This window comes from Xyrauchen texanus, chromosome 37, assembly GCF_025860055.1.
Source record: "Xyrauchen texanus isolate HMW12.3.18 chromosome 37, RBS_HiC_50CHRs, whole genome shotgun sequence".
Taxonomy (NCBI): Eukaryota; Metazoa; Chordata; class Actinopteri; order Cypriniformes; family Catostomidae; genus Xyrauchen; species Xyrauchen texanus.
Genome location: NC_068312.1, coordinates 10733258 through 10876521, shown reverse-complemented (window position 1 = coordinate 10876521; position 143264 = coordinate 10733258). Strand labels below are relative to the sequence as shown.

Sequence of the window (143264 nt, the reverse complement as noted above, 5' to 3'; positions counted from 1 at the left end):
AATTTGACATTAATATAAGTTGGACATTTTTTATACAGTGGGTATGGAACCGTGTGAAATGTCCACACATTGTGCTAAAATGTGTTAGTAATGTGGAGGGTGTGGTAAGGGACCACCTGAAAAGTCCACAAACTGTGCTACAACTATGTTCAATAAGAAGTATAATATTACACAGATCAAACAATATATTAATACAACCACTGAGTCATAAATACAAGAAGTACAGGTAAAGTAAAAAAATAGAAAATATAAATAAAAAATATAAAAAGAAAATACTGTAAGGGGGTTACGATGGGCAAGGAGGAGGCAAGAACCATCTTGTCAATATAAATAATAATTTAATTGAAAACATAAACCAAAACACACAAACATAAACACACACATGACGGACATGCCCGTAATTCTCTCTCTCTCGAACCGTCGTCACCGGACGCCTTTATCCCTCGCGTGCCCCATCAGGCCATTTGGGGACCGGGTGTGCGACATTCCAGCCAGGCCCCGCCCTCCTCCGCTCCACAAATACTTATAAATGTGTGTTTGTGTGTGTGTGTGAGAGAGAGAGAGAGAGAGAGGGGTGTCAGGAATGTTCTAATTTTAGAATATCAGAAAGGATATACAGTTTTTATTAACAACTTACATTTAAAAATTACAATACTAATTAATTTTAGAGTGTCTTATATTACGATTTCAAAACTGGCAACCCTAAGTCCAGGTCGGTCCAGCCATTCTTTTGTCTCTCTGCCCTGGGACAGATTTTGTTTTTCCTCGTTTCGGGGTAGTGTTTTTTTTTTTTTTTTTTATAAAGCCCATTCTACATTGATTCTACATTGATTTTGAGTCCTCGCCCTCTCTCTCTAGCACAAGTATGACCATTAATATCTTTAAATAGTAAGTTAAGTTTATTGTGGCAGTAAATCAAATAGACTTAACCCAAATGATCATATCATAGCTTCCTTTAGCCATTTTCTGAGCACTAGGGGGCAGTATTGCACTTATAAATCAACTGCAAATATGAATTTATAACCATATCCTCCAAACCCAATCCATATTATATCTATATGCTCTTTTCAGGCATAAAATAATTGGGGAAGACATCAGATGCTTTTCCGTCATTTCTGAAAATGAAAGCATTATAATATATTAATAATATTATTATTATATTAATTATATTCTAAATTAATTAATCGTGGATATTCTGATTACGTACATCACGAAAAAGAGCTTTTCACACATTAACTAGATAAGTGTAACTATTACCTACTAGTTATTTTATATCATGATATGATTCAGAACAACACACAATGTGATACACAGTAGGCACCTTGTCCATCGATACAGTGCTTAGTTCAAAAGATCTAGCAAATTTATGAGTTACAAAATGTATATTTCCTTATGCCAGGTTACAAATTATGTTGATGTGCTGTGAAGTTTTCAAATGCAATGCTTTGCACAATATTAAGTCTTTTCTGTCCTACTGTACATGTTCTCTCTTAATTATCTCTGTTAATTGAAATGATACCCTCCATATTTGAATGGCTGACCTTGATTTGCAAAAGGGCTGACATTTATTTGAATACAGTTATGGAAAAGGCTGTGGAGAGCTAGAAATTGTGGATGCGTTGGAAAATGGAGTAATGGAAAGCCCTCATTGAATTCTTCAGCTGTCCACTTTAAAACCCTGTGAATAATCACTGATTATTTTCTCATTTCTGAGCCTCTGTGGTTTATTGGTAATTTTAAAAGGTTTTAATTTCCTGTCGAGTGCAGAGTGCTCAGATGTGTCCGTGTGTGTGAGTGGGGGAGAGAGGGATTTGTGTTTTTGTTTTTACAGCGTGCTGTGCTCAGCTCTGGGGTTGTGTGTCATGTAGGATTTTAATACGGAGCTCATTTCCTGGAGCAGCTAAGATAGAGATCAAAGCCTTTTGCTTGCCCTCATTGCTAAGTGTGGACACACACACACACACACACACACACACACACACACACACACACACACACACACACACACACACACACACACACACACACAGTCTGAGTCATATTGGTCTCATATATCTCACTGTTTTACCTTATGTCATTGCTCCCTCTGCTCTAAATCAGGTAAATTTATTTTTAGGGACTATGACACAACCATACTGATATGTCCATCCTTTATTAGATTGAATCTGGCTCACTGAACTTACTAGAGAACACTTTTCCTCCTACACATTTGCAATAGTATTGAAATGGATGTGGTTGTATTATACATAGATTGACTGGGATGCTTTGGATGTCTATAAAAGGTCTAATAAATTAGATGTATTAAAATAGTGGCGTATGTTGTCACACTATATAAGTTGTCATGATGGGAACCTGACTTTTTTTAAACTTTCACTTTCAGCCAAATGTAAACAATAAAACAATTATGAAGAACAAAACAGTTTCTAAAACAGCAACATTTAAAACATCAAACTATTGTTTTGAAAAGGTAAATAATGAATTGTCCCATACACAAATGTGATGTATAGCAATACGTGTAAAACATATAATCTGTATGTTCATGTATGGTTTTCACTGATATAAAATAGGTCACATACACACACACATATGCAACATATATTTTAAAATACTATAAAATGGCCATTTTTTATGTATAATAATCCTCCAAAATGTATAATTATCTATCTATAATATATCTATCATTTTAAACTTATATTTAGAAATATACATTTTTATGAATTCCTAAATATCACAAGTGGAAAAAAAAAACTTCTCCACTTCATTTTTGCACATGTAATTTAAACTATGGCACAAATAATGAAATTGGGAAAACTGAATATACATATTTACCCACATATATTATGAACTATACTTTTATTTATTTGTTCCTATGTCCATATCTGATTCATGTAAACACAGTCCAACCTTTCAGTTACAACCACCCTTCATTATATTGTATACCCCTAAGTGGGTTTTATTACACTTATTTGTTAACCCAATATTTTTAGGACAGAATAAATAAAAAAATCTTAGACATAAAAAGGAGAAAACACACATTTGTGCATTTGTGCACGATTTACATTAGTGCAATTTGACTTTTAACTTAAAAGCTTAAAGTTACTCCGAGGATGCCCTTGTGCCCAAGTCTCTTGTGGGTTCATCTCTTAGTAAACAACACAAAACACTTTAACATTTCATATTGTCTGAAAAAGTGTGAACACCAAAATAACATGTTTCTCAATATTACTTTGATAAGGTGTCTTGTTTAGTTCCTTGAACATAAAGCTTTTAATTGTTTATAAACTTTCCAATTTGCTGTGATTTTTGAAATTGGTTGCAGACATAAAATATCTTTCTGTTACACAGATGAGGGAGGGAGGGAAAAGGAAAGTATAAAAAAATTCAAGAGTATACATAAATGGCTGAGCATGTCTGATTTGATAAAGAGAAGAGTAGGGATTCACAGCAAATTACAGGATGCCTTTATTGTATTGTGCCAATGGCGCTTTCCAATTTTCCTTCCCCCATACACCTATCACTTATTTTAAACCCCCGCCTCTCACAGTGCACCCCTCTCTCCTCTGAATCAGTTCTTTCACAAAGTGTAGCATCGAATTTAAGAAAAGAGGCTATATTTTCCCTGTGTTATTACTTTAAGAGTAGGGAAGTAAAAGAGAAAGCGGGTAATTTAGCTGTTTGGGACTTGCTGCTAGGCTAATGGCTTCGCTAGGTCTCCAGTGCTAAGCCCAAACAATAGCTAAGTCTTACTATTGACACATTAAAAGGCATGATAGAGAGAATAAAAAGCGATTTAGTATTTGAAAGATGAGAAACAACATGTGGAGGTGGAGAAAGGGGCAGCCACTGGTTAAAAGGTGCAATTTCATTCGGAATATCTGTCAATAAAACAATATTTCATGACAGAAAAAGAGCGGGAAAGTTGGAGGATTTTGGCTTTGACCAAAACCTGAAAAATACTGCCTTCGCAAGGCATTGTAAATAAGAAAAAAAAAAGTTCAGTGTAATTATAAATGGGTTATTTTACCTAGTATTTGTATGTGCTATGTATTTTTATGCTCATTAATGTATTATGTGTTAGCTTAGCAATTTGCTAACATCAAACAATAAACTAATATTTGCTTGGTTATCTCTAAAACTCACTTGAATTTGTTCTGGGTTGCTAGATAGATGTTATTGTCCTTTAAAGGGCTGTCTGGAAGCAACTTTCTTAAAAGTATCCTTTTTACAAAAACACTATCTGTCAAGTAATTTACTGACTGGGCAGCGAGGTAGTAGAGCATCTCTGAGACATGTTTAAGAGCTTTTAATTTGGAAAGCATCATATTCTTATTAACATCTGCTAAATATCTTAAAGGAATATTCCAGGTTCAATTTAAGTTTAGCTCAATTGACAGCATTTGTGGTAAAGGTTGATGAGAACAAAAAATTATTTCAACTCCGTCTCTCCTTTTCTTTAAATAAAGCAAAAATAGAGATTACAGTGAGGCACTTTTCGGAGGTTTTAAAGGCAGACATTTCAAGCTTATTAGCTTATAAAAGCACTTCTGTTAAAACTCTTATATTATTTGTGGTGTAAAGTGGTTTATATTGTTTTACAGTCATTTTAGGGTTTTAGGATTTGTTGACATTACATCGTCATGGCAACAAAGTGTTAAAATCGGCTTTATCTTTACACAGAAAAGATTAGTAAGTGATTTTATCACACTAAAATCATGTTAACACATTTTGTTTACATTATTTTTGGCCATACTTTTGAAACATTGAGTATTTTAATGTAAAAAAAAAAACCTGGCCCCATTCCTCTTCCATTGTTAGTGCTTCACTATTAGCCAGATTTTTGATTCTTCTAAAGAAAAGTAGGGGTAAGTCAAAATGAATTTTTGTGGTAATCAAAATTGTCCCAAATGCTGTCGATTGAGTTTAACTTGTATTGTACCCAGAATATTCCTTTAAAAAGTGCAGATTTATATACATTCTAAATCATAAAAATCTCAAAGACATCTGCTGAATGTACTTTTGACATCTGAGAACAAATGTCTCATAGACATATTGCAGATTTTAAAAAAAATACATCTTCCAGATGTAAACACACATCAAATCGATGCACATGTGCTATCAGGGGTTGCATTCGGCACAGCCTATGTCACTGTGGACAGCATATTTTGCCTGGTTACCAACACAAGTTGTGTTTTGGATGCTGGTCCCCAGCATGGGTTGTTGCTGGTGTCCCAACCAGGCTTCTTAACCAGCTGTTCAACCAGCTAGACCAGAAAGACCATGACTGCGTTATATATACTAGTCTATAGTCCTGATCCTATACTAGGCTATACTTACTAACATGGAAATTCATGCTGGTCTTAGCTGGTCTTTTCAGCAAGGTTATAACATCTGGCTACCAAACCCTTCACTAAAAAAAAAAAAAAAATCCATCTTGCAGTTTGTAAAGGTGCAGCTAAAATTTTGGTAAAACTGAATCATAAATTGTTTTATTCGGGTGTTGACAGTGACTTGAAGGTGACCGCAGGAGAGCTAACTGGGTATTGGTGTGTGAGATTACCCAGCATACACTCTCTTCTTTTCATTCCACCCTGCAGTAGCAGCAGGACGGTAGCGGTCATCCACACACCCTTTCAGGCCTCCATTACTCTCGCAGTTTGACGCCAGGCCACTGAATGGAAGAAATGATACTGAATCTTCCAGTCATTTAAAACGCAGATCACACCTTATGGTCCAATCACCTCCAAGCATGAAAAGACATCACTCTTTCTTGGTCTCTCTGTGCATTTCACTCACATACAACAGCCCAAACAAAGAACAAGCTTTTCTCTTTGATTATTCCAAAGCACATTAAATGGTCCCCTACTGAACAGAATTGATGCAAACTGTTGGCATCCCAATTATTGTCTGCTTGCAGGATAACACACATGCAGTCCAATGCCACACACATACATAAAGACCCTGCCATGGTAGATTGCCAGTATTGACGCTGTACCTTTGTGTCTTTAGGCCCAGCAGGACCAACAGTTTGGGTAGTTAAGGGAAATCCTTAGGTGGAAAAAGCTTTTATTGATCCTCAAACCCTTTATTTTATTATAGCACCAGATTGTACAGAACATAGAGACATTTTCAGAGCAATTGTCGGCTTACACAGGCTGATAGCTATGACCTTGATTATATAGAATTGCTACAGAATGTAAAACACAATAGATAGGCCTCAATTTAAAGAAAACAGTATGCCAACCGATAAGGCTTGGTTAGAACCCATATAGCACTAAATATTCCGAAAGAACTCATTACCCTACAGACTAATACAACGAAGTTGGCACTTCTATAGGTGGTTGCTTACTTGTTAAAAAAGCCCACCCACCTGTCTTGATGATATTCTGGTTCCTAGATATGGCTCGAGTCCCTCCAGTAATATAAGTCTATGGAATTTCCTAGCCCATTTTAATGTCCACCAAGTTAGAATATTGAGTGTGATCACATTAAAAAGTGAAAGCAACACTCTCCTCGACATGCCACAAAATGATCATTCATGCAGTGTTAACGGTGCATGATGAGTTGCTTATAAGTATGAGCAATAGTAACATTGATGCTTGCCTAAAGTCCTATTCAGATGGGAGTAGGTTTATATGCAGACGTGGGGAAATGTAATAATTACCAGAGCTTCACTGTAATTTTTAATCCTGTGCGAATCAGTGCAATCAAGAACTTTTTTGGATTGTTTCTGAACTGCGCGTTCCTGCGACGGAAAAGATTACAACGTCTTTTACCTTCTATAAAATGCCTACTAAAAATAACTCCAGGTTATGCTAATACCCTTGCAAATTGATTTAATTGATCGTGTAATTGTCACATATTCCGGACATCCGGAAGACACATCTGCTCTGTGCTGCCTGCCTCACTGGAACCACTACAGTTTGCTTACAGAAGCAACTGCTCCACAGATGATGCCTGTGATGGCCCATGAGGCAGCCACACATATATGAGCAGTAATGTTACACACGCGCACATACATACCACACACACACACGCGCACATACACATGTACATGCATATGCTTTCTTTAATTTATCTGGCACATTGTATGAGCTTCTTATTTTCATTCTCTTAATGGTCTCTGTATTCATATCGTAGGTATATGGTAATAATATTTAGGTATTTAAGTTCTGGTGGATCATTGACTAGTTGGAGTGCACACATTCTAGTTTATGGTGTACGGCATATACTTTTATTAATATAGCATTTTCTGAGTTTAAGCTGGAGCTGTTGGCTGTGAATAGTGGTCGGCGAGTTTCCGGATTCGTGGTCCGAGTGTTTTAAAGACCGGCATGGTGCTTCGACCACTGCTTTAGTTCCGCTTGCCGCTACCAACCAGCAGATTGACTGTGGGGAAATGGGGTGGTTGTGTTGTGGATTTTCTTTTCTAATTTGTTGGTTTTCTTAATTGTTATTTGTTTATTTCTTCAAGATATGCATTTAATTTTATTCTAATTCTTTAACTGGCCTTGTTATGAATTTTGTAATTCTATTTGAAGTTTGTGTTTTCTGTTTTCCCCTTGTGTGTTAATGTGGACTAGTCCGTTTGTATAAATGTGTCCCAGTTGTTTCATTTAGAAGGTCAGTTCTGTTCTCTCACATTCCGTTATTGGAGTTTAGTTTTGTTCTGTTGACCTCTTTTATTTGCATGAACATGGATTTGGGTTATTTGGACTTTATTTTTTGTTTCTATTTGAATTATTTTGGTCTGATTAATTAAAAGACTATTTTGAGAAACAGTTTTTTCATGGCCCTAATTCCTTGACTGCTCGGTTCCTCACAATGCCATTGCAGTTACAATACACACTGCTCTTTCCCATTTGGAAATAAGGAACACATACTGTATGTGAGAATACTGATTGTAGACTACAGCTCAGCATTCAACACCACAGTGCCCTCCAAGCTTGATGTAAAACTCTGGGCTGTGGGCTTAAACAGCTCAATGTGCAGCTGGATCCTGGACTTCCTGTCAGGCAGATACAAGATGGTCAGAATGGGCAGTAACATCTCCTCACCACTGACCCTCAACACTGGAGCCCCACAGGGCTGTGTTCTCAGCCCACTCCTGTGTTCCTGTACACACATGACTTTGTGGAATCACATAGCTCCAATGCAATCATCAAGTTTGCTGATGATACGACGGTGGTAGGTCTGATCACTGACTATGATGAAACAGCACATAGAGAGGAGGTGCACGCTCTGACACACTTGTGCAAGGAGCACAAATTGTCCCTCAACGTCAGCAAGACCAAGCTTGTGGTGGACTATTGGAGAAAAGACAGAGAACACAGCCCCATCACCATCAATGGAGTACCGGTGGAGATGGTCAGCAGCTTCATGTTCCTCAGTGTCCACATCACCGATGAACTCAAATGGTCCGACCACACTGAGGCCGGTGTGAAGAAGGCTCACCAATGCCTTTTTTTTCTGAGATGCTTGAGGAAGTTTGGAATGAACCAACACATCCTCACACGGTTCTACACCAGTACTGTAGATAGCATCCTGACTGGCTGCATCACCGCCTGGTACGGCAACAGCACCGCCCTCAACCGCAAAGCCCTGCAAAGGGTGGTGCGAACTGCCTGACACATCATTGGAGGTGAGCTTCCCTCCCTTCAGGACATCTACACCAGGCAGTGTGTGAAAAAAGCTCAAAGTATCATCAGAGACTCCAGCCACCCGAGCCGTGGGCTACTCTCACTGCTACCATCAGGCAGGCGGTATCGCAGCATCAGGACCCGCACTAGCCAACTTCATGACAGCTTCTTCCCCCAAGAAATGTAACTTTTGATCTCTTGATCGCACACGATCAACATATATCAGCACTGCACTTTATTAATCTCACACTGGACTGTCATAAATTATATTTCTCTCACAACACACTGGCAACCGATTAGCAACCGACAGCCTGAATGTCAATACAACCAATATACAACTGTATACTTATTGCATATGTGTAATATATATATATATATATATATATATATATATATATATATATATATATATATATATATATACAGTGAGGAAAATAAGTATTTCAACACCCTGCTATTTTGCAAGTTCTCCCACTTGGAAATCATGGAGGGGTCTGAAATTGTCATCGTAGGTGCATGTCCACTGTGAGAGACATAATCTAAAAAAAAAAATCCAGAAATCACAATATATGATTTTTTTAACTATTTATTTGTATGATACAGCTGCAAATAAGTATTTGAACACCTGAGAAAATCAATGTTAATATTTGGTACAGTAGCCTTTGTTTGCAATTACAGAGGTCAAACGTTTCCTGTAGTTTTTCACCAGGTTTGCACACACTGCAGGAGGGATTTTGGCCCACTCCTCCACACAGATCTTCTTTAGATCAGTCAGGTTTCTGGGCTGTCGCTGAGAAACACGGAGTTTGAGCTCCCTCCAAAGATTCTCTATTGGGTTTAGGTCTGGAGACTGGCTAGGCCATGCCAGAACCTTGATATGCTTCTTACAGAGCCACTCCTTGGTTATCCTGGCTGTGTGCTTCGGGTCATTGTCATGTTGGAAGACCCAGCCTCGACCCATCTTCAATGCTCTAACTGAGGGAAGGAGGTTGTTCCCCAAAATCTCGCAATACATGGCCCCGGTCATCCTCTCCTTAATACAGTGCAGTCAGCCCTGTCCCATGTGCAGAAAAACACCCCCAAAGCATGATGCTACCACCCCCATGCTTCACAGTAGGGATGGTGTTCTTGGGATGGTACTCATCATTCTTCTTCCTCCAAACACGGTTAGTGGAATTATGACCAAAAAGTTCTATTTTGGTCTCATCTGACCACATGACTTTCTCCCATGACTCCTCTGGATCATCCAAATGGTCATTGGCAAACTTAAGACGGGCCTTGACATGTGCTGGTTTAAGCAGGGGAACCTTCCGTGCCATGCATGATTTCAAACCATGACGTCTTAGTGTATTACCAACAGTAACCTTGGAAACGGTGGTCCCAGCTCTTTTCATGTCATTGACCAGCTCCTCCCGTGTAGTTCTGGGCTGATTTCTCACTTTTCTTAGGATCATTGAGACCCCACGAGGTGAGATCTTGCATGGAGCCCCAGTCCGAGGGAGATTGACAGTCATGTTTAGCTTCTTCCATTTTCTAATGATTGCTCCAACAGTGGACCTTTTTTCACCAAGCTGCTTGGCAATTTCCACGTAGCCCTTTCCAGCCTTGTGGGGGTGTACAATTTTGTCTCTAGTGTCTTTGGACAGCTCTTTGGTCTTGGCCATGTTAGTAGTTGGATTCTTACTGATTGTATGGGGTGGACAGGTGTCTTTATGCAGCTAACGACCTCAAACAGGTGCATCTAATTTAGGATAATAAATGGAGTGTAGGTGGACATTTTAAAGGCAGACTAACAGGTCTTTGAGGGTCAGAATTCTAGCTGATAGACAGGTGTTCAAATACTTATTTGCAGCTGTATCATACAAATAAATAGTTAAAAAATCATACATTGTGATTTCTGGATTTTTTTTTTTAGATTATGTCTCTCACAGTGGACATGCACCTACAATGACAATTTCAGACCCCTCCATGATTTCCAAGTGGGAGAACTTGCAAAATAGCAGGGTGTTGAAATACTTATTTTCCTCACTGTATATATTATTTTTATTGTATACTGTGTATTATATATTGTGTATATAACATTGGATATTATTATTTGTATATTGTGTTATGTAAATCTGATGTTTATTGTAAATTGGTATATGTCTCATCACCGTCATCACTGCTATGTTTCTTGGAAATGTCCCCAAGACTTTCCCCCACTGTTCCACTTTTGTAAATGGTTGAGTGACAATAAAGTGATATGATTGTGATTTAATTTGAGTTTTGCACTGTTTATGTTTGTTCACCCCTGTCTGCACTTCAATAAACTTAATCTTGGACTTGGATCCATCCCTGCTGTGATTAATCCCAGCAATCGTTAGAGAACAACTGATCCACAATATAGATTTAGTGGCTGAAGCTTTATTTTCGCTTTGTCAAGGGACTGACTCGATCAAAGTGGACACCCTTACCTTTTGTGAACTGGTGAATTGCCTTACTTGGGGTGACACGGTGTTCAAGGACTTTTATTGTTTTGGGCTAAACAAACTGTCAAAATACTATCTGCCAGGAGGTCTGTGCAAGCTCTCATTAGTGGAGTTTATCCACTACGCACTGAGGCACTCACTCTCCCCCTTCAAAGTGGGTTATGTGGGAAAATCCACTGTGACCAACTACACCTCTCAATCGAGAGGTCCCCACATCCCCACAGCAGTGTCGTCTGGAAGAGGAGGAGGACTCCTATTTCCCAGCTGCTTTCTGTGCTCACATCCACAGAGGTCATTCTCCTGTCACTGCTAGTGTTCATGGCCATGGAGGTTTTTCCCAGTCACTGCTAGTGTTCGTGGCCACGGAGGCTTGGAGGCCCAGTCGCTCGCAGCTCTCCCAGCCACGTAGACCATTTCCCAGTCACTGTTAGCGCTCCTGTCCATGGTGGACATGGACTAGCCTGTCCAGTTCCCTGAGCCTGTCCAATTCCTGGTAGTTATTAAGCCTGTTCAGTGTCCAGCAGCCACCCACGTCCAGTATGATCCATGTCCAGTGGCCGTTGTCCAGACTGTTGACAGCTGTCTAGTGGCTCCGCCCCTTGAGTCTTCCACGCCCATCGAGTCTTCCACACCTCTGTCCTCCGAGCCACCACCTCCTGCGGCTCTGCCTCCTGCTGTCCCACCTGATTTGCTCCGATCTCCCTGCCGTACGCCTGATCTGCTCCGGTCTCCCGGCCATCCACCTGATCTGCTCCGGTCTTCCGGCCATCCACTTGATCTGATACATTTCATTTTGTCGTGCTGCACAATTGAACACTTCCCCAATTAATCGCACTGAAGCGACAGGGATATAACTCCATGTTTGCAATGAATAAACCATTTATTTTCTGTAATAAGACTCGGGGATGGAAATGTTTCTTTATTTGAACTTTTTGGAAATGGATCTTATATCTGACATTGAGATTATAAAAAGTAAGTACATAAAACCAATGTGATCATTATCATCGCAAATACTCTGTATAAACTTATACTCGGAATGTATGTTTATTTGTTACATACTGTAAGTTCCTGTCTAATTCTAATTTTACTTAAATGTGTAAATGCACTCTTGTTTGTATTATATTCTTGCATTCCTCTAATATAAAAACACTTATACTCTGAAGTGTTCCCTGCTCATGACACCATTTTTCTTTACTTCATCATCCCTGAGTAATGATTGTAAAGTGAGGTAAGTCTGTTTAGATGAAGTATTTGAGATTAATTGAACATAAAATTCTCCAGAATGATTCAGTGCTGTGGACACCCTCATTGAAACAGACTGCAGCTGAAGTTGTTTAACGCAGGGTCATTCCTATGTTCCCAGGGTCCTATGTTCCCCAGATCTATAGGGTTAGGGTTAATATTGATGATATAAATATTATATGGATAATATACAATATATTACATATTTTAACTTGAAATGGGTCAAATCTTACCAGAACATAAAAGGAGGGTTAATGTGTTATCAGAATATTCAACTGGGGAACTTAGTACCCTGGTAACATAGATACACTCTCGTTTTACACTTCTAAGTGAAGCTTCTGCTCTGCGAACGCGGAAGTGTGATAAAGGCCTATTAGCCTTTAAAATAATTGGTAACCATGGTTTCCACATTACAGTGGATATTAAAGTTATCGTCACTACTGTAGGGACCTCTTGCCACGAGGAATGGCGTCGTAATTAGATTTGACATGACATTAACATGTAAATGTAAAAACATGCCCATTTCATCAATTTCTACAGCCATTTTTATCCCGTGCAAATTGACAGTAAACATTACAGATGTCCACAGTAACAATTACTTTACAGACACATGTCCAGAGCGAATCCCATTCAAATAGGGCTTTAGACAACAAAAACTTCTAGTTCTACTTTAGTGTAATCTTTGTTTTCTACAAACAATAAAACCTCCTAATGCATGCTGTTATGTGAAAAGAGATTATCTAATGCTTCTGATGGAACAACTAGCTATTCAAACTCCTACAAACACACATTAATATACTTCAAATTGTTTTATATTCAATAGACAGCATTACACAAGAAGTTCCTCCTTATAATTAGCCCACACATCATATACACACACTTCTGGGTGTCCTTGGTATCACTACCTTACCATATATCACCCTCTCTCTCTCTCTCTCTCTCTCTCTCTCTCTCTCTCTCTCTCTCTCTCCCCTATAAACTGTTGTTATATTACAATAATGTCATTAAGATAAAATCTCTATCTCCTTCTCAACCAATGTTTTTTTATACTTACCAATCAATGATCTTATCAGATCTTAAAACAGAGGTGAGATCTTTAGATCTTTTGTGGAAAAAAATAAAAAATGTTACGAACAAATGAATGGGTGCAAACAGTGGGACTGAAGGTTTGTAGAGAGATCATACCAAACACTCAAACTTTATCACATGGGAAAGAAGCAGCAGTAGCTGTCTGTTAGCATGATGGAGTGATAAGAACTAGTGAAGCAGACAGGAAACTCATGCTGGTTGTTTGATTGTGATAAGATGAGAACAAACAGAATATCACTTCTACAGCTAGCCATGGAGACTCGAATGACTACTGACAGTTCAGTACTAGAGCTCTTTCTACTTGGGCTTTAACCCCACTTTATCTCAGGTGATGCAAATGTATTCACCTATGTTGTGTTTAATGTGCTCTTAAAGCAATAATCCACTTGTAGCTATACATTATTTTTTTTTTACCACAGGTTAAAAGCAGGCCTGCATTAACTCACAAACTTACTAGGGCTTAAGCCCTGGGCCTGTGGCTGCAAGGGGGTTTCATTCACAGCATCCGCCACTCTATTCTCCACATCAATGTTTGCAGGAGGAGTGCATGTAAACACATTTACAGGTAGATGGTGATATAAACACGGGACAGTGCACAACAGCAAAATATGTCCTTGTAGTGCATAGTCATAGAAGAACAGTCCAGTTCTGCTTGGCAGGGGCTGGCCGAAACGATGAGCCTCAGGGCCCCTTGTTACCATAATATGCCCCGAGGTTAAGAGGTGTTATGGTTATGCATGCATGTTATAACCTAATGCAGAGGTCCTAAAACACCCTTAACTGTTGTAAAGTCACTAGTCATAGGCCCATAACCATCCAATATTCAGATTTGTGGTTGATCAATGTAGATTTGACTATGTCTAATTGTTTATCTTTTGCCTTTGGGCTCAAAAAGTAAAAAGGTTAAACTATCTCTGCAGCTCCAGAGTGATTAGTCACACATCCTGAGTGAACAGCATATACAGTAACTCATCACCTTTTTGCTGTTATACAGAGACATTTAATTCTGATATACTGCAACAGGAATTTCATGTTAAAGTAGGGTGTCATTGTGTAACCAGTGCATTATTTTTTGTTCTTGAGTCATATGGTGGTGGCAGAGAATGGAAAATGGAAAGAATGAAGAGCATGAGAACTGCAGCCTCAGAAAACTCCAAATCAAACCAGATGGACTCATTTACAGCCAATTAGCTGTGGCGCTTTAACTACAGCCTCACCTACACAATTAAAGCCATTACAGCAAACCTCCCCACAGCTTCAAACAAGCAACCCCACCCCCAAAGCCCAGATGGAGCCTGAAAAAAGGCGCTCGGAGTAGGACAACAATGGGAAAGAGGCCCACAGACACGTCCAGACGGATGGAGCACAAAACATAGCTTGCAAAGTGAATAATACATGCAACCTGATCATATGCTATTATGATGTGTTTCCCAAGTATTTTATTGGCTTGTCCTGATTCTTGTAGATCAAACTGTGAGTTATAGCAATTGCGGAAGGAATGTACATGTAACCACTTTCTGTTTATGAGACCATATTCCATATTAATTTGATATCAGGCTAAACGTCAATGCTTATACTACGAAATGCAGAAGTCTGAGTCTTGAGAATGGGTGTATATATTACTTGTGTGGACTAGTTTGTTACTTCCTAAATTAACTAAAAGAATGTTACAAAAATGTTGAGAATATTGTATTTTCTAAGAGATGCAACTAATGTGTGCATGCGCACTGTTATGTGTGTGTACGGTAGTTGGTGTGGGCGACAGATTGCCTCAAAGAAAGAGGAGTTGAGAAAGAAAATGGAAAAATCATGCTGGAATGTTGCAGGAAATTTGGGATTATGTGTGAAGATTTGGAAACGCAAGCTGGGTGGTAGTGTGCAAGTGTGTGTCCAAAGATCTGCCACACATTCTAGTGGTATGAATTTATTTTTCTCCCACTTTCCACTTGAAATGTCTGCTAATGTATCACACGATTTACACATGATTCCCATGTATTTATTTATAGCCTAATCCTGAGCACGATGTTAAATTCCTGACCTGAAGTGATTTCACGTCGGAGCTCGTCTAGCCGATTCTTAAAGTTGACAACATTCATATCCACATCAGTGATTAAGGTAATTATCTGGATAAGACTTTATTCTGAAAAAGTTAAAATGCTCCATAAAGGTTTAAAATGTTCCATAGATTATTCATCGATTAGGGATATTCCTACTAATGTAAAACAACTTCTTCTATGCTAAATTTGAAAATATTAAGTGTTCTTGAACTCTGGTAAGGCGCTATATAAATGTAACATTATTATTATTATTTTATTATTATCATTAACTAAATTGTCCACGTGTGTCGTTTAAACTAGATTTATTTTATTTTCTTAGAGTGAAAACTAAGAAATGAAATGTCAAATTAAGTTTTCAGGAGGTTTTCATGTTTTCTGGAATGTTATGCGTATTAACAATGTTCTATTCACGTTAAGAAAAAAATGTGACATTTTTTTTAACAACATAAATCTGTTAGCCATGTGAAATATCTTGTGATTCCACCAATGTGAACTTCAGCCTCTGTCAGTTATGGTCTTTTCCGCCCTCTTTATGTTAAAAGACACATTCATGCTACCTTTGTTGTTGTTGTGTCATTACCTTGCCAACTACTCATCTTTGTGCTCAACGCTAAGTGTAGCATATGCTATTTAGATGGCGGAACTGATAACATGGCTCCAATACTTCTTTCTACTCCCCATCAGATTGTCCCCTCCCTAAGTGGACAGACATTGAAGCTATATGCTCAGAATCTTTGCTTTACATACAGTGAGATACGTTTCAGTAGATATGCAACACAGGCTCTTTCAGTGCATTGCTCTAAGTTCAGTACAGGAATGTAACTGTGACTTTATCCTCGTTCTCCCTATTTTTCTCTCCTCTAATCAGTCTTTCCATCACTCCTCTGGCCTGTGCTTGACTCCTTATGTGATGGTCCACTTAATCTCTGTTATAAACAAAGACCCCAACTTGCCGTCATCTACACCACTCTTTCACTCGTTTTCCCATATTCTTTCTCTCTGTGCTCTCTTTCATCTGACCTATGCCTTTTTTAAGTCAAGTAATTTTATTTGTATAGTGCTTTTCACAACGCACATCATTTCAGTATCCATAATGTCCATATTTTTACAGAAGTTATATTAAGTAAGCTATATGTTGTTATCTTATAAAGCTAAATTGATTGTTGTTCACTGAATAGGGAATACTGCCAGGTTGGACAAATGACTGCTTAACATCATACGATTGATCTGAAGACAGCAGAGCACACTTCATAACGCAACATTATTCGTATTTCTACTTTAGTGTAATCTGTAACAGAGCAAAAGTTGCTAACTTGCTAAATAAATAAGACAATTGTAAAAGTATAGAGCTATAAAGTCAATGTGAATAGCAGAGTCGAGATGATTCGGCCTTCGGTAGAATTTTATTAATAAATATACTTCCCAATTTTTAATTCAGAGTTAATTTTGAAATCTATGACTTTTGATCACAGATTTTGTTCTTGGCAAATCTAAACACATTTTAAGACATTATTCAGAAATTCTCTTCTAGACACTAGTGGAGACACAGATGAGTTTACAAAGGTATTTTGGTGCATTGAAGTCATGTCGGAATGATCGTATTTACAAGTTGAGCACACATGAATGCCACCACAAAGTATTACGAGTTGGAAACTCAGAATTTTTTTCAGCCCATACTTTCCGAGTTGTGGGTGTTTTGATTTAGGAATCATGAAAGAAGCAAATTGTTTGTAGTGATAATTTAGTTTTACTTGAGGATTTTGACTATGCAGTTTAGTTCCCCGTCTGTCGCTCACTTCGACGTTGTGTCTCCCAGTTTGGTTTCTTCGGTGACACCGTCGAGGACTTTACCCAGCAGTTCTCAGCGGTGAAGAAGGTGAGCAGACGGAGCATGGACCGTGCTGGTGGCACGACGGGGCATGATGTGAGAAACGGCCTCCGTCTGCTCACCGAGCGCGTCCTCCTGCGGCTTCCAGGAAACGTGCAGCTCCGCCTCAACCTGGGCCCAGCTCTCAGCCCCAGCGTCGAGTGCCCTGCAGGAAGCGCACGCCCCCCCGTCTCTCGAACAACCTCCAGGACCCAGAAGGCCCCCAAGCATTCCTGAGATGGATGACCCAGAGATTGAGATGTTTGCTCTGGAGCTGGTAAGCAGACCACCCTGTCTCCCGGTGGAGGGCCGAGAGGAGAATCCTCAGTTCAGTTTGTTTTCTTTACCGCACCCCCTTCGGGCTGCGGTAGCCACATTCTCAATAAAAGAGCAATTTCCTCTTTCTCTGGGTCACTTGGCCCGCAAATGCCATTTTCACGGCATCCTGGTGCCACACCTCAACAGTCCCAGCACACCGGACACGGACCCCCTGCCTCTGGACCCATGACTGCTGCCCCGGCCTGCCGGTTCTGACGAGTCCAGAGGACGCCTTCATGGGACATCCTCCTCAGTCACTATCCTGCCTCCAGCCATGTGTGCGGAGCAATGTAAGTGCACCAGCACCTACACCTACAACAGCGCTTTTGCCTCCTGATGCCACATTACCTGCTCCGCCCTGCTGCGAATCCCTGCCGGGTATGTCAATGGTCGTCCCCTTAGTGCCCCTAGCACAGAGCTTGGATGCATGGCTTTCACATCCCAAACCATCAAGCTGGCTGGCCAGGACCCTCCGACTCGGTTATGTGATCCAGTTCGCCAGGCCCCCACCCCCCCTTTCGGTGGCATCCGCTTTACCTCGGTGCACGGCGAAGACGCCAACGCCCTGCATGCAGAGATTGTGACCCTTCTACTCAAAGACGCGATAGAGCCTGTCCCTCCAGCCAAGATGAAGAAGGGTTTCTACAGCCATTACTGCATCATACCCAAGAAAGGCGGTGGCTTACGACCGATCTTGGACTTGCAAGTTTTCAACCAGGCCTTACAAAATCTCCCGATCAAAATGCTCACGCAAAGACACATCTTAACTTGCGTCCGGCATCAAGATTGGTTCGCAGCGGTAGACATGAAGGACTCCTACTTCCACGTCTTGATCTTGCATTGACACCGACCCTTTCTACGGTTCGACAGACAGGCGTATCAGTACAAGGTCCTCCCCTTCAGCATGTCCCTGTCCCCTCGCATCTTCATGAAGGTCTCAGAGGGAGCCCTTGCCCCACTAAGGGAAGTGGGCATTCACATACTCAACTACCTCGACGACTGGCTCATCCTGGCCCACTCCGCCTAGGGCTTCAGGTCAACTGGGAAAAGAGCAAGCTCGCCCTGGTTCAGAGCATCTCTTTTCTCGGCATGGAGTAAGACTCAGTCTCAATGGTAGAGCGCCTCACCAACGAGCGTGCGCAGTCAGTGCTGAAATGCCTCATCTTGTTCAAGCCAGGCACGGCGGTTCCTCTAAAACATTTCCAGATGCCTGGGGCATATGGCATCCTCCTCTGCGGTTGTGCCACTGGGGTTGATGCATATGAGACCATTTCAGCACTAGCTCCAGACTCGAGTCCTGAGATGGGCATGGTGCCGCGGCATGCACTGTGTGTTTATCACCTCTGCCTGCTGCCAGACTTTCAAACCCTGGACAGACCTCTGTTTTCTACAGACAGGAGTCTCCTTACAGCAGGTGTCCCGACACATTCTGGTCCCCACAGATGCCTCCAAACAGGTTTGGGGCACCGTGTGTAACGGGCACACAGCCGCTGGCCTCTGGAAAGGGCCCCCGCTGCGTTAGCACATCAACTGCCTAGTGTTGCTGGCTGTACTTATTGCCCTACGGAAGTTCCTCCTGCTAATCAGGGGCAAGCAATCTTGAACCATTCAGACTGCACCGCGATGGTAGCATACATAAATCGCCAAGGTGGCGTCCGCTCCCGTCACATGTCATCTCCTCCGTTGGAGCCAGCAGCAACTCAGGTCCCAGGCAGCCTCAACACGGCAGCGGACATGCTGTCGTGACAAGGTACACTCAGCGGAGAGTGGAGGCTCCCCCCCCCCAGTCAGTCCAGCTGATTTGGGAATGGTTCGGCAAAGGCACAGGTAGACCTGTTCGCTTCCCAAGAGACCTTTTACTGCCCGTTCTGGTACTCCCAAACGGAGGCTCCCCTCTGGACAGACGCGCTGGCACACAGCTGGCTGTAGGGGCTGTGCAAGCATGCATTTCCCCCAGTGAACCTTCTTGCATGGGTGCTGTGCAAGGTCAGGGAGGATGAGGAACAATTCATTCTGTTGGCCCACTACTAGCCCACTCAGATTTGTTTCTCGGATCTTGTGCACCTCTTGACAGCCCCTCCCTGGCGAATTCCTCTGAGGAAGGACCTTCTTTCTCAGGGACGGGGCATCCTCTGGCATCCATGCCAAGACCTCTGGAACCTCCATGTCTGGCCCCTGGATTGGAATGCGGAAGATCTAAGTGGCCTACCACCTGCCGTCGTAGACACGATCAACCAAGTCAGAGCTACCTCTACCAGGCAACTTTACGGCCTGAAGTGGCGCTTGTTCGCAAATTGGTGATATACACCTTCAAGTGAAATCCACCACAACGCAGTAGACGGCAAGTCTTTGGGTAAGCACGACTACATTATCAGTTTCCTTAGAGGTGCCCGGAGGTTGAACCCTCCCCAGCCAAGCCTGTTCCCCTCCTGGGCCTTCAGAGATCCCCATTCGAGCCGCTAGAATCAGTCGAGCTCAAGGCCCTCTCCCTGAAGACGGCCCTCCTGATCACGCTTGCTTCCATCAAGAGGGTTGGGGACCTGCAAGCATTTTCTGTCAGCGGCACCTCCCTAGCAGACATATGCAGAGCAGCGGGTTCGGCAACACCCAATACCTTTACGAGATTTTACAATCTCAGGGTTGAGTCAGTTTCATCTCGCATTCTCTCAGGTCCGAGCCAGTACAACTCGGTAACACGGAAACAACTGACCATGTGTACCACTTGTATCTAGCGCCCTTCCCCTCCACTGAGGTAATCACGTGTGCTCTTATCCGGGCGATCTCACTAACTCGACTCCCTGGATGACTCCTCCCTAGCCCTCTGGTCAGCGAATTCAGCGGAGAAATTGCCCGACCATACCCACTACGGGTGCTGAAATTACTCTGTACTGGAATAGGTGCTCCGCAGGACAGGCCCCTGTGTGGATTAATCATTCTCGGCTCCTCAGGGCAAAATCCTGAACGGACAGATGCCCCCTCCCTTTATACCCGTATGTCTGGGGGCGGGACATGCTATTTCTCAAGTTCAGAGATGCGCAAGGCTCTCAAGAGAGACCCCTAGTGTCGCTTCTTCGACAATAGTAACCTAGAAGTTTTTATGCATTTTTGTTCTGTTAAAGATTACGGTCTGGTCTGAGGTGGGGTGGGGAAAAAATTATTATTGTTTAAAACAAGAAGCATTTTGAAGATCAAATGCTCATGCCCAATGGGTAATTAAAGTAAAACTGCTGGACAATGATGATGTCAATGACGACTGTGTCAATGATTACATTAACAGATGACAGTGAGTATGAGGATGATCTAATGATGATAATAATCAGTTATATTCTATTTCAGCTCAGTAATTATTCACTGCCCCAATTCCCCTCAAGTATCTGTAAATGGAAGAACCACCCCCACTCTTCCCTGCTTATCCTGATTGCTATCACACCAGTAGGAATTTACTATGCATATTGGGGGGATAAAATCCCATCGAAACACCACTGTGTTATTTTACTTGAGAAAGTGTCTAATACTTTAGAAAACTGATTGGATGTCACCTTGAGATGAAGAACAGGCAACCACAACTCTTTATTAAAAAGTTGCTTCACTCTAAAAATCATAATTATTTACTTGTCCTCATTTAATTTAGAACTACTATGATTCATTTTTTTATTATTATTTTTTTATTTTTATTGGACACCAAAGAGTTCTCATGCATCACATGATCAATCCCATTGTAGCAGGTTTGAAAATGTGGAAACCAGGGCTGGACTGGTAATCTGGCATACCGGCATTTTCCCAGTGGGCCAACGCACTTTATTTTTGGGGCCGATCTGGGGCAGACTGTCCATTGGGAGAACTGAGCGGGCCAGTGAGTCGGCCGAGAAACGTGCCGAATGGTCCGCGATAAGCTCAAATGCACCGCTGCGTTACGCAGAACGGACCACAAAACAGAGCCGCGATATGCAGAAAAGGACAGGTCCTTAAATTTTATTTGAAGAGCCAATCCAACAGCACTGGGTTGCTTCACTTTCTGCATCACTCCACTTGTCTCTGTGGCTTTTCAAAAAGTTGTGGGAATTTTTACATCAGTCATTTTGATTTCATTCACTTATTTGTTCAGTGATCATTTCTGGAGATTGCTTATTCACACCACATCTTTTTTGTTGTGAAAGAATCATTGAATCACTGGCTCAACTGATTCATTAAAAAACACACTAAAACAATGGCGCAATTTGTTCACTCAAAAGATTTAATCAAAAACACGGATTCATTTATGAACAAAACTAAAAAATAAAGAATTAGATTAGTGCAGAGAGCGGACTTGTGCTTTAGTTTTGGCCTATAATTTAACTTCTATTGGAACTATTTTCACTGGCAGAGAAGAAATGCATGTGTCTTATGGTGCTTTTTAGTTATTTTGGAAAGTTCTCAGTCACTAGTCACTGCAGGCTTTCGTTGAATTGAAAAGAAGTCTTCAAAATTTCACCTTTTGTGTTCTACGGAAGACAATTATCCAGGTTATGAATGACATGAGGGTGGGTAAATCATGACATTTTCAGTTGAACCACTTTAAAGAGTGATGATTGATGAAACAAGCAGTTTTGCTTCAATAGTTCAGTACAGGTGAGGCATGAGCAGAAACTTAAATGGACCAGGCATATATATTTTAGGAGATTTTGCGAGATCTAAAGGGGTGAGTGAATCAAAAAGGAAAGAGTGAGATACTGTAGAAACAAATGGGTAAAAGGGAGGAAGAGAAAGGGTAAGAAAGAGAGAGAGATAGAGAGAGAGAGAGCACTATTACCAGTTCCCCTCTCAGTATCTGCTCAGTCATCGGTTTGTCTGCTGCACTGTGTCTACAGTCTGGCTCCAAAAGTCTTATCAGAATTCCTCAGTGACTTATACAATACCCCACACACACAAGCAGAGATGCATGAACATTGCACAAGATTTTGTCAGTTGGTTCAAACTCACACTACTCTTAAGTTAAATGACGGAGTATTTGAATATATTTTCACATCAATATCTCTGCTGAATTCCCATCACTGAGCAGTGTATTTCAAATGATAGATTAGAAACATACTTCATGCAAGTACACAAATGCAGATCTGACTGCTTGACCGATGTATTGCAAGCATGTGGTCCTATTTCCTGACTTAATACAAGGCCAGCTTAATCAGTATTGCCACACTGGTTTGTACTGGTTGCTGGTTTGTTGCTGGTCTAGCTTGTGGAGCATAGCCTTGTTGTTCAACAGCTAAGCTTAGCTGGCATGGTTTTTCTGGTAATGCTTGTTAAGGAAGTCTTGAGCTAGTCAATAAGCCTTGTTGGGAAACCAGCACTCCAGCATCACGTGTCGTGGACCAGCTTTTGAAACAAAGTAGGTTGACAACAGTAGGTTTGGGATAGCAGGACGAAAGTTTTGCTGCTGAAATCGGTCTGTGCTTAATTAAATTAGAATCACTTCAGCCAGTGGCCAGTGGCCGATGCTGGAAGAGTTGTTGAGCGTATGGACTCGTGTGTGAGCTTGAGTTTCCAGGTCAAATGTGGTGTGGTGCCAAAAGCAAATGGTCATTTCAGATGTAATACATTCAAAAGGAATGCATATTTTACTAACCCTACACCATTACCCAAACACAGTGGAGGATTTAGGCATAGTCACCCAGAGTGGCATCTTTTGGGGGGGTTGGTAGGCACGAGGCAGCGGCACTCCCAACCCCCCGCTCAACAACTTTGGAGGCGGGTTAAAGCGAATTACGCCCAGGGTGCCAAACATTCAAGAACCACTACTGCCCAAACCCCAACCTTAAACCTAAACATCAGTGGAATAAAAATGTAATATCAGAGTTAAAATGCAACTTCTGAGTCGTGCTCAATATTATTTCTGTGAATGCGATTACTTCCTTGTTCCCAGGGGACCAGAACACATGTCTCGGGATTGTTCGCACAAAGCACAAGCAGGAAATGTATTCATGTGTGAATTAATGCAAACATTTCTGTTGGGAGATGCCGCTTATTAGTAATTTGGCTAAATGAGGTTGATTTCAGTGTATATAAACTTTCGGAAGCAACATGTCGATTTGTTGATTTAAAAACAGCGATTATTTTTGCAATTCTGTTTGGTTATGCTAGTGGCACAGAATAAAAATTTTGGTTTTAATATACATTCTTGCATCACTGTGGCGGTAACAAACCTCAGTGCTCTATGTGGAAATATAGTTTCCTTCAAATGACTGAATCATTCAACTTTGTCATAAAAGTAGTTGACCTAAAAGAGAGAACTGACTGTTAAAGACATTTAAAGCTATTTCTCATCATAGTGCCCCTTGGAACACCACTAGAAACGCAACATGTACTTGTGTTGCATTATAAATTGCGCACTGAAACAGTCCAGAACATGCTTGCATTTGTAAACTAGTGTAACGTCAGTTTAAGCTAATTTTTTAAACAAGTAAGAGAGGCTACACACACACACACACACACACACACACTGTGAGATCCACAGCTGAAACCTTAAAAACATATAAATGAAGCACAGAGATACTGCAGTGACCGTTTGTCAGGATACACACACATAAATACTGAGGGACCAAACAAACCACAGTGTGACAGTTTAGAAAGATTAAAGAGCATGTGAATGTGCTGAAGATGAAGATTGTGTTGACCTTGCTTGATCTGGTCTTTTTTTCCCCCATAAACACATGCGCATTGCACTGTGGCCCCCTATTGTCTGTGTGAGCAGGTGTGTGAATGGTGATAACAGAGAGAGATGCTCTGCGGTTCAGTGAGGTGGGGCTCTCTCAGAGGATCTGTTCTGGCATTTACATACACACACATACTCAGCTCTCATGCCTCAGTATAACCGTGACATTTGTAGGTTAGCCATAGCAAGCATTAGGCTGCTTCTCTGGCTTATCTCAGTTTCTGAGTCTGACCGCTTTCTCAGTCTTTCAGTTCAAGTACCCCTTCCCGTCTGTTTCAGATACACTGTCAATGTCACGAGCACCTGTGAACACCTCGGTAAAAGATGTGACAGAGAGTTTGGTGGCCACAGGAAAGGTTCTCTCCCCTTTTCACCTTTTTGTGAAAGATGTATCTCTCTCAAATGCCAAACCAGCTGACATTTCACAAGAAATCGACAGTAGAGCACCTGACAAAGTGTGTATTTGTAAAAGTGTGCACTTAAGACAGAATTACAAACACCCCTGCAAGGATGGATCACTCAAATATTACAATTCTGTCATCATTATTTACACACCCTCATGTTGTTCCAAAACAATGAAAAACATTTTCTCCCTTTTTCTGTGGAACACCAAAGGGAATGTTTTGAAGAATGTTCGCTCTTCTCCACACAATGAAAGAATAGGGGGCCAACATTGTCGAGCCCGAAAGAATTACCAAAAATAATACTCAATTTGCCTCATGTGCAATGATCCAAGTATTCATAAGCCATATGATAGCTTCCTGTGAAGGACAGACCAACTTGGTGCATCACAGTTAGTCACGAGTCCCACAACAATCAATGTCATTTTAATACACACGAACACGAAAATTATATTACACCTATGACACATTTTGTGACTGTTCCTCACCAGTTTTGCATTAAATTTGACTACTAGATAATAAGTTACTGTAATCTAATTACTTATTAGACAAAATAAATCAGATTACAGTCACTGACTTTCAATTAAAGGGCACCTATTATGCCCCTTTTCACAAGATGTAATTTAAATCGTTTGGTGTCCCCAGGATGTGTCTGTGAAGTTTCAGCTAAAAATACCCCACAGATTATTTATTATACCATGCTGAAAATGGCCATTTTTGAGAGGGAATAAAAACAAGCTGTTTTTGTGTGTGTCTTAAAATACAAATGAGCTGCTGCTGCTGCCCGCCCTGTATACAGAATAGGGCGAAGTTTTGACATCTCTGCTTTTGATAACTAGACATCATAAGCAATATGACTGACAGTAAAAATAGTGGTGTTCAGCCTGATGTTTGAACCGGAGTCAGACACGGATGAGAGAGAGAGACTCCATCAGAAGTAACAACTCTGAGAATGAACCAGGAATTTTCCGAATGGCTATTTGATAAATGTATGAGTTTTTTCAGCTGTTTTGCAATGATAGATGAGCAACACATACACAAATACTGTTACAACGTTCGCTATGCGCTATAACGAAACAACACACACAAACAAACATGTCCATCAGCAGTGCCCATGAACAGTCGTGGGCAGGGCCTGTACAAAGTAACGTCACTTTGTACAGAATCTGCGAATGGTTTGTTCTGAGACAGTGCTTATGGTTTATGGGGATTAAAAAAAAGGACCGGGTGGATTTTTATCATTATAGGGTGATTGTGTACACACAATGCAAACACACATTTATGTTCAAGCACCATCTAAAAGTGAATTTTGCATAAAAGGTCCCCTTTAAGCACTTTAAAGTACATTACTAAACAATATTATTTATGTGAAGTGCATTTAAAAAATAATTTACTGTATGTTCACATATACATTATGGCTGTTTGCATTTTTGCATTCCCCCCTCCCCCCCATGTGTCAATATTAGGGTGAATCATGTGGTGCTGAGTGTATAATTTCAAAGAAGGAAATATCAACATTATTTTGAATTAGTTGAGTGGAAAAGTGTTTTACAAAGTAACTTAAAAGTCAAGTAAGCAGTTATGTGATTCATTTTCAAGTAATCAGTAAAGAAACAAGATTACAAATAATGAGAAGTAAATTGCAATTTGTAATGGACATCTTTTATGAGATTCTTCCCCAACACTGTTCCTCACACAAAGCTATCGAAAGTCTTCAGAAGACATGGAACGTGACACTTAATTTAAATGGAATACTTTTATGGTGCTCATATTATGCTTTTTTTGTGTGTGTCATTTGTGGAGCTCAACAGTGTCTGTCTTCTTATTAAATTCAGAAAAGGAGAGTGAATATTTTGAGTGAAAAGAAAGTCATACCGGTTTGGAATAACATGAGGGTGAGTAAATGATCACAGAATGTTCATTTTGAGCGAACTATTCCATAAAGAATCACATAAGAAAGGCAAAGCTAAAGATAAAGTTGTGAAAGAAACAAAGAATAAAGACAAAAAAGAAGTACATTGGGTGTAAAGAGCTCCTGAACCGCACGTATAGGTATAGCCAAAGAGGAAAGTGCTGTTTTCTAATTGTGCTCTAAACCCTGGTGATATTCAGTGTCTTGAAACTTGAATTGTGTGCAATGCTACTGATGTCAGTCTGCATGTGTTCGTGTGAAAGTGTTTCTATCTGCATCTGTTCATCTTCACAAGGTGCTAATGAACAGACAAACCCACCTGGGCTGAGGGGGGATATAGACAGATAGATACAGAGAGAGAAAGAGAAAGAGAGGATGAAAAAAGAAAGACAGGATGTATGTAAAAAAATGATATGATATGTTATGAGTCCTTTACAATCAAAGTACACACTCAGTCAAAACATGATTTGGATGATTTATGGGCCTTTTAAATAGTGAAGGCCTCTGAAAATGTCCTAACAAGTCAGTGAACTGTATTTGTGAGAACATTTTCAAATATTTAATTTGACCTCAAATGTACAACTGAATTAGATTATACAAAGATAGATCCAATAGATCTCTATTCCTAAATTGAGATTGATTAAATTTAGAATGACCATAAATGGAATAAACATTGGCAGCATACCAAAGGATCCTGTAATAAAACCGGTCCAACAGATGGTTCTGACTGGATGAGCCACGCTTAGTCATTGTAAAATATATGCCAGTATAATGTATACACACATATCAATTGAATTTTACATTACTGATATTGAAAAATATCACCTACAGCTGAACTAATATGAGTATGGGTGATATATTGCTTGTTGGATGTATTGTTCTATTTTATTATAAATTATATTAATACATTTTATTATTTATTGAATATTGGTGCTTTTATCATTGTTTTGGTAGCTGCTCAAAGTTCAAATACAGTTCCACATTTCCGTGTGAGTCGTTGTCATGATTGATTCTGAGCAGATAGCTGCAAAACTAGTATGAAAGTATCATCAAATCTTGCAATGCAATAAAATATCTTTCCTTCACTGCAATCGGTACCAGATACAATATCAAGAAGGACGTTGAGGATATTTAATTTCAAAGAAAAAAATTTGTGAGTGGGACATTATTTAATTCTTTTGAGAAATGACGGGGCACCGGGACACACCTCGCAAAACCGGGACTGACTTCTGGCACTCAAGTTTTCTAACTGCTTTGCTTCTCTCCATGATGTACTGTAGAGATTCTCTCCAGCTCTGTCTTTGCTAATGTAATGAGGGCTTGTGCCATCGCTGCCTATTGGCATCTTCGTGTAAAGGTTTAAAATCCTATAACAACAAAAACTAAAACTAAATATTTTTTTATTTAGTTTAGTTTTTTCAGAGCCATGAAAATGTATTTTAGTTTAGTTTCATTTTTTCAAATTATGTTGATTTAATTTTTATTTCAGTTCTGAAAAAGTTTTTTACATTTAGTTTTCGTTGTCGTTTTCGTTTTCGGTTACGATAATAACCTTTATTTGGGTTAGGGTTAATAAAACATGTATCCTGTTGAGTGTATTACATCATTTACAACTAAAAATACAACTTGCTTTTGGTGCCCCCCTCTGGACATTTGACCTGGAAACTGGTGAACACACTTCCAGCTTTGGCCACTGGGGGCAGTGGTTTGAATTACGGTAAACATGGAGCGATTTCAGCAGCAGAACTTTCCACATCCTGTCGCCAAACTCAGTGCTATCCATCTGCATTACGTCAAGAGAAAAGCAAGAACTAATGAGGTTTGATGTTATTGTACCCAAGTCAGCGTATTTGATATAGCTGCTGCCATTGGCAATTGATCAATGATTTTATCTGAGAGTGGATAATATCTTAAAATTAATTCTGTTCATTACACAAAATGATCGTATGCTTGTCATCTTGTGGTTACTTTTACTGTATTTTTTATTTCATTTTTCACTTTTCACATTTATTACAGTATATGATAACAAGACGTGAAGATTCTTCATATATTTCCCTTTCATGGAACAAAGAAAGTCATACAGATTTAGAGTGACAAGGCTGATTAAATAATGACACAATTTTCACGTTGTGGGGACTATCCCTTTAAAGGAGGTTTAAGGCAATCTACTTCATGTTCACCCCTTACCCATGGCAGAATCACTGTAAATACTGCTTATTGCTTCCATATACCAAGATGTATATTAATTATTTATTAATACCAGTATGTCTTAATGAATTGTTTTTCTTGTTGACTTCTCTCACAGGGGAGAGAGTATGCGATATCCCTCTGTGTCTGATGATGTTTGCATCAACAACATCCTATTCGGGACCAGATACTTGTGAGTGTTTTGAAGCAACTGAACTATGTTCACTGTGTAGTGGCTGTTAATGTTTTTTTATTAAGTCAGGGTCCTCTGTAGCAATCTCTGGGGCAAAAAGCAGCATATGGCTTCCCTGAGGGGAAAGAGAAGGGAACACTGCTCTCATGGGCCCTCAAACCGACACAACACTGACACTCCAGCATCACAAACTCAAAAGCAATTACATTGTATCCGGCATAGTGTGCTTGAGTCACAGATAATAGGAAATATGCATTACTTGAATCTACATAAAAGCATATCAGACCAACTATATACCCCAAATGCAACTATGCCTCAACTAACCTTACAGAGTCTGAACAAACAGTTACATATTGAAATTGCTTAATAAGGAATCTGTAGTTGTCTTGACAAGATTTGATTGGCTGAAGGACACATTTTTCATTTAGTAAACAAACAAATTAAATTTGACTAAACCAGTCTTTCTCAACTGTAGGTTCACGGACAGTATGGAAACCCATACCCTTTACTGTTAACATTAAAGGCATCCAATCACACTGTATGGTAATGGTGCAAATGTATTTGTCTCTTGGCAAGGGCTTGCACTAAAACAATAGTTTTACCAAATGTGTTAGGCTGATAAATCAGGCTAATCTCACAGTGAAATCGGAAACAGAAGGTTGACTTTAGCTAAAATCTGTCTGTGCTTACCTAAATTTGAAACACTGCCCCCAGTGGCCAATGTGTAAAGTGTTTTTGGGCTTATAGGCAGGTGTGAGCTCCATTTTTCAGGTTTAATGTGCACAGAGGGGCTCCAATAGACAGTTGTGAAGTGAGTTGTTTTAAGCTGTACAGGCTGTAATGCAGTTATTTTATAAACTAAACCCCCAACCCAAACCTAAACCTAACCAGCAGTTAAAATATAATGTTAGAGGGACAAATGCAACCTCAAAATCATGCTCATCACTGATTTTGCAAACAAGACCACTTACTGGTTTCAACACGGGATCTGAACCCGGGTCTCCCACACTACTGACGCAACATGCTTCAGGTCATTCCACAAGGGAAGGTAAACATGCTGGAGCCAATGCAAAATGTCTAATAGGAGATTCCGCTTGTCAGTGTGTTAATAATGTGACCGTTCCTATGGGTATAGGAACTCTCGGAAACAACAAGCCAACTTCCCATGTAATCGTGTTGGATAAATCACACTGCCGCTATTTATGCATTTGCAAAATTGTCAGTTTTGCTATTCAGCCTATGTCATGTTCATCGTTTTGCATTTTGTTTGGCCTTTGCTGTTCATGGAAATATTCATCCATTTTAAGGACATGTTTGTTTACTTTTCTATACAATAAAATATGTTGGTGCTGTGTTGGGTCGATATTTAATGCCTAATATAAAATATGGGTCCTGATGGGAAAGCCAGTTAAGAACTGCTAGACTGAACAAATTAACTTTTAAAATTGCTGACGACAAGTATGAAGACGATTGCTGAGAGAGCTCAATCTCAATGATATTGCCTTTTTTTAATGGTTCCTTGATTTTTTTGTTCTTTATTTTCTTTTTTGCCTTTAACTTTTCTCAACAATTTCATTTTACAGTGTGTCTTATCTGTACAAAGGAGAATCAAAATTGTGAAGAAAAATATTACAAATACTGGGGTGAAGATGATGTTTTTTGAGGCGAGACGTGACGAGAGGAAATACACATGTGCAACGCTGCAGTCTTCGAAAGTGTCCAATTTGCATTGCGGGAATTAATCTAAGGATTCCTTTAGGATTATTTATCTTTGTAATACTGAGATGATATCACAGCAGTTTATGGATTTATGTTGTAATTGAGGATGTACACAAATAAAAGGTGAAAAGTTGCTGCTTAGCAGTCTGTAAGCACATCAATTCTCTCTCTCCCTCTTTGTAACTGCCTGCATTGCCAAGCGCCAATGTAAGTAGCTGTTAATTTAATATGCAAATCACTTTGTTGTCAGTCTGAATGCATTTTCTAATTAAAAATGTGCCATCAATGTGAGTAAAAAAGATTGGGGGCTGGGGGGTGTGCAGAAGGAGAGAGGACGTGATCAAGGTCTGGTGTAATGAGATATTACAGACAAATCAGCCATTAAAGGGAAAGTTCAGTTGGACCGGAGACTGTACCTGTGGGTGGACTATCTGAACAGGAATAGGAACTGGCGAGCCGAGCAGCATGGGTAATTTGAAGGGCTTAGTGTTGCATCTGATGTAATGCCTGTGGCAACCATTCACATTTAAACTTGAGCCCATGAACAGATAAAAAAGCAGATGGAGTGAATAAGGGTGTATTGGAGACTCATGTGTCACAGGTTTGAGGTTTATAGTTAGCATGAAACGTCGTTCGCAACCCTTTCAGAGAGAAACAGGATATTAAACGAGAGAAAATGTATGACAGGACTTGATTTGATCAAAATAGTCTTATGACAACTCGTAATAAGATGGTGAAATCTTAAGATATTGTACAACTTTTATTCCTACACAGAGACCAGCCAAACAATAAACAGAATTTCAAATCGACGCAATACAGGCATCAACTTTTGGCTAGCCTCCATCATATCCAAATCTTTATTTTAAGAAAGGAAATGTCTGTGAACAAATTTGGTTATGGTCACTGGTTACCATATTTATTTCTGCAATGCAAATGACTAATGTATGTCAGTAATCTGTAATCCCTCACCTCATTCTAAACCACAATGTTTTCTTGTTTCGTGGAACAAAAATTTAGATTTTACCAGGAAAAGGTATAGTTAGGTTTAGGTTAGGGGTTAAACTAAAGAAAACCCAATTAGCATTGTTTGTTGGTTTGTTTATTTTTCTCTATGAGATGAAAAGATAAAAGCTGTGCATTTTTGTTCAATCCAACTCATGCGATTTTGCCATCTCATTAAATTTGTATGACTTGTAAATGCTGCAAATTAAAAAATGCTGCTAAAAAATTGTGTTCTTTGTTAGTTGAAGAACTATACAAGACATAATGCATTAACTATTAACAACATTTTGTTCACTGTATACAGCAGGGTCAAAAATGAAGGGGTGCTCAGGACAAAAATAATACCAAAAGTGACAAAAATGGCCCCAAATTCAAAATGTGCCCAAGTATTAAATTCCTGTTTCATATATTTGTAACAACTGTTGTTGTTCACTAATTCTTGAGATTTTTTAATACTACAGTAAATGTAGTCTTTTTTTTTCTGAAAATGAACATTTATTCATGTCATAATCTTCATCATGTCATTATTATTATTATTCTGTTTTTACACTATTCTGAACATTCTGACGGAGTTGACAAAATGTAATTTTTTTACCTCTATGCCATGTGTTGTACACTGGAGCCATTTTTTTTTTCATCAGTTTAAGCTGCTTCTATAACCTAAATTAAAATGCCATATTATTCCCCAATTCTAAACAGAAATGATCATAATGGGACGACGGTGTGTTGACATGTTGAAGCTGTGACCACAGAGACTTCAACATTGCTTGTTTAAAATCCAAATATATATATATATATATATATATATATATATATATATATATATATATATATATATAAATTAAATATTACCAGACCAGTCCTACTGTTGCATCCACCATGAGCAGGAAGTGGGAGAGGGGTCCTCAGAATTATAGCTGAAAGTGAGGGTGCAACTATGATAGGCAGTTTTTTATGGAAAATGCCATATAAGTTTACTTTATTTATTGTTTGATATATTACAGATCCCTACATTTCATTTGATATTTATATTATGATTTTCTTTTGTATTTTTAAACACTTTGTTTGGCAGTTTTAACATCGTGACCGCTTGCTGAGGACAAGTTATGTTACATGTGCTTCCAAGTATAGAGCATGCAATTTAAAAAAAATTCTAATGAAAATATTTATAGTTATAAGTATACAGATTTCCTTTATATTTAGCTTTTTCTGTATTTTTATTATTATTATGAATTTCTGGATTTTTAAGATAAAGAGTACTTTTGCGTGTAGGATATGTTTTGTCCCGTATCTCAAGAATCAGTGAGTTATTTATATTCTGTTCTTAGGTCTGGTAATGCATTTTATGGCATAAAATATGAGTTGACGATGATTTAATTTCATGGGTAGGAGGTAATATATTCTCAATCTAAGTATTTAATTTATTTATTAAATTGAAGTTTTCGAAATGAAACAATGACTCACAGTATATCTTTTCATCTTAAGAACAAAATATGTCCTCATAAAAAAATGGACATGAAAACCAAACTCAGTAGATAATAATTGGCCCTTAATGGACAAGTACATTTCTAACACTGGTATATGTGTATATGGCTAGAAAGTCAAAAAAAATTGACTTGACTTAATGTATTTATGAAATGACATGACTTATACCAACTTTTACCCACAGTTTTATTTATAACAAGAGCTGAAGTAGGCTAACTATGGTAGTTTCATAAAAACTACAGGGGTTAAAGCAAACATAGTGTAGTTCTTGAGACAAAAATGCAATGGACAAAGATTCCACCGCTTTGTGGTCGTAATATTTTGTTCAAAACAAATCCAACGTAGACCTCCGCCCCACCCGCAATTCATAATGCTGCAAAAGTCGAGAGAGATAAAGATAGGAGAGGCGTGTGGGTGAGTGTTTGTGTTGGGGGTGGGGTGTCAACTCAAGCAGGCTTCCATGTAGCTAATTTATTTACAGATTTAATTAGACCGATTGAGCCCTCACAGTTCTGTGAGAGAGTGAGTGAAAAAGAGAGGGAGAAGAAGCAAAGGAGAGAGAGAGAGAAATGTTGCCAGCGCTACACTACTTTAATTACTCTCTCCTGCACCAGATCCCCTCTCACTGACGTCTGGGAAAAGCTTAATTAAAATCCTCATTATTTTACTTTTAATTAGTTCCCCCCTCTTTTGTTTCCTTTCACCATATGGCCATGTTCCGTGGTCAAATTAACGTAATTGAGCTAATTAAGCCGATCGCCTTAATTATTCAAAGTGCTCTGATTGGGTGGGGAGCTGTGTTTTCTTCACCCTGCCTCTCTCCCTCTCTGACATTGTCAGCTCTGGGAAGTTCACAGTTGTCAAGTCTGTCTGTGTGTCGCAGGGGCCCTACTGATTCACTGCACAAGTGGCTCATTACTAGCTTACACTAAAGAAGACATGTTCTAGAAAGTGATCTGATGGAGACCTGAGGGAGCTCGTAACAACCAGCCACACCCGCCTGTGAAATTAAAGTCTGATGAGTTAATGTTACATGTTGGATCACAAAGCAAAGAGATGTGTGCTGTTTTGTCAAAATTGTTGAGACTCATAGAGACCAATGTAAGCATTAAGCACCTGACTATTGAATGCTACAAGATTTGTTCAGAGCCATGGATTAGCATTACATACATATTCTGACATTGAGCGTTGCTGCTCATTTTAGTACAGCTCATGTCATTTCCTGTTACTGCATCGATTCCTGTGCTCTCACAGGCTGATCTCACGCGCTGCATCCAAATATCCATTCTTATAAATGCTACTAAATAATATCAAAAACAGTATGCCAATGGAGTAGTATGTCCAAATCCTCAGTACTTGATATTTCCAATGAGATTCCGAAGTGCGGTTCGAATGGACACTTAACGATCCCATAATCCCTCAGGAGCTGAGGCTATGTTACTTTAAAAATGTGGAATTTTAAAGAATGGCAGTAAACTGTGAGTCGAACATCTCTTTTTAACTGTAAGTGCTATGTATACCATATTTACATTTACATTTATGCATTTGGCAGACGCTTTTATCCAAAGCGACTTACAGTGCAATTATTACAGGGACAATCCCCCCGGAACAACCTGGAGTTAAGTGCCTTGCTCAAGGGCACAATGGTGGTGGCCATGGGGTTCGAACCACCAACCTTCTGATTAACAGCCCTGTGCTTTAGCCACTACGCCACCACCACTCCTATATGTACCATATATGTATTGTGCATAAATTGCTTGTTTAAAGATTACATACATACATATACAGTATATTATATTCAAGCCAAGTGTGTCCTTTATCAAAAGAGTACATAATGTGATTCGGACGCAGGGACTGTGAATTCAGAAACATTAGTTTGAAATATTTGCTGCTGAAATTGGTCTGTGCTTTCCAAAATTCGAATCACTGCTCCCGGTGGCCAAATCCGGAAGTGCTGTTGAACGTATGGGTATGTTTAAGCTCTAGCTTCTGTTTAAAATGTTCTCTCATGGCCACCAAAAACAAGTTTTATTTTTAGTTGTGAATTATGTAATTCAGTCAAGAGGATTGCACATTTTATTAACCATAGACCCTACCCAAATCCTAAACCTAAAGGCTAGAGTATACTTTGGTTGTCCGCGTTACTGATTGCTCCACTCCGCGTTGATGATCGCTCCACACACAGAATACATGACGCAAATTTCTTCATCAGCATAGTCCGCATGGCCCCGATTTTCCAAGTAGGTAAAGCTGTAGGCTGGGGATCTCTAAATGGGCAAAAAATCTCCAAAATAGGGAATGGTTTCTCCAGAAGGGGGCGACACCTCCACAGACGGTTAAGGGAAGGGTTAGGTAAAGGGGTCCCTATATCTTTGCTAGTGATTTGGAGCTTCTGTCCCTTTTTGGAGCTATGTCTGCTACTATACGCTTCTCAGATTTCCTTGACCTGGGGACGCAGTCCTCATCTGTGCGCATCATCTGTGCGCATAGTCAGCGCATGCTCCGGCCATTGACTGTATGAATAGATCACAAAGCAGCTGTATTGGGCATGCGTGGAACAGACCATATGTTTCCACTGTGCGTGGTGAGCGAATGTGAGTGTGCATTTTCAATTAATTTCTATTGGAGCCGAGCAGCACTCTCTCAAGGTGGATTGTGGGATTGACAGCAATGCAGCTCAAGTGTTGGGTGCGGGTGCGAGAGCATCAAAAAAATTGAGGATTCTCCGATTTATGCAAATGAGAAGAGGAAAATACCGGGTGTGGCTTTATAATAATGATATTATTGCTTGTGTAATGAAAACAATGGTAGGCAATACAAAATGTCTTTGCATATTACAAACACACCCCAAAGCGACAGATCTCTCGCATGATAAGTGGTGTTGAGCAGCTTTTTTCCGTGCAAGTGGAAACGTACAGTCAGAAAGGCAAAGAGGTCGGCCGGGCATGATCCGATACGGAATGCAGAAAACAAAGTATACTCGGGCCTTAACTTTCTGTGGAGTAAAAAATATAAAACCCAATTACCTCCTGGCTTCCACAAGGGACCAGAACCCTTGTCTCTGATTGCTTTTGCAATGCGCTATCAGAAGCACCACGAGGAAAGGTAAATCAATCCCTTTTGAATTGATGCAAAGATGTCTGATGGGAGATGCCGCTTGTCAGTAACTCTGCAGAATATGGCTGACGTCAGGGTACAGGAATATTTGGTTGCAACATATTGACTTCCTGTGGGATCATGTTGGCCACCAATACTTTGGATATGTTCAGAATGGAATACCAGCTTACTGAATACTGCGCAGAATACACTGTACTGCCAACTGTTTCATTACATAGTTAGTGGAACATTTCAATGGGTAGGATAGCATTGTCATATGACCTCATCACTTTACTGTGAGTGGAATCCAGTTATAATCTTGGAACCAAACCATTATTTTGCATTTCTTCTTATGTTTACTGGCAAAACGTCTTAAATTTTGGCAATGTGATAAAAAGAATTAGACAAAATAAGTGATTGTGTGTATTACTAGTTCATTTATAACAGTGGGAATGGAGGATCAGGTCCAGCGCTTTGCATTGTGGGATACATTATTCCATACAGTGTACTCTGTTGTATACTGCACATTTGACAAAGTATTTAGGTCATCTGGGTAGTTCATGCATGCAGAAAATTTGCATACTGTGCATGGTATACATAGAGTTCGACCGATACAGTATATCTGTTTTACCAAAATATTGGCCTCAAGAGTCACACAATCGGTAATTGCCTGAAATCTAGGGCATTAGTAGCCGATTAGCCCCCCCCCCCCTTCTTCTTATTTATTTATTAGTATTATTCCTCAGTTTTTGAGGGTTCTAGAGTTTAACAGCAGCCTCTAGAGGCGAAATAAAAACAGTCACTCACATGGAGTTTGTTGTGCTACGTGACTATGCTCTGCACGGGGGAGAAAAACTGATTTAAAACTTAGACAGAGAAAAGCCATGGTATGAAGGAAGCTATACAATACATGTTACCATATCATGTATATTGTATGTTATTACATACTGTATAATCATGGTACATTAAATGAACCATTTTAAACAAACAAAATTGAATTGTAGGAGGTTTGAAAATGTGTTAAATTACTCCTACATTGGAGAGCTGTATGTTTTCTGATAAGGTGGAGAGGATGCTGTTCATTAGCTGTTTGAAGGGTTAGAACACTGATACAAAAGGGAAGGATATAAACTGCTCAACTTTCATTTGAATTGGTCTTAATAAAAATGACTCTAATGATTTGTGCAGATTCTATGAGTTTTTATTTTTGGGGTTGAGTGGGGTCCAGTTATTTATAGTAAGGTTATAGAAATGTGCGCTCCAAAGAGGTTTTGTTGTTAAGTAGATCTAATCATATCAATACCCGACAATTATGACAAACAATCGTTATAGTGATCAACTATTGATGAATGATGATCTACTGCTGATAAATGTAATGCTCGTATTGCTTGGATTTGTTATTTTGGTTGTACAATATACTGCATCAGAGATATTATTAATATTGGACTCTGGTCTCTGTCACAGTAGGGCTTAAAAATTATTAATTAAAATACATTTGTATGTTATTTGTCTTGTCCCATAATCTTAGTTATTGGTATTGGCAAAATCTACTTTAAGTCGACCTTTGTATACAACTGAATGATATGTTACTGAGCTATTCTGATCATAGACCACCACTATTGATACAGAAAAGAACACAATCGAGAATGCTTTGAGATTGTCAAAGCTGGCATGTGACTAATCACTCTTGAGCCACAGGAAAATGACATCCTGACAATGCTGATTAGTGATTAGCTGATGGCACCACAAGAACATGGACAGTCACAAGTTCTTCACTTGCGACTATTTGTCAAAGCATGAGCTGTTATGTCAATGGCAGGTCATTTTGCCAAGTTGGATGTATTCCTGATTTAACGTCTACCTGGTCCTGGAAAGATTACTATCAAACAAATATAGTGCTAAACCTACCCCTAACTCCAACCCTTATCAATAACTACACCTAAAACCAGAAGAAAATGATAGCTTGTAATGTTGTTTAAGCCCATTTCCCCAGTCTTAAGGCTAAACCCAAATTCTACAATCTGATTAGTTTATACTACTGTTGTTCCAGGACCAACAAGCATGTTGATGCAGGACCTTTTCTTACATTGTATCAACAAATATTTTGAGATTTGTGGAAGAAGGTAGTTCCATGTGGATCTGCACGCTATTTATATACATAGGGTTGTCAAAGGAAAAGCAAAGCATTTATGAATGATCTTGGTCATTAGCTGGTAAAACTAGCCTTACTCTTCTCTTTCTCACTTTTCACAGCTTGAGGCGTGGAAACTCAAGCAATTAGACTCATTTGCATGTGTTAATATGATTAATTAGTGAGCATAAACACTTTTTCCATGACAGAAGCGGCATAGTGATCCATACACCTGGAAACTTTTTTTTCTGATAGAGGATAACGCCTGTTGACTATAAGAGGCTTTTTTTTCTCCGACTCTCTAATTGGCATCTGAATATGCGTGGTTAATTAGGAATATGCAGATGAGGCTTGATTGGTTTGAATGCAAAGTTGAGGCACTGTGGGAATCAAATTGTGCCGAGGTTTTGATTTCCTTACTTATCAAGATATGAAGATAATTGCAATTGTGATCATTTGCATATGTTAATGAATTTTCCTGATGCTTTTCAATTGAATGTGAAATAAATAATTGATGCCGTATCAGCATCTACCGCGATCATCAGGGAACACTTTTTTTAATTTTTTAAGTGCATTAAGGTGCCGTTTTGGAGCTCTGTGAAATAAAGAGTGGCTCGCTGCATGTCTCAAACAAGATTTAGCTCTTATCCAAATCAAAACTATAAATTTCAGCACACTGTATAACTTGCCAGAATGCTGTTTACAAGATTTTACTGTACTCTGTTATAATAAAATAAAGTCTTTGGTATTTAAAGCAGTGCAGGCTATGCCATTTTCATTTACTTAAAAAAAAAAATAGCTATGTTGATTGTGCTGCATTGAGGGACCTACAATTCTCAATAGACTTGCACTTAAATAATTTGAAGTCACCATTATGGTAAGTGTCTAGTTAGAAACTTGGGCCTAGTTGCCTGTTAAACCTGGTTTCTTTCTGCTCCCTGCCTGTGTAATAGTGAGTGGGTTTACATCTCACGAGTTACACATTTTACTCTAGATATCTTACACAGATTACTCTAGGCTCAATGTAAACTCCTTAAATGGCTTTCCATTATCAATGTTCGATAATAAATGGTTTAAGCAAAAATATATGGGCCTGTTTACATGCACAGCAATATGACGATTACTCCTAAAATCTGATTTTTTAATAAATCAGATAAAGCAAGAAAAATGCATTCTGTTGCTTTTAACGCAAAAACGCGAAGAGCCATGTGCACAACACGTGCACATATTGGATAAGCCAGTAAGAATACTGGTTATGGTGTTTACATGCTTGGGGAAATCAGCGTAATATGGCAAAAATCGACCCATCTCGATCGGTTAATTTTTTACCCATAGTCGGCTTATTAAGCAAAATCGGTGTAAGAACATGCATGTAAATGCACTTTTACACATTACCCTGATTTTGCATTGCATATACATTTACCAGCGTTCTTACCAGCTTATCCAATATGCGCAAGTGTTTACGTTTTTGCAGTGGCGTGCAGTCACCCCCTTCTAAGGGGGTGACATAAACTGAGATTTAAACATTATTGAAACTATGAAACTTTCTTTCCCCGACTTATTCAGCAATGTATGTGCATTAAATAAATAAATGCAATGAAATACATAAATATACAACTTCAAAGACAACTTAAATGTAACGTAGATTACTATAAATATCTTCGCATTGTTCCTGTTTAACGGAGTGTAAGCGGTCCATGGCAGCCAATCAAAACTGCTCATTGCGCTGTAGCTATGTTACTGCGTCCAGATCAGTGGCACATGTTCAGCTGGCTTTGAAGGGGTTGGAGGGGTACCCGGTTTGTGCACCGCATGCCACTGCGTTTTTATGAGTTATCGGCATATTGCTATTAAATAAAGGCCATTTTTATATTTAATTAAATACACAATTAATAAAAACATTATGTTAAAGTACATCCTGTAAATTCACACTTTATAAACTTTCGAACCTTTAGAATTTAATGTTGCCATCAAGAGCAAGAAGGGGCAAAAGCTCCATGAAAATCTGAACTATTTTACATTGTAAATACTTAAGTGCCTCTAAACTGAAATGAGTTCATTTTTCTTCTATCTTAGAGGCAGCTTCCTCAAGGGCAGGAGGATGTGAGAAGAAAGAGGGGGCGAGAAAGTTGTGCTGTACACTTTAATTGCAACATGGCAAACATTTAACGTGTGTGATTGTTTTGAGGCAGTGAACGGAAAGGAGCGACTGCCTCTTAATTAACTAGGCGGCAGATTAGTCCTTATTAAATTCAAACACGGGATCAGAGCAAAGTTCAGCCTCCCCAGTGCAACAGCAGCGCAGATACCGCACTCAAAATGAACTCAGACACTCTACGCTCACATTTAATTGCTTCTATAATGGTCCGAGCTCAAGCCCTATTCATGCAAACCCGTTGGGTAATCAAGTTTGCACCACTGAGACCAAAGCTAATAAATAGCAGGAAATAGTAATAAACAATTCACTATGAAATGTGTAAACAGGTACAACAAATTAATTATTGATGGCTGGTTATTGTTGTTGTTTCCATTTATTGGATACTTACACTTTAAATAGACATCACATGTTGAGCATATAATTCAACCATCACAGAGATTACTGGTATAAAAACATATATTTACAGTTCTACAGCCTGAACCATGTCCAAAATATGTACAAAACAATTTTCAGTAATTACATATTTTTAATTGAGACATTTTGACTTATAGTCAACATGAAATCACCTATTTACTATGCCTACTATACCTATTTTTATGCACGTTTCTAGTCTTTATTGTGCAATTCATCAGCGCCCACTATTGAAGTCCCCATTAAAAGTGTTTTTTTTTTCACAAATCCCTCTTACTTTTTCAACTTTTTTGCAATCCAATCAGTTCCCAAAGGAATTCCCAGGAATATCATGTTATACTCCAATTACAAAAATAATAGTGTGTTGTGAATACCATTTCATGTTGACTTTACAATGCAGAACAGATCTATGAGGTTAGATGTGAGAGAGGCAGGATATGCTGTGAGAGAATAGATGTGTTACTTCTGTTTTCGGGGGTGAGGCGATAAAAAATGCCACAATGTATGTCATCATCAGGAGAGATACTGCAGAGTCCACCACATTTAACACCAGGCTGGCCAAGAAGAGTTTGATATGAAAGCTGATATATATCCATCATGCTCACAGCACAAACTCACTCTCTTTCAAAGTATATCAGGCTATGCAGAAGCTTTAAATTCAGGTCTGTAAATGTAAGTTGTAAAAACGGAAGTGCATCAGAGCAGGAGTGTTTGCTGAAGGAGCTGTGATGAGCGGGACACTGTAGGGCCTCTGAGGGGGACGTAAATAGAGAGAGGACAAGGAAGGGACGAAGGAGATGAGGGGCCCTTCAGCAAACCTACAGAAAACAAGATTTGTTAAAGTGCAAGTTCAGCATCTATATGTTGAATTAAATCTGATAAAAGCAATAATATAGTTTGATTTAACCCTTAATAGCTCGGGTAATTAGTGCCCCGGAACCTAATTCCACCACCATACATACATTTTTGGAGTTAATCCTACACTTCTCTTTTGAATATGTAACAATAAAAAAAGCTAATATGAAAAAATGCCAAAATCGAGTTGCTTAGTTACCAAATGTATATAGGGACGTTACAGCCCTTCAATATGTAATCACATCACAATATACTGTATATTTCCACTACTGTAAAATATATATTTTTATGATTATTTCATTTCAATGTTTCTTATCACTGGATATCCACTGATTACAAGACAAATGAGTGCCATATTCATGAGTGCACCGACTCTCTCATTGCAAACTGTAAACATCCCTAATTCAGAAGTTACAAATGCATTGTGTTGTTTTCAGGTCTGATTTGGTCATAATATTACAAAACTTCTGTGATGATCCCATCTGTTTGGATTTTAACTCATGAAGAAGGTTTTGTCACATCCCATATCGCAGCACATTGAAGGTATATGGAACTTTGGTCATAAACATGGCGGTGCGGTAATACAGTGACATCATATGAAACAAAACAATATATTACACGTGTTTTTTGTTGCTCCAGGTGGCGCTGTTGTTTCGGTGAATGACTTGATTTACATTTAACATTGCTATTTGTTGAAGAAGCAACATGGAAGTAAACTATAGCAAGTACAACACATGAACAGTATGATATTAAATAGTATGACATTTTGTATATTTAAACTTAATGGGCCTCATTTATGAAAATGTTGTAAATTATATGAAAGAATTGGGGGAAATTTACATGTAAAATTGAGCTTCCTGATGAATATGAACGCTTCGTAATCCCCAGGTTTGTTAATAAAATATGTGTATGTTAGCGAATTCCAAATGTCCGTAAATAGAGCGCACATGCACGTTCATTCACAATTATCACAATCCTAGACCATTAGCCTGTCATATAAGAAAGGCTTCAGACTCGCGAGTACATGAGAATAGGAAGCTTTTGACATCTATGCGAACATTCATATTTTTATTTTTAAATGGAGTGTGTTCACATCGTAAACACTCTTATGTTCGTTCTAAAGAGTAAGAGAGGAACTTACAGTCGTAGCATGTTTTGCTGACATCAGAGGTTCTTTTGTCAATTAAAAAGTCCAAGCGGTCAAAAAAATACATTTATGTGAAGCTTTAGTGTAAAAAAAATGTCAGTTTGGATGTCCACCATTAACCTTCTGACCCACTTGTGTCCCATAACATTTCACAGTAAAAGTAACAGATATTGTTCTTTTATTTGTTGGATAATCTCTTTGATATAAGAAAAATAAAACATAAAAATATAACAGAATATATTAATTTTTCTCCCAATTTGGAATGCCCAATTCCCAGTGCGCTCTAAGTCCTCGTGGTGGCGTAGTGACTCGCCTCAATCCGGGTGGCAGTGGACGAATCTCAGTTGCCTCCGCATCTGAGACCGCCAGTCTGCACATCTCATCACGTGGCTTGTTGAGCGTGTTACCATGGAGACATAACGCGTGTGGAGCCTTCACGCTATTGCATCCACGCACAATTCTCCACGTGCCCCACCAAGAGCGAGAACCACATTATAGCGACCACGAGGAGCTTACCCCATGTGACTCTACCCTCCCTAGCATCCGGGCCAATTTGGTTGCTTAGGAGACCTGGCTGGAGTCACTCAGCACATCCTGGATTCAAACTCGTGACTCCAGGAGTGGTAGACCAGAATATATTCTATTATTTTCGAATTGTATAATAAAAATTTTGCACAATTTGGGCATTTTTAGATCCATTTGTGCCGAGTAGCTAAAGACCCAAGATTTGTAATAATTTGGGCTGTCACTATCGATTATTTTGACAAATGAGTAATCTACCGATTATTCTGACGATTAATCGAGTAATCGGAAAAACGATTGACTAACTCAAATTGCAGTTGTCAAGGCTAAGTCACGTTTCACAAAATTACATTCATTAGCCTAAGTTTTGATGTAATCTATGATTGAATAACAACAATAAAACAATTGTGCAAACAATATCTAAAGCCAAAAGACACCCAAAGCAGATCTATAATATAATATATCAAATCGCTAAAGCTTATCGCTTGCCACGTACCATGTAAAATGCCCTTAATCATCTGGACATTCAGTTCCTTCTTGAGTAAACATTGTTAATAATTTCACTTTAGCTGACATCATACAGACCTGCGGCTTTATTCAGTAAATACATTTCTCTGGATTCCTACATTGGCCATAAACTATCAAATATTTATCAATGAGGCATTGCGAACTAGTATAAACTTAATCATCACGTAAACCAATGTACATGAAGGGGGAAAATCACATTTACATTCAAATGGTAATTAATTTACATAGAATGGATCCCAAATCACAATCTGTTTTAACACAGCTGACACCACTTGTCATTATGTGTTCGGACCCTCATCCGCGCACCGCGTCACGTCCGGCTTATTTTCAATTTGTCGATTTGACAATTTTGTAATCTTGGATTTTTAATCAAGTAATCGAATTAAATAGAGTAATCATGACAGCCCTAGAAATAATATTTAGCAAAACACCCACACGCTTAAGGGTTAAACAGTAAAAATAAAAATCCAACACGTGTACTCACTTTCTGGTTGGGTAGCATTTGGTTACTCTGCAGGTGTGTACTGAAGAGTGTGGCTCCTGGTCGGTCGTGTTCACAAAATATGGTGCCGTTTACATAGTGGAAACGGTCACCGGGGACCAACTGGTTTCTGCACGTTGCACAGGAGAAGCACTGGAAACAGATTTAAAAATGATCAAAGAACGATGTATACATTTAACCGTGTTTTAAGGGCAAAATATTAGTCATGTGTTTTTGTTGAAGTGTGCACAGCTGCTTGTCTGTGCAAACAATGCCTTGGCAAATGTGCCCTCTTATTGCTCAAAATGATTTTTTAATGATTTAAGCATTGTGCAACAAAGACGAGCTCAGCACTTTAGAAATAAGCACTGAACAAGGTTATCTTTGGGAGAAAAAAGCACTATTATCAGGTGCAGTGATAAATGCAGGCTTTGTCCTGCCCTAAAATCACACATTTTTTTCAGCTCCAATGATCATCTGCTGTTTAGATGCTTTAGAGTGGGGCTACAGCCAAATGTGTGGGAGTCTCGTACAAGCATTGTTTATCAGCTGATATGGAGCTATAAATGTTAAAACAACAATTGACCCAAATGTTAACATTCTGTCATCACAGAAACATCTATGCTGCAATAAAAATATAGACTTAAGCTAACTAATATAGATGCAAACTTCAGGGAAGGGCAGAATTATCAGTGCATCATTTTTTTACATTTTGGCCTGTTTCTCACATAAAGCTCTTGCTTGGCTTCAGAAGACTTGAAATACAATGCACTAGTCATATGGACACTTATGGTGCTTTGATGGTGTTTTTAGTATGTTTTGGAGCTTGACAGTCTGTGATCAATACAAACTGTCATTCCATGGCAAGCGCTGCATAACGATTCTTCAAAAATGTCTACTGAAGAAAATAACAGCAATGGGGGGGTTTGTAATGACATGGGGTGAGTAAAAAAATGTTTTAAGGCTTTTTTTTTGTAATGCTTTTATATGTAAGTTACCTTGAGGTGGTAGACATTGCCCTGTGCCCGCATGACCATTTCACTGGCAGGAATGGACTGACCACATGCACTGCAAGCCCCTGTGTGCCCAAACAACCTGGAACACAAAATCACAAATTCGCACAATAGTACCATGCGGTGCTGTCTTGATCAAACTGATCTCCATACCATTCTGTTTTTGAATAAGAATAGTATTAAACATGCTATCGAAACTTGACTTGACTTTGTTTTGGTGCAAGAGTGCAGCTTTCACTTTGGCGCCGTTATCTCCCACTGTGTCGACACAAGAGGCTTAACATTAAATGATCCTGAGCGATGTATCTGAGATAGCATGCAGCGTCTCTGATGTTCTCTGTGGGAGCATGCGAGAAGGCATCTGCAGACATCATCAGCACCCGGCGGATACAAATGAGTCCAATGCAAATCAACATGAGAACAAAATGCTTGTCAGCATAGCATGACAACTACAGCATCAGACATCTTTAGCTGGGCTATTTGCATTGTAAATAAGAGACTCAAACAGCCTCATTATCGACATGTATCCTTGTTATAATGATTAAGGTCTTGGACGTGGTCACAACTTAATATGGAGCACTTGTGAGGCAACAAAAAATATGGGCGTATAAGTTAAATTACTTTTCACACTAATTATTAGTTGTTAGACCTAATTCACTTCACATATGGAATTTTAAAGGCTAATTCAAACTTGGCAGAAAAGCTTCGTTCACCTAAAAAAAATTTTGTTTTTGTTTTGCTAAGGTGTTCATTTGGTCATATGTCTCCTCTTCACGCACATCACCTGAAATTCAGCTACTCAAAGAGCATTGATGATTGGTTAAAACGTATTATGGGTGTGGTTTGGACGTGACTTTCTTTATTCAATTTTCTCAACTAATTAAATTACCATCGATGCCATACGAAGTATAAATGTAGGCTTTGTTCGTCTAGGGTGGTTTAGTTCATTCAGGAGGATAAAGTTTGGCTTCTTCCATTGTATCAAATAGGTGTAAGATGTAAGATGGGTTTTGTAGTTTGTAATGGACAGTGCTCCTAGATTTATCCAACAACTAAACAGACATTCCAACACTTTTGACCAATGACCTTTTCAGTCGTTCTTGATAACTGGATCAAGATTTTCAAAAATAATTTTGTAGAGATAGCTGGGGCAGATTTCCATTTGTATGTCTGGTGTAAATCTGTATTAAGTTACTTTTTAGTGCACAAAAGTCTCCAGAACAATGTCAGAAATCAACTTTTCCATTAAGGGGAAGTAATTGCCCTTGCATTCATTTTTCAAGGGCGTTTTGTACTTATATGAGAGCATATTGTGTTCTAAACATGAAAAATGTGTCCTCCTTTCATTTCAGAACATTAATTGAATAAATTCATTTACCTAATTCTCCCTGTGAATCATTAGGTTGATTATATTGCCTCTTAACCATGAAATTAAATCAACTCAAATGTTATGTCATAATATGTATAACTAAGCCTAGAATAGGCATTCATTAAAGGGGCTTTTTTTTGCCACCACATTTTTAATTTTTATGGTATTTTTGCCCCATAGAGTCCCCCTTCATTTCTAACATGTTTTCCAATAACACAAAAATGTCCTGCGATTTGAATGTGACAATATCTAGACAATTAAAAAGAGTTCAAAACTAGGCATAACTACAAGTGCATGGGGGGGTTAATGATGAATTTTCATTTTTGGGTGATTTTTAAATGTTTCTTTTGCTTATATATAAATAACCCCAAACACCTACTGTACACATGGATCTGATCCAATGCCTTTTTATGCTGTTTAGTTGACACAAAAATTAACATTCTGTCATCATTCACTCTCCCTCATGTCATTCCAAACCTGTATGACTTTCTTTATTCTGTGGAACAAAAAAAGAGATGTTCAGGAGAACGACAGCCTCACTCCATCGATTTCATTGTGTGGAAAAAATAGGTTTGGAATGACATGATTGTGAGTAAATAAAAACAGAATTTTCATTTTTGGGTGAACTATCCCTTTAACTCATTGAGAGGTGGCGTCTGACCTGATGTAGTCTGTTCTGCAAAGGATCATGCCTCCTTTGCTGTAGCAGGTGGTTCCAATCTCTCCCAGCTGAGCTTGACAGCACGAGCACTTGAGGCAGCGCGTGTGCCAGTAGCGCTCCATGGAGAAGAGCAGGAATCGGTCAGCGATACGACCCCCACAGCCCGCGCACGATCTGGACACACACGCTCCACCTGTAACCTGGCTGTTCACCATAGTCGCGGCTGTGAGGAGACAAATGAGAACACCAAGTGAACATCACAATCTAACAGTGTGTGAGCATATACAACTAACTATATGGGATGCAATTCATTGGATTTTAAAACCAGTGTAATGAGGATTTCAAACCGGCTGGAAATGATGTAAAAGTAACAAAGCACAGGCAGCAGGTGACAAAGGACACTTTTAACATTATTTATATTATGTTATATATATTATGTTGCCTTATATATATTATGTTATTCATAACATACACAATATGTAAAATAAAGATCAATCAACATGCCCTGATGAAGTCCCATTAAAATAAAGGCATTTTATAATTGGAGATTGAGTCCCTTACTCAATTTTCTAGGTTTTTTTTAAGCCTCAACATTATATATATATAAATGATGGTTCTCAAACTTTATTATTTTGGTTAACACATTGGTTACATTCTTGGGATTTTGTGTCCATGGGGCAAAATAAACAATTGAATGTACAGCAGAATCCTTCATTACACCTATAATATATAGTCATGTGAAGACATCAGTACATTGACACAGGAGAGGTATACACAGTATGCAACCAATGGAGCACCAGAGTACAGTAACTGCCCACTAATAGTGTTATGGATAACTCAAGACATCTGTTCCTGGGAATGTAGATTGAAATCTTAATTTTCTACTATTTCATTATCAGCAGTTTAAAAGCAGTTATGAGCGTTTAGTGAAAGCAGGATAAGGAGACAGGAAATGGATGTGCATTAATGCTTTATTATACCTCAATAAAACCCTTATAACAATTGTAGTCGCTACTATATATATATATAATATTATACAATATTATTATTCCTTTTGCTTGCAAAACCTTTCACAATAAATATATATTGCAATACACTCATGCAATAATGTGAGACAAATATCATTGATAAAACTGATTAAATTAATCATGTTAGGGGGACATAAAAAAATCATTTTGAGGCTACTTAACTGGATCATTTAAAAAAAAAAAAAAATTAATTCCGTTATGTTGAAATTACGTGAATGATGTTTTTTAAAAAAGAATTAAAGAACTAAACCAAGAGGAAAAAATATGTTGATGTAACTTAATTGAGTCATGTGGAACCAATGAACAAGATTAAATCATTCCAATTCAAAGCATTTCCTTTCAGAGAAAATGCATTAAGTAAAGCACGGAAAGCTTTTTGATATAAAAATGGACTTTAACTTCTAAAAAACGAGAATGAACTCTTGTTATAAAACACTCCGTGTTTCCCACAAGAAAGCAGTGAAAATCTATTAATCCACAACATGTTTAAATTTACGGGAACTTTGCACATTTTAAACTTTAAATCCTCCGCTTGGACGTCACATAATACACTTGCATTAATATTAATATTTACATTATAAATGCACTTTCAGGTATGTGAACGGAAATAAGGCTACTCACATTGAAGAACTTCCAGACTCGAGTGCGTTTAGACTTGATAAAGTTCCAGTTATCCTCCTCTTTACACCGCTCGCCTCCACGCCCACATTATAAGTGAAGCTGCAACACAGTTTAATTAACGCCGCTTTGCTTGATGCTGATCGAACTGCGGATCTGAATATAGAGATTATTGGTTCCGTTGGTGCGACACTGCAGACGGAAAGAGTGTGTGGCTATAATGGTAAATTAGCACAACCGTAGACCGTTACTGTAGACGTTAAATTACTCCGTACGCACGTTCATCAAGACAGAGAAGCATGGCATGAAGAATACTAAGGAATGACTCGCATGTCTGTTTTATCTCATCATTGGTGTGACGTCATGGAGCCGTACACTTCACCTCGATAGGTTTGATACATTAGAGGCGTGGCATATGAGAGATATTCATTATAGTTATTTGTCAGTCCCATCCTTCTTAAAGTCAATGTATATATAGTACTGTGCAAAATGTTATACATCATAAGGTGTTTCACAAAAGCATTTGTCTTAGGATGGTTAGTTATATATTCAGCTTTAGTGTGCCAATAGGAAATATAAATGTTAGACTCCCAAACATTACTTTTACAAATAGAAAAGATTAGAATAGAAGAACAGGGAGCCCTGCAACAGAGGTCATGGCCCCCACAGAGCCCCCCACTGAACATCATGTCAGTCTGAGATTACATAAAGAGACAGAAGCAATTGAGACAGCCAAAATAGATAGAAGAAATGGTGCAAATTCTCCAAGAAGCTTGGAACATCTTATCTGCCGACAACCAAGAAAAACTGTGTCCAGGTGTATCTAGGAGAATTGGTGCCGTTTTAAAGGCATAGGTAAATCAATAAAAATTGATTAATAAATATTGATTTAGCTTTTTTAGGATTACTGGACTTTGTATGATATTAAGTGATAAGTGAAAATGATTTATGTCATTATTTATGACATCTCAATGTGCAACACTTTTCACAAGTAACTAAAACTTTTGCACAGTACTGTATGTGTGTGTGTGTGTGTGTGTGTGTGTGTGTGTGTGTGTGTGTGTGTGTGTCCTACCATTTTTGTATTTTATTAAAACTGCAATCAAAAATTATTCTCAAATAAAGCCATATAGAAAACCTATTTAGCCTACATGACAACTTAAGTAAACGTTAAACTAAAATGTGCATACTTTTTGTATTTTTATTTCCCCTAATGACTATTGGCATTGAACTCCATTTGACAAACAACACTGAGAATGTTTTTAAGACATTTGGCTGAAGTGCAGGCTAGATAATGATCCACTCAACGAAAAAATATGAATTATGAACCCATTACTTCTACATGTAACAAGCAGAGAGCGTGGATATTTCCAAAAACTTTTAACTTTTATGTCCCTAATTTTAAGCATACACAGGTTGCATTCATAAATGCTTATTTGGTTAACCCACCTCGTTAACGCTCTATATATAAAAAAAAAAATAAAAAATCACTGTGTTCCTGTGAATGCCACTAGATGGCAGTGTTGTTTCATTTTGAATTTCTGGTTTTCAAAAGCAAAGTAGATTGGCCAAGGAGGCCAGATGCGTCCAACATCTGTTAGTTGAATTATTTAAATAAATAAACAAATATCTTATTTTGATTATTGGGTTGAAATATGACCTGGACATGTTCTTGACAGGTTTCGTGTAACTTGTGTATGCACAAGCCTTTAATCCAGTGGCCCTGTGTTCAGGTTTCCGACACATTTCTAGTTCCTCTGTCAGATCAATGCTAAACTCACATGTCTCTGTTAGCCTTCCTTACCAGCTCTTCATGTTGCACCTGGTGCATCCTGGCTGTTTCTCAGCCCATTACTCTGCTATAACCAATGTAATATTGGCCTGATTGAACATCACTGTTAAAGGAATAGTTCACTCAAACATGATCATTCACTCATAATTTACTCACCTTTATGTCATCTCAAACTCACTAACTTTTTTCATGGATCACAAATATATAAATCCACAAAGCAAGTAAAGGGGGCTGACACTTTCAAGCTCTAAAACGGAAATAAAGGCAGCATAAAGGTAACCCATTCGACTCAAGCGCTTAAATGCATGTCCTCTTTAGCTGTATTCTGTATTATCTTTTTTTGGTGAGAACAGACAAAAATTTAACTCGTTTTTCAGTACAAACCTTGCCATCTGCAGTCTCACAGGCACAATCTTTTAAGCTTAATTACACTTCCTTGTGCTTGACACTAAAAAACACTCAAATAAAAAGATGTAACCAAACCAGTATATTACTAGCAGTAGTACGGGGTACAGATCATGCTGTCTGACAAGCGGCATGATGGTGCAAAATTTAGATGCCAAAACATGGAAACTATGCATAAGACTTTGCAGTGTAAATGCAGCATAACATGCAGTACTGTGATATGCTAGTTATGACAAAACATGATACTAACGGAAACTGCACCTTCTAGAAAAAAATTAGTGAGTGTACATCACTGAAACTGAATTCATTTTTATATTCTCAAGTTGCTCTTTTGCCAAAATATATGATTAGATGTCTAAATTGCATTTCATGACCGTTAAACATTCACTCAGCTCACTCATGCTGTCTGTGGTCTTCAATGGTCTTCTTCCACAAACTGACCACCACTTGGTCATGTTCAAAAGCTGATAAAATATCTGTGCCACCACAGACTGATCGCTGGCTCCTGCTCGGCTACACCTGTGAAAAACTACTGTTTCCACCACTGTTTAAATTTAAATTAGATTAAACTGAATCAAGTTGAACCTCTGTTTACCTAAAAAATCTTGTTGACATTTTTCTGAGTTAAAATAACTGAAAGAAAGAAGTTGATATAACTTTTTACAGTGTATTACGGTACTGAATGATTACCATATTACCATTTTACACCAAGGTGCTTCAAAGAATACTTTGATACAGAGGCAGACAGGCAATCGGGAGAACCGGGACTTTTCCTAGAGGGCTGGACGCAATATGCCTAAAGGGAGCCATGATATGCTGAAGGATGCCGCGATATGAAGAAGGGGACAGTGAGACAACAACACCGCAACCTCCATCCTCCAACTTGAATTGTGCTTGTGCTATATTTCTTTAAAAAATAAATGGCAAAAAAATATTTTGTTGTAATGGCATTTATACATTTTCAAGTGTCCAACTATTTTTTGGGGTGTTATTTAGATTGATGGATGGATGGATGGGTGGATGGGTGTATTGATGGATGGATGGGTGGGTGGATGGGTGGATGGATGGACGGACGGACAGACGGAGGGAGGTATGGATGATCTCAAACTTGTGTCTTCAGTGCCCAAACGCTTAATTAGTGTTATTAGAAGAACTTGTGATGCTACACAGTAGTAAACACTTGACTGCCTCAACGTTTTTTGGAGTGTGTTGCAATTATCAGAAATGTGTGAATCTCTTGTGGTTCCCATTCAGTCTGTTCACTCAGAACAGTCCAAAACCAAATGTCTAAATCTTGCCCCTGTCCAATGGTACATGCCCATGTCCTTAGTGTACACTGCGCAGGCACATGTGTCTCGATTACTGAGCTCAGTCACCTTGTTGCAGACCTATCAGGCATTGTCCATACATTGAGATGAACAGGGGTGTCATTAGGAAGCGCTATGGCCAGCACAGTCATGGCACAGCAGCACCTTTGGTAAATGCTTGTGACTCTGCCTGAAGGAGATTGTAACGTTTTCTAGAGTGCTCCAATTTCACCGTCAGGCCTTTTTGGTGACGTCATCTGGCAGCTCAGAATAGCTCTTCCTCAGTGAAGACAAGGAAGCCACAGCCCTGGCTCGGGTGTTTTGTGTGAGAGGCCTTCAATTCGGTACAGTTTTCATTTAGGTCCTCTCGCACAGAGGATGCTGCGAAAGAGGGCAGCCCCACCACTTGTGACATTGCCAGCCAAGCGTGTTTGCATTTCTCAAAAGCACTTGTTTCCAAACACCCTCCCCAGAATGTTTAATAAAAAGTGTTCTGCCAAGGTATGATCATTCTGGCTACATAGATGACTGGCAGCGGAGAGGAGGGAACAGGCTTTGTCACACACAAGTGCCTTAACTCAACACATACAGGTTTTGGTATTTTCTATAAATCACAAAAAGACTGTACTATTTCCCTGCCAACAGATAATGTTTCTGGAGCTTGACTCCACTCGCAACAGAGCTTATCTGTCACGAAAGAGAGTGTCTATATTTCACAACTGTCTTTCTCTGTTTCAGCTGGGCAACAAACTGTGCTATCACATGTTTTTGTGCTTGTTCGGACTGATGGCCTCTATGATATCAGTAGTCAAATGGGGCCTTCTGTTGATGGGGGATTTACAGCGCTTGATTCTGTCCAGTCATCTGTGTGCATTTCATCATGCTCACAGAATGGTGGATGTGACTCCATTGTGCCTGAATGCTCTCATGTCATGGAGGGATTCCCTCTTGATCACGCAAAGGGTTCCCCTGGGCAGGATTCTCTCTCGCCTAACAGTGACATCAGACGCATCATTACTGGGTTGGAGAGCCCTGTGCAACGGAGTTTCAGTGAGAAGTGTGTGGTCAGCCACACAAGCAACTCTCAACATAAACAATTTGGAGTTACTGGCTGTTTTTCTAGCCTTCAAGCATTTTCTCTCCATACTGAGAGGCCAACAGACAAGGCAGGATGTGGTCCCTCAGTCTGTTATGACTGACTTTTGATTTGGTGCGACATACTTCTCCTATCTCTCAGAGCGACACATGTTCGAGGTCATACAAATTTAGGGGTAGATCTCCTTTCCAGGGTAGGTCCCCACTTCAGGGAATGGCGCATTCCCTCAGAGGTGGTTTCTCAGATCTGGGATCGGTTTGGCAAGGCCAACACAGATCTCTTCGCATTGTGAGAAAATGTGCATAGTCACATGTTCTACTTCATAATAGATCACTGTGCCCCCCTGGGAATAGGCGCTTTCGCACATCCATGGCCCAAAACTCTTCTGTATGAATTACACCCAGTGGAGCTGATTTAGCCCACACGTGACAGAGTGTTTCAGGAGGGTTTATCACTAATTCTCATAGCCCCTCCTTGGCCGTCGAACACACTGTATCTGGGCATCATCAGCCTTCTGATTGGAAAGCCTTGGAGTCTACCATTATGCGCAGATCTCCTCACCCAAGCGAGCGGGGAGATTCTGCATTCAAAGTGCTAGAGCTCTCTCTACGAGAAGTGTTTATTCCTTTAAATCACGTGAATTTGAATTATGGTGTTGTGGCAGGGCGGTGGGCGGGGTCGGGTCGTGATCATACACACCCGGTCCCGTATTAGGCTAATCAAGCCTCTGAGGTATAAAGGTCGACTGCAGAGGATCGTGCTGGAGAGAGAGATTGTTTACGGACATGTCCGTCATGTGTGTGTTTGTGTCTTCTTTTAAGTTTATCATTAAACTATTATTTATATTGAAAAGCCAGTTCTCGCCTCCTCCTTTCCATTGATCCCTTTACACTGGTGCCGAAGCCCGGGAAGGGTATGTATGATTACGACCCGGCCCCGCCCTCCGCCCTGCCACAGGTGTCCTCAAAGGAACATTATTCCCTATCAGTGTGGCATTGTGCACATTCTAACATTCTTACAAGAATTTGTTGATCTGGACTGCTCTTTTTCTACTCTGAAAGTATATTTAGCTGCAATTTCAGCATGTCATGAGTGAATTAATGGCATTTCACCTGGAGCGCACCCCTTCTCAATTCGCATTTTGAAAGGTGCTCTGTGCCTCAGACCAGCATTTAAATCAGTTGTTCCCCCTTGGGGCCTGTCCTTAGTGCTAAATGCACTTTGAGAGTCTGTGGATGTAAATAATTCATCCTACAAGACTGGGCTTCTTCTCGCTTTGGCAACCGCTAAGCAGGTCAGTGATTTACATGCTCTATCGGTGCACCCATCCTGCATTTAGTTTGCGCCAGGTTATGACAAAGTGATTTTGTGCCCCAATGCAGTGTATATTCCAAAAGTCATGCTTGCGTCTTACAGATCGATGTCTTTTGAGTTGATAGCCTTTTCATCCCCTCCCTTCGCCTCTGATGAGCAATGGCAATAGCATGCTTTGTATCCTGTGCATGCTTTATGCATTTACATGTCCAGGAATGAGCCATTTTATTTGTGCGATCAACTGTTGGATTAATTTGCCAACCTGGCTCGTGGTAGGGCGATGTCTAAACAATGACTTTCTCACTTGGTTGTGGAAGCTATGGCATACAGCAGCAGAGGGTTGGACCTGCCCAAGGGAGTGCACATGCACTCAACTTGTGGCATGGCTTCGAGGGCACTGTTCAGAGGGGTCTCTTGGAGGATATTTGTGCAGAGGCCAGTTGGGCTTCACTGCACACTTTTGTACGCCATTATCATTTGGATGTCATGGCAGACTCATGGCTCATTATGTCCTTCTGATCTGAGTGCTTAAACGTGTTGTCTTGTATCGGAGGAATGTTTTCACCCCGGTAAGTCAACCAAACTTTTTTTTACTTATCCCGTTCAGTGTTTTCTGGCTTCTAGGGGTGTGAATATCGGTCCCATACATACTGTGTTGTACCAAGTGAACCGACTGAATGGGAACGTAAAGTTATGCATATAACTACTGTTCCCAGAAGGAGGGAAACGAGGTACAACACATCGTAGCCCCAATTCTCCGTAGCTATGGTGAAGAGCCTGTTTGAGCGGCAGGTATGACGCAGACAACTGTATATATACTTGCAGGGTAGGGGGGGGCTACCCGCCGTTGCCGTGCATCCATTGCCTTTCAGGCATGAATGGAGATGTCTTCATTGTGTGTACGCGAGGACGATATCCCATACATAATGTGTTGTACCTCGTTTTCCTCCTTCTGGGAACAGAAATTATATGCATAACTTTACGTTGTCTTAGGGTGTAGTTGGCATTTGGCCATTGCAGTTGCCATTCTGATTATCATGGGACAGCTAGTTTTCCGAAGCATGAAGGCAAATAAGGTTCACAATCCGGTGATGGAGACTCATCATCGACCCGCACCAGAATCCTGCAGTAACACATCAGTGAAATCATCAGGCCAGTGACAATCCTGCTGCTGTTTCTGACAGAGAGAAGGGATGAAAGAAGAAAGAAACACTTCTGGAAGTGGAGAAGAACTGCAAAGATTGTCCCGAAAGAGAGATCTGGAGTGTAGTGGAGCAGGGTCATGAGAGTCCTGAGGCAGCCAGGAGCCCACCTGAGATCTTAATAATGAATCTCACTGAATACCACAGATGCAGTCCACCCTGTCCTGAAGCTGAAATACTGCCATAAATCAGTCTCGGCATAAATCTAAATATAAAGAACATTTCTCCATACAGTATGTGTGTCCTATACTGTCTGTGTCACATGAAATACATGGAAAATCATCTATTCACTACTATTTTCCTTATTGTCATGGATTTAACTACAATGGAGTCTTTTCTCTCACTCTTGCACTTGTTGTCAATGGACACATCTTGCAGTTTACAATGGCTTCTAGCGAAGGCCACACACAATTCAGCTAGATCAATAACCCCAACTTGACAGACAAGTTGAACAGTCTTGTTCTTGTCTCAGTTGGGGAAATGAGAGCCCCTTAGGGCAAACATCCCAGAAATAGACACATTTAACATCAGGGATGACGTAAATACAGAAAGGGTGGTCGTGGTCATGGTGGTGATGATAATGCTTTGTGGCCATGGCGATGATAGGCAGTTCTATGAACCCTGAGGTTTCATTTCATGAAAACAAAATCAACAAGAAAGACCAAATACTGCACATCCTTGATGGCAGCTTTCATTTTGTCATACCCTCACATTGTTCTTTATTCCATGGAACACAAAAGGAGACGTTTCCACACAACAGAGCATGTTGTTACCAGGGGTTGTGAAGCTTGCAAAACGTAAAACAAAAAAAAAGTCCCATTGATTTGTGTGCTGTAATTAAAATCTGACATTTTTATAAATAAAACATTTAAAGGTGACCATTTGAGTCGTTGAGTCTCAATTGCACTACCACATATTCAAACTTGGTGCGTCATGGTCGATCAAGCGATCAAGCGGTTTGTTGCGCAGGTTCTCGTGTGAACACGCAAGCCTGTAAACAAGCTTCTCTCACTGCACTAGAAATGCTAAATGGACATCAAGATTTTTGCTGATCAATTATTTAATTTACTGACTGTTTCTCATCCAAACCTGTTGGATGTCCTTAGAAGACTTGGAACATGATGCATAAGTTGCATGGCCCACTTGTATGAGATTTTGGGTCCTTTTTAAGCTATAAAATTAGTCACTATCAACTGCAATTTCAATGAAAAGACGGACCGTAACTCATTAAAACATCCTCTTTTGTGTTCCACGGAAGAAAGCAAGTCACATGGGTTTGGAACGACACAAGGGCGAGTAAATGATTACAGAATTTTAGTTTTGGGGTGAGCATACTAACATTTAAGAACATACTACCTTCTAAATTAGCAATTATTTGCAGACTATTTGTAGTTGCCGTCTGAGTTTTAACATCCTTTAACTGTGAAGTCTGAAGAGATGGCTCTGGGCTATGTGCATATGGTTGTATGGAGGAAGGAAGGTCTGGCAGAGGAGTGTGTGGAATTTGAGAGCCAGCTGTGATGTTTGCATTGCAGAGCTATACTGTGTGCTGAGAGCAAATCCTGCAGTTATTCTTTCTTTTACCTTGTCTCTTTCTCCCTGTGACACACATAAGCAGAAGTTTAAAGGGGTGGCTCTCCCAAATATGGAATTTATATCATTCACTCACCCTTAGCCTGTTGTGACTGAAATGTTTGTGGTTATTTTCTGCAAATTTCATTTGCACTTCTGCGTATTTAAACTTGGCGAGTGCACGTTTTTAGGTGACAATCTTTTTTAAGTCTGGCAAGAAGTCAGTTATACATAAATGACACAAAGCTGCATTGTTTCTAAATTTTTATATATATTTTTCCTTACACAGACTGATCAGCAAAGTCATTTATATCACATATCATAACAAATATACAATAGTTGTTCACTCCTATTTAATAGAGCATGTAGAAGAATTTAAAGTATGCCCCGAAAAATGAAGCAGTCTCAAAAAAGTCACTCCACCTATAGTGAAGCCTGTACACTGTACAAAACAGCAAGCTCATAAGTCCAATAGTCTTTGCTTTCATATGTATACACTCAGCCACACCTGTGCTAAAACATTCTGTCTCTGTCATGCTTTGAACCCACACCTGTGAAAAACAATTGTACACCTAAATATTAGAAAGAAAGAAAAATAAACTCAGCAGTATAACAAATGCACAGAAATATAAGTTTAAAAGCAAAATATTTTATAATGGTAAATTGTCATATTATTTCATATTCATTTTATCCCTTGAACAGGTAACTCAGTTCATGATGCTAAATGTTGCACCATAATGTCTGAAAGAAAAATATCACCTCCCTCTTCACAGCAAACTAGTGCATTCTCTTACCCGTCGACATTGACAGGAAGTCGTTCATGTAAAGCAAAATAAATTCACTTATCCTTCAAGATACAATAGAACTCTTTAAACCTAAAAAATATCAGAATAAATAAATCAAATGGAAAGATCTAAGGCATGGGTTATTGATATTTAAAAGTGTTCAGGCACATTTGAGGACACTTATTTATAACAGCCATAACACAAGATCTGGATAATTGCATTGAACTAATGAGTGAATCTCTCAAAACCAGTCAAGCAAATATACAGGTCTTTTTTGAATCCAAAATAATAATTTAAAAAAAGCCATAAGAAATTATATGTTTAGCACAATTAAGATATTTTGACAATAAAGCAAATTTTTCCCATGTAATCATTACCGTAATGCAAAAGTAAAAATCTCATTCTAATTACGGTAATGAAAAAAAAAAACAATAATGTATTATTTAGACTGTGAACTACTGTATTTATAAGACAATAATGGGTATTACTAAAAAATAAAAAAATTCGACCAAATTACGGCATTCAGAATGTTGTTTTTTTTTTACGTTGTTGTAATGACAAATTGTGTTAAAATGCGCCTACTTGTCCTTAATGGTCCTTAAAATATGCTTTGTTTTCTTTAAGCAAAACAGATTTCCTTTTATTTATTTTTTTAGGCTGTGAAATGTGACCAGTACATGTTCCCATGAGATTCACCCTTAAACACTAGAACAGGACCTGCAGGCCATAGCAACAGAGGAACACATAATGTGCAAAACATGTTCTATGTACAAAAACTAAAACAGATTATTGGAACTGAGATGGATTGCTGAAGTGTTTGGAGATAATGGTGAAAGACCTCCTATAAACAGTAGCTTAGTCCAGTCCAGTTCACTACTGTTTAGTTTAGAAACCTTCTCAGAGAATAGAAACATCATTTCAGAGTCAAAAGTGAGTTTTAGCCACTGTGAAATGATGGCGATCATTATATGTCTGTGTGTGGGTATTGGTAAAATGATGAGTGTTGAATATATGTGTGTGTGTTTGCTCACTGAGAGAAGGTGTGTATGTCATTGTGAAGGCTCACTGTGGGTGAGCGGTCTCTCTGAAGTCCACAGTAGCGTTTGCTGCAACGGCAACGCTGAATCCACATGACATTTCGCATCATGTTCTCTCCATCTGAGCAGTGGAATCGTAGGTGCACCGTGCGGGTTACCGACGGCTGACAGCACCTGCCGTCAATGCACGAGCCACACGTACGAGGACGGTAGCGGCGAACTGTAGTACAGCCAGCAAATGATATCTGCTCCGGTTCCCGAGACCGCACAGCCCGTCGACACTTCTTTCCTTTCTTCATGACATAAAAAGGAAAAAAATAAAATAGATTATTGATTAAAAGCAGTATTAACTACAGACAAAAACTATTTTCCAAACTTAGTGAACGGCCTTGTTGTCGATTGTCTACATAGGCAGCCTTCTTTCTGAGGGCCGTGGCACACTTCGTTCGAAAAACAGTTGTGACGTCATTTAGAACAAACTCTAGCCAAAAAGGTGTTTTGAGTGCATTTCAGTGGTTCGTAACAGCTCGCCAGTGAGAACTATTAGGAAAACTTTGTACTGGCTGCTTAACACCGTCTTTTTGCCATAGGTCCACGTCATCGATAGGTGTGACCTGGAGCTCCACCTACAGTACTTTGAGGCCAACCACTCATTCTTGTCCATTCAGTCAAGATCCGTCAACATTTTCACATAGAAACATTTTCCAAAAACACATATTTTTTAACTTAGTCTACAAAAGGAATAAAATCTACTTAAATACTCTTAAGTAAAGCTATTCACAAATCTGCCCAAATTAAGATATGCCTATCATCATTCTTTTGTCTGTATTTTACCCATTAACACTCTTTTACACAACAATGTTTTCAGTAGTATTATCGTTCTCACAAATTACAATAACAGAGTGTAACCAGTTCATATTATGGTCACATATAGTGTTTTAGCACATTAGCGCCATAAATGCAAAAGGTAAACATTATAAATTACACATTATCTGCATATACTGTATATTACTGAAAATCATCACTGAGGCCTTAAAAGAGCTCCTTTTTTTCAAAAAAACAAATGCATCCCCTTTTCTCCCCAATTTGGCATGCCCAATTCCCACTACTTACTAGGTCCTCGTGGTGGCGAGTTTACTCACCTCAATCCGGGTTGCGGAGGACAAGTCTCAGTTGCCTCCGCTTCTGAGACCATAAATCCGTGCATCTTATCATGTGGCTTGTTGTGCATGACACTGAGGAGACTCACAGCATGTGGAGGCTCATGCTACTCTCTGTGATCCACGTACAACTTACCACATGCTCCATTGAGAGCGAGAACCGCTAATCGCGTTTACCCCATGTGACTCTACCCTCCCAGGTAACCAGGCCAATTTGGTTGCTTAGGAGACCTGGCTGGAGTCACTCAGCACACCCTGGATTCAAACTCGTGACTCCAGGGGTGGTAGTCAGAGTCAATGCTCGCTGAAATAACCGGGCCCCTATAAGAGCTTCTTTAGATGTCTTGTGTGAATTCTACTCTTAGAAAGAGGCATGAAGGCATTGATAACACATTTTAATGTCATATTAGTTGATGTTTAATATGGAGTCTTGTGCGCCCTCATATTTAAATGTATCTCTAAACCCCTCCCCCTGCAGTGTGGCCAGTGTCTGAATGTTTGCAAACAACAGATCATTGAACAGCTGTTTAGAACTTCTTTTTGGCTCTGAGAGAAGAACAGAGAGGCACTTTGCCATGAATGTGCTGTGGCCACAGCATCACCATCGAACCACATATAGTGCATGATGGTTTTGTAATACAAATAGGACTCCTCATGCTAAGTGCGTGGGAGGCTCAAGTAATTTCAATAGAGTTTTGAATTCAAATGTATAGCACATCCAAGTATTGGGTTAAAAAAAAAATATTTAGATTTAACAAATTGTATCACTACTTTTCATCATTAAATAAACAACAGTATATTTTATAATTGACATTTATTTTGCAGTATAAACACTCTAATATGTTCTAGGTGTACAATTGAACTACACAACTGAACTGAACATACATTAGATATATTTGGATGTATACGCATTTCAAAATATCTCACCTTCATAGCTGGAGTGATATCACATTCTCGGATCTGACAAAGGCGTGTCTCTCTAATGAGTTTGCACTCTGCATTACTATTTGTCACACGACTTGAGATGCCAAACCCACAGGAGGTGGAGCATTCTGACCAGTCAGTGGTCTGTGGGAAACATTCAGAGGACGGGAAAGGAACCTGAGACATTGGCAAGGATGCCCACTCTGAAGGGTAAATTAGAAGGGAAAACCATAAAGAACAGAGAACTTGCAATTCATTAAACACAAAATCTTTACACTAGATTTCAAAGGTGAAGTGTGGAATTTCTGTACCACAAGTGTTACCAAACGGAATTTAAAAATGGTAATTTTTTCAAACAGTTTTCCCAAACAATCCACCCATCTGCCAATGGTTGCCCAAACAGATAGTCCCGTCCCAAAACAAAAGCACACATACCTTGATAGTTGTCCCTTCTGGACTGAAAGCTGTTTGGGTTCTGTAAGAGTTTGCTAATGTGGTTGATTGGGCGGTTATGAGGCCGGGAGTCTGGTGGGTCTTCTCTGATGCTGTTATCATCATCACACACCCACTCCTCACAACAGCGACCCGGCGGGGTCTCCAAACGTGGATTGGCACAGTGTCTGCTGAGCAGAGGGATGTTGTGCGGGCACAGAGGCATACAGCCCACCACACCATCCATACAGCTGCACTGGTGCTGACAGCTGGGCTGGAAATCCTCCCCGTGCTGATACACATGGCCTCCAAACTCACACGGACGCCCCTGTGCATCAGCTGAGAGATTGAGACACACAAGCACATGAGCTTTTTAGTCATTCAGTCTATAAAGAGCCTCACTGTAAATCTGTACATAGCATATTATTTAATGTACTGGAATCTCCAGGCTTGAAACAATAATCGAACTGCCATATTAGCTTTGTCAGTGCCACATTAAACACCAAAATTATTTTTCAAAATTGGAATATTCTGCGAAGTAGGCTGATTCTTCAGTTAGTGGCACATTTCAATATTTCAAAAATCATAAAAAAATCATCATGTCATGGAATAGATTATTCTTGTTATATAGTAGATTCACATCACGCTGTAATTTTGCCAAATTATGCAAAAAGTGTCAAAATGTTTAATTGTGTGGATTTAGGATACATAAATTTCAAATATCAAATGAACCTTAGCAAGACAAAATATTGGGTCAATTTATTTATTTTATAAAACTTTTTAATCTTTTTCCATCACAGAATTTGAGATGTGCTCAAAAATGACACTGTGATGTGATTTTTCATGACTTTCAGAACAAAATTACAAAAATGACATCAATCCCCTGTCAAGCATGTATACATGCACTGTTGGGCAAAATTAAATAAACAATTGAGATGTTTTAACATGATGTTGCTCTCTAGAAATTCACAAAGCTACAAGTGCCCAATAGGGGAAGGTTAAAAAGTCCAAAATAGAGAACGTCTAGCTAATGTGACATTTTACACACTTTAAAATGAAGAAAAAGTAAGTAAAGAGACACTATTAAAAATATATAGTCTATCCTTTAAACTAGAATATTTTTTTTTATATATTTTTCTTTAAAATCATCCTAGGGGACAGAAATGTTTCGCCCAACAGAATGCGTTAACACCCATCAACACATTATTCTTTAAGCAGAACAGTCTCTGTCCACTGTGTAATTCTTACCTCTACAGAGACCACGCTGAGGGTCCCCTCCGGCCCCTAGGTGGCAGCGCAGGCCCTTGATGTGGTCACAAGGACGGGCAAGGCCGCAGTCTTGGTTAAACTGTTGGGCGCACACCTTACAGCAACCGCACTCATCCAACACCCAACTCACACCAACAGAGCAAGAGGGTGGAGACGGAGGGCATGAGCATGGGTGAGAACAGCCTCTGGCCACCTGGCGAACAGCAGCAGGGGAGATAAGAGCGATGAGAGAAGAGCTCGCAAACCCTTCACTCTATTACATAAAATGAGGAGTCACACAGGAATTGCTTTCACAGTGTAGGTAGGAGTTGTCAGGCCAATGTTTCTGTAATATTTATAAGAGTGAGTTATGGTGTGTGTTTACAGATACACTGATTTAGGTGTCTATGTTCAAAATGGGACTTTCAATTTGAATTAAAAACTTTTAAAAGTGAATTAATACACTGTAAAAAAATAAATAAAAAAAAGTGGAATTAATCAGTTATAACATTAAGGAGCTGTTGACCTTATCTGACCCTATAATGACTTTTGTTGAAGTAAAATGTATTTAGGTTGATTCAGTCATATTAAATAATAGTTTTGACTTGATAAGCATCAGATTTACACTTAACCACTTAATTTAGGTGTTAACAACATGAAGCACATTTTAACAGGCTGTACTGGGAAAAAAGAAAAGAAACTAAAAATGTGTCTCATGTGGTAACATCTAAATTTACTGGTTGTATTCAAGAGAAAATATTCTTTAACTACTGAATGAACCTGAAAACATAAGGCTACACCAACAATTTGCAAGCAACATCTTTTTATAGTGTGGTTAATCTTAATATGTTGATGAGACTGAATAAGTTTACATCAATAGTACAAGCATGCAGTTTCATGAATGTTTGGGTAGAAAATTGATTAAAATATCTCTTTAAAATTGCTTATGATTAATACAATTTCACTAATGAATTGGGAACATCTGGACAACAACAGCCATAATTAAACATACAGTACATCAGGTACAAGTTACAAGCAGGAGCTCTTTTGTTCCTGTAGCTTAACTGATGCAAAGGTTATGGGTTCAGTTTCCCATGAAACATGTACAGTATACAAATGTAAGCTTTGAATGCATTTTAAGTCGTTTTGGATAAAATAATTGGATTTATTCTGCAATGTCTGTGTGCATCGTGGGTCAAATCCATTTACCTCTGCTTCTGCTGAGTAGACAATAAAAAAGAAGATGATGCAAATAGCTCTCCTTAGATTCCTGTCAGAATGCATTTTCCAAACTTTCCCAAAAATGTATGTAAAATTTAAATAAAAGATCCTTAATGCAAAAAGCAGGTTTCTCCAATGAGTCCACAGATCTCAGAAGGTGTCACATTCAGTGTCTTCCAACTGTTTGTCAATTTATTTAGTGATCCAAGACTAGTGAAATCACAGTGCACATCAGTCTGACTAGTTACTAAACTAAAATGTATGTTAAGGCTCATATCCCAGACCCCTCGTCAGTCTTATAGAGGATTTCTACAGAGGCAGGTCACCTTATAGAGAGAGAGAGAGAGAGAGAGAGAGAGAGAGAGAGAGTGGGGGTGGGGTGGAGGGGAGGCAGGTCCTCTGACATCAACAAGGATCAGGGGACTTGTGCAGCTGAGGCTCTTGAGACTAGGGTGTGAATGCAAAAAGAAGATACAAAAACTATTTGGACACTTAAGATACATTTAAAAATGTCAAATAAAAATCTAACCACTTTCCGAGCCATTTTTGCAATTACTTAGGCAGCTGGCGTCAAGGTGATTTGAAATGGATTCATAAAGTCAGTTCCACTCAACTTCACAAAGGTGTCCGAGCAGAGTTACCGCAGGTGTAGTTCAGCGCATTAACTATGAACACATTGACTATGTATGATCCAAAAAGTTTTTATATCTGTTGATTTATCATTTAAATTCTATTAAAAGAAAATTGTGATTTTGTTTTTTAGATGTGTATATGTACAGTTTTTCTTTCAAATAACTCAACATGATCACACAGGAAATTGACATGCTGTTTCCGAATGTTCAAGTACGCTAAAACTGACCTTATTCTGCCGAATTACAGACAATCAGACATTTTCAAGGCAATTAAAATGTGTCTATTTTTCCCTGTGGTGCTACTGATACCGCACTGCTCGAGCAACCCCATGTGGGTTCTGGTCCCATGGAAACCTGGAAGTAATTGCACTCACATAAACAAATATGAATGCTATTTGGAGGTTGCACTTCCCGCTTCAGCCATTGTGGGCAATGTTTCAAGTACAGACCAATTTCAGCAGCACGACTTTTGACCTAGTGTTGCCAAATTCAGTGTCAGAAGTTATAGTATATAATATTTTATAAAATCACAGTGCAATAATTTATGGTGTGGTGGTGGCGTAGTGGTCTAAAGCACATAACTGTTAATCAGAACGTCGATGGTTCAATCCCCACAGCCACCACCATGGTGTCCTTGAGCAAGGCACTTAACAAAAGTGTCCAGAGTGTTTAATTCAGACATTTATTTAAATGTCGCTTCTAGCACATGGCTGTACCCAAAGTTATGTATTCATAATGCTTTGGCCACAGGGATGTTTGCTGGGGGTGGGGGATTAGGAGGGGAAAGGGAAATAATGGGGTTTAAGGGGGGTAATGGATGGATCTGTGCATGTAAGTTTTGCTTTGTTATGTGTCATGTTTGAGGATCAACCAATAAAAATGTTAATCTGGAAAAAAAAAAAAAAGAAAAAAGTAATAGTGCACATGGGTTCCAGAACATGTCCAGGATGCCTTTGTGCTCAAAACAGCAAGAGGCAAAGCAACTGATGAAACAGAATTACATCTCCAATTCAGAGTTGTAACTTGACACTGTATCTTTTAAAAGCAGTGTGAGATACATGACAATGGCCAGAGATGTCTCTGTAGTGCATGTTAATATACAAAAATAATAATAAAAAAAAAGGCCAAATGGGTCCCCTTTGGTGTTCAGGAATAGTCAGGCCACACTAGACCTGTCTGTCCTGCTATCTCTCTCTCTCTCTCTCTCTCTCTGAATACGAACAAAGCACCAGTGGGCAGGGCCAAGTGTGCAATGATGTAAAGTAGGATATTTTTTAGCACTGTAGAGGCAGCCATAAATGAATGGGCCCCTAGTGAAGTAGGGAAGACGTTGAAGTAGAGAACGAGATATTTTTGCTGCTTGGTTTCAACAAAAAGTTATGAGTTCTGAAATTTCTTCTGAGTCTGTTGTTATAGTGGAATAACCTCTTATATGTCAAACTTTCAAGGAAAATTGTATATCTTATGACATGACCACTTTAAGAGCTGTCAAATACATTTAAATAGGGCGTTCACCTCACCACATGATTTAATGTTAGTAATGTGGTAGGAAAGACACCCTGGAGTACATAAAACCATTGTCATAATAGTGGAACAATTGACAAGGGAACTCCAGCCGTTTTCCACATGGTTGGGAAGTCCTGATGCAGATGCAAATGAAAATTCACATAAACAACTCACCTCTGCACACAAACACATGCACACACATGCATGCACACTCATACACAAACACAAAAACACATTCTACTATCCTCATACACCTACTGCTACGAGTCTTTCCTGTTAAGCTTTCTCACTCCCTCTAACTGTTTCCTACCAGTGGCCACATTCAGGAAGGCCTGGCTGTTCCTGTGTTTTTGTAGGAAAAACTAAACATTCTCATTGTCATCTCGTAAGGACATGAAAAGTGTTTTCTATTCAGTTGCAGGAAGGGACTCCACTGGGCCTTAGGTTTGTGTTATGAAACCTAGGAAAAGAAACATGGGAAGTCCAAGCAGGAGTAGAAGATCTCAAGTGTCTGACCTTCATCCTGCTCCAAATATTGTTTACATGTTCTTCCTATAACACAACTCTGACTTTTCATGTGTACACTTCACAGTAGCAGTTTTCAGAGCGATTTTTGCAGGAAATGGACAGAATAACACATTTTAATTTGAATCAATAGATTGTGAATCTGATGCTTATCAAGGAGAACTTCTATTGGGGAGCAGTCGCATTAAATCACATGCCTCCGCTAGAATTTCAGAAGAGATCTCCATTCAGTCCCTCACTATAGAGCCAAATAGTACTTATTGCAGAACCATGCAATTCAGTACTGATCTGGGATCGTTGACACCATTACATTTTCTCTTTCCATTGTGGTTCTTTAAAATCAGTATTAAAATGGACAGACTGTGCAAGTGACCAACTGAGTCACCACATTACTAAAGCTGTTCCAATAGCACGGTTCTCTGTTCTGAGTACAGTTAGCCTACCGTGCTGAGAAATCCAGGCCAAAAATGGTTTGAAATCGTTCCATGCCAAACCATGTTCAAGTGTAAATGTTACTGGAACCATTACTCACCAAGCTCAGAACAGCTCGGCCCCATGATGGAAAAGTGCTTAAACTGTGCTCAGATTTGCCATGATCCTGTCTGTAATCAAGTCTGAAATCAAAAGTCAGAAATTTAAATATGAACAAACATATTTGTCATTACATTTGTCAAAGACCAAACTACCTGGGCTATGGTGCTGTGCAATGGCAAAATGTACAAAATGACCATACTGAAAATCTGTCCGTTCCGAATGTTTTTCCAGTCAAATTCAGACCCAATGTGTCAAATGATTGACAAGCAGCACTATGCAGCGAACGTTCTTGCCCTGAAAATCGCCCATGCTGTACTTTTAATATCACACCCATTTAGGGTTGGGGTTTGGTACTCCTAATCCAATGAATGTAACTGTACTACTATTAATGTAATTATTCATGTAAAAAAAAATTATAATGTAATTATTACGCAAATGTTTCTGAAAATCGGACACGATTTTGATGTCTTTTCACATTTTCATGCCTTTCACATTCCATTCAAAGAAGTACGTGAAAGAATGCTGTTTTGTTCGCAGTACTGTTACTTGTGCAACATGTATGCATTGACTAATGTGCATGACTGTATTTCCAGCTTGGAAATTGAAAAGAATTGACTGACTTTAGCAGACTACAAAAAATGACTTTCTGTCACAGATTTTCCTAAGATCAGTCTGAAACTACCCTTTTTGTCTAAACTGATTTATGACTGAAATTGGGTCTCTAAGACTATGTATGATCTGTCCTGAGAAAATAGTTTTTCAGTGGTGCACTTGATTCGGAGGTAGCATTTTTGCTCTAAAATTACATTTTTACTCCACTGATGGTAAGTTTTAGGGTTGGGGGTTGGGTAAGGGGTGGGGTTAGATAAATATGCATTCCTGTTGACTGTATTTATAACATAATGGCACCACTCTGTGGGCATTTCACCTGGAAACTGGTAAACATAACATCCAGCATCGGCCACTGGGGGCAGTGGTTTGAATTTCGGTAAACCCATTTCAGCAGCAGAAGAGTCGACCTTCTGTCACTGAATTAACAGTGAGATCGGTCTAATTTGAAATATCAGCGGCATCTTTCTCACTTTCTGTGTCATTTTCCCACAAGCCTTGATAATTTCTGACCCTTTGCTGTGCACATTTCTTTGTTCAGAATTTTTTTCCACCTGGTATTAAGATGCGTTTTTGGTGATCTGATGACATGGTCTGCACTAAATGCAGGTTGAAACAAGGTCCAAAATATTTTGGGATTGGATCACTGAAACCACTAACAGAGGTAGTCAAAAACGGAATTTGAGGTGTGAAACACAATCCGTCCTGAATTCATTCCGCAAAGCAGTGAAGCTCCACCCCTTAATGTCAATCAACTGCTGCGCTAAATCAAGAGTTTTAACTTTGCCCGTTATTTGCGGCTTAAAAGGAAACAACAGTCCGATCAGACATTTTGAAAAAGTGAATACAAGTACAAGAACTTCACAGATCTTCTTCAGTGGGCCTGATATCAACATGCGAGGACACAGATGTGAAGCACAAATATCTGAAGCACATTTAATACCGGTACTCCACTAAAATAACAGAGAATTCTGCTCGAAATTTTGTGTTTGTGCTTTGATAAAATTTCAGCTGCATGTGGGAGAAACTATACGCCGTTTTTTTTGTGACTTCTTCATCTTTTATGACTTCTTTTGTGATTTATAACACACTGACATGGTTATTAAAGTATATCGTCATCGCCCTCGAAATCCAGACACAAGTGGTCACAGGAGACGCATGGTAATACAGGTGGAAACAGGAATGCGTCTTGGCTGACCACATGTGATCGGATCACAAAAAACACATACCAGGAGGAAACAGGGCCTGAGAGATTGGACACAGAGGAATGAAATATATGAGAGGGTGAGAAATGTGAGCGAGTAATTGAGAGGCAGTTGAGCAGTGAAGACAAATGTGATCAGCAGGTAGTTGGACAAAAGGTGTGTATATGAATAAAGACATTACAGAACAGGTAATAGAGGATTTCAGAACTGACAATGTGCATGGAGTATAATTATTACACATTTGTGTCATTATGTGGTATCTACCAGACACTCTGCCCTTTACGCAAATACCCAGACATAGGACTCATAAGTGGGGGAATCAACTCAGCAGGACTTCTTGCACAGTTTAGGAGAATATTGTATCGGCCTGGAGAAAAGAAGGGAAAGTGAATGAAAGAGGAGAAAAGAAGGTGTAGAGGTGGCCAGAATTCCAGAAATTCCTATCCCACAAAAGCAGGATGTGTGTGCTGGCCCTCTCACACCGAATTATGACGGAGAGAAGCATCCATTAAAACCAGGGTGAGAGACAGAGAGAGAGGGTGTTATGAACATTTGCTATTAGACAGTCTGGCCCAATGCCAGCCATTGTTATTGGACCAGACAAACATTTCTAGAGTGGAGGTCAAGTGGGCAAGGTTATATAAACCTCAACAAATTAAATAACACACTCTTAAAAATAAAGGTTCTAGTTAGAACCAATATGGGTGCTATAGCCTGATGTCATAAGAGAACATTAAAGTTATATTTTTCCTACTATCCGAGCATAATATGCAGGGGCAACCATAAGCAAATCAATTCCATCACCTGAATCTCATGAAAAGAGTTCAAACGGTTTGTGTGTGTGTGTGTGTGTGTTGGGGGGTTGGAGGGGGAGTCACCAAGAATGAACTGCACCCAGTAATGGAGTTGTTTATTTGTATGCAATGTCTGCACTGGTTCTGGATATCATCCGATTCACTAAATTAATTATTTACATTTATGTATTTGGCAGACACTTTTATCCAAAGTAACTTAAAGTGCCCTTATTACAGGGACAATCCCCCTGGAGCAACCTGGAGTTAAGTGCCTTGCTCAAGGACACAATGGTGGTGGCTGTGGGGATCAAACCGGCAATCTTCTGCTTACTAGTTCTGTGCTTTAGCCCACTACGCCACCACCACTCCTTTGCCTGATCTGAAGAATGCAGATCAGGCATTGGTGCAAACGTGCTCACAAAATCTGTGCTGAATGCAATTTGCACAATGCAATTCCTATCTTGTGGGCCAGTTCTGAGCATTAGAAATAGCAGAGGATGCAGCAGACCACCGTGATTTGACACACTCTGCCAGGACTGTACAGAATCACAACTGTGATACAGACACCTGAATCATCTCAAGTCAAGTCAAGTCAAGTCAAGTGGTTTTTATTGTCGTTTCAACCACATACAGTTAGTACAGTACACAGCAAAACGAGACAACGTTCCTCCAGGACCATGGTGCTACATAAAAACAACAAAGGACCAACATAGGACCACATGAGACTACACAACGAAATAAAATACCTATATAAACTACCTATATATACCTATATAAAGTGCACGTTCAAACATGTGCAAAAAGTACAGGACAGTACAACAAATTACTGACAATGAACAGGACAATAGACAGTGCAGCGCCGACCAGTACTCAGTAGTGCAAAAAGATGACAGTTTCTAAAAATGTAAACATAACATACTATGAGATAATGTTCTATGCACATAGCAGTTATTGAGGTAGCAGACAGTTATAAAGTGACAGTTATTAAAGTGCAACTCAGGACACGTGTGTGTCAAACCAGTCTCTGAGTATTGAGGAGTCTGATGGCTTGGGGGAAGAAGCTGTTACACAGTCTGGCCGTGAGGGCCCGAATGCTTCGGTACCTCTTGCCAGACGGGAGGAGGGTAAAGAGTTTGTGTGAGGGGTGTGTGGGGTCGTCCACAATGCTGGTTGCTTTGCGGATACAGTGTTTTTTGAAAATGTCTTTGATGGAGGGAAGAGAGACCCCAATGATCTTCTCAGCTGTCCTCACTATCCTCTGCAGGGCTTTGCGTTCCGAAACGGTGCAAGTCCCAAACCAGGCAGTGATGCAGCTCCTCAGGATGCTCTCAATAGTCCCTCTATAGAATGTAGTGAGGATGGGGGTTGGGAGATGTGCTTTCCTCAGCCTTCGAAGAAAGTAGAGACGCTGCTGGGCTTTCTTGGTGATAGAGCTGGTGTTGAGGGACCAGGTGAGGTTCTCCGCCAGGTGAACACCAAGAAATTTGGTGCTCTTGACGATCTCCACAGAGGAGCCGTCAATGTTCAGCGGAGTGTGTTCACCTTGTGCTCTCCTAAAGTCAACAACCATCTCTTTTGTTTTGTCGACATTCAGGGACAGGTTGTTGGCTCTACACCAGTTCGTCAGCCGCTGCACCTCCTCTCTGTATGCTGACTCGTTGTTCTTGCTGATGAGACCCACCACGGTCGTGTCATCGGCGAACTTGATGATGTGATTCGAGCTGTGCATTGCTGCACAGTCGTGAGTCAGCAGAGTGAACAGCAGTGGACTGAGCACACAGCCCTGTGGGGCCCCAGTGTTCAGTGTGGTGGTGGTGGAGATGCTGTTCCCGATCCGGACTGACTGAGGTCTCCCAGTCAGGAAGTCCAGGATCCAGTTGCAGAGGGAGGTGTCCAGGCCCAGCAGGTTCAGCTTTCCAATCAGGTGCTGGGGAATGATTGTGTTGAATGCTGAGCTGAAATCTATGAACAGCATTCGAACGTATGAGTCCTTATTGTCTAGGTGGGTGAGGGCCAGATGGAGGGTTGTGGTGATGGCATCGTCCGTTGAACGGTTTGAACGGTTTGAACGATACGCAAACTGCAGTGGGTCTAGTGAGGGGGGCAGCTGGGTCTTAATCTGCCTCATGACGAGCCTCTCGAAGCACTTCATGATGATGGGTGTAAGTGCGACGGGACGGTAGTCGTTGAGGCAGGACACTGAAGACTTCTTTGGCATGGGGATGATGGTGGTGGCCTTGAAGCACGTTGGAACAACGGCGCTGCTCAGAGAGATGTTGAAGATGTCGGTAAGAACATCTGCTAACTGGTCTGCACATCCTCTGAGCACTCTGCCAGGAATGTTGTCTGGTCCAGCAGCCTTCCGTGGGTTGACTCTACGTAGAGTTTTCCTCACATCTGCCGTGGTAAGACAGAGCACCTGGTCGTTGGGAGGAGGGGTGGACTTCCTCGCCATCACGTCGTTCTGCACTTCAAACCGAGCATAGAAGTCGTTCAGCGCATCTGGAAGGGAGGCATCTTTGTCACAGGCAACTGATGTTGTCCTGTAGTTGGTGATGGCCTGGATGCCCTGCCACATGCGCCGCGTGTCACCGCTGTCCTGGAAGTGACTGTGGATTCTCTGGGCGTGTGCGCGCTTTGCCTCTCTGATTGCCCGTGACAGTTTGGCCCTAGCTGTTCTTAGGGCTGCCTTATCGCCTGCTCTGAAGGCGGAGTCTCGGGACCTCAGCAGCGTGCGCACCTCCGCAGTCATCCACGGCTTCTGGTTGGAGCGTGTGGTGATGGTCTTGGAGAAAGTGACATCATCAATGCACTTGCTGATGTAGCTGGTCACTGATGCTGTGTACTCCTCCAAGTTGGTAGAATCGCCATATGTTGCAGCCTCCCTGAACATGTGCCAGTCAGTACACTCAAAACAGTCCTGAAGAGCAGAGATGGCTCCTGCTGGCCAGGTTTTCACCTGCTTCTGAAGCGGTTTTGTGCGTCTGACGAGCGGTCTGTATGCTGGAATTAACATAACAGAGTTGTGGTCTGAGTAGCCGAGGTGGGGGCGGGGCTCCGCCCGGTACGCGCCTGGGATGTTTGTGTAAACAAGATCAAGCGCGTTCGCCCCTCTCGTTGCAAAGTCCACATACTGATGGAATTTAGGGAGCACTGTCTTGAGATTTGCATGGTTGAAATCTCCGGCGACAATAAACAGTCTCTGCAGTTCGCTCATAGCCCCATACAGTTCACAGAGCGCTTCCTTAGCGTTAGCGCTGGGGGGAATGTAAACTCCGGTTATGCAAACAGTGGTGAATTCCTGTGGTAGATAAAACGGTCTGCATCTAACAGTCACAAGCTCCAACAGCGATGAACAGTAACTAGAGACTAGCATAGAGTTCTTGCACCATTCCGTGTTGATGTAAACACACAAGCCACCACCGCGAGTCTTACCGCAGAGAGCTGTATTTCTGTCGGCACGAAACGAGGCGAGCCCGTCTAGCTGAATGGCGGCATCCGGAACTCTGTCGCTGAGCCACGTCTCCGTGAAAACAAAGACGCAGCAGTCTCTAAACTCACGCTGCGTAGCCTGCTGGAGTCGGATATAGTCCAATTTATTGTCCAGGGAGCAAACATTTGAGAGCAGGATAGACGGGAGAGCCGGCCGGCTAGGGTTTGTTTTTAGCCTAGCATGGACCCCCGCCCTCTTTCCGCGCTTCCGCTTTCTCGCACACCGCTTACGACGTCCTCTCCCCGGCCACCGGCATCAGGCGACGCCGAGGGCTGGAGGCCTGGTCTCCGCAGCAAGCCGAGTACGCGTAGCGCCTCCTGCAGGTCATCATGCAGCTTGGTTTTTGCATGAGTCTTATATTTGAGTAGTGTCTGGCGATGGTAGACACGAACACTGGTTGCTCCGATGTCCATGTGTTGCAAAAGTCGGGCTTTTTTAACAAAAATAGCACCATTGTGGATCCGGAGTGGCCGCTGCGTGCTACCGCGCCGCCATCTTGGATCGATCTTTGCCGAAAGTACACTTGACTACATGGTGCATCTGAATATATGCCAGGTTATAACGCTGTTCTCCATCATTTGATCATTATTTGATTAATTACTTCTGAAGTGATCAATAGAAAATAAACACACATTTTTTTTTTTCTTAAACAAAAGTCAGTTTACTGCCTGCATTCCACGGGCGGTAAAAGCACAATTGTGCAGGGCAAATTGCATCGGGATTTGTAAACAAAGCACAATCTATAATGAGACCAATTTACATAGAAAGGTGGCGTTTGCACGGAAATGAATGATAATGGCATAATTTAACTAACCCTGAATTTAAATTATAGCAGATCTTTTATAAAGTAGATGCAGGTTTTTGCACAGAAATACAAAGCACAAAAGTGGCACAACTGGTTAGGGAATTTGTCCATGTTGCTCGTTTATCTAATGTCTGAGAATCCCGACAACACTGGCTCAACTAATCATATGAGTTTGGAGTGGGATCTTTTTGTCCAACCATTGGCAAACCGGGGGCTGTTCAGGAAACCTATTGGAAAACATTATTTATGCAAATCAGTTTGGTGATGCTAGTAGTGCAGAAATTACACACTTCACGTCTAAGTCCTCAAAGAACTGTAACACAGCTTTTAACAAATTAAACGCTTTATATATATATATATATATATATATTATTGAGTATCCTTTTGACAGACCAATAACATCTGTTCAGACCTGTGTGCTTGTAAACTCATTATATAATGCCAAAGACATATCTGTGGTGATGGATATGAGGGGGTAATGAATCAGCAGGACATTGGGTGTGTAAAGTGTGTGTGATGGAAGTGTTGTTTTTTCCACAGCAGTGTAATGGAATTTGTGTTTCAATGACTGACTCATCGGGACGTACAACAGAGGTAGCCACAGTGTGCGAGCATGTTTACAGAGAGATATTATACCAATGCTGACATAAACCATTAAATAAAGAACCATCTGCAGGAAAATTAAGTAATGCTGAAATGCTTTCTGCTAGCAAACGGTTACATGCACATCATTTTCCAAATAAAATTAATATTCTGGTTAAACCTTTATTGCAAAAAAGACGTTTACATGCTTCATTTACATTACATGCTATTGGAATACTCCCGTACAGTGGCCCCAAAATATATTTGGACTCTCAGTCAAGCCACACTTGAATGTCCAATCTAGAGATCTGGCAAACTTGCCGTTAATTCATTTTACACGTGAAAATGAGCTTGCAATTCACAGCAAATGATTGCCAGAAGTTTGCAGCTCTTTGCCATTAGTGGTGAACATGCAACAAACCTTTGTGGCAAATTTCCAGCAAGTTATAAGCAAGTATGCAGCAACTCAATATTGTCTATTCATATTTCTAGAAACTGGAAAATTGGCTTAATCAGGTTATTGCAATCTGGAACACATTTACATATAAATAATCAGAAAATTACCAGATTAGGATATAAATTTGAATTTGCATTTGCATACATTGTCACTTAGACAAAAGTGCTCTCCCAGTATTTCCAATTGGCATGGACACACCAAGAGCCAATGTTTTGCAAGTCACGTTGCACATGTTGGTGTCAGAAGTCAGGGTGTGTAGAATCAGCTGTGTGCTTGACTGAACCCTCGCCCCCGTTACTAACACCCTCTACGAAGGTCAGGGGTCACACACATTCCTCATGAGAATGTACTAAAGTCCTCCGGAGAGCATGAGTTCCTGCATCATCAAGTGTATTAGAAAACACAGAGCACTTTGAATAACACGGTGTAAAAACACTTCATTTCAATTTCATCGTGATATTGCATTATGAGAGTTCTAGTATCCGTAATAAAAGATTACAAACTTAAGGGCAACAGAGTGACAGTTTGAAGATCAGAAATGTCATTAATTTATTTAAAATGTAATTAATTATTTTTTTTTTACATTATATGACATTTACATTATATTTTTAGTTTAATGAAGTAAGATTCCACGTAGTCATGTGGTTCTAAATGAAGAATGACCAAGTTACTTTCCCATAACACTGTGTTGCAGTAATGTGATTTTGCGTTGACATGACAGATCTGTAAAGGTATGCTGAACACCCCCCCCCCCCTTTCAGAAGTGATATGATAGGTGTGGGTGAGAAACAGATCAATATTTAAGTCCTTTTTCACTATAAATCTCCACTTTCACAGTCTTCTTCTTGTAGGGAGGAGAATATCAAGTAAAAAAGGACTTAAATGTTGATCTGTTTTTCACACACCTATCATATCACTTCAGAAGACATAGATTTACACAATAGGCAAAAAAAATTGTTTTTTGTGAAATCACCCTCATGCCATCCCAGAGGTTTTGTAACCCGCACAAGAAGAGACAGTCACAATGTAAGTCAAACTGCGTTTAATTGCAGGCAGGCAAAAGTACAGAAAAAGGGTAAATCCAGTGAAGAGTTGTCGAGGGAAGCGTATGGTCAAAAGCCGGGGAATCAAAGAGAGTAAAGGGGGCAAATCCGGGAGAGTAGTAGAGGGGAGCGAGGGTCAAAGCCGGGGTAAACAGGATCAGCGAGACGGGACTAGTGGGAGCAAAAGACGGGGAACAAGGGGAGCTGGCAAGCTAAGACGTGAACGAGAGGAGGTCAAAACTAGACGAGACTAGCGGGGGGCAAAGACACAGGAAACTAAATACAATAACCAACAACCGTGAGACGAAAGGGTAGTGATATATACAGGGGCAAGTGCAGGTGTAAACCATGACAGGTGATGAGACGAGTGCAGGTGAAACTAATGTGCAGGAGTGCAGATGACGCGAGTGCAGGTGGTCATAATGTTCTGGGGGATTGGAAACGCGTGAGAAACTCGAGGAAGGGAGATTGCCTACGAGCATGTGAGCGAGTAGGAGCAAAGTGGGCGTGAGGGCTCGAGCGAGCAAAAAGAGCATGCGAGCTCGAGGGGGCGGACGAGCGTGGGAGCTCGAGAGGGCGGAACAAGCGTGGAAGCTCGAGGGGGCGGAGCGAGGGAGCAGGGTTCGTGACAGTACTCCCCCCTCTAAAACGGACGGCTCCTGACGGCCGCGCTCGGTTGCGAGGAAGTGGTGCTGCACGAACCCAACAAACAAAAAACCCTGAACAGACAACCCACAAAACACACAAACAAAATTGAGGGCAGTCCAAGTGGCACAGAGGGAAATGAGACAGTCCATGGGGTCAATGGGCAGTATCAAGGCAAGGTCTGGGGGAACATAGCGGACAGGCGGGTGGTCGGGAGATCTAGGGGGCAGCCGTAGGGCAGAGACAGGGTCAGGGGGTCTGGAAGGCGAATGGAGAACAGGGACTGGGTCCGGGGGTCTGGAAGGTGACCACCGGACAGGAATAGGGTCCGGAGGCCAGGGAAGAGGCCACAGGACAGGGAGAGGGTCAGGAAGTCCGGGCTGAGCCGTGAAAGGCGGTGCCGTCAGAGGCGGCACTGTAGGCGGCTCTGGAGGTGGGCTTCTGGAAGGCTCTGGAGGTGGAGCCGAAGGAGGCTTTAGGGGCGAAGGCCTGAAAGGCTCTGGAGGTGGAGCCGACGGAGGCTTTAGGGGGGAAGGCCTGGAAGGCTCAGGAGGTGGAGCCAATGGAGGTGGCGCCGTGGGAGGTCCCCGAGGCGACGACCTGGCAGGCTCTGTAGTCTCGGGGGGTAGAGCCGTAGGAGGCCCGAGAGGCGGAGCCATAGAAAGCTCTGGAGTCTTTGGGAGCAGAGCCGTGAGGGGCTCGGGAGGTGGAGCCGTGGGAGGCTCGGGAGGCGGAGCCGTAGGGAGCTATGGAGTCTCTGGGAGTAGAGCCGTGAGAGGCTTGGGGAAAAAGGTCGTGGAAGACTCGAGAGGCTCTAGAGGTGGGGCCCTGGAAGACTCGAGAGACGAAGCCCTGAGAGGCTTGGAAGGGGGTGGAGCCCTGAAAGACTCGAGAGGAGAAGCCCTGAGAGGCTTGAGGGGAGGAGGAGCCCTGAGAGACTCGAGAGGGGAAGCCCTGAGAGGCTTGAGAGGGGAAGGAGCCCTGAGAGACTCGAGAGGCAAAGCCATGAGAGGCTTGAGGGGTGGAGCCATGAAAGACTCGAGGGACGGAGCCCTGAGAGGCTCGAGGGGAGGAGGAGCCCTGAGAGACTCGAGAGGTGAAGCCGTGAGAGGCTTAAGGGGTGGAGCCATGAAAGACTCGAGGGACGGAGCCCTGAGAGGCTCGAGGGGTGGAGCCATGAAAGACTCGAGGGACGGAGCCCTGAGAGGCTCGAGGGGAGGAGGAGCCCTGAAAGACTCGAGAGGGGAAGCCCTGAGAGGCTTGAGGGGGAGGAGCCCTGAGAGACTCGGAGAGGAGAAGCCCTGAGAGGCTTGGGAGGGGAGCCCTGAAAGACTTGAGAGGAGAAGCCCTGAGAGGCTTGGGAGGGGGAGCCCTGAAAGACTCGAGAGGAGAAGCTCTGAGAGGCTCGAGAGGAGGAGCCCTGGGAGGCTTGGGAGGAGGAGCCTTGGAAGGCTCGAGAAGAGGAGCCCTGGGAGGCTTGGGAGGAGGAGCCTTGAAAGACTCGGGAGGAGAAGCCCTGAGAGGCGGCGCTCTGGGAGGCTCGAGAGACTTGAAAGGCAGAACCCTGGGGGGCTTGGGAGGTAGAGCTCTGGGAGGCTCGAGAGGAAGAGCCCTGGGAGGCTTGAGAGGAGCCCTGGGAGGCTTGGGAGGAGGAGCCTTGGGAGACTCGAGAGGCGGAGGCCGCGAGGGCTCTGAGGGGCGAGCAGAGGCTGGCAGAGCCGTGGAAGACTCTGAGAGCGGAGCAGAGGCTGGCAGAGCCGTGGAAGACTCTGGGGGCGAAGCAGAACCCGGCAGAGCCGTGGAAGACTCTGGGGGCGGAGCAGAACCCGGCAGAGCCGTGGAAGACTCTAGGGGCGGAGCAGAACCCGGCAGAGCCGTGGAAGACTCTGGGGGCGGAGCAGAACCCGGCAGAGCCGTGGAAGACTCTGGGGCGGAGCAGAACCCGGCAGAGCCGTGGAAGACTCTGGGGGCGGAGCAGAACCCGGCAGAGCCGTGGAAGACTCTGGGGCGGAGCAGAACCCAGCAGAGCCGTGGAAGACTCTGAGGGCGGAGCAGAGGTCGGTAGAGCTGTGGAAGACTCTGAGGGAACCTCTGCGGTCTTGAGCACAAGACGAGACTGGGGAGAAGGGGCCCTCTTCCTTCTCTTGCGTCCTCGGCCAACAGGGGATGTGGCCATGGGGACGGTCGAGGCTACAGGCGCTGGCTCGCCGACCGTGGCGGGCATGGGCGCTGACTCTCTGGCCGTGGCAGGCATGGGCGTTGACTCGCTGTCCGTGCCAGGCTTCGAGACTGGGGCCGTGACAGGCTTCGGGACTGGGGCCGTGACAGGCCTCGGGACTGGGGCCGTGTCAGGCTTCGGGGCTAGGGCCGTGTCAGGCTTCGGGACTGGGGCCGTGACAGGCCTCGGGACTGGGGCCGTGTCAGGCTTCAGGACTAGGGCCGTGACAGGCTTTGGGACTAGGGCCGTGTAAGGCTTCGGGGCTAGGGCCGTGTCAGGCTTCGGGGCTAGGGCCGTGTAAGGCTTCGGGGCTAGGGCCGTGTAAGGCTTCGGGGCTAGGGCCGTGTGAGGCTTCGGGGCTAGGGCCGTGTCAGGCTTCAAGATGGGGGCCGTGGTAGGCTTCAAGACGGGGGCCGTGGTAGGCTTCAAGACGGGGGCCATGGTAGGCTTCAAGACGGGGGCCGTGGTAGGCTTCAAGACGGGGGCTGTGGTATGGAACGCTGGTTCAGTTTCTGCCTCCCCCACAGTAAACGAGGAACCAGCGTACAGTAGGGCGAGGTCAATAAACTGAGCCAGGTTGAGAGAGCAGCGACCACCAGGCATGAATGATGAGGCTGGCTCATTCAGTCCAAATTGAAAAATGTCTTTCAGAGCCACCTCATCAAAATTCACCTGGTACGCCAGGGCACAAAAATCCATAATATAAGCCTCCAAGGGTTGACTCCCCTGACGCAAAACCAAGAGTTGGACCGCTGGGTCCATAATGTTAAGGGCACGGTTAAAAGTTCTACAACCGCTGCCCTGCATAAACAACCCTTGGCAAGCGCCCGAAGAGCCATCAAACCTCTCAGGGGGTTGAAGGCTTACGGTGCTCAGAAATGCACTGGAGGCATAAACGGGCTCAGGGGCAGACACAGGTGAAACAGGGTGACATAAATCAGATAAGGGACATACCTGCTGCCCCTGGGCCGCGAGCGCTTGGTCCTGCCTCCAAACTGTAGCTCCTCGCGCCGAATGTGACGTGCACCTCCGCTCTAGTGAGCTGCGCGAATCCTCAGCGCGGGGCATTGTGACTGTCTTCGGTAACGGTTGGTTATTCTGTAACCCGCACAAGAAGAGACAGTCACAATGTAAGTCAAACTGCGTTTTATTGCAGGCAGGCAAAAGTACAGAAAAAGGGTAAATCCAGTGAAGAGTTGTCGAGGGAAGCGTAGGGTCAAAAGCCGGGGAATCAAAGAGAGTAAAGGGGGCAAATCCGGGAGAGTAGTAGAGAGGAGCGAGGGTCAAAGCCGGGGTAAACAGGATCAGCGAGACGGGACTAGTGGGAGCAAAAGACAGGGGAACAAGGGGAGCTGGCAAGCTAAGAGGTGAACGAGAGGAGGTCAAAACTAGACGAGACTAGCGGGGGGCAAAGACACAGGAAACTAAATACAATAACCAACAACCGTGAGACGAAAGGGTAGTGATATATATAGGGGCATGTGCAGGTGTAAACCATGACAGGTGATGAGACGAGTGCAGGTGAAACTAATGTGCAGGAGTGCAGATGACGCGAGTGCAGGTGGTCATAATGTTCTGGGGGATTGGAAACGCGTGAGAAACTCGAGGAAGGGAGATTGCCTACGAGCATGTGAGCGAGTAGGAGCAAAGTGGGCGTGAGGGCTCGAGCGAGCAAAAAGAGCGTGCAAGCTCGAGGGGGCGGAACGAGCGTGGGAGCTCGAGGGGGCGGAACGAGCGTGGAAGCTCGAGGGGGCGTAGCGAGGGAGCGGGGTTTGTGACAGGTGTTTGACTTTCTTTCTTCAGCAGAACACAAACAAAGATTTTTAGAAGAATATCTTAGCTCTGTTGGTCCTAAAAAAGAAAGCATATTAAGGCAGCATAAAAGTAATCCATACAAATCTAATGTATAAATCTATGTCTTCTGAAGTGATATGATAGGTGTGCATGAAAATGCTTGAGTGATTACACTCCAAAAAATATTTTTGCCTATTTTTAAGATGTATACATTTCAATTTAATAACAAATTCCATCTAACTGAATTGCCTAATCTTTAACCAAATAAAATGTATAAATCTTAAAAAATGCAAGTTATATGAATTACATTTTCTTCAAGACTAAATGGAAATGTTTTATTAAATTGAAATAGATACATCTTAAAAATAGGCAAAACTAAATTTTTGAGTGTAAATGATGAGAGAATTTTCATTTTTGGGTGAACTATTCCTTTAAGGCATGTAAATTTACTCGGTGGCCATCTTGGTAATGCCCCCAGGGCGGTTATTTTCATGGTAGGCAATAGACATACAAGTAGAGCATTTATTTACTTTAATGGGGAAGCACCAAAATCTCCCAGAAATGTCTGTGAAATATTATGTTTCAGTGCAAGACTCTTACAAGGAAACATCATTATAGTGACTTTTATCATGCACCAATAAAACGTCCTTTTGTAACATAAATATTCTGCCATTATTTACTAATATTATTTTATCATTAAAATCGCACTTTAGAGTTTTCAGAATGTCAGAGCTGTCTTAATAAATAAAAAGCACCATAAAATTATCCTTCAATGACTTGTGCGCTATATTCCAAGTCTTCAGAAGACATACAATTGCTTTGTGCATAGAACAGACCAAAATGTAAGAAGCCGTTTTGATCATCTTCTTTTGGACTGGTTTTGGAACAACAGGAGGGTGAGAAATTGATGACAGACATTTTTATTTTTTGGCGAACTATCCCTTTAAATAGAAGTGTGGGGTTTGCTCATTGCCTTCACTATGAGAATCTGAGGTTGCTTCTTATGCAGAATGTGGCGTGCTGAGTGTAGAGAAAATAAGGTCAACAGTGTTTTCAAAGCAAGTAAAGTGTTGGTGTTTGTGGGGCACGGTGCTCTCACATAGGCTAGGCTGTTTGCAGAGGAGCGGGGTTTCTCTTACAGAGCACAGCCTGTTGATTTCAAGAGTATGAATGTTATCACAGAGAGTATGAAAACTACCTGCAGGGGCAACCAACAAACAAACACTGTTGAGCACACATACTTATACATGGTACAGTGAAAGCATGCTTGTGAGTGTTGACCTCATGGCTGTGTCTTCATCAAACCAACCTTGATGATTACGACTACCCGAGCAAAAAGCAATGCATTTGAGAAGTAGAAAATAAGGAGATAAAATAACTTTTGAATTCAATGATTCCAAAAGCATTTAAGTATTTACTTTTAATGGAATAGTCCACCCCAACCCCCCAAAAAATAATACATATAATGTTGTCATTATTTGCTCCAAAACTGTTTGACTTTCTTCTGTGGAACACAAAAGGAGAAATTTTGAGGAATGTAATGGTCACTTTTTCCATGTAATTATAATGAATGAGAACTGAGGCTTTCAAACTTCAAAAAGGATGGAAAATAGCCATACAAGTATCATACAAATGGTCTAGATGGCTTGTGCACTATATTCTTTTAAAGTCTTAAAGTTATACAATAGCTTTGTGCAAAGTACAGATCAAAATTAAAGTTGTTATTCACTGAACATTTTGACATCCACTCAAATTTATGAGACAAGAACTGTAGCAATCACTGATTTGTGAACAAATCGTTCTTTTGACAGATATTTTCTTTGAATCACTTGATGTGGTTCACAAAAACATGTCTAATGGTTCATTCAAGAACTGAACTCATTTGGGTCTTGACTCAATTTCAAATCACTGACTCAATAATCCATTCACCTTGCTCCTCACACAAAGCTATCATATGGCTTCAGAAGACTTGGAATATAGCACACAAGTGAAACAGATCATATTTATGATCATTTGATGGTGCTTTTATGTCCTTTTTCTAACTTGAAAGCTCCAATTTCCATTCTTTGTAATTGCATTCTTTATAAAAGAGCGACCAGTATAGTCTTTAAAATTCCTCCTTTTGTGAAACAATAAAGAAAGACAGTCATACCAGTTTAGAATGATATGAGGGTGAGTAAATGATGACAGAATTGTCATTTTGGGGTGAGCTATCTTGTTAATGAATCACATTCCTGTACCCACAGCACAAATCTGCCCATCAGGTCATGTGTTTGCTTAAACAGCCCGGTCCTTACACTAATTTAACTATGAGACCTGGCAGCTAGCCTGAATGAAATCTGTTTGCCCGAGGAGGCTCTCAGACTTTCCCTGAGTCACCGGCAATCAAAAGACGCCTTTATCCTTTACCTGCTGCAATTGGGTCAAACATACTGTATATTATCACACATACACACACAATTTGGAAATTTAATAAAGCTGCTTATCCACACTATACAATCAATGGAAGAAAGAGTGAAGGAAACATTAGGCTGCGCTAAATGGAATATTAGCATATTCTCACTGAATACTGCCTACTATGTTTTTAATGTATGGGAAAAAAAAATGTTTGGCCAATCAGAGAGTGTCTTTTGGTTGCCCTGTTCCTGCATGAGTATTTGTAGCCTGCTTAGCATTTCTTATTCTTATTCTCATACGTTCGTCTTTTTATCCTTTATCATTTTACCACGTTTTTCAGGTTTTTATGTTTTTCTACTGTTTCATCTGTTTGTATTGTACCTGTTGCTGCTGGCCCCTTGCTCAATTCCACTCAATTCCCCCGGAATTGGATGACGACATCGCTGCTGGATCGGAGAGCAGCACAGTGGCATCTGATGCTGATGACTCATCTGGGCTTCCACCTTCAGGTCTGCTCGCCCAGTCTAAGGCTGACGCGCGGATATCCGCTATGCTTTCCCGGGCTGCCGTGAGCGCGAGGCTGGACTAGAAACCCCCCCGGTTTCTTTCTTCCCGGAAGTGCATGATGAGCTGACGAGGTCATGGAGGGCACGTTTTGCGACCTAGATCCGACCTCCTCGCTTGTCCGCTCTTGCTACTCTTGACGGTGGGGCGGCCCACCTGTACACAGAGGGCCCCAAGGTAGATAGGGTGGTTGCATTACACCTGTGCCACGAGAACGCCGGCAACTTGACGGATTGTCCGGTACTCCCCTCCAAGGCCTCGTCAGGTCGGTTAGCACCCAAGCCTCGGAAGGCAGAAGAGCGTCCGGAGGCTTGGGTGCTGAGAAAAGACTCAAAGCACTTACCTTGTAAGTGCTATTATCACCCAGTATGTGTAAAGCAATAGTCCCTCTAGTGCCTCTTGTGCGGAGTCTGGAGGGGTGGCTTTCGCTGTCCAACCCTTAGCGTTGGTTCCCCCGGCTCCCACCTCGTTTGAGAGGGATTCACTCCACCTCTGTATGCGGCGAAAAAGCCAGCGCTTTACAGGCAGAGATCACGAGTCTGCTTCTCAAGGATGCGATAGAGACCGTCCCTCCAGCCGAGATGAAGAAGGGTTTCTACAGCCCTTACTTCATCATACCCAAGAAAGGCGGTGAGTTGTGACCAATCTTGGACTTGCAGGTTCTCAACCGGACCTTACACAAACTCCCATTCAAAATGCTCATGCAGAGACGGATTCAAACCTGTGTTCGACAGCTAGATTGGTTCGTGGCGGCTGACCTGAAGGATGTGTGCTTCCATGTCTCCATCTTGCCTTGACACCGACCCTATCTATGATTCACATTTGACAGCCAGGCATATCAGTACAAGGTCCTCCCCTTCGGCCTGTCACTGTCCCCTTGCGTTTTTACCAAGGTCACAGAGGCAGCCCTTGCCCAGCTACGGGAAGTGGGAATCCACCTAATTACCTCAGCGACTGGCTTATTCTCTGGCTCTCGAGAGTTACTATGCGCTCACAGGGACCAAGTGCTCCAGCACCTCAGCCGCCTAGGGCTTCAGGTCAACTGGGAAAAGAGCAAGCTTTCCCCGGTTCAGAGAATCTCTTTTCTCAGCAGGGAGTTAGACTCAATGACAGCGTGCCTCACCAACGAGTGTGCACAGTTGGTGCTCAGGTACCTTGCACTCTTCGAGCCCGGCATGACGTTTCCTCTAAAACAATTCCAGAGGCTCCTGGGGCATATGGCATCCTCAGCCATGGTCGCGCCACTTGGGTTGATGTATATGAGACCGCTTCAGCACTGGCTTCGGACTCGAGTCCCAAGATGGGCATGGTGCCGCGGCACATACCATGTGATACTCATCCCCTCTTGCTGTCAGACTTTCAACCCTTGGACAGACTTCTGTTTTCTGTGGACCGGAGTCCCCCTACAGCAGGTGTCCAGACGTGTCGTGGTCACCACAGACGCATCTCAACAGGGTTGGGGTGCAATGGGCACGCTGCCGCTGGCTTCTGGACAGGGACCCGGCTGCATTGGCACATCAACTGCCTAGAATTGCTGGCTGTATTCCTTGCCCTGCGGAGGTTTCTCCCGCTGATTCAGGGCAAGCACGTCCGTTCAGACAGCACCGCGATGATAGCGTACATAAATAGCCAAGGCACCATGTGCTCTCATCATATGTGACAAATCTCCTCCTTTGGAGTCAGCAGCGACTCAGACACATTGGCACACAACTGGCCCCGGAGGCTGCGCAAGTACGCATTTTCCCCAGTCACTGGTGCTGTGCAAGATCAGGGAGGACAAGGAACAAGTCACCTTGGTGGCTTCTAATTTATCCCACCAGGACTTGCTTCTCGGATCTCACGATCCTCACGACATCACCTCCCTGGCAAATTCCCCTGAGGAAGGACCTTCTTTCTCAGGGACGGGGCACCCTCTGGCATCCATGCCCAGACCTCAGGAACCTCCTTGTCTGGCCCCTGGATGAGATTTCCTCATGTGCAACTTCGATCCTTCACTGTCATAGGTCATGAAGAGCTAACAAAACTTATCGAACATTAAAAGCCACAAAATGTTTGTTAGATCCAAAACCAACCAAGCTCTTAAAAGAGGTATTCCCTGTAATCTCAGAACCTCTTCTTAATATAATTAACTCCTAGCTATCCTTAGGACATGTCCCAAGAAACTTTAAAATGGCAGTTATCAAACCACTTATTAAAGAAGACAGAACTTGATCCTGGATAACTTGCTGATTATATACCGAGTTCAAATCTATTGACAAACAGGAACTGTTAATAAGTAGTGGTGTAGTGGTTTAAGCACATAACTGGTGATCTGGTAATCAGAAGGACGCTGGTTCGAGCCCCACAGCCACCACCATTGTGTCCTTGAGGAAGGCACTTAACTCATGTTGCTCCGGGGGGATTGTCCCTGTAATAAGCCAACTTAGTGCCATTGTTGCTAGATTTAGCAACTTTTCAGACCTCTTTAGCGACTTTTATTCACAAAAGCGACTAGCGACAAATTTAGCAACTTTTTGGAGTAACCTTGGCTACTTCCGTAGAAGAAAGTTGCCAATACTGCCCCGCGAGTGCGTGGTCTTGTTTTCCTGCCCGGACTCAGAAGCACACCTCTCTCTGCATCTACTCTGTTCAGTGAGACTGACAGAGAGAAAGGTGAGCAGGCGAGAAGGCGGACCAGCACAATCAGTTGACCACGCGGCAGCTGACATAGATGTGACTGAGCTGCGCATGTGCAAACAGCGTTGCCAAGGACCAATCACGAATCTGTATTGTTTGCTCCCCTTTAGTTTTACATTTAAAGAGTTTAATTTGACTGTTTTATTTTTATTCTTTTCATGCACTTAAACACAGGAGATTTTTAGACGGTTGTTCATTCTTGTTTCTGAACTCTCTGAATTCAGACACTTACTTAGACAACTCTGTATATTGTACTTTATTCAAACAAGTAACAAACTTTACATTTTGCTATATTTGTATATAGGGAATTAATAGGGTGTTACAGTATGTACGGTAAGCACAAGGAAGCAAACAAATGTAAAGGGCTTTGTGAAACAGCTGTCAAACTTTGCTTGTAAGCATCAAGGAATAAATTCTGACTGGATAAACTTTTCGCTTTTCTCTATTTGTTTGTAGATTAATTAAGAGTGGAAGGCGATTAAAGTACATGAGGTGATTGAGAATGAATTATTTATTTGGCATGTTACGTCAGCAGAGAAGGCTTTGCTGCCCCTGAGAATTCACCACTACAAGGGGCGAACTAGTGACTGACACTAGAGGCCTTTAGCCTCCTCGTTAGTACGTATGCCTTCCATGCCACTGAGACACTGCTTCGAATCCTGTTTGGTGCGGGTCGAGCAGGACCAGTTACATTTGCACAGCATACATACTACAGTACATACTGCAGAAACATAGTAGGCCAAGTTACACATTTTTATCTTCAAAATTGAGATCTGACTATAACCGGGTCTCTTCATCTGTCCTATGACAGACACATTGTGAAAATGTGCTAATCCAAATTTGGCTGGAAAATAAAAGCCCATTTTTCTTAGTTTCAGGATCGGTGTAGTTACTGTACTTTGCCTTTGCAGGGAAGAATGATAGTATGCTATTCTGAGCATCAAACATTTTTACAGATATCACCTCACCAGCAACCACACAAATCTGTCCAGTATTGCCATTTTATCACATTTCTCCTTTAGTGTGTTTTGAGAGTTAGGGACTCGTGGTCAGTCCCACGGCTGTAAGAGTCTGTCCAAACAAACACTAAAAGTTGATGACGCATCCAGGCCTGTTGTGTGTGTAACAGACGGGCAGTAACACTTTACAGCAGCTCCATTTAGCCATAGACCGCAGACTCAGCTTGTTTTCATGGGTTGTATTTACTTCACTCATTCATTGCCATCTGACTAAATTAATTAAGCAGACAGAATTAGTTAGATGATTCAGATGCATGGTTAAAGGAAGCACCTGCACACTGAGGAACCTCACCAAGACAAGATTTCATGCTAACAACTCGGTAAACGACCTGATCCATTTGACTGGATGTTCATGTCTAGAGCAGTGATTCCCAACAAGGGCTACGTGTATCCCAGGATACGCCATTTGTGGGTCACACCTGGCTTGTGCAATAAACGTTATGTTTATAGAGTCTCGGCATCTGTGACCGGTGAGTAACAAAGCGTATCCTCTACTGGATGTCAGCTGTGGAAATCCCAGTTTACAGAAGTAGCAGCATTCTCTCACTCCCAGTGCTTTTTACCCATTGTCTCCTACACAAACACACTCTCTGTTCTAATGGAAAAATGAGTGAAATGGGTGTGTGGACATGTAGTGGTGAGACAGGAGGTTCCCTGGCACAGAAACAGATGCTGGGTGTGAGAACTGACCCAGGGTTGACAGTGCAGCTGTTTATGAGTGGGTGTGTATGTGTGTGTTTGTATCACCATGTTGGCTGTAAACAGTAATAGGCCTACTAAGGACTTTCAGGTCAATGAAACATGTTGCCGCTTATACACCTAGATTTCCACAAGACACTCCACAACTGATTGTGACTTACTAAGTATTAGTATTAGGCACGAAAAGTAATTTGACATTTAAAGATATAGTTCACCCAAAATTACAATTATCTTATCATTTACTCACCCGTATTGCCATCCCAGATGTGTATGACTTTCTTTCTTCTGCAGAACACAAATAAAGATTTTTAGAAAAATATCTCTGCTCTGTTGAGATATAAATCTCCATTTTCACATTCTTCATTCTTCTTTTCACATACTTTTGTTTTTGGTGATTTGCATTCTTCATGCATATCGCCACCTACTGGACAGGGAGGACAATTTATAGAAAAAAGGACTTAAATATTGATCTGTTTCTCACCCACACCCATTATATGGCTTCAGAAGACATGGATTAACCACTGGAGTCATATTGGTTACTTTTATGCTGCCTTTTATGAGCTTTTTGGAGCTTCTCCACAAAGTTCTGAAGTTCTGGCCACCATTTACTTGCATTGAATGGGCCTACAGAGCTGAAATATTCTTCTAAAAATCTTTATTTGTGTTCAGCAGAAAAAAGAAAGTCATACACATATGGCATGAGGGTGAGTAAATGATGAGAGAATTTTCATTACTAGCTCTTTAAGCCACACTTAAAAATGCATAACCGTCATTAAATTTTATTACAAAATTGAAAACCAAATGACTTCAGCAAAGAAAATAAATGAAGATTTTCCAGTCAAATTTGACAAGCAGAATGTGTCCAAAGGTTTTTTTGCCTTCAATTTAAATAATGCAAATATGATATAACATATATTACTTCATTTTAAACCTAAAACAAATTATGTGAACTGTGTTGCTTGAAAATTGTGTTTATTGTCTCTTTCTTTGTAAAGAAATGTCACTTTGTTTGATATTTGGTCATGTAATGATATTTATTTTTGTGGCACATGTGTTCAAATGCTCTTAGGGACCACTGAATGTACTGTACTGATGTACAATGTACTGATGAAACACATACTAATCAAAAGGTATTCTAGAAAATACTCCCAGCATTCAGATGGCTCTTTAGTCTAACTTTTTTTTTTTTTACTAAAGCACTTTATGTCAGTTCAGTTAGGATGTTATTTAAGTTTCCCTGGTCTTGTCTGCCACCTGCTGTTTACTTACTAAATGATTACAAAGGTTCGACATTCTGGAATAAATGCATTGTTCAGAAGTCTAAATAATATGTATGGATTAAATATTTGTTTGCAAATGAATTAGGGCTCTATTTGCGTGACCACGCTAAGAGCAGCGCAACACACAATGACCATGTGTAATGCCGAATAAACTTTTTGTGAGGGCACCGATTCTAAGTGCAATAATCCTGCCAGTGGCAAATGTGTGTGGGTGGGAGTGTTTGCGCTATTTGTGGGTGTATGTGAGTAAACTCTGGGTGTATTGTACAGTGTGTTGATGAAGTGGTGCAAAACAAAATTAGCTATTTTCCTGAGGAATAGGTAATTATGATAAAAAGTTTAAGAACCACCAATATTCTCAGCGCAAAGTCTAGTTCCTGCATGTGCAGTTTGGAGATTCCACCAGCAGGTGGTTATAAAGTTCATGTCCAAACTCTAAAAATAAAGAGGAACATCAAGTCCCTGTCAATCACTGTTTTATGAAACAAAACTTTAAGAGATTTGTGTTAAACTTTCTAGAGGTCATAAATATATTTTTTTAAGTATTATTGTGTTTATATTTACAAATGTTTTTATGATCTAATTTGTATTGGTGTAATTCCACCTGTTGTGATAGAGTGATGGTGGAAGAAGTTTAGGAGGGTAAAATGCAGGCGTGGCCCATATATACGGGCAGGTAGGGCAGAGCCCCACCTAAATATCCATCTATTTGAAAACATAGATTCATACTATAAATTGCCAATATGTCATTTGTTAACCCATAATGTGTTAAAAATGCTGACATATGTATTAAAAGCAGACCTAGAATATGTTTTTATTCTATTTTTAAGATCTGTAACACTTTATTTGATATAGATCCAGCACCGCCGCTCCCTATAAGCAGACAACGCAGTCTGCGTAGGACACCAACTCCCTAGGGGGGCACCATCTTACCCTAAGAGGGCGTTGTACGTTATTCAAGGACCCGAAAGCAGTTGCGGAACACAGATGATCACTTCACGCTCATATCACCTGATATCTTCAACTACACTTAACATTTTGAAACAACATTTGATTTAGAATAATGCAAGGACACCACACATTGTACCGTGATTTGTGTCTCATAAGATCAATTTGATTAATAATACTTGCATTCTCTATTATTTAACTGAGCATATTTAAGTCCTGCATATAATAGGAGTCTGTCACTGTCATTGAAATATGGCTGACATTCAACGAGGACACAGATAATGACCAATAAAACATATAGTAAGTCCATATTTCTATTCTTTAATACATTGAATACAGTCCATTTAAACTACCAACTTAGTTGGTAGTGAATGTGCTGTCTTTGTTTATATCACTGGTGCTTGACAGGGAATGGACTATATAATAGGATGCAGATGCTGCAATAACCGGAGAAAAACCTCAGAATTAAATTGCTCTTGGCCCAGCTCATTAGCGTTTTGTGCGTGAAATTTCGCCAAAACCACTTGTGCGTTGACTTAGCGCATTCTTGCAGAAAAATATTAAAACGGAATGGTCATGCCCACTGACTTTGCGCATATGACATTTTAATGGGTTTGCAAGACAAAACTCCATTGAATAACTGGAAAGGTGAAAGTATAAACTTTGGAAATAACTAACTTATGGAACAGAATTTCCATTCAAATTGTTAAGACCCTTTTATTTAAGTGTACAGTATGGGAGAAATGTATTTAATTATTATGTTTCCGAATATATTGCATTTATGATATTGATGTTCAGATGTTAAGTTGAATATTAATCCTTGGTGCTTCAGAGACACTTCTTAGTTCCTTTGTCAAGGCCTAGATACACACACACATCAGCAGAATGATAGTCAACAACTCTCATTCTAAAATGTCATTCTAATACCTTAAGGGATTGACATATATATATATACACACACACACACACACACACACACACACACACACACACACACACACACACACACACTTATACAGTATATACTCTATATATATAAATTCTTGATCTATCTATTCTTTGAAGAAGCAATATGTAACATTGACATCAAGCGTTTAAAATGGGTACTGCAGGGAGTTGTCTCCCACGCCCCCCTCCTCCCCAGACTCGAAACGCATGGGTTGCCAGGTGGAGGACACGCAACAGGAACGAATAAACTGACAATGGCAAGCGACAAGCCTTACACTGTAAGTTGATCAGCTAATGTATACTGAAGTAGTAATGCAAATTTAAGTTCATTAATGTAATATGATCTATTTATTCAAATACAATAACAAAGATTTTTATCTAGTTCATTTATTATGCCATCAGGGACCTCTAGAGAAAGAAAGTGAGTCATTTACAAGTGTCTCTTTAACAATAAGTTAAACTATTTTTTAGCTAGATTTAACTATTTTTATTATTATCATTATTTTTATTTTTATTAAATTAAAATAAATTAAAAACTGGAAAAGAGTTGCAAACAGGCAATGTTTTCACAGCTGTATGACTCAAAGTGACGTATAGCGCGTGTGACAGGTGGCGGGTCAGCTGACACCAACAGAAACAGGAAGCGACTGGGGAGAATCATATGTTCATATTTGTAGTGCAGTCACAACTTAATATCTGGAATATTAGTACATCTGACTTATCTGTTCCCATCAGTCTGGGAGTATGTTTGCAACAGACGACGAGGACGGAGATTTTCTGTCTCCCACTGGAGGGTGAGTTCATGACGGACAAAGACACGAAGTCATCAGTGTAGAAGAAGTCATCAAACAGATCAATCACTTTCACTTTATCTAAATTAATTTTTATTCGATTCATGACACCGAAAACAGCTTCAGTGCGGCAGCGATATGGGGAAGGAAAGCAGTTATGGTGTAAGATTAACAGAAAGTGAAGTGTCACTCATTGGCCAATAAGAGTAATATACTGTATAAAATATAAACTAGCATTCCTCTGGATAACAGATCAACTAAGAGGAGCTTTTGGACGTTTGTTTTGTTAAATAACTGCGAATTGCTTTCATTCCAACACTTACATGTAAAATTTGTTCTCGCTTGACTTCCTTGATCATATGATTTGTAATATTTGAACGGTCCTCCTGAAGATTCCTCCTGACTGGGGTGTCACTGTCCACTCAAGTCAAATCATTCTTAAATTGGAACAAATTTGGTAATTATGTTAATTTTGAAGTAACTGCCACAAAACCTCGCAGCCAACTGAGAAAGTTCCCCATATATAGTTATTTTTTTTGTATTTGGAAACTTAAAGGAATAGTTCACCCAAAAAGGAATATCCTCTCATCATTTACTCACTCACCCTCATGCCTTCCCAGATGTGGATGACTTTCTATCTTGTGCTGAACACAAAGATTTTTAGATGAATATCTGTTCAGATCTGTTGGCAAATGCAATGGTGACCAGAACTTTGAAGCTCCAAAAAGCACATAAAGGCAGCATTAAAAGTAACACATAAGACTCCATGTCTTCTGAAGCGATATGATAGGTGTGGGTGAGAAACATAATATTTAAGCCCTTTTTTACCATCTTTTCCACCTTTGACCAGCCCTGACGAGTGTCTGGCAATATGTACGAATAATGCGAATTGCCAAAAAAGGAGAAGAATGTGAAAGTGGAGATTTATAGTAAAAAGTATTTAAATATTGAGCTGTTTATCTCCCACACCTATCATTTTGTTTCAGAAGACATGGATTAAAGTCATATGGATTACTTTTATGCTGCCTTTATGTGCTTTTTTGGAGAAGTTCTCATCACCATTCACTTACATTGTGTTTATAGTCTTAAAAATCTTAATTTGTGTTCTGCAGAAGAGAGTCAAACACATCTAGGATTGCATGAGGGTGAGCAAATGTTCATTTTTTGGGTGAACTTTTCCTTTAAGTCTCCAATTATTTTTGGGGCCACTGTATATCTTCCTTCTTGTGAAAGTTTTCAGTCTACTCCTAATTTCACTTGGTTTGGATCAACATGTAAAAGAGGATATGAAGGTACAGTATAATGTCATTTAGAGCTCAATGGAGCTCTGTGTCTGTGTTGTAGGAAGCTAAGCAGTCGGGCAGGATTGCAGAAAGATGGAGAGTTAGCCTGTTAATGCAGCTCACATGCTGGTGGTTAGAGGTGCAGGATCAGATTAGGCAGTGCTCACAGGGCCTCAGTCTGGTAACGGGGCGTTTGCAGTCACGAGGAACACAACTTAAGCCCCAGTGTGGCCGTAGATTGTGCCAGGCAAAAAGATCTGATGTTACCTGGATTTGGAAATCAAGTGGTGTGAAGCTTGGACCCATTGTGGAGTGATATACTGATTATCCTTGTGTTGTTTCGTTTTTGTGACCCGTGGGGCCAACAGAATACATCCAGAGTTGGTTCAGCATGACAGCAATACAGGACAATGACTACAAGTGGAGAGAGATCCATGGGTTAGTGTTTGTGTGTATGTGTGTGTGTGTGTGTGTGTGTGTGTGTGTAGGAGAGAGAGAGAGAGAGAGAGAGAGAGAGAGAGAGAGAGAGATATTAGACTTGATTCTGTGTTTATGACTTGACGTCAGCTGCAAAGATTGTCTGTTGGCACTCTTGAGTGGTTATTTTGTAGTTTTTGGAAGTTGTAACAGATGTCTTCCATTCTTCCTTTTTTTATCGTTTCATTGATGTTCTCTTCAGTTTTAAATGAATAATTCACCCAAAATTGAAAATGGTCAACCTCTACTCTTGTGCCATCTTATGGCTTTCTTTATTCTGCAGAACACAAATCAAAATATGTTTAGAAGAATATTTCAGTCTATATAAAGCTGTTAATCCTGACGTCAATTTGTAGGTGAACCCGGAAGTCTAATTCGCCATGGTTTCCCCTCTGTATTTTCCAATGGGGTTTTATAATGGGGGTTTTCAACTTTTGAGTAAAATAATACCTGCGGTAAACATTACTTCACGATACATGGATGTTTTGTTGTACAACATATATGACACACTTTAATACCTCAATTTGTGAATTTTGAAGCCGCCGTGTGATTTTTGGGGGTATGCAGATAAATGTATGCAATCCAATACGGCTATAAAATTCCCATTCAAGGTATAAAAGTGTAGAATATAAGCTGTAAAACAAAACGTCAACATATGAAGTAATGTTTATAACAGACCTTAATTTACTAATGAACCAAAACTCCCATTATAAAACCCCATAAGAAAATCCAGAGGGAACCCTTGGCAAATATTCTTCCGGGTTTGTGGACTACAAACTGAACAGCTCTATTATGCAAGTGAATTGTGTCCAGAAATTTGAAACATCAAAAAGTACATAAAGGCAGCATAAAAGTTATCCATATGACTCTGGTGGTTTAATGCATGTCTTCTAAAAGCGATCTAATCGATTTTGAATTAGAACAGACTAGGGTTGCGTGGTATTCTGGTACTAAAGAAATGTCGTGATACCAAAAAAATTAAAAACGGTACGATATCGTCTTGTTGCTAATTTCAGTACCATACTGCAGTGTGGTGCAATTAACAAAATGATATATTTTTTTTATTAAATCAATGACAATTTGACTATTATTCATATTCAAATCTTAATATGGCCAAGTGTTATCATTAAACATCGGTAGGATGTCATTTAATTAAATAATATGCAGTCTACTGTACACATTCTGCACACTTAAGAATGATCGAGAGGTGCCTCTCTGCTCTCTGTCATACTTCACAGACACATGCACAAACAGATCTCATATGATGTGAATGCACTTTACATGTTGTGTTTAGTTTATAAGCGGTTGTGGACACTCATGCAAACTCCTCCGGTGCATCTCTGAGATTTCGGCTTGCGAATTTTCCGCATTTCATATATAATGCGGACCTTATTATAAACTACCACATACAAGGAATCTAAAGGTCTGTCAGAATAAAAGCTCTGTTTAACTGGATGCGTACATTTTAAGACATTATGTCATCATGTACTACTATGTTAATTTTGAAGTAACAGCCACAAAACCTTGCAGCCAACTGAGAAAGTTCCCCATATATATATATATATATATATATATATATATATATATATATATATATATATATATATATATATATATAGTTATTTTTTTTGTATTTGGAAACTTAAAGGAATAGTTCACCCAAAAAGGAATATCCTCTCATCATTTACTCACCCTCATGCCTTCCCAGATGTGGATGACTTTCTATCTTGTGATTTTTAGATGAATATCTGTTCAGATCTGTTGGCAAATGCAATGGTGACCAGAACTTTGAAACTCCAAAAAGCACATAAAGGCAGCATAAAAGTAACACATAAGACTCCATGTCTTCTGAAGCGATATGATAGGTGTGGGTGAGAAACAGAATATTTAAGCCCTTTTTTACCATCTTTTCCACCTTTGACCAGCCCTGACGAGTGTGTGGCAATATGTACGAATAATGCGAATTGCCAAAAAAGGAGAAGAATGTGAAAGTGGAGATTTATAGTAAAAAGTATTTAAATATTGAGCTGTTTATCTCCCACACCTATCATTTTGTTTCAGAAGACATGGATTAAACAACTGGAGTCATATGGATTACTTTTATGCTGCCTTTATGTGCTTTTTGGAGAAGTTCTCATCACCATTCACTTGCATTGTGTTAACCAGCAGAGCTGAGATAGTCTTCTAAAAATCTTAATTTGTGTTCTGCAGAAGAGAGTCAAACACATCTGGGATTGCATGAGGGTGAGCAAATGTTCATTTTTGGGTGAACTTTTCCTTTAAGTCTCCAATTTACAAATTTACTAATGACAATAAAGTCTCTTGGCACAATCATGATTTCAAGCTCAATTACTCAATGACACATGCGCAGAGCCATATATTGCACTAGGAAGTTCTGCAGGAGAAATAAAATCACACACATCTATGATGGCATCTATCCCTTTAATCAAAAATGTATTCAAAGTCAAAATAAGGGTTAGCTTTAATTTTTTAGGAGCACTAAATTTGAGCTCAAATGAGAATTCAGCTTTGTTCATAGATTCATGTAGCCTCATTAGAGCAGAACAATGAAATTAGCATATCGGTAAGTGGATTTACATGCTACAAATGTCTCTTGCTCTTCTTTTGTGATTTTAGGGCAAAGTTAGCTTCTCTCTTTGGACTGGACCAGGCAACAAGCCAGGGCAATGAGTCTTTCCAGTATACGGCCCCCAAACAGCCTCGCAAGAGCACCACAAACTCAGGTAAGACAGAAGGAAACTCTTGAGAGTGTAAACTGGTGCTTACATATAATTTTGCAAACAAAATATGTATTTTGTGTTTTATATATTTTGGGTTGTTTTTAAAGGACCCCAAACCCAAAAGTCAGCCCCTCCTCCCAACTCTCCAGCCGTTCTCTTTGCTACTGCAGTACATGCCTACAGATAGTAAGTCAGAAATTAAAATAATTTAATGTAGATCCTGTTGTTGAATTTTAATGTAAAGAATATGACATGAAATATGTAAAATCACATTATCATGAGACGAGCTTGTCCATAGTTTCGAAAAGTTTACAGTCTAATGTTTAGTTTGTCATTTATGAATAGGGACATACAGCGATCATGTTTGTTTTTCTGTGCAGTGTTAATGGACAGTATGTGAAACAAGGCAAGCTTGGAGCTGCAGTCCTTGGAAACCATATAACTAAAGACGTTAGTATAGTCATATGTGTGTGTTTTTGTCTTAAAGGAATAGTTCACCCAAAAATGTAAATTCTCATTACTTGCTCACCCTCATGCCATCACAGATGTGTCTGACTTTCTAACTTCTGCTGAACACAAATTAAGATTTTTAGAAGAATATTTCAGTTATGTTGGTCCATGGAAAGAAAATACAAAGAAAGTGAATGGTGACCAGAAATTTGAAGCTTCAAAAAGCACATAAAGACAACATAAAAGTAATCCATATGACTCCAGTGTTTTAATCCATGTCTTCAGAAATGATATGATAGGTGTGAGTGAGAAACAGATTAATATTATGTCCTTTTTTACTATATATTCTCCTCTCTGTCCAGTAGATGGCAATATGCATGAAGAATGTGAAAGAACAAAAAAGTATGTGAAAGTGGATATTTATAGTAAAAAAAGAACTTAAATATTGATCTGTTTCTCACCCCACCTATCATATCACTTCTGAACACATAGATTTATACACTGGGGTCACATGGATTACTTTTATGCTGCCTTTATGTGCTTTTTGGACCTTCTGAGATCAGGTCACCATTCACTTTCTTTGTATGAACCTACAGAGCTGAAATATTCTTCTAAAATGTTTTGTGTTGTGCTGAAGAAAGAAAGTCATACAAATCTAAGATAGCATGGGGTTAAGTAAATCATGAGATAATTAGCATTTTTGGGTGAACTGTTCCTTTAAATGTTTCTGTGCAACATGGGAGATTTGAATTAAAGCATGATGCTAGGAGCTCCCCCAATGCAATTCAATTTGAAAATGGACTTTGCTGCATATGTTTTTGGCCCAATTACATGTTACTTAATGCAGTTACACTTGTTTATAATGCACGTGTATTTACGCTCTTCCTCAGTACAAGATCCTGCTGTATGTCAGTCAGCAGAAGCCGGTGACAGCAGCCAGAATCCACACTGACTTCATCCTCACTGTGAGCTCTTATTCACAATCACTTATTGATTTAAATATCACTGTACATTTGCTTTCTGTAATGTTTATGGGTGTCTCTCAAATTCAGGTCCAACCCAGTACCTACTGTACATTTTACGATGACCAGAGGCAGAATTGGTCGCTCATGTTTGAATCAGAGAAAGCAGCTACAGATTTCTGTAAAGAAGTATGTGTTTACTGAGTTCTGTGTCACTATGTTGTACAAAGTTTCGAAACCTGTTTACGTTGGTGCTTAAATAAGTACATTCCTTGTTTCAGGTATGTCTCGCAAAAACAAACTGCAACATTTCGTTAGACTCTGTCCTGATCCAGGATCTTGTGCTTGGTGAGGGGCAGGGTGTGGAAAATGGAGACTGTCTAGAAGTGGCCTACACTGGCTGGATCCTGCAAAACCACACCATTGGAATGGTAAAGACTATGTTTTCCTGATTAAAGTGATAGTTCACCCAAAAATACAAATTCTGTCATCATTTACTCACCATCATGCTATCGTAGATGTGAATTACTTTCATCTGCTGAACACAAACAAAGTTCTGTAGGTCCATACAATGCAAGTGAAAGGTGATCAGAACTTTGAAACTCAAAAAAGCACATAAAAGTAATCCATATAACTCCAGTGGTTTAATCCATGCCTTCAGAAGTGATATGATAGGTGTGGGCGAGAAACAGACCAATATTTAAGTACTTTTTTACTATCAATCTCCAATTTCACATTCTTCTTCTTTTGGTTTTGTCCGATTTGCATTCTTCATGCATATCGCCATCTACTGGGCAGGGGGGAGAATTTATGGTAAAAAAAGGACTTACATTAAAATGCATTAGATTACAGTGCATCTGTATTTCTCATAATAGTCATCCTCTCAATAAAATGTATCTTCTGTCATTTGACGTCTTACAGCTCCTTATGTTATAGAAGCCAGAATTACTTTTCTATAAGGACATCTTGTGCATGTAAATGTGCTCAGTGCTTTTATGAGAATCAAAGCATGTTACACAATCTGTTTGTATATTTTCCTCTCCTCCAGGTGTTTGACTCTAATCTGAATAAAGACAAACTGCTGAGACTAAAGCTCGGGGCTGGGAAAGTGATTAAGGTGAGAGAGAAATTTGCTGGGCTGGAAATGGCAATCACCATTACTGCATTCTAAAGCGCTCTCTCTCTCTCTCTCTCAGGGCTGGGAGAAGGGCATGTTGAGCATGCGGAAAGGTGGGAGGCGGTTTATGGTGATTCCGCCCAGTCTTGCGTACGGATCGCAGGGCATTCCCAACCGGGTTCCGCCAGAGAGCACGCTGGTCTTTGAAGCAGAGATCCGCCGGGTGCGTCTTCAACACAGCCTTAACTTCCTGATGGATCATATAGATTTTTTATATACTGGGAAGAAATATAATTGCTGTGTACAGTTCTGTGAGATCTACAGCTTATGAAGCCCTGCTCTCTTTTCATCTGTATTCTCCTACTGTTTTTTCAAAGTGAATTCTCTCGGTGCATGTGCAGGTTAAATTTGCTAAGGATGGAAGTTCAAGAGAGTCTGCGGCACCTTCTCCAGCTCCCAGTGTGGACAGTCTGGGCCCCTCTGAGATGAACCAGCCCCTCGGTACCGCTCCACAAACCAGCATATCCAGGTGAGCCATACAAACTTCCTGCAGCCTGTCTGTGCTTGTGTGGTTGATTCAGGGGTGATTGTACATTTATTTGGTTGTATATTATTCTGAGGCCCAGTCTTCATACGTTGATTATCTGGATTTCTTTGTTGATGATTTGGCACAATCCTGCATTGTTCTGTTCTTGGAAAATCATCTCCAAGTTATTGTCATCATAGCAACAAGTCCACAAGCTCAGGTTTATATTGGGTAAACAGGATTAGTTTGCGGCTTTTAAGCAGAGTTTATACTGGAAGTCTGTCCCTGCTGGTGCATAATTCTTACGAAAGCACCCTTTTGAGCAATGAGCCATAATCATTTTGTATAATAATAATTGTATTTATAATAAAAAATAAATGAATAACAATATTTCCCATTTCATTCATATATTCAAACCGAGTTAGTCGTGAAGTAGTAATTTACTTCATGCATTAATATGAGTCTTATATTTGTACATATCTTCCATGTATTTAAGGAATAGTTTGCCCCCACCTCAAATGTTTTTTTCCATTATTTACTCACCCTCATGCCATCCTAGATGAGTATGACTTTCTTTCTCCTGCAGAACACAAATAAAGATTTTTAGAAGAATGATAATCATAAAGGCAGCATAAAAGTAATCAATAAGACTCCAGTGGTTTAATCCATGTCTTCAGAATAAATATGATGGGTGTGGGTGAGAAACAGTTCATTATTTAAGTCCTTTTTTACTATAAATCTCCACCTTTGACCAGCCCCGACTAGTATGTTGCGATTTGCACGAAGAGTGCGAAGAGTCGGCAAAATACAAAGAAAAATGTGGAAGTGAAAGTGGAGAATTATAGTAAAAAAGGACTTAAATGGGGCCTGGGTAGCTCAGCGAGCATTGACCCTGACTACCCTGAGCTTCTTCACTGTTTTAACTCTGGCTGCGCTACCATCCAGCTCTCTTAAAAGTTTTAAATGATGTTTTATTAACCACCGACTCCGGAGATTCTGTAGCGCTAGTGCTGTTAGATCTGAGTGCTGCTTTTGATACTGTGGATCAAAATGTTCTTTTATCTCGCCTAGAACAAGTTGTGGGCATAAATGGTTCTGCCTTATGTTGGTTCCAATCATTCTTTACAAACAGGAGTTTTTCAGTCAATATAGGCCAATTCTACTCTGAGTCTCTTCCTTTGACTTGCGGTGTCCCCCAAGGTTATACTCTAGGTCCCATACTGTTCTCACTCTATATGCTACCACTTGGTTCTATTTTTAATAAACATGGCATATCATACTACTGTTATACTGAAGACACACACATTTATCTTCCATTGACTAAAAAGAGCAGTTTAGACACCTTGGTAGCTTGCTTTGTGGATGTTAAAGCATGGATGTCTTTAAATGTATAAGTTTAAATGAGTCTGAAACTGAGACTTCTCATTCTATTTGCTTCTTCTAACATCAAGAGTAATGCCAATTTAAATGCTGATGTCCTAACATCATATGTTAAGCCCTACGTAAAAAGTCTGGGAGTCCTTTTGGACAGTGCTCTAAAACTTGATAGACAAGTTAACTAGGTTGTTAAAGGTAGTTTTTATCAATTGCGAGCCTTGGCAAAAATGACATCTTTTCTCTCATTTGAGAATTTTGAAAGGGTGATTCATGCTTTCATTTCCACTAGGCTTGATTACTGCAACTCTCTATACCTGGGAATTAGCCATTCTTCTTTAGGTCGCTTTCAGATGGTTCAAAACGCAGCTACTAGAGTTCTAACAGGGGCTCAAAATTACCCCTATTTTACTGTCTTTGCATTGGTTACCTGTTCACTATAGAATTGATTTTAAAGTGCTCATATTGGTTTTTAAGTCTAGAAATGGTTTAACACCCTCATATCTGACCTGTTGATAGATCACCCAGTGAGAGCTCTCAGGTCTGCCAATCAAAGCCTTTTGGTGGATCCAAAATCAAATTTAAGTCTAGGGGCGATCGGGCATTTGCAGTAGCAGCTCCCAAACTTTGGAACAGCCTACCAAGTCAAATTAGAACTGCCCCCGCACTGCCTATTTTTAAATCTAAGCTAAAAACATTTGTATTTGATTTGGCCTACAATTTATGACGTGATGCTTCACTGTATTTGCTCTGTTTTGTATTATGTGTGACTTGTGCTGATTGTATCTGATGGTAGTTTATGTTTTATTGTACAGCACATTGGTCAACAGTAGTTGTTTTTAATAGTGCTCTATAAATAATAAATTGATTGTAAAGCAACATACTGTATGAAGAACATGTCCCAGGTTGTCGTTTTGATACATTTCATCTTTGTTTGCAGTGAACCGCCTCTTTGTGCAAAATCTAACTCGCCGAATGAGCAGTTGAGTGTAAGTGTTTGTTCTTTTCAGTTTTTCCACACTTTTTTTTTCTTTCATACAGGCTTTCTTAACATAAATGTATTTGTAGCATGGCCAAGCAGTCAGCACACATACTCTGATACGTTGATTTATGTTTCTCATGTGGGCACCAATAGTTTGAATTTAGCTCGCAATATTTCCAGATCCCATTCCCCCTCTTAATAAAAATGGCAAAAGGCCAATTAAATAAAAGGATAGTAAAAGTGTAATTATTATAAACCAATTATAACATGTATTTTCTCACCTGTCTTGCGATTGCTTCAGTATTCAGATGCCACTAAAGCAAAGCTGATATCACGCATGGCCAAAATGGGCCAGCCAATGCTGCCCTTCATCACCGGCCCAGCATCATCATCCTCACAGCTAGATTCTAGTGACTCAGAACTGGAGGTAGAAATGACTGCATGACAGGGAATATGAGAAGTAAATGCACAAATAATGTCTATACTTTATTGAGTGAGTGCATCTCCTCTATTATTGCTGTAGGACCCGAGTCTTGCCAGATTGAAGGAACATAACAGCGCACCATCACCGCAGCCTGTACACATGACCTCCGCCCCTCCGCCTTCAGGGCAGGGTAAACACACATAATAAATAATATTCTTATACAGTTCATTGGTGTTACCTCAATAAAAAAAAAACATGTCTTTAATTCTAAGAAGTATTGATTCTTGAGCAGAAAGCCACAGATCACAAATATACTTGGCATTATATAATTGTGACATCAAAAATGCTGTCCATTCCAGCACTTATACCTGTTGCCATGGCAACAGCCAATCCACAGCCTATGATGCCTGGAACAGTTCATACCTTTCAGGTGGGTAACTCCCTTTCACTCTGTACTAATGACTGGTAACACTTTATAATAACTTTCATTATAACATTAACAAACATTATTAAATAAATCATTTATGTGATCTGTGTGCTCTTAAATAACTTTGATTCTTATACAGTATTTTCACATATATTTACATTTGAATGTACATGAACTACTGCTCTGCATTATATAATTGTTTTTGACTTATTAAAGGAATAGTTCACCCAAAAATGAAAAATCTCTCATCATTTACCCACCCTCATGCCATCCCAGATTTGTGACTCTTTTTCTTCTGCAGAACACAAATAAAGATTTTTAGAAGAATATTTCAGCTCTGTAGGTCCATACAATGCAAGTGAATGGTGGCCAGAACTTTGAAGTTCCAAAAAGCACATAAAGGCAGCATATAAATAATCAGTTTGACTGCAGTGGTTTAATCCATGTCTTCAGAAGTGGTATGATAAGTGCGGGTGAGAAACAAATCAATATTTAAGTCCTTTTTTACTATTAATCTCCACTTTCAGATTCTTCTTTTGGTCAAGGAGGAGAATTTATAGTAAAAAAGGACTTAGATATTGGTCTGTTTCTCACCCACACCTATCATATCACTTCTGAAGACATGGATTAAACAACTGGAGTCAAAACGATTATTTATATGCTGCCTTTATGTGCTTTTTGGAACTTCAAAGTTCTGGCCACCATTCACTTGCATTGTATGGACCTACAGAGCTGGAAAAAAAAGTCATACACATCTGGGATGGCATAAGAGTGAGTAAATTATATGAGAATTTTCACAAGTTATAATCACAACCAATTGCATGTCTTTGAAAGAATTATTTTCAGTGATTTTATTGGCTGAAATTAAATGTGCTGTCTACCATGATTAAGGTTAATGAGAAGTTGAATAAATGTAATACACTCATACTCAGTTGACTAAGAATTTCCTCTTTGCAGCCTGTCAGTCATATTTACCCCACACAGACTGTGCCTTACCAAGGTAACACGCATACTTTTACGCCAGTAAACAAGTTACCATAAAAGTATAGAGGTATAGGCTTTCACAGACTGCTAATCCTGGAAAACTGACAAATTCTCAATATCTTTCTCTGCTTTCAAGGAACTAGTGATGTCACATCCTTCTTGATGACAGAGGCTCGACAACACAACACTGAAATCCGATTGGCTGTTGGGAAAGTAGCAGACAAACTAGAACACTTGACCTCTAAGGTTGGTACATAATTAGTACATTCAAACTAGTCCAGTTTACACTTGCGCTACCTTTGTAGGTCTTTTTCCCCATCCTTTTTAGACATCTCTCCACTTTTACAGATTGATGACCTACAAAAGCAAGGCAGCGTTTCGTTGGGCTTATCTAACGTGTCCATGGAAACAGCCATGATCATGCACAACATTCAGAGAATCATACAGGTAATTGGCAGTGAATTGGTGGGCGAGCGTTGATTGGTTGACCAAATCTTCAATCACAGTTTTCAATACTTTAATGTAACCCATCATTTATTCAGGAGAACGAATGTCTGAAAAAAGAAGTGTTTGAGAAAAGTTCACGTATTGAGGAACAAAACCGCAAGATTGGCGAGCTCATCAATCAAAACCAGAGGTCAGAATCTCTAGATTTTGTCTGACAATTTCTCTTAAAGGAATAGTTCACCCAAAAATGAAAATGCTCATCATTTACTCACCCTTGCGCCATCCCAGATGTGTATGACTTACTTTCTTCAGCAGAACCCAAATTATGAGTTTCAGTAGAATATTTCGGCTCTGTAGGTCCATACAATGCAAGTGAATGGTGGCCAGAACTTTGGAACTCCAAAAAGCACATAAGGGTAGGATAAAATTAATCCATAAAACTCCAACGGTTTAATCCATGTCTTCAGAAGTGATATGATAGGTGTGGGTGAGAACAGATCGATATTTAAGTCCTTTTTTATTATAAATTCTCCTCCCTGCCCAGTAGGTACACAAAGAATGCGAATCACCAAAAACAAAATTATAATGTGAAAGTGATAATGGGGATTTATAATTCTTTATATACTTCTGAAGATATGGAGATATATAGATTACTTTTATCCTGCCTTTATATGCTTTTTGGAGCTCCGTAGCCACCGTTCACCATTCATGTTTTATATCACTATAATTATAATTATTATTCGTCCCTCTGTTAAAACAGGCACAAATCGTTTTTATTGTAATGCACTTTGAATGGACGTCTATGGGGGAAGGCATTCAGATGGATTTAATAGCAGAAATATGCAGCTTCTGTTTTTTAAAGCACTTATATTAATTATTCCATACAGAAATATGTGTTATTTAAGCTGTAAAGTTCTCAGTTTTACCTTTTAAGCTGTCTGATGTTTGTTTGCTATGTGTTACCAACATAATTCTTTTAAATAGATGTAAACAGTCCCTGTCTGGTTTCATTTTGCACATAATATGAAAGTTGTTGCACAAACATTAACTTAAACATTCATTTTAAGTTTAACTTCCTATGTTGGAGCTGTGGCCTAATGGTTAGCACATAAGCTCCAATACATTGAGCCGTGGTGCTTATTTAGGCACCATGAGTTTGAGTCAGGATTTCAACATTTCCTGATCCCTTTCCCTTACTTATAACTTCTTATTGCACTGTGTGCTTAAACTCAATATTTTTTATGTGGTTGTTTAGGTACATGGAGCAGAGTAATCTACTGATGGAACGGAGAAATTACTCTCTGAAGAACAGCAGTGAACAGAGTCAGGCCAAAATGCTGCAGGCAGAACAAGACAAGGTATAATTCAATAATCACACAAACAATGACATGGTTAAACCAATAAACTTTGAAATCCCTTACATACATCATAACTCCATGTAGCAATCAACCTCATACAAATATAGTGCAAAATAGCTGGGTTCAAATAGAGCTGAAACGATTAGTCAACGTTATTGACAACGTCGACAATAAAAGAAGGTAGACAAACATTTTAATTGTCGAATAGTCATTGAGATCACATTAACATGAGATCACATTAAACTGTAATGATGACTCGTGAGAGCAGCACTGCAGCTCGTGCAAGACTGAGGAGACGAAGAATTACACAGATCACAGTCCAGATTCACTCTAAACTTTCACAGCTTCAGCTTATCGGATCGCAAAGTACAAGGGAATTATACAAAAATACCAAATAAGTAAATACAGAAGCACTCTCGTTGTGGAATAAGTGGAGCCGGAGCTCTTTAAAGGAAACACCCCAGTGTTACATCTTAAATGCAGTTATATTTAATGCATTATAGATTTATTAAAGTTCAAATAATAAGGAAGCCGGTCATGTAATTAACTACAACCTCCGAAACTGGCATTTGTCTGTGCGGTCAGCGCCTCTTCTATGAGTTGGGTGAATGTCCCGGTCAAAGGGGGAGAGATTGAAACTGCACTCTGCTGATTCACACACTGTCGCTGGAACACTCGTCCCTCAAGCACGCACTTGCTGCAGCTAGATTATAACATGATTGCTCGCGACTATTAAAAATACAAATATTTTAAAATATCTAAAAATCCTTTAAAGAAATATATGCATTCACCTGTCTTGTTTTCCATTTAAAATGGTCTAAAAATCCTTAAAACAAAATAAACTTACTTGAGAAGCAACATATAAGATATTTAGACTTGCTTTTAGAGAATAGATCTTGAATATAATATAATATAAATATATTTTGTCTTTACTGCACTCGCAGAAGTATAACCAAGTGAAAAAATACACTTGTATACAAAATACACTTACTGTATATTTAAGATACATTCTCTTAAAGCAAGTCTAAATATCTTATATGTTGCTTCTCAAGTAAGTTTATTTTGATTTAATGATTTTTAGACCATTTTAAATGGAAAACAAGACAAAAACACTTGATAACAATAGTTTTTTTTGCAGTGAATTTTTTTTACTGAATTCAACTTAATGGAAAGTATTTTCCCCCTTTAATTCAGTGAATGTCATTTAGAGGTATTTTTAAAAGGTGATTTTGTCCTCTTTATTTTTAGTAAGTACATTTAGTACAACATTTTAATTTGGGGCACAAGCTGAATAGTCAGTTAAGAGTTAATAATTAATTGTTGCAATAATCGTCGAATAGTCTAATAATCGTTAGATTAATCGATTATCAAAATAATCGGTAGTTGCAGCCCTAGTTCCAAAGCCCAGGTGAGCTGCATTGCTGTCTACTATCTTTGTAGGCAACTACCTACAAAGGCAGCCTTCCAAACTACATTGAACCTTAGAAATGACTGATTTGAAATGTTCAACATAGGCAGCAACTGCACACACCACACAAATAACAATCATCATGCAAAGTTCGCAGGAGACTTAGCTTATTGATTTTATAAGATCGTGATTTTATTTAGATTTTTTGCGTTTTTTTTTTTTTTTGCATTGACGGATTTCATGAATATCAAATCTTATGATCATATTATACAAACATTTTACACACCTGAAATGAATAAACATCTAAAGATGAAACCTCTTAGGCCAAGGCAAGGCCTAAACCAAGTTAAAATAAAATAATAAATAAATGCATACAATTATATAAAAAAATAACTATTAAACAATTGTAAATAAATATAAAAACACAGAATAAAATTGTGTAATAATACAGAACACTAAAACTTATGGGTCAATTAAGAGGTAAGTGATAAGACATTCTGCCTTTGATCTTTTAACCTATAATATCTGTGCCTCTTCCACACAATGATAATTAAGGAAGGGGTCCCAAATCTTATAGAATTTAGAAGACGTATTCCTAACATTGTGGTGCTTCAATAAGCATAAAAATACGCACGTGCACACACATATTGGGAAGAAAAAAAAAAACATTTTATGGATGAGAAAAACAGTATGACATGCTATTAACAACAAAAAGTAGTTATTCGTAAATTCTATTAAACCGTATGCTGTATTGAAACAACTACAACAACACCTTATTTGATGTTTTACTTATGAATGACATTTTATGAATTTCATTGTTGTTGTTTTTTGTTTTGCTTTTAAATATACACTCATTTCAACATTTTGGACAGTCAAGCGTTTACCACTATGAAACATCACCATTTCTTCGAATAACACTTAAGCATTGAAAACACTAGTTTTAGTTTAGAAAGTGGAATTTTCCCCCATCATAATGCAACACACATTCTCAATTGGAGACTGATCAGGACTGCAGACAGGTCATTCTAGCACCCGCACTCTCTGCTTACACAGCCATACACTTGTAATCAGGACAATATGTGGTTTCATGTTGTCCTGCTAGAACACCAATTCTGAATGCGTGTGAACTTTGATTCCTTAGACGTCACTTTATTAAAAACCATAATTTGTCTGTAATGGATGTCATGACACTGGATCATGAATACTTCGGTAAACCTTTGTCTGTCAACATCATTCGCCAGTGCATCCACAGATGCAAGTTAAGTCTTTATTATGCAAAGCAGAAGCCATACATCAACACTGTCCAGAAGTGCCAGATGAGATGGAAAGTAGAACAGTGGAATTGTGTTTTGGGGTCCAATGAGCCCACATTTCAAATTGTTTTTGGAGAAAAAAAAAAACAAAGCCAGTGTCTATCATGGCATGGGGGTGTGTCAGTGCCCATGGCAAGACTTTGAAGGCTACATTAAAGGTATAGTTCACCCAAAAATGAAAATTCTCTCATCATTTAATCACCTTCACCAACAGTTACAGAAATACTCAAACCAGCCCATCTTGCATCAACAAACATGCCACGGTCCAAATCACTGAGATCAAATTTTTTCCCTATTCTGATTGATGTGAACTAACTCAAGGCCTACACAATATTAGGCAGGTTGTTTTAATCTTGTGGCTGATTGGCGTATATACTGTACTGTACATCTCTCTCTCTCTCTCTCTCTCTCTCTCTCTCTCTCTCTATATATATATATATATATATATTTCTTTTTTTATATATATATTTTTTTATTAATATTTTATTACTTATATAAAATAGTAGTAAATAATAGTCATATTTTCTTCACTTTCACACATTATTTTCATGCTCTGATTAAACCCACAAGCCCTTATTTTTCATGAAGCAAAACCTTTGAGATTTTGTTTCATCATTTTATCACTCCACAGAAATCTGTGGCACTGCGTGTCATTAACACGGCATGTATGATCTATATATAGCCAGGATCATTGGCCATAACAAATTAAATTAAAGTGAAACCGGAGCGCTTTGCATTCACTATCAAAGTTTATATTTGTTTGTTTATATTTTCATGGAAGTTTGCCACGAAGACGCACGCATTCAAACGCTCTTCTGGACGGGCTGATCTGGTTGACATCTGCGGTGCGGCTCAGTGATGACTGAATAACACACACATTTATATATTAGCTTAAAATTCCCTTATTTGGGCCTTAAAATGTGATTGGAATTTGAAGTTCACAATAATTGCAGTTATCTAATAACTGTGATTAGACCAAATAACCACAATCAGATGATTATTTAAAAACCGTGACAGGCCTAATTATCATTAAACAACCAGAGTTGAGTTTTGAGATATTTGATGCCATACTTTCCGAATGAGATCTTGGGGTATGATTTCCCTACAAAATACACATTCTTTACACACTCTCCGCTCAAGCAAATGGACTTGAGAACACTACAGACTTTACTTAAATGTTGATAACACAATCACCACTCTTAAAATCTATACTTAGGGTTTATTAACCCTACTATGATTGGTTGAGAGCCTTTAGTGGAGACTGCTCTCTTTTCCCAGCATACACTGCCAGAGGAATTGGGCTGGGATCAGGTGAGCAAAAGTGCTGTCCTGCTTCATCCATTTCTTATAGTCTTCACGCTGTCTTTCCATCATTTTAATTACATTTGTCATTTCCTTTTAGTTTTTCATTTATTGTTGCAAGAGGTCCCACTCACTAACCACTAATCAGCATTTAGCTCTCAGCAGGGGTACACAACTGCCTGTACACAGCCACATTTTTTTTCTTCTCCTCATTTGATACGCGCCATTTCCCTTTTCATTTCATTAAAGTCTCATCATAATTTCTTCTGATATCAACAGCAGTTTTATCATCACATTGGTAGTTGTAATGTAGGCCCTGTCTCTCTCTTTGTCTCTGGAAGGTGCGGTTGACGGAGGAGTTGGCTTCCTCCACAGCACGCGTGTCGGAGCTGCAGCTGGAGTTGAGCTCACAGCAGCAAAATGCCGCAGCTCTGCAGACCAAACTCAACGCAGCCCTGCAGGAGAGCCAGCAACACAGCACATATGTCACTAAACTGGAAGCCCAGCTACTGGGTGAGCTGCAACACATCTTACACAATATAACTTAGTCAGGGTACACGCCATATATCATTTGACGCAAACAAAAACTAAGCTCAGAGGAAAAGACAATAGGTTGTACTGGTGCTTTGATTAGTGTCGCTGACATAGTGACGAAAATATGCATTATGCATTTTGCACTCTGAACGCATTGTGTTTGTATGCTTCTGGAATGATATGCACTAAATAGCGAGTCCACAATGTGGCAACATTCACAGTTAAGCTGTTGCTGTCATGAAGAAGCGCTAGAATGTAATCGCCGGTAATCAACAGGAGACGAATGTGGAAACAGCAGCTGTGGATATGCACGTCAAGAGCACGTGTGTGAGGAGATCAAGGAGATGTTTTTGCATAACTCGAGTCTGAAGGAATATAAAGATATGATTATGGATCTAAACTCGTGAAGAGAATAGTCCAGTAGCGGTCTTAGAATGCATGTGCCAACCCAGGGCCGTGCGGGGGGGTGGGGGAGGTCAACCCAGTCAGTAGGTATAATCGAAATAGATCAAGTTTTATAATAAATCATGTGATAACACCAAAACACCATATAAACAAAACAGTCAACAGTTGCGATAAATTAATAAATTAGACCACAGACTATTTGCATTTATACTATTTATAATATTTGCAAAAAAAAAAACTCAATATTTATGTTATTTGCTACTTCGATGCATTGCATAATTTATACATTTTTGTTATAAATTACAGTTTTGTTAATAAATCTAACTACAGAGCCATACAGGTGAACATGTTGTGTCCCCTAATGCCCGCCCTTGGCGACGGACCTGTGCCAACCGCCACGCACAGTCAAATGAAGTATAGTTCGAAAAGGCTTATCCCTCACAACCTTGTTTTCATCGGCGCTGTATCATATATTGCTCCTATCCTGACTTAGGTCTATGTCCTAACCAGGCACAATGCGTCAAATGTCTTTCAGCAATTCCTTTTGACTTTATCATCATCACTTGTCATGGTGTACGTTTCTATGTTTGTGTTTCAGAGCTCAAGGAGACGATAGAAAGAGTGCAGAGTCAACACAAGATGGAGAAACAGAAGCGTAAAGAACTGGAGCTCAAACTCAACAACATGGAGGAAGAGCTTCAGGACATAAAAACAGAGAAGGACAGTCTGGAGCGAGTGAGGAACTATTGACTCTTCCCTTTATGTGTTTATATGTGTGAGAGAAAGACAGTATGACTGAATATCAGGAATGAAAATGCCTTCATTTGGACCTCTGTGGGGTAATCATTTCCATTGAACTGTTTCAGACTCTCTCTGAGAGGAAGAGGAAGTGGCAGGTGGAGAGGCAGCGCTGTGATGAGGAACTGGAAGAGGTAAGGAGGGCGGGGCAACAGGAGACAGACAACCTCAGGAGCCAATTACGCAAAGCCAGAACCAGCACTGACCACGCCGCAGCTGCACAGGTGAAAATGCAAATGAATGAACCCATTATTTCATGATGAATTCATTTTTGTCGTGGCCTAAAAGGAAGATTCTTGGTGTAAATTTAAATGATCATGTGTACTGAGGTAATTACAGATTTACTTTTTCAAATTTGTAAATTCATTGAATTTTGGTCTTTTCAGAATTGGATGTAATCTAATTACAAAGCAGTGGTGGTGATTTTGATTCATCTCAGTGACTAGTCTTTTGAATCCATTCACCAAGAAGATTCATTCAGATTCGTTCATGAATTCGTTCAGTGACTATTTCTGCAAATTACGCCTTTTGCGCCAGTAGATGACGCCAAATGACCGTCTTTTACGTTTTGAACAAGTAAATGCATGGGATCAAAAACACAATAGTCATTCATGACCAAAACAAGTCTAATTATCGTTTTATTCAAATTTCCGTGTCTACAATTCTACTAAGAGACTTCAGCACTGCAGAGTGTTTAAGCATCTTAAGCGTTTCCCCACAAATTACAACAAAGCATAGCTATCATATTCTGGACCGCTGAGCATGACTTTATAAAGCTAAACAAACAAAGACGACCAATACCAGCCTAAAATAATTATGAGTTTCAATAATGTCCACATGTCATTGTAATGTGTGGTCATCACTCACTTTTATTCATAATTCATCTGGCCCCGTTTCTTGTTGAAGCAGTACATCCTCATTCACGAACAAGATATCTTATCTCGTTCAGACTCAAACGACGACTCAAACGTAATCTGATTACAATTATATTGAAGTAATTAGTCATTTGTTGTGGATTACTTTTTCAAGTAACTCACAACACTGTTTTTTTTTTACTGTGAATTAGATTGGGAAGGTTTTTATAACAGCGTTTATCAGTGCAAAAACTAATCCTGTTGGGAAACTAAAAACACAAATTAGCCTGGTCGTAATTATTACATCACCTGATTGTTTTACCCATGATTATCTAATTTAACTGCGATTATTAAGCACTTGAAATTCTAATCACTTTGTACTGTCCAAAAAAGGGATTTTAACTGAATAAAGAAATGCCAATCATGAACACGTTTCATGAACGTTGAGTCTAATTTTCTGTTTCAGCAGTGCATTATTTGAGCACTCCAGATGAATTGTCTGAGCCATCACCAACCCAGACCTCAGACCATTAATAGCAGCTCCAAGAGCGTGTGTAGATTAAACGCTAGCTGTGATGCAAGCATGCCATTTAAAAGTTTAGACAAGGCTTTCAACAGTGAATGCAAAACATTCCGGTTTTACTTAAACATTGGTGTAATGGCAAATGTTCTTGGTTGTTGTGGGTTCATACACTCGGGGTTAATAGCAAGCAGTAACCTGCGGAGGACACAAACAGGAGCAGCTTACTCTTACTGTGGAGATGATACAATGGTGGCCGTGCAGTTGGATATGCCTGGACTGCTTCAAGCTATTCGAGCACTTGGTTTGCCACTGTCAATATGGAGAAAAGCAATCTGATTACGTCAGAGTCACAGTTTATATGAAAAATTGCAGAAATTATAAAAACTTGCAAGCTACGGCAAATAGTGTTGAGATTGGTTGAATTAGCATAAATTGCTAATTCCTGGAGGGACTGATAAGTGCCACCTTAAATTTGTTGTTGTCATGACGATCAGTTAGTTTCTTATTTACTCTCAGCCATGCAAGAGAAACAACAATGAACTTTCAAGCCTGATTTGTCTCCATGATTAAAAAGTGTGAATGCTTCTTTTTGTGAAAAAGCGACTTTAGACTTTTTTCGCAGATGGAATCACAATTGGAAACAGAATTGTGAAATTCCTCATGTTTCCATTCCATTTCTTTTTTTATATAGTTTATAAAATAATTTGTATAATGTTTTATTGTGTGTGTGTGTGTGTGTGTGTGTGTGTGTGTGTGTGTGTGTGTGTGTGTGTGTGTGTGTGTGTGTGTGTGTGTGTGGCTCAGTTACAGTCAGATCTTGAGCAGGAGTGGCAGCTGAAGTGTGATCAGGCTCTGACAGCAGCACGCGAACAGCAGAGGAGAGACCTGACTGAACTCGCAGAGACCAGAGACACACTGCAAATCAAACTCACACAGCTGCAGGAGAAGGTACACATGTGACAGACAGACACACACAGCAATAATTATACACTCTCTCTTAGAATGACTTCTCTCTCTTTAAGTTATTTATTTTAGTGAATTGTTTTGTTTGGATGATTTATTTGGATGAGTACTGATTCACGAGTACATTTCAGTCATCATTTTACATCTTGCTTTTTGTAGCTAGTATTACACATTTTAACACACATATTTCAATATACAGTGTGTGGATGTAAATATTTCAGATATTTATTATTTTAAGTACTGCTGTTTATGGCTATGTTTTTTTTTTTTTTTTTGCTGTCATCATTATTTGACATCCTTATTTTTTTGTGTTAGAGCAATGCTGCTCTCATTTCTTAAATAAATGATATAATCTGGAAGTTATTTAATTAAACAAGATGTGTCCCCTGAAAATAACTTCAGTATAGTGTGCAACGCTGTGCTAGTAGTTCATGGTGTCGCTAACTACTTTTTCAAAAGGGTATCTTGTAGGTTAGCTGCTTTAAATGATGCATTGCTCATATGTAGCTTGTTGCCAACACGTAAGAATGCTAATATAACTTCATAATATTTGTGCTAGTCCACACCTGTATGATAGCACAGCGAGAATGTTCTTAAAGGAATATTCCGGGTTCAATACAAGTTAAGCTCACTCGACAGCATTTGTGGCATAAGGTTGACTAGCACAAAAATTGTATTTAACTCGTCGCCCCTTTTCATTACTAAAAGCAAAAATTGAGGTTACAGTGAGGCACTTACAATGGAAGTCAATGGAGCCAATTGTTGGAGGGTTTAAAGTCAGAAGCTAATAATTTTATTAAAGCACTTCTGTCAAAACTAATGTATTATTTGAGCTGTAAAGTTGTTAAAATGGTCATCATTACATCGTGATGGCAACAAAGTTGTAAAATTGGCTATAGCTTTACACAGAAAAGATTAGCAAGTGATTTTATCACACTAAAATCATGTTTACATGCATAATGTTTGTCTTGTGGCTATACGTTTGAAACGGTGAGTATTTTAAACATTCAAAAATTGCACCCCCCTCCTCCTCCATTGTAATTGCCTCACTGTAACCTCAATTTTTTTTTTTTTGTAAATAAATACATTTTTGTGGTAATCAACATTATGCCACAAATGCTGTAGATTGAACTTAACTTGTATTGAACCCGGAATATTCCTTTAAACTCTTGCAAGCATTGAAGAATAATTTTTTTTCCCTCTGTTAAAAGTTTGTAAACAACCAAACTAACACTATTGTTTATCTCCCATTTATAGTTTGATGCACTCAAACATTCACGTGAATCAGATGAACAGCTTTTACTTCAGCAGCAGGACCAGCGAGAGGAGATACAGGCCTTGAGAGAAAAGGTGAAATACTGACACATCCTGTTTTATTTGTATTCTCACATCATTCTTTCTTCAATCTCTCCTCAGTTAAGACAATATTAAAGAGGTCTTATTCTACATTTTTGTAGCATTATTTTCCCCCTTAAGTCCACTTATGATGTTAATATTGCTACTGTAATTTTAGACTTATGTATGTAAAATGACCTGTGTAATGATTGAATAACCGCCGGGCCTGTCAAATAGCTGTCAGGTCAAACATTGTTCAGTTCCTACATTAGGGTTGAGACAGGATGTTCTTTGCTCTTGTCCTGTTTAGTCATGAGCGGTTTATTGTGTTTCAGTGCTCTGTATTGGAGCAGAGAGTAGTGTTGATGAAGGAGCACGGTGAGGAGCGTGTTTCAGAGCTGGAGAGGAATCTGGCAGAGAAACAGCAGCAGACAGACACAGTAGGAGAGGTGAGCAATCTACAGCTCTACAACGATGTTAGGCACAGCACAAAGGAGAGTTCTTGAAAGTTTTTTAACTGTGACTATGTTCACTTGACAATTCATTAAAGGGATAGTTCACCCAAAAATGTATATCATCTCGTCATTTACTCACCCTCGTGCCATCCCAGATGTCTATGACTTTATTTCTTCTGCTGAACACAAACTGAGATTTTTAGAAGAATATCTCAGCACTGTAAGTCTATACAATGCAAGTGAATGGTGACCAAAACTTTTCTCAAAAAATCAGTCAACATAAAAGTAATCCATACAACTCCAGTGGTTAAATCTATGTCTTCAGAAGTGATATGATACAGTAGGTGTGGGTGAAAAACAGATCAATCCAGATCAAAAATCTCTACTTTCACTTTCACATTCATCTTCTTTTGTTTTTTGGTGATTCACATTCTTTGTGCATATCCCCACCTACTGGTCAGGAGCTGGTCAAAGGTGGAGATTTATAGTAAAAATAAATATTTAACCACTGGAGTCGTATTAATGACTTTTATGCAGACTTTATGTGATTTTTGGAGCTTCAAAGTTCTGGCCACCATTTACTTGCATTGGATGACCTACAGAGCTGATATTTTCTTTGTTTGTGCTCTGCAGAAAAAGTAAGTCATACACATCTGGGATGGCTTGAGGGTAATAATGAGAGAATTTTCACAAGATGAGCCACTGACTTAGCCACCCCCCCACTTTCCAAATCCTGGAGTCTAGAGCTGTCGGAGAGATATCTCAGGACACTTATTTCACTTATTTCATGAAAAAATGGCTTACAGCACCTTTAAGTAATGTTAAAAAAATTGTTTACCCTAAAACTGAAAATTCTGTGAAAATGCTCTCACCCTCATATTGTTCCAAAACCATATATCTTTTTTTGCGGAATGGTAAATGGTCTACACTTATATAGCACTTTTTTTAACCTTAGAGGTTACCAAAGCGCTTTACACTGTTTCCCAATCACCCATTCACACTCACAATTCACACACCAATGGCGGCAGAGCTGCCATGCAAGGCGCTAGCCTGCCATTGGGAGCAACTTGGGGTTCAGTGTCTTGCTCAAGGACACTTCGGCATGTGGAGTCGTGTGGGCCGGGAATCAAACCACCAACCCTGTGATTGGTAGCCGATCCGCTCTACCACCTGAGCCTGAGCCACAGCCGCCCCTGTGGAACACAAAAGAAGAATTGTAGATTTTTAAAGCTTAAAAAAGGACTCAAAAGAATCATAAAAATAGTCCATGTGACTCCTGTTTCATATTCCAAGTCTTCTGAAGCCATACTTATCTTAAAAGATCTTAAAGTCCATTGCGCGTTCATGTGCGCGATGAGAGAAGCACGTTCACAGTGACATGTCTCTTCAAGTGAGTACATTTATAGCGCTTTTTGTTTCTAGTGCTACACAACACAAGTTTTTGCGTGAACGCTTGAATTTTGGGTTCTTTCTCACCAAAAACGATTGCATACCTTCAGAAGACTTCAAATATGACGCACGAGTAGCATTAGCTACTTTAGATACCTCTAGGTCCTATTTTAAACTGTATTGAGAAGACAGTTTCGTATTCATTCAGTCTTTTTACTTTTGTGTTCCACATAAGAAAGAATGCCTTACGGGTTTGGAACAACATGAGGGTGAGTAAATGGTGACAGAACAATCTATGTTATATTTGGAACTGTTTAGACTCTGCTGTGTTTATTTTTAGGTGAAGCGAGTGATGAATGGAGTGTTCCAGTCTCTGAGGGGAGAATTTGATCTAAATGAGACCTACACAGGAAGTGCTGTACTCAGAGTGCTGGTCAACACCATCAAGGTCTGCCTCTTTGAACTGTCAGTGCAAATCTCTCCGCAACACAATATTAAGCTGTGCTCACGATCTTACAACTTTAAACTAATATTCAGTTATTTACTCACCCTCATGCCATTTCAACCCTGCATGCTCGACATGAGGGTGTTTCCAATTTTATTTTTCTTCACAGAGTGTCACACTACAGCTCCTCACTAAACCTGAGAGATCTTCATCTGAACACAGTGAAAAAGAAGAAGAGGAGGAGGAGAAAGATGAGGAAGGAGAGAGTGATGCACACCCAAAACATGAGGTACATATAAACGGGAGGAGAGAGGAAGAGGAGAGGTATTTGAGATCTGCTGGCCAGGATGAAGATGGACCATCGCATGTTGAGAAGGAAGAAATTTCACCTGCAGAGAAGAAGAAAGAAGTAATGGAGGAACTCGAAAAAGAACACAGGAGCGATCAGGACGTTGTGGAAGAAAAGAGGGAAGAGGAAGTTGTTGAAGAAAAGAGGGAAGGAGACAGTGTAGAAGAAAAGAGAGAAAGGGAAGTTGTAGAAGAGAAGGAAGTTGAAGGTGATGCCAGCAATGAACAACATTTGCAGGCTCTTGAGTTGGACAGTGAGTGTGGCACAGAAACCACTCTTGAAGAACAGTCTGGAAATGAGTTACACGATGACGTCGCTCCTACACAGGACGTGAAGGTAATTAATGAGAAAATTACAGATTCTTTAGATGAAACAGAAACTGCACAAGTGACACTAGGAGGACCTCCTAAGAACCCACTGCCACCACCACATAACCCTCTACAAGATGACTTGACCAAAACGTCTGCGCCGCTCTCCAGGTAGGTAGTTAACCATTAACATTCTGGCAGCAGGAACTGATAGTTCACCCTGAATCGAAAATGTTATCATCATTTACTCACTCTAACGTCGTTCCAATTCTGTTTGACTTTTTTACTTCATTGGAACACAAAAGGAGAAATCTTGAAGAATGTTCACGCTGCGCTTTTCTATACAATGAAATCATATAGTGACCAGGGACTGTCAAGCTCCAATAATGACAAAGAAACATAAAAGTTGTCCATACGACATATGCAATGTCTTCTGAAGTCATATGGTAGCTTTGTGTGAGGAAAAGAATGAAATTTAAGTCATTGGGCCCTGTTTTAAGAGTGCTAGGTCTTAAGAGCAATGCTATGCGATCCATCATACATGCAAAATCAGTGGGCAAGGCCATGAATTTTTGAAATTTTCGTGCAAACATTTCAAAATAAGAGTCCCCGGTGTATTTCAATGTTAAAGTGTCTTTAAAGTTAAAAGTTCCATGCTATTAATCAAATCTGCCCCCCAACCATAAAGTGCATCTGGAATTTAATTAAATTTGGACTCTTGTAGCCTCTGTCTGGCCCTCCCTATCACAGGAAGAAAAGACTAAAAATATTTAATATAGGCTACCAATAAAAAACTATTAGCAGATCAACTGGCTTTCTTTCTACACATTATTGAATCAGCACAATCCAATATCGGTCGACCTCTAATTTGTATCTATTTATGAAACAATACATAAACCAATTTTAATCATTTTTAATTGAGATATATGTGAAAAACATGAAAATATTGAGTATTTTAAACTTGCATATAGCCTACTGTGTTTTACTGATAAGCAATGTTAAGGTCATGTTGAATGTGCCCCTGCCTGTTAACAATCAATTATTTATTTTGAGCTTGTGTTGGTTTGTTTTGGTATGGGGATATGGTATTAATTGTATTTGTTCAGGTCTTGGAAAAGGTCTTAAAAAGTCTTAAATTTGATTTTAAAAACTTTGAAGTTTCATCGTTCCATTGCAATTGTGGTTAGCGGTGAAATACTGTAGAGGATGTTTGTGTTTCTTCCTGCCTCATCTGCGGTCTTGACGGTGTTACGGAACGCGTAAAACATGCTTTGCTGCTCTCCCAGTGTTCATGGTTCTGTAATGTATATTTGTTATGTTTCTCTGTTTAATGTTTTACGCTTAATATCCTTAAGCTTTGGAAAGGCGCTACAAAATAAACTTATTATTATTATTGTTGACCTACTGTCCCATAATTCATGGATTTAAAAGTGACTGATAGCTATTTATTATCATCTGCTGGTGGAATCCCCAAACTGCAAATGCAGGAACTTAGTGTAGACTTTGCGTCGAGAATAGACATGCTTCTCAGGATAATAGCAAATTGTGATTTGCACTACTTCATTAACATACAATACACCACAGTGTGCTCACATACACCCAGAGATACACTCCCACCCACACACACTCGCACTTTGTGTTGCCAAAAACCCTGCACCAAGCACTTAATTAGCATTCTCAAAAAAATTGGATAAGACGTAGCGCATAGTTGTTGCACGTTGCTCGCTCACGAAAATAGAGTCCATCATGTAAGGGATAACGTCCGTCAGCCAGTTGTTATGGCAAAATAAACCCTGACAGGGTGATCAGGATCCTTGCCAAATAAAAAAAATAAATGGACATGAAACATTAAATTGCATCGAAATCATGTAATTATGTGAGAAGTAATAAATCAATGAACAGCTGAATTCCATCTCCGGTTTGCTTCGGAATTCAGTTGGTGTTTATTTTGTAATTAATGAATGACTGACTGCTCATTATGCACATACACTCACCTAAAGGATTATTAGGAACACCTGTTCAATTTCTCATTAATGCAATTATCTAATCAACCAATCACATGGCAGTTGCTTCAATGCATTTAGGGGTGTGGTCCTGGTCAAGACAATCTCCTGAACTCCAAACTGAATGTCAGAATGGGAAAGAAAGGTGATTTAAGCAATTTTGAGCTTGGCATGGTTGTTGGTGCCAGACGGGCCGGTCTGAGTATTTCACAATCTGCTCAGTTACTGGGATTTTCACGCACAGCCATTTCTAGGGTTTACAAAGTATGGTGTGAAAAGGGAAAAACATCCAGTATGCGGCAGTCCTGTGGGCTGAAAATGCCTTGTTGATGCTAGAGGTCAGAGGAGAATGGGCCGACTGATTCAAGCTGATAGAAGAGCAACTTTGCCTGAAATAACCACTCGTTACAACCGAGGTATGCAGCAAAGCATTTGTGAAGCCACAACATGCACAACCTTGAGGCGGATGGGCTACAACAGCAGAAGACCCCACCGGGTACCACTCATCTCCACTACAAATAGGAAAAAGTGGCTACAATTTGCAAGAGCTCACCAAAATTGGACAGTTGAAGACTGGAAAAATGTTGCCTGGTCTGATGAGTCTAGATTTCTGTTGAGACATTCAGATGGTAGAGTCAGAATTTGGCGTAAACAGAATGAGAACATGGATCCATCATGCCTTGTTACCACTGTGCAGGCTGGTGGTGGTGGTGTAATGGTGCGGGGGATGTTTTCTTGGCACACTTTAGGCCCCTTAGTGCCAATTGGGCATCTTTTAAATGCCACGGCCTACCTGAGCATTGTTTCTGACCATGTCCATCCCTTTATGGCCACCATGTACCCATCCTCTGATGGCTACTTCCAGCAGGATAATGCACCATGTCACAAAGCTCGAATCATTTCAAATTGGTTTCTTGAACATGACAATGAGTTCACTGTACTAAAATGGCCCCCACAGTCACCAGATCTCAACCCAATAGAGCATCTTTGGGATGTGGTGGAACGGGAGCTTCGTGCCCTGGATGTGCATCCCACAAATCTCCATCAACTGCAAGATGCTATCCTATCAATATGGGCCAACATTTCTAAAGAATGCTTTCAGCACCTTGTTGAATCAATGCCACGTAGAATTAAGGCAGTTCTGAAGGCGAAAGGGGGTCAAACACAGTATTAGTATGGTGTTCCTAATAATCCTTTAGGTGAGTGTAATTACAAGACTAGCCAAATAAATGGATATGAAACATTAATTTGAGTTGACATTCTTTTATAAGCTTACACGGTGATACGAGAAGCTGGAAAGACAACTCGCAATACCCGAATGAGCAGTCTGTTAAGTCTTAATCCCTAAATGTGCGGTTATTCTGAAATATCAGACTGTTAGATGGCGCTGTTGATCAATCAGAATCTAGGGGCGTTTTTATACCTAGTTCGTTTGAGCACTCCAAGCGCTCTCAGAGTGGTATAATGTGTATATATGAACAACCCAAGTGGTCTCAGATCCCCTAAAAGGACCCAAAAGTGAACCGTACTCAGACCACCTCAGGAGACCACCTCAGGAGGTGGTCTGAGTATGGCTCATTTATGGGTCCTTTTGTGGTTCGATTGATTTGTGCCATGTGAAAGCGAATGAGGTACCAGTCCACTTTGCATTTTATGACCGTGTGGCTTGCCATACATAGCTGCATTACATACTTCATATTTCAGTCACAATTAATGGGAATTTTAAGTGAATTTAGATATATCATGATTACCACTTGTGTCTCATATTCCATTCTTGTTGTAATATTTGAGCACCAAAAATGAACAGAACGGAGCAGCGCATTAAGATGAACCGGTTTAAAGTGCTCTGATGGGCGTACCATCTACGAAGGTTCACGCCAAACTCCCACGAAAATACAGGCGAGGATATTTATAGTTTCAATATAATTTAATTCAATTTTATTTGCGCAATGGCAAATGTTTACTATTGCATAATGTAATATAATTGGTGGTGTTATCTGGGTTTCATAAATGATATAACCTATGCAATATTATTTTACCCTACTGGGTTTGGTTCACTTAAAATGTACTATATGTGAAACCACCCTAGGATTCCAGAGACCACTGTAATAATCACTGATAATCTTTCCTTTCCATTACAGTGAATAAAGACTAACATTTATGTCACTATCACACAAAATTTTAGTATGGCTGCAAAAGATTTCGAATATAGTGCATGGACTACTTTTATGGTGTTTTTGTGTAATTTTTGGAGCTTCATGACGTCCAACCCCATTCACTGTTGTTGAATGGAAAAGAGCAGCATGGACGATTTGCTAAACATCTCCTTTTGTGTTCCACAGAAGAAAGTCATAGGGATTTCACACTATGTGAGGGCGAGTTAATCTTTGAGTGAACTATTCATGTAAATTATGCAACAGGTCCTCATTTTCACATGTGAGAGGAAATGAAAGGTTTATGGAGTTGATCTTTCCAACAAAACATGTTTGCAATGCAAACAGTTTCCATTACATGCAGACTGAAGAGTAATTGAATTTGTCTTGTTTGTTTAGGTAATATAGTGATTGTTAGTTAATCTGAAAGTTAACCAAAGAAAGCTTATGATCACTGAATAACACTCAATTAACTTTTTAAACAAATTAACTAACTTAGAACTTGAATTAACCCTCGCTGTCTCATGTGAGCACGTGCCCTGCTAGATCATGTGTCCCTCTAGACACTCTGTGTTTGTCCTGTTTCTATCTCTTGTCTCATCTGTGCTCATCCTGCTATTCTCTCAGTCAATCTGAGAGGGTAGAAGAGGAAAATGGGGAAGAACCATTTTTCCAGAGCGCCGCCCCTCCCCAGCCCAAACCCGCACCCACTGATGAAGAGGAGGAGGAGCTGGTGAGCTGGGCTCACACACTCACTCACTCACACACTCGCACACAAACACTCACTCACGCACACAAACACTCACTGACTCACACAAACACACTCACTCACTCACTCACAAACACACTAACTCACTCACTCTTACACACACAAACACACACTCACTCACACAAACACACACTCACTCACACAAACACACTCACTCACTCACTCTTACACACACTCACTCACACAAACACACTCACAAACACACACTCACTCACAAAAACACACACTAACACAAACACACACTCGCACACACTCATGTTGGTCTACCTATCATTATGAGGACTTTCCATAGACATAATGACTTTTATACTGTACAAACTATAGATTCTATCCTCTAAACCTAACACAACCCCTAAACCTAACCCTCACAAAAACCTTCTGCATTTTTACATTTTCAATAAAACATTGTTTAGTATGATTTTTAAGCGATTTGAATTATGGGGACACTAGAAATGTCCTCATAAATCACATTTATAGCATAATACCCTTGTAATTACTAATTTGTAACTTACAAAATTGTCCTCGTAAATCACAAAAACACGCACACACACACTCGCACACACGCACACACACACACACACACTCTCATTCACTCACTCGCTCACACACACCCACTCATTCATACACCCACTCACTCACAAAAACACCCACTCATGCATATACACTCACACAAACACACACTCACTCATTCACTCACTCGCACACTCACATAAACACACACTCATGCATATACACTCACTCATTCACTCACTCGCACACTCACATAAACACACACTCATGCATATACACTCACACCCACACTCACTCATTCACTCACTCGCACACTCACATAAACACACACTCATGCATATACACTCACACAAACACACACTCACTCATTCACTCACTCGCACACTCACATAAACACACACTCATGCATATACACTCACACAAACACACACTTATGCATATACACTCACACAAACACACACTCATGCATATACACTCACACAAACACACACTCACTCATTCACTCACTCGTACACTCACATAAACACACTCATGCATATACACTCACACAAACACACACTCACTCATTCACTCACTCGCACACTCACATAAACACACACTCATGCATATACACTCACACACACACTCACTCATTCACTCACTCGCACACTCACACAAACACACACTCATGCATATACACTCACACAAACACACACTCATGCATATACACTCACACAAACACACACTCACTCATTCACTGACTCGCACACTCACACAAACACACACTCATGCATATACACTCACACAAACACACACTCACGCATACACACACACACACTACATTCATTTGATTCTCTTTTGTTGTTCAACTAACTATTTTACTGTCATTTAAATAATGGATTATCAATGTTGTTTATGTATAGAATTGTCAGAATAACTCATTAATGATAACCAAATTAATGTGTATTAACAATTTGATTCTAAAAGTCATTAAAGAAACAAATAGGCTTGAAAATAACATTTGAGTATTTGTATTAATATAGAATGTAAAATAACAGTGAGTTTAATTGGGGTTTTGTGGTAAAGTGGTTAATGTTCAGGTCTGGGGAGCTGGAGCACTTGGGGAGTGATATGAGCAATCACCATAGTGGCCTTGAGCATTTCTAATCTTTCATAAATACTAAAAAATAAATATTGAAAAATAAAAAAGATCCTATTCTATTCGAAGACTTTAATTTCAGTCTAATAGTGGTAAAGAATGCATTTTTGCATCGCGATACATGGATCTAATTATGAACATTCAATGCATCCATTACGGTGTTCAATCAGTCCCTTCAGGATTTTTGCTTTTCTTGCAATCAAAAGGATTAATGCAAATTCAACCACGCTGCATTATTTGTGGTAGCATGCAATTTTGGATCATTTCAGAAATTTTGACTGCATAAACCGTGAACGACTACTTTCCCATGTTTGATAGCTGCAAAACAAATGCTTGAAAAGCATTATCTCATATAATGCTTCTGTACATATCTCTAAGAGACATTTCCAGCTGCCATTCTATCATCTCCACATAGGGTTGCCAACTGTCCCATATTTGCCAGGACGTCCAGTATTTTGGCAAAAATTATGAAGCCCTTCACGGGATGTTTAGTGTCCTGTATTGTAGAGCCTAAATGCTCAAAGGGGGATCCTATTGTGTTCACTAGAGATGCAAAAACGCAGCTTTCATGTCATGTATTCGCTTAAAATTTGATACGATTTTAAAGTGCTCAATAATTGCAGTTATCTCAAAAAATCAGTTAGACGAAATGATTGCTATCAGGCGATATAATGATCTCACAACAGGTCTAATTATTAGTATATCTGTGTTTTTAATATTACGGTTTTATTGTAGGTCTACTGTTTTAATCAAAGTTCACATGCAGTGTCTGAGGCAGAACATTCTATTTTTGTGACTTTATCACTGCAAATATTTTTTTAATAATCATTAATTACCAAATTGTACAAAATAATCAAACTGAACCGAATCATGACTAAATTTCAGATAACATTGCAACATTTAATGATTAATCGAATTGTTATCAGAGAAAATATTTACACCCCTATGAAGATAGCTGTAACACTTTCCAAATACAACTTCTCAAAAGTTTGGTTTTAAGATTATTGTATTATTTTGATGTGAAAAACAGAAAGTCTCAAATGTCCATTTATAAATTGGATAGTTCTGTGTCAAAAGATGTAGTAAAATGGTGATAACCTCTGAGCGCACATTAAATATTAATGCACCAGATTTCATGGCACTGTTTTATAAAAGCAATAAACCAATCAAGTCAATTTCAGTGATTTTTCCACAGTTAAAGGGATAGTTCACCCAAAAATGAAAAGCATCTCATTATTTACTCACACTCATGATATCTCAGATGTGCATGGCTTTCTTTCTTCACCAGAACACATTTGAAGAAAAATAGAAAAATATCTCATCTCAGTAGCTCCTTAAAATGCAAGTGGATGACGATCAGACTTTAAAAGCTCCAAAAATCTCAGACAGTCGATTCGACTCCAGCTGTTAAATTAATATCTTCTAAAAAAGATCAATAGTTTAGTACTTTTTAAATCATCACTTCCGGTAAGCTTCACGAGAGGGTGGAGTTCAATCGGTCTCTCGTGTGAAGTATTTGCGTTGCCATGATACAGATGTAATCTCACGTTCCCCTCTTGGTTGAGATATCCAGGATAAGCACACAAATGCACCACTGTGAGTAAATAAATACAGATCTAAACCAAAACCAACCAAGCTACTGTATAGGGTTCCTCCTTCTCACTTGTAAACAGCGCTGATCTTCCGGCTGTGTCGCACATGGCTCGGTTCGCACATGTTTCAAATGCCAATGCGATTGCGTCACACACGCTTGCCACTCCAGACCAGAATCATGATTTAGAGTTGAAAGTACTTAAATATTGATCTTTTTCACACCAGAAGTGATCGTGTCACTTTAGAAGACATTAATTTAACAGCTGGTGTTGTTTGGATGACCTTTATGCTGACTGTCTGATTTTTGGAGCTTCTAAAGTCTGATCACCATCCACTTGCATTTTAAGGACCTACTGAGCTGAGATATTTTTCTATTTTTCTTCAAATGTGTTCTGGTGAAGAAAGAAAGAAAGTCACGCACACCTGAGATGATATGAGGGTGATTAAATGATGAAAGAATTTTCGTTTTTGAGTGAACTATCCTTTTAAGGGGATTTTAGGAACTCTGCTGTGAGCTGTGCCTAATAACACCCCTTTACCCATGATACAATCACCATAACACAACCTCTCATGGCTCACCCAAAAATAACATTTCTGTCACAGTTTACTCACCCTCATGTTGTTCCAACCCCCGAATGACTTCTTACGCAGAGCACAAAAGCAGATGTTTTAATAAATATTGCTATCCATTAGGGCTGGCGATAAACCGATATCGATATATATCACGATAAAGAAAATCCACAATAAGCTTTTGAGGAATTTTCTATATTTATTGCGTGTCGCTAAAACACAAGTAGTTCGGCTTTCTCAGCCTGCATTTCCACAGCGCTAGGAGAGAGCTTGCTCCGCACAGCTGTCAATCCTACGATCCACCTTGCAAGCATGACGCTCGGCTTTCATAGGAATTAACTGAAAACGCTCTCAGGTTCGCTCACAACGCGCCAGTGGTAACGTAGGGTCAGACCGAATGAACTTGCTAATGCTAGCTGCCTTGCTAACAAATAGTTTACGTTGGACACCGGATTGATTCCATCCTCACCGCAAGACTTCATGACAACGGTTGCGCCCTCTCATCGTCTCTAGTGAAGAGCCAACAGCTCTGATCTTTCTGCACTGTAATCTTGAATATTGCATCATTTCTGCCCTTCTTCCCTGCATGTGTGTAGACATGAAGCGCCGCATGAGTTAACATGGTTTCAAAGCACCATTTAGACCATAATGTTTTTCCCTTCTAAATGTATCTTTATTAATCAGCATGTTACGAGCCTTTAATAATAAACAAATCAGTAAAATTGGTAAAAGATCACGCAGACCCCACTGCTTTGGCCGTCTCTGGACCCCCTGTGCAGTTTTGTAGAGACTATTTTGACTGTTTAGAATTAATTTTTTCTTCTTTTCTTCCGTCAACTTTGAAATAAAAAAGAAAAGTGCAATGTGTAAATGTATATCTTGATAAATATCGATATCGAACAATATGAAAAAGATTATCCTGATAACAATTTTGGCCATATCGCCCAGCCCTACCATCCATCCTTTCTATACAATAGCAGTTGATACCATGAGCGTTCTTGAAGATTCATTCAAATTCCTCCTTTTGTGTTCTCCATAAGAAATTCTGCCATACGGGTTTGGAATGATGACAGAAATGTAATTTTGGGGTGAATTATTTCATACTACTTCACTGTGAAGAAGCGAGATTTATGTGTACTCATTCATATTATATGATAGGTCAATAAAGAATATTAAACGTTATTGATACAAACTCTTCTATGAATGTTGTCAGAGTTTAAAAGGACGGCCCCCTCCTGCACCTCTGTTTGGTGATGACAGTGATGATGATGGCCTGGACTGGCTTGGTTAATATGAACCCCTCCAACCGAGAGTGAAAACACCAGTGCCTGACGTCAGACGTCTGCTGTCAAGGAGGCCAGATAAACTGACTGGCACAGGGAAATTGTGCTTGTGTGTGCGCAGCTGGACAACAAAGGACATGGGACTTAAATGATGGGTTCTGATGGTTCTGGAAACAGAAATATTTCAGTTTTTTCTATTTTCAGTGAACAGCAACCATTAATAGATGACTTCCTACACAAGATCTTCATGGAGACATGGGCTGACTGCTGCTTACAAAATTGCATTTTGATATTCAAGTACATATAGCAAGAAGTCTTCTTGAATAATCTCCAATCAAATAATCTGTAGTCTAAATACTGTCAATCATAACCATTAGGTTTTTAAATGTGTGTTAATTTATGATGCAATGTTCCTTTTTTCAAGATGGGGGTTTCATGCTAAATACTGACGTTGATAGCTTAAATGGTTCTTAACATTTTTACATTGTGCAAACAGCAATCAATTCCACATTAATAAAATAAGACTGACTGACTCAGTTTCTTTTGCATTTATTCCATCTGTTCATATTTCATAGGCGAATTGTGTAATTTCTGCACCACTAGCGTAACCAAACGGGTGGCAATACGACAGTTTACGTAAAGATTGCACTAATGAGGCCCAAAATGTTTCTCGAGACAATTTTACAATTTTACCGTGTCAAAAACAACTCGTTCAGTGATCCTTTCTAAAGGATTCATTCTAAACTCCTCCTTTCAGAGAGCCTACTCTGCTCTGATTGGACAGATGTCCCGGTCTGTTGTGATTGGTTACCACTTTGTGTATTGTTTGGGGGCGGGTCAAAGCTTAAAAAGCTGGCTACTCCAATGGGGTGAAAATGTGTTAATAAAGCCACGTTTCCATCCCATGTGTTCAAAAGAACAATAGCCACTTCTGGGGAAATTGTAGCTACTATAACTCTTATTAATAAAATAATTGCAGTTTAGAGCAAACAGAAGAAGTAAAAACACGCTTAAAATCTTGTCTCTCGTGTCTGGGAGCGATAGCGTGTCACACAGTTCTGGGAGCACTATGTGTGTGCGTTCATCCATCCTTTTGATTTTACCATGCAGATCTAAGATATTTTTCAAAAGTGTCAATAAACCTGCTCTTCAGCACGGTTCAAGTTTGTATTCGACTTATTTGCCCTGTTAACTCTGTTGCAGGCTTTGGATTTATAGAGACTGTTATTTCAGGATGACCAGAGCAACATTTCAGATGTGATGATTAGTCTGTGGTTATTACAGTTATGAACAAGTTATTCAGTCACATGACATTTTTTGATGCGCGTCTTGTATTGTTAATAAACTCAATAGGAGTTTATTCTGTAAATGTGTTTCCATCGTAGTTTAAGCAAATTTTTTCTTATGAAATGTATCCACCTCCACCAAGCATATACGTTTTTACATTTTGAAGATTTTTTCACATCTTGGTGTTTCCATCCAGCAGACTTTATGCACTATCCCAAAATGCACATAAAATGACCTGGTTGGAAACCTAGCAAATGATGATGTGAGGCCTTAGGGGATCCAAACTCATGAGAGGTGAAAAGGTGAGAAAGTCATGCCAGATGTCTCAAATGTATATTTTTAGTTGATTTGTAGGTTTCTTGTTGAATTTAAAGCTTTCTTTGAGTGTTTGAGCTTAAAGGAACCCTTTCAAGTGATATAAGGAAAATGTAGAACATTTTACCAAACAGTGTGGGCAAATTAGCTTGTGCTAATAAATGTGACTATAGCTGAAAGGTGAGTAGAGCACCTCCCTGTATTTTTTTAAATTTTTAAATTATCAGATATACATTTATTCACAGACATTTTGAACAACAAGAAAGTTAAATAAATTGTATATGTTGCGAGTCGTTTGCGAACTGGATAATTTTTTTATTAAAAAATATTTTTTATTGGTTTGCTTACAAATCCCTATGGCTCGCAAGAAAATATGTTTTGATGAATTTAAAGATTTAATTATTGTCTGTTGCTTTTCCAGAAAAAACACAAAATTCACTGATATTTCCAGGTTTTCCATGACAGCGGAATCCCCTAAGATTTACTTGTATAAGATCTGACTGAACGAGCCATATATATATATATATATATATATACATACATACACACACACACACACACACACGTGACTGCACATCAAATACATTTGCAATTATATCAATATAACTGCACTAACTCATTGAATTTGGGAGAGCAGTTTATAAAAACTGTTTTATTGTACATGGGGCAGGGCCGCCTCATGGGAGCATCCATGTTAGCATCTCAGTAACTGCCCTGTTTTTGGACACTTTCATTCATGGATTAAATTGATCCTGGTTAACTGTGCAATGGTATTGGTAACTGAAAACTACTATGTTTGAATGATGCAGCATCCAGGCCAGTAGGTGTCAGTGTAAGCCACTTCGACATACTTCAAAAAATTACTGAGTACACTGTAGAGCATTGTAATGGAGCCAAGTCTCCGTCATTTCAAAATAAGAGTCCCCAGTGTGTTTCAGATTTATTTAGAGCACCTTTTTTTTCTTTCTGGTTATTATTGGGATTTTGGTTGAACAATAAACTGCATCTGGGATTGTATTTATTTTGGACTCTTTGTCTGTGCCCGGCATAGTATGGAAAGAATACAAATTTATTTTGACGTTCTTTAAATCGGTTATCGGCCTTTCCCATCACCTTATTTATCGGTATCAGCAAAATCCACTATCGGTCGACATGTAGCAAATAGCATCTGCCTTACTGATTTGGTAAGTAGCGTGTACTAAGCGGGACAATGTCAGTATGATCGACCCGTTGGGTTCATTTTGCAAGAATGACCAGCTGACTTTACATTTATCTTATTTGTTTCTTATAATTTTGGGGTGAAATATGATTTGTTCTTTGCGTACGATACAACCTTTTATCTCAAGATAATGCTCACTATTCCTGCCTCACCATTTTACTGAGATACTCAGCATATTCTTTCTCATAGTTCTTCAATAAATATTTCTTCAGCTGCTCTCCTTTAGCTTCTGTGTGAGGAACAAGAGCAAAACAATGTCCGCTGAGGTTTCTGATGTTGGCAATTTGATATTATTGATCAGACTGGTAACTTTCAAAGAACATTTTTCCATCTTAAGTTCAAATTCAGGTTATGTTACTTTTAAAGTCTCCTGCTCAGGAATATTAGTGATCTTATATTCTGGATGTTTAGGGAGCTTTTCAATGAAAAGCCTGATGGATTATTAAAAAAAAAAAAAAGAGTAATGTTGTTCATAATCGCCAGACAAAATGCACTATGGTTGAAAATAACTGAAAGAAATGTGACCACAACAATATTGCATTTTCTGAGAATCCCATTCAATGTTAAAGGTGCACTCAAAATACCCTCAATTAAAAAAGAACAAAATGTTCTACACTCACATGAGATGGGTGGCCTAGATAATTCATGGAGTGGGTCACTTCATGGCAGCCAATGAGATCATATGATCCGCCAGATAATACTCACTGTAACCCCTTACTAACGCATCTTGTTATCAAACACTTTGGCTTGCAAAATAAGTCCATCATGGATGACAAATACGCCTTGGAGTCAGAAATAATTACTAAGTGTACATTTAAATGGACAGGAAAGAGCAAGACCTGCATTAATAGTTCTTACGTTATGTATTTTTGTAGAGGACAAAGGCCCTCCTCAGTGTACACATGGTCCATACCCGAGCGGAAGTATCTGTGGAGGGGCACCGCTTCATTCACATCCACTGCATTGCCCTTCTTCGTCAAGGCCCACACCCGCTCCTCTGGGGTCAAACTCACATTTGCGTGGTCTTACATGATGTGGACAGCGATCTAGACCTCCAACCCTGTTATACGGAGGAAACATTAAAGGGGTCATATCATAAAAAACTATTTTCCTTGCTCTTTTGAATGAAAGAGCTGCTTTATTATTCTCTCCCCAATCCATTTATTGAAGCTAAGTAGCAAAAATTACAAATGAGGCTTTAAAATGGAGAAAATGCTTCCCAATTGTTTTGATGTTGACGTCACAGCCCATGCCTCCAATCAAACTATGAACATATTTATAATATTATCTATGTAAATATTATCTTTATTTAAATTAATGCTATCAATATTCACAAATGCATTGTTTCATTTTAAGGGCATTTTTGTTTACTTTTCAAGCATTATCTATTGAGAACCACTGATATTGTCATGTTATGATGTCACAAGCATGAGCACATTAAAGGAATATTCTGGGTTCAATACAAGTTAAGCTCAATCTGGGTAACAGTGGGGCACTTACAATTTAAGTGAATGTGAATAACTGTTAAACTTTTTCTAAACCATAGCCACAATATGTAAACATTATTTTCTTTGTAAAGTTATAGCCATGACGATGTAATGTCAACAAACCCTAAAACGACTGTTGTTTAAATTAAGATTTAAACAACTTTATTGCTAGAATAATAGCCTATGTGAGTTTTAACAGAGAATTAATGTAAGTGCTTTTATAAAATTATAAGCTTAACATGTCTGCCTTTAAACCCTGCAAAAAATTGCCCCATTCAATTCCATTGTAGCCTATGTTCTTCACAGTAACCTCGATTTTTTTGCTTTTGTAAAGGGGGGGCTAATTATTATTAAACGAATTTTTGTGGTAATCAACATTATGCCACAAATGCTGTCGACTGAGCTTTATTACTAGTGCTGAACCTGGAATATTCCTTTAAATATATGACCGCCCCAAACAGAGGTAATTTGCATATCTAAGTGTTAAAGGTACAGTAACAAAAGCATTCTGTTGAAAAACTCATTACGACTGTATTGTGTAACATAAATTACAGAATAGGCTATAGCCAATAAATAATATATAAATATATATCAATTTGATCTACGTAAAGATACATTCTAACTAAAGTAAGTACGCTATAAACGGAGCAATAACATTGTGAATCATAGTTTTACTGGTCTAGTTATTAGCATGTCAGACATATAAACTCCATCCATCCATCCATCCATCATCAACCGCTTATCCTGTGTACAGGGTCGCGGGGGGCTGGAGCCTATCCCAGCTAACATTGGGCAAAAGGTGGGGGACACCCTGGACAGGTCGCCAGTCCATCGCAGGGCCACACATAGACAGACATACACTCACACTCACCTCCACCTCCACATCCACGGCAATTTTTTTGGAGACACCAATTAACCTAGCCTGCATGTCTTTTGGATGGTGGGAGGAAGCCAGAGTACCCGGAGAGAACACACGCAGACACGGGGAGAACATGCAAACTCCACACAGAAAGGCCGGGGCAACCAGGGTTTGAACCCACGACCTTCTTGCTGTGCAGCGGTTACAGTGCTAACCGCTGCACCACCACTACTTTTATTTAAGAAGTAGTAGTTTATATTTTAGGCTGTAATCTCACTCACAGTAAGCTGCTCTCGGATCAGTCTGTTTTTTGCCTCCCTCTTCCACAGACACGCACCTTTATTTCCACAATCTTCATCAGATTTTGGGTGTGTCAGCAGGTCATGGGTGACATAAAACCGTCTTTAACCTACTCGCTGACTATAACCCAGTTAAAAAAGGTTTTGCAATATCGATTTCATTGACGATTTTGAAATCATTCTTGTTTTCACTGAATTTATTACACAATACTACAGATAATTTTTAAAATTGCGTGTGTAATATTCATCCAAATAATATTTCAGAAATAATGTGGATTTTATTAATAGACTTTTAATAATAGTTTTGCCAATTTATTAAGATGTATGCATTTAAATTTCATAACAAATGTCCAAATAATTGAATTGCGTAATATTGAACAAAATTAAATGGATACAACTTTTATTAAATTATTATTATTATTATTTTAAGATTACGCGATTAAATTTGATGGAAATGTGTTATGAAATTATAATGCATAAATCTTAGAAATAAGCTAAAATATATTGTATTTGGAGTGTAGTCATAATATAAAACATTTTATAATGTTTAATATTATCAAATATTCATAAATCAATTGATAATTTTAGTTATGTAATTATTATTTTTATTTAATATTAATAAAACAATATTTTGGTAAATTGTTTGCTTTTTAAGCAAGACCTGCTAGCAACCACTGATTTAGAAATTGTCATGGTATGATGTCACAACAATGACATTAACATATGACCACACATAACAGAGGTCATTTACATATTAAAGACACAGTAACAAAAACAGCATATTTTAGAGAGTCTGAAAAATATAGTATTAAAAAAAAGTTAATTAGTACAGAAAACTTACATTAAAAATAATTGGTGTATTCAGTCTCTAATAAAATAGCAATATATATATTTCAGAAAAGCAAAAATAAATAATAATAATTATTATTAATAAATATTATCTGATCTGGTGTTATTTAAGATACACCAGGTCTTAAAGCAGTGACGTGTATGGGTACAGACACACTGGGCTCAAATTCTGACACCACGTTCAACATTTTGAACAATATAAAACAGAAAAGTTAAGTAAAATTAAGAAATATCAAGATTATGCATGATTTCTAGGTCTATTATGACCATGTTAACTCCTTTACACAAAGCTCAGACTTCCTTGCTTTCAATGCACTCATGATTCACTTGACAGTATTTCAATTACCAGGTCTGGTTGTATCAGATAAAGAAGGCTGATGCTATAAAAGAGACTAGTCAGAGGGAAATTCAAGCCTTTACTTGTGAAAAAGTTGCAATAGAGGTACAACATAGACCACAGTAGACAGGCAAGTAAAATCCCCTTCAAAATCCCCTTTAACCCACATAATTCAAAATAGGTCCAGCATTTCAAGAAGTGGTTATGTGCAAAGTCACTTGTCATTTCTTGAATTATCACCCACAGGTTTGATGGAAAATATGCAGTCTGCACAACAGAACATGGCATAAAACAAATTTAAAACAGTATAAATCTCTCGTATCAGGGCACAGACGGCAAACCTGTCTCTTGCTTGTTTACTAAATCAAGTGTGGTAATTAAATACTACACCAATACCATTCTTCTTTACTGCTGCAACTATCAGACTCTTATATAAACACTTTTATTTGCAGGTTTTTTTAATGACAGCTGAGGGACGATGGAGCTCAACACTTTCAGGATTATTGTATTAATTATACAAAGGTCAGCTATTTGCACCCCAATAGTCTGGTGGAACAAGAGAAATATACGAAAAACTAAATAGGTGTCAGCTGTGTTCAGTTGTCCTAGCGACCATGGTTCGAATCCCATCTGATTTCCTATTTCTTGTAATACACAACTTAAAATAATAGATAAAATGATTATAAATGTTGATTTCACCACATTCTCACTGTCAGAGAGTGCAGAGAAGTGTTTGATCTGGAGGTGGTTGTGCAGAACATCCATCATGTGGAAACATTAACACTTGAAAAAGCCTACCACCCGTTTCCTTATCGACACAGGTAGAAAGTGCAATTCACAGCCCTATAAATTTCAATCATTAACGGCCTTATGACCTCATCTTTCAGTTAAGACTTCAATCAGCAACCCGTTATTATTCAAAACTTCATAATGGCAACAATGCCTGCAAAAACTCATTCATTTCCAATCATCTTTCATGTCTGCAAGTACTTTTAAAAATATACATATTGTTTCCTTCTTTTAGACAATTAGTTTAGTAATAAATCGGAGTAAAAAAAAAAAATTGTATCACTTTAATCTTGATTGAAGATCATGAAACCCTGGTAATTTGGAGAACTACAACAGACTTTGTTTCTAACACACCTGACTGCAGTGACATGCGATGTACATTTAAGGATTTGTCATTATTAGTATTAATTTGGTGAGTTAAGTAACAACTGCCAAACAATCATGATGTATGTTTCATAATCAATCATTTAAGTTTCAATGTCACAGTCAAAATATTTTGATTCATCCACCACCTACAGGTCAATCAAAGGAACATCTGGGACCTCCTCACTGCAAAACAGACACAAAACAATTATAACAATATAAACCATTTGTTCACCCAAAAATGAAAATTCTCTCATCATTTACTCACCCTCATGCCATCCCAGATATGAATGACTTTTTTTGTTCTGCACAACACAAATCAAAATTTGTAGAAGAATATTTCCGCTCTGTAGGTCCATACAATGCAAGTTAATGATGACCAGAAATTGGAAGCTCCAAAAAGCAAATAAAGAAAACATAAACCTAATCCATAAGACTCCAGTGGTTTAATCATGTGTTCAGAAGTGATATGATAGGTGTGGGTGAGAAACAGATCAATATTTAAGTATATTTTATTTACTATAAATCTCCACTTTCACATTCTTTTGTTATTAAGTGATTCACATTCTTTGTGTATTTCACCACCTACTGGTCGGGCTGGTCAAAGGTGGTGATTTATTGTAAAAAAGGACTTCAATGTTAAATGATCTGTTACATAAATGTAACATTAATTAATTCACACTTATCATATCACTTCTGAAGACATGGATTAAACCACTAGAGTCCTATGGATTATTTTATTCTTCCTTTATGTGCTTTATGAGCTTCAAAGTTTTGGCCACCATTCACTTGCTTTGAATTGTCAAACAGAGTTGAGATGTTCTTCTGACAATCTTAATTTGTGTGCTGCAAAAGAAAGAAAGTCAAACACATCTGGGATGGCATGAGGGTGAGTAAATGATGGGAGAATGTTTCCTTTAAGTGTTCAAGTGGCAGTTATCACACAACACATTGTCTTAAGGCAACATAAGTATGTGGACGCCCAAACAGGTGTACATGTTGACATTTTATTTCAAAACCACAGGCATTATTAGGGAGTTGGCTATGGATTACAAAAGTAAAACAAGTTGCAAATGGCTTTTAGTGTCGACTATAAAAGAGCAGAGTTCACTCTATTTGTTTTTTTTGGAAACAAATCAAGCGTACGTTCTATTGAATTCCACGCCTTTCTTGGGTGTCCTGTGATGATGCATATTGCTACTTACATGGTGCTCGAGTTTTTGGTAATCTGATGTTTTGGGTCTCCGTGAGCCTCTTGATCTCCGGCCCTCAACGAAAAATGCGATGATCTGTAAGAGAAGGTACAAAAGAGTGAAACGTCAATGAACATTCATTGAAGGTATAGTTCTTCAAAAAATTATAACAATTTACTCACCCTCATGTTGTTTCAAACCTGTACACTGTTCGTTTTTTCAGTGGAACACAAAAGAATATATTTTGAAAAGTCTTCACCCAGCTCTTTTTCATATATCGTCAGTTCATAGTGACCATAGCTATCTAAAGGACAATAAAACAGCGTAAAAGTAGTCCATATGGCAAAATATTACTTTAGAAGACTTGGAATATACCATAGGAGACTTATGAGCAACATTCATGGTGATTTTATGGTCATTTTCCTCTCAAGTTTGACCACTGTGGTGATCACAATGGAGTTCATATGATCAATGTGGAAAAGAGCTGTGTGAAAATTCTTCAAAATCTCTTGTTTTGTGTTTCACAGAAGAAAGATAGTCAAATGAGTTTGGATTTGGAACAATTGGAGTAATGTTAAAAATAATAATAATATAATTTTGGGATGAACTATTGCTTTAATAATGGAACGTTCTGAGTTCAATAGAAGTTAAGATCAATCAAAAGCATTTGTGGCTTAATGTTGATTGTCAAAAATGTATATATATTTTCGACTCACCCCGCATTCATTAAAAAAAGCAGTTACAGAAAGACACTTACAATGGAAGTGAATGGACGATAAATGTTAAAATACACGCTGTTTCAAAAGTAGCTATAAGATGTAAATATTATACGTAGGAATGTCGATCTGACATTTTTTGCCCGATACTGATTTCAACATAAAAATTATAGGCCAATATGTATACCGATATTTTTCCACTTACCTTATTTTTACATAAGATCAATGTTGGTATTAATTTATACAGATACTAGAACAAAACCTTTTTTTTTGGGGGTATTTATTATAAATAAAAATATTAATTTACTTTATTACCTTGTTATTTTTTGGGGTGGGGTAACTGTGTTAATTGGATTATGGGTCTGTTTCAGTTACTGTTAACAAATTGTTTAAAAAAAATAATACAAATGTAAATATGAAAAAACAAAAAATTGGAGAACACAATAAATGGTATGGATTGGCAAACAAGAATTTTGGGCTGTTCCGGATCGTACCGGCCAAATATAACCCCTGGGTGTGGATGAGAAAGAGATCACTTTTACTTTCTTCTTCTTGCGTTTTTTGCGATTCACATATCGACCCCCACTGGGCAGCGAGAAACATATCAAGCAAAAAATTACTTAAATATTGATCTTCTTCTCACCCACATCACACTTCTGAAGACATGGATTAAACCACTGGTGTCACATAAATGTAACATTCATTCATTCACACCTATCATATCACTTCTGAAGACATGGATTAAACCATCGTATGGATTACTTTTATGCTGTCTTTATGTGCTTTTTGGTGCGTCAACATTTTGGCACCAATTCACTTGCATTGTATGGACCTACAGAGCTGAAATATTCTTTTAAAAACCATAATTTGTGTTCTGCAGAAGAAAGTCTCACACATCTGGGATAGCATGAGGGTGAGTAAATGATGAGTCATCTACTGTTAAAACTAATGTATTATTTGAGCTGTATAGTTGTTTAAATCATAATTTTTTCAGTCATTTTAGGGTTTGTTCACATTACATCATCATGGCAATGAAGTTGTAAAATTGCCAATAACTTTACACAGAAAAGGTTAGTAAGCGATTTTATCACACTAAAATCATGTTAATACACTTATCGTTTATGTCTCGTGGCTAAAGTTTTGAAACAGTGAGTATTTTAACAAATAAATTAGGCCCCATTCAATTCCATTGTAAGTGCCTCACTGTAACCCAGATTTTTTTTTTTTTAAGAAGTCCAAATTAATCTTTGTGGTTATTAATATTATGCTGCAAATGCTGTTAATTGAGCTTAACTTGTATAGAACCCGGAATGTTCTTTTAAGTACCATTTCAACATGCATCATCAGACCTAAAAGGGTCAAACATTAATGTGTGTTTGTTCCAAAATGCAATAAGCATCCTTTGATTGTCTACAGTATTTTGGGGGGAAAGCACATGTACAGACAGACTAACCCACCTTGCGCTTGTTGTGATTGGCAATGTAGAGCACAGCCACCAGTATTACAGCAGAGACGAGGTAGGCAAAGAAGTGGCTGTTCTCTGGGGCCTCCTCTAGCTGAAGATTGTCTTTCGTTTTAGTTTTCTTGTCAAGTGTTTTAATCTCTGATTTTCGGTCAACAGCAGAGTCTTGAGGATTTGGATCATAATTACTAATTTCACCATCATCATCATCATCGCCATCCTCCTCATCCTCAATCTCATCCTCAGTAACTGCAAGTGGTGAAGTAGCTTTTTGGTCTAGTTCTTTAGTCTCAGTTTCTGCTTCTCCAACTTCTTGATCCTCTTCGGAATTCTGAATGGTGGTATTTTGATCATCCGTAGCTCCTTTATTTGATTCCTTTGGACCATCTACAGAAGTTTTGGATTTGGTTTCTGCATCAACTTTACCATCCACTGAAGGTGTAGGTTTGATTTTGTCATCAACCTTACCATTCACTGAAGGTGTAGGTTTGATTTCGTCATCAACCTTACCATTCACTGAAGGTGTAGGTTTGATTTCGTCATCAACCTTACCATTCACTGAAGGTGTAGGTTTGATTTCTTCATCAACCTTACCATTCACTGAAGGTGTAGGTTTGATTTCTTCATCAACTTTACCATTCACTGAAGGTGTAGGTTTGGTTCCTGCGTCATCCTGTTTAGTAAAGTCAGTAGGATGTTTTTTTTTATCTGTGTTTTCAACCATTGAGTTCACTGGATCAGCTTTGTTCTTTGAAGGCATATCCTCTATTTTGTTGACTTCATTATTGTCAGAATTTATAGATACTTTCACATCTTTAGCAGAATAATTTTCCTTTGTGTTGTCTTCTGGGGCTTTAACATCTTCAGTCTTACCTGCTACTGCTGTCTGTGGAATTACATTTCCTCCTACCAGAAATGTATACGTACCAGCTGGAAAATACCAGAAAACAGGACACCAAAATAAAAATTTGGACCACAACACATATTGTAGATTATCAGAAGCTCATAAGACTATGGGTTGTTGACATACTGCGATTTGACATGCTAACCTCCATTTAAAACTATTTTAAACCGTTTTATGAAGTCTAGTATAATTTTGTGCAAAGCTTTCATGACCTCAAATTAAGAGACTACATAGAATATTTGCACTTCAAAACCTTTAAGCTCAAAAAACACACAAAGGCAGCATAAAAGTTATCCATAAGCCTCTAGTGGTTTATTCCATGTCTTCTGAAACTATCAAATCTATTTTGCAGACCAAAATATAACTTCGTTTTCATAGTACATCTTGCCATTGCAGCCTCTAGTGCTTGATGCATGCGGAGAACGCTAGATGGTGCTAGGGATTGTAATTGAGTTTAAAATCATAATTAGCAATGAGACTGCTGATGTCAAGAATAATGGTGAAAAAGAAGTTACATTTTGGTCTATTGTCACCAAAATACATTAGCTTCAGAGCATATTGATTACTTTTATGCTGCCTCTATGTGCTTTTTGTCGATACAAAGTTTTGGACTCTGTTGACATGCATTGTATGGACCTAAAGAGCTGAAATATTATTATTAAATGTTTTGTTTGTTTTCTGCAGATGAAAAAAAGCATACAGATCTGGGATGGCATGATGGTGAATAAATGATGAGAATTTTCATTTTTTTGGTCAAATTATCCCTTTAATTTTATAAATGGTGGAAAAACTTAAGAGGTGACCAGTAACAGGACATATTATACTCTTTCGCTTACACATTCATATATATTTATAACTAAACTCATGAGGTAGATTAACTGATCTATACTATTTAATATTACAGATCATTGTGAAGCTTGCGTTTTTTTATTTTAATTTAGCTTTTTTTATTTTTATTTTTTTTTAGATTCAAGGAAAAATTACACGTCAGCCATGGTGGATTTCACAATAAGACAATAAGTAAATAATAATAATAATAAAGAACAATTACTGCAACGTGTAAACAATGGCGATCTTCAGATGTTCGCTAGCTTGACCCAAAGCTACTTGCCAAACATTGCTAAGATGATTTAGATATGCGCTCTGCTTGACTAGCTAACATGTAAAATAATATCACAGATATCCTTTTCATTTCTATATATACTTATATGACGATGAGTGCAAGAAACCACAAGTAATACGTCAAGAGCTTTAATTATGTAAACACGCGCGCGCACACACACACACACACACACACACACACACAACCTTCCAAAATCCTGCACCAGTTGACTATTTAACTACAGATTTACTTGACTTACCCTGAAACACGCAGATAAAAACAATACAAAACGCTGTGAACCGCATCGTGACTTCACACAGTGGTACAGTGGTAAGATACGGCTGAAACAGGACCAATGCTCCGATTTAGATTGAGATTCTGACAGCAAGCCAAGGCAACGTTTCCGGGAACGACTTCCGTGTTTACGCATAGAGCAGAAAGGTTGGAGATAAAATGCGGACTGCATTACTCTGGATTGCCCCGAGCTGCGCTCGCGACGAGAGAAGGGTGTCATCCGTTGTTCCTGGCCGGCTATACTGCTTTACAGTCTCCATATTATTAGGATTAGTGTGGAGGCGGGCGGGGGCATCTGCTGCCTGTTAGGAACAAACCGTATAAATGTACAATGGGCTACTTCGCGAGACTTACTGTGTATCTCTGCAGAACATAGTTTATAATCTATGAGATTCCCTACTTTCATCGGTTAGTTTAGAAACGCCCACTGCGGGTTAAAAACACTCACAGATTTGAAAACACCCATTACTGTTCTGGAGAGACCTGTACTTCCACTGCGCTGAAGTTCAAAAGTGGGCGGAGTTTCTATGACCTGGATTCTAAAGTGGGTGGGGCTTAACGTCCTGAAACTCAGAACTTGGTGAATTAAAAATATTTAAATCTCAGAACCAGTCAGAGTTTAACGCTGCCAACTCTAAAATTGTTGAATTGAAATATAGAGTAATTTTGAATAAATTAAAAGGCATAACTGGATTTCAATAAATCAATTTGCGTAGTTGATGCTTAGTTGTGTTCATATGTATACAACAATCACATGTAAAAGTAGTATAGGTATAAGTCGATATTAGTTTTATATTTAAGATTAATCATAAATGTGTTAACAAACATAACATGATGCAATATCTTAAAAACTTGTTTGAGCCAAATTAGTCAGTTGCAGAGAGTGTTTCAAATTA

The 143264-nt window shown here is 39.5% G+C and overlaps 4 protein-coding genes and 1 long non-coding RNA gene across 8 annotated transcripts; 2 read left to right on the top strand and 3 right to left on the bottom strand.

Annotated features, from left to right (window-relative positions):
• Positions 1–15220: 15220 nt before the first annotated feature.
• On the top strand, positions 15221–29058 carry LOC127630526 (uncharacterized). Its single transcript, XR_007968880.1, has 3 exons — positions 15221–15351; positions 15442–15550; positions 28984–29058. It is a non-coding gene; the product is annotated as an uncharacterized LOC127630526 (long non-coding RNA).
• Positions 29059–41009: 11951 nt separating this feature from the next.
• On the bottom strand, positions 41010–49576 carry LOC127631001 (LIM domain transcription factor LMO4.1-like). Its single transcript, XM_052108935.1, has 5 exons — positions 49286–49576; positions 47637–47859; positions 45592–45688; positions 44597–44746; positions 41010–41878 (listed from the first exon to the last, which is right to left on the bottom strand). The coding sequence occupies exons 2-5, from the start codon at positions 47849–47851 to the stop codon at positions 41870–41872; spliced, it is 471 nt and encodes a 156-aa protein (XP_051964895.1). The 5' UTR covers positions 47852–47859; positions 49286–49576; the 3' UTR covers positions 41010–41869.
• Positions 49577–58230: 8654 nt separating this feature from the next.
• On the bottom strand, positions 58231–65061 carry LOC127630836 (CCN family member 1-like). The gene is made up of 5 exons (XM_052108648.1): positions 64766–65061; positions 63557–63770; positions 62312–62647; positions 61880–62079; positions 58231–60085 (listed from the first exon to the last, which is right to left on the bottom strand). The coding sequence occupies exons 1-5, from the start codon at positions 64838–64840 to the stop codon at positions 59783–59785; spliced, it is 1128 nt and encodes a 375-aa protein (XP_051964608.1). The 5' UTR covers positions 64841–65061; the 3' UTR covers positions 58231–59782.
• A 27732-nt stretch (positions 65062–92793) lies between these two features.
• LOC127630858 (FK506-binding protein 15-like) lies at positions 92794–129421 on the top strand. Of its 3 annotated transcripts, none has more exons than XM_052108694.1 (29): positions 92794–92944; positions 97339–97445; positions 97550–97628; positions 97823–97892; positions 98783–98857; positions 98945–99043; positions 99136–99285; positions 99903–99971; positions 100051–100194; positions 100373–100500; positions 102812–102860; positions 103155–103280; positions 103377–103467; positions 103637–103707; positions 104662–104704; positions 104825–104934; positions 105037–105135; positions 105231–105325; positions 106391–106493; positions 110858–111029; positions 112054–112190; positions 112322–112477; positions 114441–114578; positions 115851–115943; positions 116264–116377; positions 118113–118220; positions 118387–119045; positions 123658–123763; positions 128824–129421. In XM_052108694.1, the coding sequence occupies exons 1-29, from the start codon at positions 92895–92897 to the stop codon at positions 128899–128901; spliced, it is 3519 nt and encodes a 1172-aa protein (XP_051964654.1). In that variant the 5' UTR covers positions 92794–92894; the 3' UTR covers positions 128902–129421. The 3 variants fall into 3 exon arrangements, with proteins under 3 accessions (XP_051964654.1, XP_051964653.1, XP_051964655.1); XM_052108693.1 differs by having other exon boundaries at positions 114435–114578; XM_052108695.1 differs by lacking the exon at positions 123658–123763 and having other exon boundaries at positions 114435–114578.
• Positions 129422–135611: 6190 nt separating this feature from the next.
• Positions 135612–142783, bottom strand: LOC127631196 (trans-Golgi network integral membrane protein 2-like). Of its 2 annotated transcripts, XM_052109232.1 has the most exons (5): positions 142334–142783; positions 140700–140998; positions 140064–140657; positions 137903–137986; positions 135612–136883 (listed from the first exon to the last, which is right to left on the bottom strand). In XM_052109232.1, the coding sequence occupies exons 1-5, from the start codon at positions 142377–142379 to the stop codon at positions 136881–136883; spliced, it is 1026 nt and encodes a 341-aa protein (XP_051965192.1). In that variant the 5' UTR covers positions 142380–142783; the 3' UTR covers positions 135612–136880. The 2 variants fall into 2 exon arrangements, with proteins under 2 accessions (XP_051965192.1, XP_051965191.1); XM_052109231.1 differs by having other exon boundaries at positions 140064–140998.
• Positions 142784–143264: the final 481 nt, after the last annotated feature.

Excerpts from the sequence above, each read along its gene's own strand:
- LOC127630836 (XM_052108648.1), bottom strand. The coding sequence starts at position 64,840 with ATGCATTCTGACAGGAATCTAAGGAGAGCTATTTGCATCATCTTCTTT. Across the intron at positions 62,080-62,311 it reads CAGAAGGGACAACTATCAAG|AGTGGGCATCCTTGCCAATG; the intron begins GTATGTGTGCTT and ends TTTACCCTTCAG. Across the intron at positions 60,086-61,879 it reads ATATCACTCCAGCTATGAAG|AAAGGAAAGAAGTGTCGACG; the intron begins GTGAGATATTTT and ends TATGTCATGAAG.
- LOC127631001 (XM_052108935.1), bottom strand. The coding sequence starts at position 47,851 with ATGGTGAACAGCCAGGTTACAGGTGGAGCGTGTGTGTCCAGATCGTGC. Across the intron at positions 45,689-47,636 it reads TGCAGAACAGACTACATCAG|GTTGTTTGGGCACACAGGGG; the intron begins GTCAGACGCCAC and ends TTTGTGTTCCAG. Across the intron at positions 44,747-45,591 it reads GCAATGTCTACCACCTCAAG|TGCTTCTCCTGTGCAACGTG; the intron begins GTAACTTACATA and ends ATCTGTTTCCAG.
- LOC127631196 (XM_052109231.1), bottom strand. The coding sequence starts at position 142,379 with ATGCGGTTCACAGCGTTTTGTATTGTTTTTATCTGCGTGTTTCAGG. Across the intron at positions 140,999-142,333 it reads TTTTATCTGCGTGTTTCAGG|CTGGTACGTATACATTTCTG; the intron begins GTAAGTCAAGTA and ends GGTATTTTCCAG. Across the intron at positions 137,987-140,063 it reads CCAATCACAACAAGCGCAAG|ATCATCGCATTTTTCGTTGA; the intron begins GTGGGTTAGTCT and ends CTTCTCTTACAG.
- LOC127630858 (XM_052108693.1), top strand. The coding sequence starts at position 92,895 with ATGTTTGCAACAGACGACGAGGACGGAGATTTTCTGTCTCCCACTGGA. Across the intron at positions 100,501-102,811 it reads CCACAAACCAGCATATCCAG|TGAACCGCCTCTTTGTGCAA; the intron begins GTGAGCCATACA and ends CTTTGTTTGCAG. Across the intron at positions 114,579-115,850 it reads TCACACAGCTGCAGGAGAAG|TTTGATGCACTCAAACATTC; the intron begins GTACACATGTGA and ends TCCCATTTATAG.